This window comes from Hemicordylus capensis, chromosome 3 (assembly GCF_027244095.1).
Source record: "Hemicordylus capensis ecotype Gifberg chromosome 3, rHemCap1.1.pri, whole genome shotgun sequence".
Classification (NCBI taxonomy): Eukaryota; Metazoa; Chordata; class Lepidosauria; order Squamata; family Cordylidae; genus Hemicordylus; species Hemicordylus capensis.
Window position 1 is genome coordinate 350,317,149 of NC_069659.1, and position 144,179 is coordinate 350,461,327.

The following is a 144,179-nucleotide window of genomic DNA, read 5'->3' on the forward strand; positions in this document are numbered from 1 at the left end:
CTCCCTTCCAGCCCACCACTGCCTCACCTGCCCCCAACCCCGGTCTGGCAGATGATGAGAGTCTGGTCTCTCCCACTGAAGCACACACGTGAGCACGTGTGTGCACAAATATGTGGCTGACCAACTCTGAGCCGGACCCTCCCCCCCTTCAATCCCCTCTACATCCCTCTCCCCCTCCCCTTTCCTCACCCCTGCCTCCCTCCCTCCCTGCCTCCCCCCTCCTAGCTAGCAGCACACACATACACACACACACACACAAAACACCTGTGGTGGCAAACAGCACCAGCACACATGCACTCACACTGGTGCCACCACCTCTGCCTTGGGCCTCTGTGTCCTTGAGCAAATATGTGGTGGTGGACCAGAGAAGCATTTCTTTCCAGCAAGGCAAAAGGCATGCACTCACTGCACGCGTGTGCGCGCACACACACACACACACACACACACACACACACACGAAGAAGAGGTGAAAAGACGAGAAGAGGCAACTTCTAGAACCAGCAGCAGCAGGTGAGTGTTGTGTAATTGTGTTGCTTCCCAAGGCCACTGCCCATGCTCAATGCTCAGTCTGCTGAAACTAAAGAACTAGCTACTATCATCCTTCCTCACACGCAGCTCAGCTCAGCTCAGCTGCACAGCACTGACTAACTAGACACTACAGCTGGTGGTAGAAAAAACAGAAGTCTAGATTCTAGAAGATGTCCTGGTGGATTTTAAACTTTCAAATCTGTGCTAGGATTGCCTCGCCTCCTCCTCCTCCTGCTGCCTGTAATTGTGCCCTCTCCCCTTGCAGTTGCGCCGTCGTGATGGGTTGGTGATATGCGTGCACCGTCTACTTAGCTCTCTCCTCCTCATGTTGGCTGGGCTTGCTAGGCACTGGCTGGCAGCAGCTGTGGGCTGTGTGCTAGGCTCAGGCTGTGGCGCGCATGACTGGACTGGGAATGTTAGTGTAGCGGCAACACTGGTTGTGGTGGTAGCAGTAGTAGCTGTTGTTGTTGCTGGGCTGGCGGCTGCTGGCCTGTGCTGACTCTGCACACTTGGTCTGGTCTGGTAATTTGGATGCAGATGTAGGGTGTGTGTGCATCATCCATGGGGAGCAGCAGAGCAGAGCAGAGCAGAGCAGGTTGGCTGGCTTCTGCCTGTCGGGCCTAGTCAGTGGCAGGCACTGAGTGAGGCGGTGGTTTCTTTGGGCATCACATCACCCATCATGCAGAGCGGCAGGTCTGCTGCTCTGCCTCCTGCTTCTTCTCTGTGTGTGTGCTCTTGTGCTTAGTGTGCTGCTCCACTGCTGTGCTGGCAGGCAGCACAGCAGTGGCCTTTTTGTTAGATCAGAGAGTGGGTGTTGTCTCTCTGAGTGTCCTCCTCTTACTTGCTTGGATAGGAGTGGTGGTAGTAGGTAGGCATTAAGATGGACTGACTAGGTGTTACGTGTTAGGGCGCCCAGAGAGAGGGGCAAAAAAGACGGGGTGGCAATTGTTGGGTTGCTCCTAGTATTATTGGTGAATTTTTGAAGAAAAAAAATATTTCCCATTGGCTAGAAAGGGGGCTTGGGGCTGCCCCAGACCCACCTCTGTGGGGTGGCAGCACCCCCATAGTGGGTCCTGGGCCATGGCAAAAATGGCCTCAGTCCCTCCCAGCAATCCCCAGAGAGATAGGAGTGATGGTTCTGTTGTTTCTGAGGTGTTCTGAGTGAGTGTGGATTCTGTGATAGCAAATGAGAGTGGATTCATGGTGTCTCATTGGAAATCTCATTAGCTATCATAGAATCTACACTCAGAATACCTCAGAAAAACAACAGAACCATCACTCTTATCTCTCCGGGAATTGCTGGGAGGGACTGAGGCCATTTTTGCCATGGCCCCGGACCCACTTTGGGGGTGCTGCCACCCCACAAAGGCGGGTCTGGGGCAGCCCCAAACCCCCATTCTAGCCAATGGAAAAATTTTTCTTCTTCAAAAATTCACCAATAATACTAGGAGCCACCAATTGCCTTGGGATTTTTGGGGTGGAGGACACCCATGGGTGGCTACCACCCACCCCAACTTTTTTGCCCCTAAGTGCTCCATATTGTGAGTTATGGGCAAAAATTATTTTTTAAAAAAAAATTGTAAAAAATCAGAGGAAGGTCCAATCGACTTGAAATTTGGGTGGCAGGTCGAACACAAGGTCCCCTTCAAAAACAGCCACTTTTTGCGATCCGAAACAGTTTGGTTCAGATCCGAACCGGACCGGGGGGTGGTTCGGCAAAACCAAAACCGAACCACCCTGGTCCGGTTCGGACCCGGTTCGGACCTGAACCGAACTGGGAGAACCGGTTTTATGCACATCCCTAGAATCAACACCCTCTAAGGCTTTCCGACTTGGGGTTAGCGAATCCTAAAGCAGGTACCTGCACATTAGGTGGGCTAATATGTGCAGCAGGTGGCCTTAGGCCTGGTGCTGCCTGGAGCAGAGGTGTTTCACCCTAGGTGCTATGCTGGTTGACTCATCTGTAAATGGCATGTTGGTTAGGGTCGTGTCTTTATTTGTCTGGGTGCAATGACCATAGTTTGATCAAATTCAGCATGCATGCAAGGAGAGTATCACCAAGGAAATCTAACACAGACACTTTGAATGTCAGAACAGGAAACTGCTCTAAAATGGGCAGTTTGGTGAAAAGAAAACTGAAAGGGAAAATCAGAGGAGTCACTTGACTGCAGAAAGCATGGAGTTTATTTAAACCCTAATAATGGAAGCCCTGTTCTAATATATACAAACAAGTAGGAAAGGTATCACCAAGTCTGGGAGGAAGCCAGCATGGCTAACAAGTAAATCAAGAAAGCTATGAAGGGGAAGAAGGCTTCCTTATTATTTATTTATTTATTTAAAATATTTATACCCCACCCCTCCAGTACACTACTGTTTGGGGCGGCTCACAACATTAATAAAAAGATACAATGTAAAAATTGTATTTCCTTCAGAATGTGGATGGCCTGCCCAAATGAACTGAATAGAAAAGAACATAAAATCTGGCAAAAGAAATTAAAGGAGTCTGTAAGGGAGTCAAAAAGAGAGTTTGAGGAACATTTAGCTAAAAGGAGTATAACAAAAAATTCTTTAAATATATCAGAAGAAGGAAATGTGCCAGAGAGACGGTTGTACAGTTAAAAGATGAGGGAGTGAAAGGGATTATTAAGGAGGATATGGAGATTGCAGAGAAGCTCTACAGGTTATTTTCATCTGTCTTCACAGCAGTGGATACTGAGCGTATATCTGTGAGCATATACCTGTGCCTGAACTGAACTTCTCAGGGACAGAGGGTAAAGAACTGAGTCAGATAGAGGTGGCAAGAGATGACATTCGAAACAGTCTTGAAAAGTTAAAAATTAACAGATCACCAGGGCCAGATGGCATCCACCCGAGAGTCCTTAAAGAACTCAGATGTGAAACTGCTGACCTCCTTGAAACAGCTGTTGATGGAAAGCATTCTTAAGGATAAAATTGATAAGCATATAGAAGAACAAGCTTTCCTCAAAGAGAACCAGAATGGCTTATGCAAAGGTAATTCTTGCCTCACCAGCTTTTTGGAATTTTAGAGTGTCAACAGGTGCGTGGATAAAGGTGATCCACTTCACATAGTATACCTGGACTTTTAAAAAGTATTCAACAAAGTTCTTCATCAAAGACTCTTGAGAAAATTTAGCACTCATGGGATAAGGGGACAGGTTCATTTATGGATGAGTAACTGGTTGAAGGAGAGGATATATTATTATTATTTATTATTTATTACATTTGTACACCGCCCCAAACGTCCATCTCTGGGCAGTTAACAATAGCATAAAACAAGTTAAAATATATACAAAAACTTAAACAATTTAAAAATTTAAAAATCATCCACAAATTAAAACCTCAAAATTTTCAAGAACTGAAAATGCTTGAGTGACGAGGTGGGTTTTCAAATGCTTTCTAAAAATTGTCAGAGATGAGGAGGATTGGATCTCAGTAGGGAGCGCATTCCACAGTCTCGGGGCAGCAACCGAGAAAGCCTGTCCCCGTGTGGCCACCAGCCGAGTGGGCGGCAACTGGAGACGGATCTCTCCAGATGTCCTCAATGGGCGCTGGGGCTCATAATGAAGCTGTTCTCTTAAATACCCAGGGCCTAAGCCATTTATGGCTTTATAAGTTATGACTAGTACTTTGTATTTTGCCCGGAAACCTATTGGCAGCCCGTTTAACTCTATCAACAAAGGAGTGATGTGGTCTCTCCGAGATGAGCCAGAGACCAACCTGGCTGCCACATTCTGTACCAACTGAAGCTTCTGGACTACATCCAAAGGCAGTCCCACATAGAGCGCATTACAGAAGTCAAGTCTGGAGGTTACCAACATATGTACCACTGTTTTGAGGTCGTTCATCTCAACAAATGGATGCAGCTGGCATATCAGCTGAAGCTGATAGAAAGCCCCTCTGGCCACCACCTCATCCTGAGATACCAGGGAGGGTTGTGGATCCAGAATTACTCTTTGGTTTTCTAAACACATCAGTATCGAAAGCCACCGAGAGGTCCAAAAGGGCCAACAGAGTCACACTTCCTCTGTCAATTCCCAATTGGAGATCATCCATCAGGCCAACCAAGGCAGTCTCCACCCCATAGCCCATTCGAAAACTGGTCTGAAACGAGTCTAGATAATCAGTTTCATCCAAGACTGTGTGGAGCTGGGAGGCCACCACCCTCTCAATCACCTTGCCCAGCCGCGGAAGGCTGCAGACAGGCCTATAGTTGCTCAACTCCAAGGAATCCAGGGCAGGCTTCTAAAGAATAGGTCTAATAATTGCCTCCTTAAGACAAGGAGGCATCCTGCCCTCCCTCAGAGAAGCACTTAGGCCTCCTACAACAGCCTCCCTGCTAGATAGAACAAGCCATGTTGGACAAGGGTCAAGAGAACAAGTGGTAGGCCTCACCATTCCAAGCAGCTTGTCCACGTCCTCAGGAGTCAGAAACTGAAACCAATCCAGTCAAACCACATACAGTAAGAGGAGTTGCTGGACTCCTCCAGTTCAGACATTGAATTAATTGTGGAGTCTCCATCTAAGTTGGCCCGAATCTGAGAGATTTTATCTGCAAAAAAATATTTAAACACATCACAGTGGGTAACTGATGGCTCCAAATTCTGATTCAAGGAGTGGGGGGGGAGATACTAGCCCCCTCACAACGCTGAACAACTCTGCTGGACGTGAACTCACAGATGCAATACGGGCAGAAAAGAACCACTTCTTTGCCACATGTATTGCCTGAACATAGATCTTCAAATGTGTTCTGTGTCGTAATCTGTCGGATTCAAGTTGAGACTTTCTCCACTTGCACTCCAGTCACCGGCCTTGCCACTAGTGGTGTGCATGGTTCGGAATTCCCGCGGTCCGGCACGGGGGGGGGAGTTTCTCTTTAAGGGTGGTGGTGGTAGTACTTACCACCCCTGCCGCTCTTCCCCCTCCGGCGCTGGTGCTTTTCAAAATGTTCTTGGGGCGGCAGAGTTCCTCCCTGCTGCCCCTGCCCCCGTCGTTGTCCTTGTTAGCTTGAAAGTAGGTAGAGCTGGTGGCGCGCATGCACCCTTTGCGGGGCAAGCTCTTGTCTCCGCCGCTGGCGCGCACGCGCTGCATGATGTATGCGGCGTGCGCGTGCGCCAGCGGCGAAAACAAGCGTGTGCTGTGAAGGGCGCATGCGCGCCACTAGCTCTGCCTACTTTCCGAACCGAATCGCGGGAATTCCGGACCGGTCCGGAGGCCTTGTCAATGGCCTCCGAACCAAACCATGCACAACACTACTTGCCACTTCTGCCCCCGTAGATCTTCCGTATACCAAGGGACTTGTTTTGAAGTGGGTCGGAGGGGGCGCTTAGGAGCAATCGTGTCTACTGACCTGGTGAGCATGTTATTCCAGTTTTGTACCAGGGCATCAACAGGATCACCAGGGCATCAACAAGATCTCCGGCAAAGCCAACACTGAATCCCTCCAAGGCTTCTTGGAATCCAATTGTATCCAATAACCTCTTTGAGCGGACCATTCTAATATGCCCCTCACCCCTGCAGAGATGGAAAGTGGTTGTAAGCCTAACCTTAAGCAGATGGTGGTCCATCCATGACAATGGGGAAATCACAGGAGTCCCCACCCACCGAACACGACCCTGATCAGAGTAAAAGACCAAATCAAGCATGTGACCTGCAACGTGCGTTGGTCTGGAGACCACTTGGGATAGGCCTATAGCTGTCATGGCCGCTATGAACTCCTGAGCTGCCCTGGACAAATTGGTCCTGAAATGAACATTGAAGTCCTCGAGCACCAAAAGTCTGGAAGACTCCAACATGAGTTTCACGACCAAGTCCGTGAACTCAGTAAGGGATTCCGTTGGGCAGTGGGGAGATCGGTACACCAACAGAAGTCCCAATCTATCCCTAGTCCCCAAACTTAGGTACATACATTCAATATGGTCAGATACCTCGACAGGGACCCTGGTAAGGGAGATGTTATCCTTATAGACCAAAGCCACTCCACCTCCCCGCCCACATCCCCTCACCTGGTCCTCTAGAGAATACCCTGGAGGAAGAAGCTGGGACCAGACTGGGCCACCAGCCTCCCCCAACCAAGTCTCAGTGATAAAAACCAGGTCAACCCCTTCATCCATAATCACATCATGGATGAGCTCGGGTTTATTTTGGACTGACCTGGCATTGCAGAGGAGCAAGGTAAGGCTATGTGGGTTGTTGGCAGTGCTCCCCAAGGTCACAGAGCTGGCAGGACAGCCAGAAGGGTATACAGCTATTAAATTTCTGACTACCCTTCCCCTGGAACGGCTTGCTGACCTGCCAATGTTACTTCTGTTCCCACTACCAACAGAATAGCTGTCCAGAGTCAACGAAGGCATCCCCTGTCTCCCCAATTCTAGACAAACCCAAACACATTACAACTACTTCGACCCAATCTCACCAACAGTGAAGTGAGCAAGAATCTACTCTAGCCATTCCAGTTAGTTTTTCAGCCCTCAGTCCCACCTCCAAAGGCCAGCCCCCTTTGGCAGCTGCCTTCAGGCAGCCTGCACCAGCAGCTGTGCTTCTGGCTGCAGCCCACCCTTATAAAGGCCAAGATCTCAGAAGCCCAATGGGTGTGTCTCATACCCACACCAATCAGGCAGTTTGGCCAGGTGCAGAGTATATGTGAACACAGTTAGAATGAGTTCAGCCCCTGATAGCAAACAGGCTACAGCAAGGAGGACAAGAGCAAAGAAAAAGCCTTGCCCATACCCTTCCCCACCCAGCAGGGAATGTGCAAACATAGTGATGTGCAAACATTTTATTGTTTATTTTATTGTTACATTTATATACTGCCTTTCATTAAAACAATCCCAAGGTGGTTTCGATGTCAAACCAGTTTGGTTCAACCATTCAGGGTCAAAACAAACCACCCCCTGTCCAGTCCAACCCTGGACTGGACAGGTTTGTTTTTTTAACTCACAAACCCTCAGTAGATTTCAGTTACTAAAACCCCCTGGGGGTTCATGAGTTTTTTAAAAAAATCACGTACCTCCTCCAGGGGAGTTATTCAAGGAGGCAGGGAGGGGGGTGTCCATGAAGGTTCCCCCTTCCTCCACCGGCCTCTCTTAAGCCATAATGACCCAGGTCATGCAGAGGCCCATTCCGCAGGCATGACAGCCTCCAAAATGGCTGCCACACTGAAGAGGGAAGGCTGACGAGTGTCTGAAAAGGGAGGCTGGTGGGGGTGGGGGAACCTCCGTGGACCCTCCCCACTGCCTCAAACTCCCCCAGAGGGGTAAGTCAAAAAACCTCTTTAAAAACCACCTCATGATCCCCCACAGACTGAATTGAACTGGGGGGAGTTCAAGGGGGTGCCGGACCGAACTGGCCTGGTCTGCTTCGGGTCCAGTTCGGACTCAAACTGAACTGGACCAGACAGATCCATGCTCACCCCTAACATGAAACAGAGTGGATGGCTTTAAGAAGTGTTTAGATAAATTCATGGAGACGGGTCTATCAATGGCTTCTAGTCTGGATGCTATACGCCACCTCCAGCCTCAGAGGCAAGATGCTGAGGGTTACTTTCTTTGCAGTCATTGGTGCCATTTTTGGAAGGGTGGTATAAAAATCAAATCAAATCAAATCAATAAATAAATAAACAGGGGGCATATTAAATAAATAATATTTAATATTATATAAATATTAGGGAACTGAATTGCAATTAGGCTTAATCCTTGTGTTGGATTTCCAAGCCTTATAACTAGGATCATAATCTATAGTTCTGATTAACTGAATCCTAAGCAGTAGGAAAACAATCCTTTATTTGGTTATTTTTTGAGGAGCGGTTCAAAGGTGATTAATGTTTTCCTGCTCTATTAAAGCCTAAGGCTAGTGAGTGCAGACAAAATTATACAGAGCATGCCCTGTTTGAGAATGAAGCCGGAATGCTGACATATATGCCAGTACTCTGGTATTTCAAGGGGGTGAGGAGCTACATAGTGGATTCTTTTTTTGCAAATAAATCGCCTATTCCTTTAATTATGCAATGTGAACTTTCAGGGAAGGAGGCATGACATAAACAAGTAGGGAGAGACAGGTATGCATCTAGTTAGAGCACTGTGGGGAAGAATCAGAGGCAGTTTTAAGGGTCTAGAGAATGATTTTGAAAACAGAAACCCCAACACAAGCAGACACAAAGACACAGACACATGAACACAGAGAGAAACAACCAAGAGAAAGGACTAGGACAAGGCTGAGCATCTTTTCTGGTACGAGGAATTCCATCCTCCCCATCTCAGTTTGGACCTGAAAGATGGCAGAAAAGTGAGGGTGGTTGCAGCAGGCGCACGCACGATCACTACTTCCTGTATTTCCGTCCAACAATGGGGGCAGGGGCGGCAGGGTGGAATGCTGCTGCCCCAAAAACATTTCAAAAAAATGGAGCACCGGCGGGGAAAACGCGGCAGGTGGGGTAAGTGCAACCCCCTGCCCTTAAAGGGAGACCCCCGCCGGCACCGGACTGCGCCTCTGCGGTTCCATGCACATCCCTAGGGAGGAGCGTAACTGAGGGCAAGGTGAAGCCATGCCTCTTCAAAGGGTATGATGATATTACAGCTGGGAGGACCCAAAACCTTCTAAGAGCAAGTTGAAGCCACAGCTTTCTAACGGTATAGTGAATGCCACGTGAAGAACCTCCACAGAACATGCCCGGGCATGCTCAGAACAGACCCCCAAGTCCAGGAATGTTCAGACATGCCCAGAGCAGGTACAGAACATACACCCATGTTTTGGGAAAAAAAAAACTCCAACAGGTCTCCATATTTTCAGACATGCACAGAGCAGGGGTTAGGCCAGACCTGTACAACATAATGCCTGAGGGCCAGATGAGGCCCTCCGGAACTTTTTTTGTTGGCCCACCGAGTGGCATAACTTGCAGTAACAGCACCCCAAGGCCACTCTTTGGGTTATTTCCCTCTTCTTAATCTTTTCATCCTCTGTCTTCTCTGAAACTGCCTTACTTACAGCACCATCCTATGCAAGTTTACTTGGAAATATTCCCACAGTACTTCCAGTCATGCTTACTCCTAAATAAGCATGACTAGGATTGTAACATGAAATTGACAGCAATTTAGAGAGAGGAAAGGATTTTGCATGTGTTTGGGGCTGGCATTTTTAAGGGAGATCTCACTAGCTGCCCCATTGCAAGGACAGGCTCTATTTTCTGGCCATGATCCTTAGTTAACATGGTGGGTCCCTTGCCAAAGGGGGAAAGATCCACAACTAACTAATAAGTGCTTCCATTAATATTTTTAATAATTAATTTTAATGCAATAATGTGCTGAAAATTGACCTTGACTCCTGGTTGGCTCCAGCCCATCAGGACATTTAGGTTGTGCACCCCTGGGTTAGGCCCAGCACAGGGTTTTTTAGAGAGAAAATAAAATGCTCTTCAGATTAACTAAATAGGATCTATTCTGGATTTTAAGAACTCATATAAATTAACTTTGTACTATGGATTCTAAAGTTGAAAATTTCCCTTTTTAAAGACAACTTTAATGACCCACTATTAATGCTGGAGCATCTTTTCTTTGTCTGTGTGATAAAGCTAGCCTGGAGTTTTATCTTGAGAGCCCTCATGCTCTGTAATTCCATCCCACTCCCTTGAAACATCATTGTGTGTGTGTGTGTGTGTGTGTGTGTGTGTGTGTGGTGTGTGTGTGTGTGTGTGTGTGTGATACGTGTGTATAAGTAGGACAATTTCATACATTCTGACAAGTACAGCTTCTTAAAAACACTAAAATCACCAGCTCTTTCTTTATGCAGTGACAATTGGTAATGTGTCAATTGTGTTCCACTTGGGAGTATTTTCAAGTTCACATTTTATAAATTTCTGTTCTGCATGGCAAATTACAAGAACTTGGAAGCATCATACTGGTGTGTGGGTGTGGGTGGGTGCGCGTGCGCACGTTCACGTGCACAGGCAGGCTGACAGATGCAATTTGTATTTATCTGACACTTGGGGGAAAGTTTGTATTTTGTGTATTCACTCAGAAATGAGAGTTCTGGTTCTAACACACACTAATTAAATGCATCAAAATTACTAACCAAGACTAAGTCCTATTGAGGATAGAGGAAGGAAGGAAGGAAGATTAAGAGAAGTGATAAGGACTAGTTGTGAAACTGTGTCAGAGAAGAAGGGACATCAACAAGGATTAAGTGAAAAACCAGTCTCTGAGACAAAGGAAATCTAGATGGTTAAAAAGAAAAAGGGACAGGGGGGAAAGGAGAGAGAGAGCATGGTTAGCGGGGGCGGGCAGGTTGAGGCTAGCTAGAGGAAGCAGTGACAAGGACTAGGTGCAAACTTCGTGGCCTTGAAGGGTGCAGCAGCCACACACAGGCAGGCAGGCAGGCAGCTGTGTGCTCGTGAGGGGCTCCTCCTGTGCCTCTACAGACTCTGTGGAGGCTGAGATAAAACAAGTTGCATGCCCTGAGCAATGGAATATGCAGGCCCAGGCACGGAAGCAGCTGCTTTGGAAGAAGGAAGCGCCACAGCAGGCTGCTTAGCTCGCCTGGTCAGCAAGAAGGAGGGCAAGCAGGAGAGAGGGCAAGCAGGGAAAGGGGGGGCTGGCCAAGGTCCTTGCTTGGGGGGTGGCAGACCCTATGGGCCTTGTAACAATTGTCCTCCCTAGTCCAATGGATGATACCTTGGAAGCAAGGTATGAAATGGTGAATGGAAGACAGGGAAGGAGGGAAAGTAGGCTCAAGAAGGAACTAGCAAGTAAAGAGAGATCCAGACAGGCACAACAAGAAAAGGTGGTGGTGGGGAGGTTGGACATGACAGAGGCTGGCAGCAGTTCAGTGGAGTGGGGATGTTAAACATTGGGATTTTGCAGGCTGAGTGATCCTTTCAAAAAGGGGCTAAAGCTGCTGAATAAATGATTTTTTAAAAGACTTGCATCAAAATAAGACTGTGCAAATCAGTTGATGGGGATTTTTTAAAAGCTGCCTTTCTCTCCTGTAGCATTCCCTAGTGGTTTCCTTTCATCTGTGTGTGGAAATGAGTTTTGTTCTGGGTGGCAGTATCAAGGCAGGGGTGAGTGCACATGCATCATGAAGTTTTTTCTGAGGTGTGAATTCTCATTCTATCATAGCAAATGAGATTTTTTTCAATTAGACAACTCTCATGACCCCACTTTCACTTTTTCACACTTACTATGAATATGAGGAAGTAATCAATTTAGCACACCACCTTATGAAGACAAACCTCAGAATTCACCAAAATTCACCCCTCTGCCCAATCACTCTGAAATTAGGGACGGGTGGTAGCCTCCACCCATTAGGCACTATCTACCAGCCCACCCCACTCCTTTGGGGCAGATCCACTTTCTGCCCCCAATCTGACCCAAAGACACCAAAACTTCAAATATTCCCAAAAAATCAGGCCTCTGCCCAATCCCCCTGAAATTGGGGTGGTAGCCTCCACCCATTAGGCACTACCACCCCACCCCACTCTTTTGGGGCAGATCCACTTTCTGCCCCCCAACTGCCCCAAAGTCACTAAAACTTCAAAAATTCTCAAAAAATCAGCCCTTTGTCCAATCCCCCTGAAATTGGGGTGGTAGCCTGCACCCATTAGGCACTAACATGACACCCCATTCTTTTTGCCCAGATCCCATGCTATGCCCCCAAACTGCCCCAAAGTCACTAAAATTTCAAAAATTCCCCAAAAATCAGCCCTTTGCCCAATTCCCCTGAAATTGGGGTGGTAGACTCCACCCATTGGGCAATACCACCCCACCCCAAAATTTTGCCCCTGAGCCCCTTTTTACCCCCCAAATCGATTCAGATTCAGATTCGGGTTAAATCCAAATCCGAACCGAATCAAGGTTGATTCGGGTGGCCCATATTCGGGCACAAAACAGAACAGGGGTGATTCGGTTCGGGTCCTGAACCGAATCACCGAATTCCCGAATTGCACACCCCTACAGAATACCACTTACCTATTTAAAGTAAAGTGTGCCATTGAATCGGTGTCAATTCCTGGATGTTTTTCACATATGGCATTATGCCTTGGGGTATTTGAAGATTGAATCTGCTTCACAGTAGATTTGAAATTCTGGGTATTAGATGGATCATTCACATAGCTATTGGCTACTCCCCACCTTCCCTGCTATCTTTCCCCTTTGTGAGTTCCCACTGCTTGCTTTAGGTTTTTCAAGCTAGCCCATTAAGGAATGTTAGCTCCAGTGTTCCTTCTAATTTTTATCAACAGTGAGTGGAAACAGTTTTGTTCTGGGCAGCATTTTCAAGGCAGTGTGCACACATCACTCTCTCTTTCTCTCACACACGCACATGTAAAGAAACACTTTTTAAAAAAAATCTGAAGGATTTCCTCCTTAAGAAGAGCCTGAGCAGCCAGTAGGGAGAGGCGGAGGTGGTGAGGTGGTGATGGGGTAAGATGGTCGGGGGTGGGGGACCTGCTAGGGAGGCAGCCCTTTTAGATCAGTGAAGCTGAATTAATTGCAATGGCCCCTCCAAACATCACAGAAACGCACCAGGGCATACTTGAAGCCTTGGAGTTTTTTCCCTAAAGCTGCTGGAAATATTTTTAAAAACCATCTTATTTATGTATTATTTCTCTGTGTAAACCACCCTGAACCATTTTTGGAAGGGTGGTATAGAAATCGAATAAATAAATATAAATATAATAATAATAATAAAATACACCAGATATAACTGTAGTCGAGAAGAAAGAAAAACATATGAAAATAATCGACATAGCAATACCAGGGGATAGCAGAATAGAAGAAAAAGAAATAGAAAAAATCACCAAATACAAAGATTTACAAATTGAAATTGAAAGGCTGTGGCAGAAAAAGACCAAAATAATCCCAGTGGTCATTGGCGCCCTGGGTGCTGTTCCAAAAGACCTTGAGGAGCACCTCAACACCATAGGGGCCACAGAAATCACCATCAGCCAATTACAGAAAGCAGCTTTACTGGGAACAGCCTATATTCTGCGACGATATCTATAACTGACAATAAAATACAGCCATCCAAGGTCCTTGGGAAGGACTCGGTGTCTGGATAAAACAAACCAGTCAATAACACCTGTCTGACTGTGTAAATAAATAAATAAATAATAAACAACTGGACATACTTCGGGCTAAGCCAGAATTTACAGCCTCCGTTCAGGGAAAATCAAAGTCCTGTTTGTTCTGGTCCCTGATAGCCCACAGGGAGGTCAGACTAAATCCAGCGAATATGTGGACTGGCACACTCCAATCAGGAGTGGATTCACAATAAAACCCTGTGTGAAAAGCCTCCAGGCAACCACAGAGCCCTGTGGTTTACCAATTTACAGCTCACTTTTTACTTCAGAGTGGAAAACATACCTGGTCTGCACTGCCATCTTCAGGCTCACTAGGAGCAAGTAGCATGGAGAGACAAGACTCAAGGACCAAAGCTTCATGAACTTTAAAATGCTTTATTGAATAAAATGACAATAAGGCAATTTATATCCTAAACAGTTCTACATCTTTATTCATTACTAATCAACAGTTTTTCGCTTCTAAAAAAGAAATAAAGCAAGGGAACACAGCAAAGAAATAACAAATACGTACGTACGTACGTACGTACATACATACATACATACATACATACATCACCAAGAAAACAAGAAGGGAAAGAGAAAATAAGTATGTTAGGGCTAGGTGCTTTCCAGACTAGATCCTACAAAGGGGTCAGGATGTATCTCAGAAGTGTGCTTTCACACTTCCAGCGTAATGACACCGCAGTCCCTACACAATCAGCAGGGTACCAGTCACATTTCCAAAGCTTTGTTTTGAATTTAATTGCTGCAATATAGAGTTAGGACATCGTATACCTGGTGTGAAAAAGTTGCTGGTTTTGGGGTTGTTAATTGCTGCAAGATTGCTGCCCCTGCTGTTGATGTTTCAAATGGCTTGACCAAACAGAGACATTTTGCTGCTGATGAGCAGCTAGTATGGAAAGCACCCTGGGGATTTTATAGGGTTTGTTTTCTGGCTGGGGAGAAGTCTTTGTGTCTTTGACTGAAGAGTAGCCTGAGTGGGGGATTCACTCCAGGTGAGTGCCTGCCTCAGCTTGTGGGAGGGGTCACATTCCTGAGCACAGTCAGTTTGTCCGCTGGTCTTGAATACAAGGGTGAAGGCCCGAGAGCATAACCAACAGAGGATAGCCAACAGGGGTAGCAAACAGGGCATTGGAGTTTTGTAGGAAGAGTGTGTGGGAGCCTGAAACATGTCCGCTTGATCACAAGCAGCCCAGTGGGAAGAGAAGGTAAGTACAACTCCCTTCTACATATTCTTGATAAAGGAAGTCTGAACATTTAAACAGTAACAATACAGCTAAGACCTAACTTGCTAATAAACTATCTCCAAATACTGTGAACGGCCAAAAACACCAGTTATGAAGATAGACATCCGGTATGAGAGGGGGCACTTCCCAGTGTATTGCACAGAGTGTCGCATGTATGACTATTTGCTCCATGGGCAGAAGTCATGGGTGTGTGTTCAGTGCAAGGAGCTCCTGGCTCTCAGGGAACAAATTCTTTACCTCGAGACAAGGTGGTGGATCCGGAGAAGCTCAGAGAGGCAGAGAGGCATCAGGACAAGACCTTCAGGGACATGGTAGAGGCATCCCACTCCAAGGCCGATAGCATCTCTGCTGTCAGGGAGAATGAAGGTCTCGGGAAAGGAGGACATCAGTCTGAGAAAGAGGGAAATGCTCCCTTACAAGGGACCCTTTCCATGGATGATGAGCCCATATCCTCTTGCACAGGGGATATTCCTCCAGAGGGTGGAGGCAGCCTTGTAGTGGGCGATTTGATGATTAGAGGTATAGAGAGATGGGTTTCTGACCCACTTCTTGACCGCAAGGAGACTTGTCTGCCTGATGTGAAGGTTGCGGACATCACGCAGCATCTATACAGGCTTTTAGGCAGCGCTGGGGAGGAGACAGCTGTCGTGGTGCACATCGGCACCAATGATGTGGGGAAATGTAGTTGGGAGGTCCTGGAAGCCAAATTTAGGTTGATAGGTAGCATACTGAAGTCCAGCACCCCCAAGGTAGCATTCTCAGACACGCTACCTGTTCCATGAGCAGGTTCAGCGAGTCAGGCAGAGCTGCGGGATCTCAATGTGTGGATAAGACATTGGTGTCAGGAGGAGGGGTTTAGTTTTGTTAGGCCATGGGTTACTTTTGGGGGCAAGCAAAGCCTGTAGAAAAGGGACGGGCTGCACTTGAACCCAGACGGAATCAGACTGCTGGCACTTAAAATCTAAAAGGTAGAAGAGCAGCTTTTAAAATGACACCTGGGGAATAGTCGACAGGAAATGGGCAAGATCCAGTTCGGCAATAGGGATGTGCAAACAGATTCAAGCTCGCAGTGGTTTGGTTAAACGGTTCAAACTCATACCAAACCGGGCATTGGTTTTGCAATGCCGGTCTGCGTTTGAACCGAACAAGCCCCAGTTCTGCTCGAGCCGGTTTGAATGTGCTCGAAATGGTTCAAAGCCATTAGGCTCCATTTTAGGTCTGTCTGTTTTCCTCCATTTTGTGTGTCTTCTTTTGCTTGTTTTCATTGTCCGAGGTATGGATGCTGTGATTGGCCAGATGAGTCTGGCCCTGTGGTGGGCTGTGCATTGTGCCATTGTTTGAAAGCTGGCACCGTATTGGCCATGGGGGAGTGTGAAGGTGGGGGCTCCCAAAGGAGAGAGTTACACCACAAGAGCCAGCGTGGTGTAGTGGTTAGAGTGCTGGACTAGGACCGGGGAGACCTGAGTTGAAATCCCCATTCAGCCATGAGACTTGCTGGGTGACTCTGGGCCAGTCACTTCTCTCTCACCCTAACCTACTTCACAGGGTTGTTGTGAGGAGAAACTTAAGTATGTAGTACACTGTTCTGGGCTCCTTGGAGGAAGAGCGGGATATAAAATGTAAAATAAATAATAATAATAATAAAATCATATTTAAAGTCAAGTGTCTGGCCTGGAAAATTCTCTGGTTTGCAGTTGTTGCTTGGCTCTGGCTGGCCTGTGCTGCTTTAGCAGCTGGTGAGACTGCTGCCTTGCAGAGCTGTGGTTTTTCATCCCAATCCCTTTGTTCCCTTGTCTTCTCTCTCTGCCTGCTGTCCTGTCCTCTCCTTTTCAAACCTTTCCCTCTCAGTCTGAGTTTTTATCCCTGCTGCTTTTCCGTGTGTGTGTGTGTGAGAGAGAGAGAGAGTCCTTTGTTTGTCCAGGGCCTACCTGGGGCATGGCTCACCCACCCCTACCCCACCCCAACCCACCCCACCTGCATTGCTATTCATCTCTCCCTCCCCCTCGCTTTTTCTCTCACTCTCTCCCTCCTTCTATTCTTTTTGCTTAGATATTTAGTGTTTTTGTGTTTATTTCTCCCTTGCATCCCAAGTTTGTTTGGCTGGGGCCTACCTGGGTGGGGCTTGGCCCATCCCTCCCCCCACCACACCTGCATTGCACTGCATCCCTCTCTCTCTCCCCTTCTGTTTTTATTTTGCTTAGGTTTTTGCGTTTTGTCCTTTTTAACTTTGTTTTCCCTTTGCATCCCAGACCAGTCCTCTCTCCAATGTTTGTTTGGACAGGGCCAACCTGGGGCCTGGCCTATCTCTCCCCCCCCCCGCCACCTGCATTGCTGTTCATCCCTCCCTCCCTCCTTCTCTCTTTCTCTCTCTCCCTCCTTCTGTTCTTCTTGCCTAGATTTTTAGTGTTATTGTGTTTATTTCTCCCTTGCATCCCAAGTTTGTTTGGCCAGGGCCTACCTGCAGAGCCGTAACTAGGGAAAATGGCGCCTGGGGCAAGCACTGAAATGGCGCCCCCGCGCTCCCCCCCGGTCGCCCATCCAACATACTACATTATACTTAGGTTTTTCCTCACAAGCGCCCGACGCTGTCGCAAAGCCAGGCCACTGACTGGCTGCCAGGTGCCAGCAAAGTAATGGGGGGGGCACAAGCGGCGCGGAAGGGACCGCTCGAGGGGAAGGAGGCACCGACGCGCTCCCTTGACTGCTGCAGCGCTGCTGCACTGAACAGGAAACATTTGTATTAACAAAAAATTATAAAAAAAATTAAAAAATTTGGTCATGGCGGCGCCCCCCATGTGACCAGAAAAGATGGCGCCCGGGGCACGTGCCCCCCCTGCCCCCCCTATAGTTACGCCTCTGCCTACCTGGCTGGGGCCTGGCCCATCCCCCACCCCCCATCCCACCTGCATTGCACTGCATCCCTCTCTTGCTCTGTCTCTTTATTCCCTTTTTCTCTCAGTACCTTTGAACTTTAAACCTCCCAGTGTGTGTGTTTGTGTATATATGTGTGTGTGTGTGTGTGTGTGTTTTTCTCCTCCTGTGCTTATATTCATCCCTGGCCCTCTCTCTCTCCCTCTCCCTCCATCGCTCCCTCCCTCCCTCCTTCCCTCCCCACCGCCGTTTTGGTGGCTTCCTTCCTGCCACCAGCACCCCTCTTTCCTTCCCACCCCATTCCCACACAGCCTTACAGCAGCCAGCCTTTTAATTTAGTTTCCCAGTTCTTATTTTAAGTTGTTTGTTTGGGTGGGTGGAAAGTGGCTCATTCTGCCCCCAACTTGCCCCCGACTGTACCCGCCTGTGCCACCCTGTGCTGTGTGCCAGCCTCTGCTGCCACTGGTCTCTTTTTTGTCCTTCCTTCCTTTGTGGGCAGAAGATACCAGAAGAAGAGGGGTGAGTTGTTCTGACTTTTTGGTGTCCCCTTCTCCCCCTAGTGGGTTTTAAATAGGGCCTCAATATTTTGCATTTGGGTGTGGGGAGGGATATTTTGTAGGGGGGGCGGGTTGCAGGTTGTTTCTCTTTTTTTTTTTACAGGTTCCTCCCACCCCCACCCCCCATCATTTAGGTTATTGTTGATTGCTTTGTTTCCATTCCATTATTTATTGCATTGTTGTGAGTAAAGTGGGTGGGTAGGTTTCTGTGTTATAAGGGGGTTTAGTTAAATAGGGTAAAATAAAGTTTTAAATTTAAATATTTAATTTTTTTTTAAAAAATAAAAAGTTTTGCTTCAGGTTCCCCATATTTTTTTTAAAAGGCTGTTAGGTTTTCCTTTTAAAAGGCTGTCTCCCCAGAAGTCTTTGTTTTTTTCAAAAAGGTCCCCCCCCCGCTCCATCTGGTTATTTAATAGAGGTGCTTGCCACCCCATCAGGGTTATTTTAAAAAAGAGGTTCCAGCCACCACCACTTCAGATTTCCCCCCAAAAGGTTTCCCTCCCCCCAATTGGCTTGTTCCCCAAAAAGATTTCTGTCTCTCAATTGGCTCCGCCCCAAAGGTTTCCCTCCCCCAAATTGGCTTTTCCCCCCGAAGAGGTTTCCCTCCCCTCAATTGGCTGGTTTTTTCTTTAAAAAAATTATTGCCCCTTTTTTGTCCTTTAATTCTCACACCCTTTTTTACAACTTTGCACAATGTCTGAGTGCCATGTTTCGAGCAGGGCTCGCAGCAGGTTGCCAGGCATTGCTGGGAGAGGCCAGGACCAGGCTGGGGGCAGAGAAGACACCATGAGAAGCCCGAGACCCCAGTCCTTACCATCAGTAAATTCTTTACCCGAAGTGAGGCATTTGCACAGCAGAACTACCCACAGCCTGCTGCCAGCGCCAAACCAGTCCCTAGACCTGTGGCAGGTACATTGCCAGGTGGTGCACCACTAGTGGTGCTGGGCTTTTTCCTGCCACGGCTCCTTCCGTGGAGGGAAGGCACGTGGAAGGGTGGAGAAGGTAGAGGGCAGAGAGGATATGACGGCGAGCATTACGGCCAAATATTCCTCCCTCTTGTGGCCCCTCCCAAACTTATTTCGCTGCTCAGTGGGGGCCCCTGTGAGGACGCCTAGGTTGGAGTCCAGTGCAGGGTCCTCTTCCCAGTCTGGCTCTGAGGGGGAAGGGTCTGCTGTGTCTGAGGTCATGGAGCGGCCTTCCCCTCCTTTGCCGGTGAAGCCAGGCCCTTCTTCTTCCACACAGGACGGAAGGGGGGTGGGTGACAGAGGTGGGCAATCAGCAGCAGCCACCCCACCCCCAATAGGACTTCAGTCACCTAAGAGGCCAAAGAGGGCATTCAGGGCACTGGAGGCCTCCCGGAGCAGCTATGTCTGGCAGCATTTTGAGGTCTCTCAAATGCCCCAACTACTGCTTGCTGTGTCCACTGCCGGACACAAGTCAGTCGGGGCCAGGATTCCAAGTGCCTGGTGACAATGCCCATGTGGCTATACATGCAGTGTCATCACCCAGGTCTACTTTGTTCCACTTGCAGCACTAGTGCACCTGCTGTGCCAGCAACTAGTGCGGACAAGGGTGGTGTGCCAGCTCCAAAAAAGCAGGGCACACTGCCAGTCCAGCAGTAGATACAGACAGTGGGCAGCAAGCGTCCTAGTCAGGTGGACCCACGTTGCTTTACCCGCCTCATAGGGGAGATGATGGCCACCGCCGACCAAGCTTTCCATGTGGTTGAGAACTCCAGCTTCCGCCAGATTCCTCTGAGCCAGGCCCTGCTCACAGCTCTCTGCCTAGAGAAGTTGATGGGTGAACTCCGAACTTCGCTGATCACACCAGAGGGGCGTGCTCTGGCTGGAAGGCTGAGGACCGGGGTTGTCAACAGGCTGGTTGGTGCGTTGGGTGACAAAGAGGAATATATCCTTTCTTGTCTCAGTGACCTGACCATCAAGGGCAATGTCGTGCACACTGATGACTTGCCCAGATGGTGGGACCTCCTGGTCCAGAGAGGTAGGGAGGAGGAGGTCACTAGGACTGAGAGAGACCAGGAGGGTGGTGCGGGTGCGCCCCCCCCAAGCGACCCGCACCCAGCAGCAGCGGCAATGTCAGCAGCCCAGTGGCATCAGCTACCCTTTCCCTTTCCTCTTCCCAGTCCAGCACCATGGCATCCCAGGCAGTGGCGCCAATGCAGCAGGCACTTCCTCCCACCAAATCAGCCCAGAGGTTTCAGCAGGTGTGCCTTGGAGCCTTGCTTGGTGTGCAGGCAGCTCGACCTACCAGGCCCACCAGTGCTGAGCAAAGCATTGCCCAGTACTTGGATGAGCCTGTGGAGGAATACCCAGAGATGGACAGTGCAAAGTTCTGGGCAACCCACCGCCAAGTCTGGCCACACCTGGTCGTGGTTGCTGTGTGCCTCCTCTCCTGCCCGCCAACCAGCGTCCAGAGCGAGCAGGTGTTTTCACATGCTTGCTATGTGGTAACACCCACTCGGTCCCAGGTGGACCCTGGTGTGGTCAAACAGTTAGTTTTCTGCAAAGTAAACCTCCCCCTGCTGGGCTACCCCGAGTTGGAGGTTGAGCTGGGCGAGTGATTGGCCCATGGTTGAGTCATGGTGTTGGTTAGATTCCTGGCAGCAGCCTCTGCTCATCCCTCTCCTCCCCCTTCTACCTTCTGCTTATGTGACAGCTGTGCCAACCAAGTCGCAGCGTGTCCACTACTAGTGCTGTGACTTGGCAACTGACACACCCCGCCCACCGGTGTAACCCGATGCTGAACACAAGTCCCTGGTTCCACCTGACCACAGCATTTGGGGGGCCCGTGGGAAGACACACATATTCTATTACTAGGCACCGGCAGCGGTCTACATGTGTTGTAAATGTGTAACTTCCAAATAAACTTGATTTGTAAAAGATAATTTTAAAAAGCATGATTTATAACAACAAGCTGAACCTCCCAAAATCTTGCTATTTAGAAAGATAAACTCAAAGCAGCTTGATTGGTCAAAACATGCATTTTAAAGAAGCTTGATTTTTACAAATATAATTTTTAAAAGCTTGATTTTCAAAAAGATGAATTCCAAAGAAGCTTGCTTGGTTAAAAAAATAATCTCATTTCAAAACAGCTTGATTTGATTGATTGTTGAGAGGATGAATGTATAAACATGTTGATTGATTGTTGAAGGGATGAATATTAATGAAGCTTGATTATTTATATAAACAGTATATCTCTCAATTTTTAAATTGGTTGTTCTGCTTCTAGTGGGGAGGGCACTGGGACTGTTCCCAAAACTGTGTCTGTAAATATTTCAGTGTGTGTATTATATGTACTTGTCTAGTTGTTCCATGTGCATGTGCGTGTGTGAGTGTGTGCATGCATGGAGGCTTCTTCTGGTGTGTGTGTGTGTGTGTTTGTGTGTGCTGTCAGTAGATGGTTTCTTCCCTTTAGTGTTTTCAGTCTGGTCAGTGTAGATAGTTGTAAATAATACTGTATAGCTGCTGTATAGCCAGATTTGTATATATTGCACTCTAATAATCTATTTATTTAACATATTTGTGTACCAATGCTGCCCCCTCCCCTGTCTCTTCCCTCTCCAGTTTGGTTTTGCTGACATGCACGTATGCACACCACCAGACACACATGCACCGGCCATGATGAGTAAGTGGTCTCCCACCACACCGCGTTGTGTGTGGCCTGCACTGACCAACCTCTGAGCCTGTCTCTCCTATCCCTTTGATTTTTTCTGAGCCCCCCTATCCTCCCTCTCATTTGGTTCTGCTGACATGCACGCACACACACAACTGACACACATGCACTGGTCAGGCACCATGATGAGAAAGTGGTCTCCCACCAAAGCACGTAGTGTGTGTGTGGCCTCCAACCCACTCTGAGCTGGACTTTCCTTCCTCTCCCTTTAAGTTTTTCTAAGCCACCCTTCCCCCCTGCCCCCTTTATTTCGCCTCTTCTAATTAGCAGCGCGCACACACACTCCAAATGCAAACAAGCATGCACGCCACTGGTGCTGCTGCTGCCACCACGTGTGGGGCCCTGTGGTCTCCAGCAAAGATGTGGTGGACCAGACACAGTCTGAGGCGTTTCTTTCCCTACAGGCAAAAGGCATGCATTGCACACATGAAGAAAAGAGCTGGAGAAGAACCAGGTGAATGTTACTTACTTTAAGTTCTCTCCTTCAGCAGCAGTGTGTTGGTGTGTGGTTTTTGCCTTGCCCCTAAATTCTTTGCAGTTTGTGTGCTGGGTCGGTTTTTCTGTCTTGTGCTATCTCTAGTTAGGTCTTGTTGGTTTGTGGCTGTTGTGTAGCTAGTCTGTGCTGCCCTTTGGTTGGTCCCCTTGGCCTTGCAGTTGTAGTTTTTGGGTTCCAAGTTGGTCGCCTTCTTAGTTGTGTCACTGTGTGTGTGGAGGTGGCCTGCTAGGGACACAGAAGTGGGGTCGGTGGTAGGCACCCATGGGTGCCTACCACCGACCAAACCCCAGGGCAATCAGACACTTCTCTGACTTTTGGAGATTTTTTGAAGTATTTTTTATTTCCCATAGGAATAATAGGGATTTGAGGCAGTCCCACCCCACCGCTTGGGGGCATGCCAGGGCACCCCAAAGTGGGTCATGGGTCATGGGACATGGCAGGGCCAGCCTCAACTCCCTGAAGCCACCCCCAACTTGAAAGGATTTATTGTTGATTTATCAGGAATTTTTAAAGAATTGTTTTTTGCCTGCATTGGAAAGCATTGAGGGACCTTTCACCTAGTGACCTAGTTGCTGTATTACTCAGTTCACAGTAATTGAGGTCATAGTACACACTGTTCTTATGAATAAAAAGACTAACCAATGCTTTTCAATGCATTAATATGTGACGCTGCGGAGGGGGGGGCTAATATTGAACTGTATTTGCCATTTTGTCACCCACTCACCCAGTTTGTAGAGATCCTTTTGTCGCTCCTCACAATCCATTTTGGATTTAACTATTCTGAATATTTTAGGATCTTCTCCAAATTTGTCCACCTTGCTGCTTACCCCAATTTCTAGATCGTTCTATTGGGCTCTGCATAGAGTACCGTAAGTCAAAACCAAATAGGAAACTGATTCCAACACTGATTCCATTACCATGGAAAGCTAATTCCGTTAGCATGTATTTTGGAGAGAAATTCAAACATATAATGACTGCAAGTATTCTTGCAAATCAGGTGCATAAAAACAAGTTTGGAACAGTTACATTTGTCAGTTGAGAGTGACTGAATTGGCAAGAAAATTAGCTCAGTTGAAAAGGAATTATGGAGAAATTTAAAGTAACCAGTGAGTTTTTCTGATTATGTGTATGGTTTATAATAGGGTTAGGCACCTTGACTCTCAGCTGTTGTTGAACTAGAACTCCCATCATCCTCAGCCACAATATATTGTGAGCCAAATTGGCCTAACCCTGGTTTATGATGTACTGCAGCGGGGAATAGCACAGAATTTAAAAGGATGGGGCTGTAACGTGAGCCCTGGTACAATCTCTTCACTGAGTCTTTCCACTCCTTCTGGCAGTTGAAAGGTGAATGCGCTCAACAGCTTTGTGAAGAAGATGAATATCTGAATGTGCGCCAGTTGCTCTCCGATACATACACGAGCCCCTGAAGAGAAAACAAGGCAACACATAAGTAATAAGCTATTCCACCAATACTCTAGAGGACCCATATCTCAGTTGGCAATTTATTATTATTATTATTATTATTATTATTAATTTACACAGTCAGACAGGTGTTATTGACTGGTTTGTTTTATCCAGACAGCGAGTCCTTCTCAAGAACCTGAGATGGCTGGATTTTATTGTCAATGTTGTTGCCATTGTTACAGATATTGTCGCAGAATATAGGCTGCTCCCAGCAAAGCTGCTTTTTGTAATTGGCTGATGGTGATTTCTGTGGCCCCTATGGTGTTGAGGTGCTCTTCAAGGTCTTTTGGAACAGCACCCAGGGCGCCAATTACCACTGGGATTATTTTGGTCTTTTTCTGCCACAGCCTTTCAATTTCAATTTGTAGATCTTTGTATTTGGTGATTTTTTCTATTTCTTTTTCTTCTATTCTGCTATCCCCTGGTATTGCTATGTCGATTATTTTCACTTGTTTTTCTTTCTTCTCCACTACAGTTATATCTGGTGTACTGTGTGGAAGATGTTTGTCTGTTTGTAGTCGGAAGTCCCATAATATTTTTACATCTTCATTTTCTACCACTTTTTCAATTTTATGGTCCCACCAATGTTTGGCTACAGGTAGCTTGTATTTTTTGCAGATGATCCAGTGTATCATCCCTGCTACCTTGTCATGCCTTTGTTTGTAGTCAGTCTGTGCGATCTTTTAACAACAGCTGATTAAGTGGTCCACAGTTTCATCTGCTTCTTTACAAAGGCGGCATTTGCTGTTTGTTGTGGATTTTTTGACTTTGGCTCTTATTGCGTTTGTTCTTAGTGCCTGTTCTTGCACAGCCAGTATTAAACCCTCTGTTTCTTTCTTCAAGTAACCATTCTTAAGCCATTGCCAGGTCATGGTGATGTCTGATTTTCCACTCATATTGTGCAAATATTGACCATACAGGGGCTTATTTTTCCATTTTTCTGCTCGGTTCTTGACTTGTTCTTTCTTGTAGGCCTGCTTTGTTTCATTGGTGTTGAATAGTATCTTGTTATTGACCATTTGAAGTGCATCTTCTTCACTGTCCTTGATATATTCTTCAAGGCCTCTTTTCTCCTCCTCTACTGTTTAATGGACTTACAGCATTCCTCTTCCACCTGAGTTGCAAGGGAGGTATAGCCTATCGACATCACTGCGGGGGTGCAGAGCATGATTGATGGTCATGATTTCCTGGTCTTACAATCCAGCGTCTCTAGCTCTGCCTGGGTCCAGTCTATTATTCCTGCAGTGTATCTGATAAAAGGTATAGCCCAGGTGTTTATGGCTTGTATGGTGTTCCCCCCATTGAGTTTGGACTTTAGGATTTTTCTAACTCTCCTGATGTATTCACTTCCAATTTTTCTTTTAACTTCAGTGTGTGCGATGTTATCAGCCTGGAGAATGCCCAAGTATTTGTAAGGTTCTTTCTCTTCCAGGTTCTTGATCTTGCTTCCATTGGGCAGTTCTATTCCTTCTGTTTTTGTTATTTTCCCTCTGTTCATTATTAATGCAGCACACTTGTCTAGTCCAAACTCCATTGCTATATCTCTACTGAATATACGGACAGTGTTTAGCAGTGATTCAATTCCTGACTGGGACTTTCCATACAACTTCAGATCATCCATGTACAGCAGATGGTTGATTTTACTAGATGTTTTAGATGTTTGGTATCCGAGGCCTGTTTTGTTTAGTATTTGTGAAAGTGGGGTCATGGCGATTACAAACAACAGAGGGGATAGTGAGTCCCCTTGGAAAATGCCTCTTCTAATGCTAACCTGTCCAAGTGTCTCGCCATTGATTGTTAACTGTGTACACCACAGGCTCATTGCTTTTTTTATAAATATCTGAATGTTTTTGCTGACACCCGTTGTTTCTAAACATTTTAGTATCCATGTGTGAGGCAATGAATCGAAGGCTTTCTTGTAGTCAGTCCATGCAACACTTAGATTTGTTCTTCTTCTCTTGCAATTTTCTAAAATCATTTTGTCAATCAGCAGCTGGTCTTTTGTGCCTCTGGTGTTTGGGCAATTTCCTTTCTGTTCAACTGGAAGCTGTTTGTTAGTTAATAAGTGTTGCATCACTTCATCTGCTATTATTCCAGTTAATAATTTGAACATGGTTGGCAGGCAGGTTATCAGTCTATAATTACTTGGAACTGCAGCTTTTGCTGGGTCTTTCATGATGAGATGAGTTTTCCCAGTTGTTAGCCATAGTTCAATATCACCTCCTTGCATAATGTAATTGAACTGTTTTGATAGTTGTTTATGAAGGCTTGTTAGGTGTTTAAGCCAAAAGCCATGCAGTTCATCGTCGCCTGGCGCAGTCCAATTTTTTATTTTCTTTGCTCTTTCACTTATTAATACTGGTGTTATTATTAGATCTTGCATTTGTTGGTTACATTTTTTGACCTCTTTCATCCAGCCTGCTTTTTTATTATAATCTAATGGATCAGATACTGTTTGGTGTTTTAATTCTTCAGCTTCTTGTCTTTCATATCTTTCAATTTACTAGCATCTAATCTAAACCTGGAGATTTTATTTTCTAATCTAATCTTCCATTTAGGTGATGTACTGCTTTATTTTTTTACAGGTCCACTGATCTTATATCCAAGCTCTTGTGTTGTTATTGTTGCTGCACTGTACATTAGTTGGTTTGTTTCTTGCAAATTATTGCTTGTTATTTCTGCAAGTGCAGCATTGACATCTTTTAATACCTGAGCAAGTTGTTCTTTGGCAACTGTTTTTAGAGCTGGAAGTCGAACCCTGGTGGTTGCTTGGTTCATGTGCTCAGTTATTTTTTGCTTTAGTTCTTGTTGCTTTTCTGTTAAACGGCATTCGGGTTTTTGAGGTGAAGGCAAAGGGGCAGTCACCTTATTTTGATTTTCAAACAGTTCAGCAACAGTGGCATCCTCGATTTCCAACACCTCCTCCACCTGCGCCTGCTCAACTTCTTCAATAGGTGGTAATTCTTCTTCCGTATCTTGAGCCTGTGTTGCTATTTGCAGTTCTTCCAGCTCAACTCCTGTGAATACTTTATTTCTTATTATGAATCTTCTCTGGTCTGCTAGCCTTTGTTCTGTTATTTCTGTATTTGGATGCTTCTCTTTCCAAATTTGATACATTCTTTTAAAATAACCTCTTCTAGTTGGACTAAACTCGTGATAGAAAATCATTATTTCCTTGTTGGCATTTTTTGTATACAGTGGTCCCTCGACTTACAAACTACTCTACATAAGTATTTTTCGAGTTACAAACGGCAGTTTTAGATCCGGTTTTAGATGCGGTTTTTTCGACTTACAAATTTTTAGATGGGGTTTCCTCGACTTACAAATTTTTAGATGGGGTTTCCTCGACTTACAAATTTTACATGCGGTTTCCTTGACTTGCCTGCCTGTTTACTGCCTGTTTTTTCTCGAAAAGAAATGTTCCTGTGCAGTTTGCAAGCCTTACTGGGGGTCTGGGTCTTTTTTCTAGGCTCCGGAACGCATTAATCCGTTCCCAATGCATTCCTATGGGAAACCGCTTTTCGACTTACGAATTTTTCGACTTACAAATGTGCATTCGGAATGGATTAATTTTGTAAGTAGAGGGACCACTGTATTTTTTTCGGTTAAGTGACGTTTCTTCCAGTAACCTTGCAGTCTTCAGCCCTGGTTGCTCAACTGAAGATCCTGAGTCCTGTTGCCCACTTGCCACCAGATGTCCAGGGACTATAGCACCTGGCGCGGTCCTTGTTGACCCGGGCGATGACCGATCCGGTATAGATTTATTAAAGTTACGTCTCACCATATTGTTGATGGGAGAGGCACTCTTTGTCTGGCTCCTCTGGTGAGACCTGTCCAGTATGGTTGGACCTCTGGCATAGCTCTCACCTTCCTCAGAGCACACAAGCCCCACAACTACGCCAAGGTAGTGCCTCAGTGGGGGTTGTTGTTGTTATTATTATTATTTTAGATTTATATCCCACTCTTCCTCCAAGGAGCCCAGAACGGTGTACTACATATTTGGATCAATTTCGACTGTTTCCATATTCATACATAACTTGAAATTGAGCTTTGGAGATTGCCGAACCTGCGGTTGATTTTCATAACTGTGAATTGCATTGCAGATATTTGTCCAATCGCAGCCTGGCCACTTCCATTTTCAGAGCAGGGGAGCCCTTCCCTCTTCCTGGTCCCAGAGTCCACATCCCAACAAGCTCTGTAATGCTCCCATCGCCAGATACTTGGCAAGGCATCAGAACATCTGCAGGATGACAACCATTTGCCATGATCTTCAAGGTGGCATTCCAAGAACAATTGTGCCTATTTGGAATGGTTCACCCATCCTAAGCAGGGAAAGGCATTCAAATTGCTCTAAATTCCATGCAAGCCCCTCCTCTGATAGTGATCGCACCGCCGCCTTCAAACGGGGGCAGTCTACTGGGAGGACCTTGGGCTTGACAACTTTTGGTGTTCCATCAGACTGTGTACTCATGAACTGAGCCATCAAAAAGGAGGGGCACTTGTGTGGGGCCCCCACTCTCTCTGGTTAATGATATAACTTTTGCGCAGTGACCGCCTCTTCTCCAGGGAAACCCTTGATGCACCCAAAGGGTAATTTGATGCTCCATGTGTCCAGGCACAGACAGGTGGGCAGATTGGTGAAACACTGCGACCAGAGACAGATTCAAATTTCATTCAAATTTCCCAGTTTGGGCTGGCATTGTAGTGTAAGCAGATCTGTCAACACGGGTAATTGTGCAGGTACCCTGTTTATGTTGCCACCCTGACTTCATGTACTCATGACTGCATGTGTTCATGAACATCTCTTTATATCTCTCTCTATTTGCCCTGCTAACTGGGCAAAGAGGCACCTTTTACCGTGGTGATTCTCTTTATTTGGCAGGGGGAGAGTAACTGGCCCTATCCACCTCCAGCACAGTACTTCCAGTGACTGTTGCTGGTGTCTATCTTTGTTTCTTTTTAGAATGTGAGCCCTTTGGGGAAAGGGATTCATCTTATTTGTCTGTATTTCTCTGTATAAACCGCCCTGAGCCATTTTCGGAAGGGCGGTATAGAAATCGAATAATAATAATAATAATAAATAATAATATATAATTATCTAAGGAATGCCTGTGGCTAATCCCGAGCATGGCAGCTCTTGCGAGAGTTCACAAGCAGAAGCACCTGATTCTGGGGATTCCATATGCAGATAAGGAGGAGGAGCCTGTGAGAGCAGAAACACCATGGTGATTGGGCAGTGGGAATTCCATATGCATATAGGGAGGTGGAGCATGTGACACTGATTGGACACTGGGGACTCCATAGGCAGATAGGGAGAAGGCACCTCTGATGGTTAAAGTCAGTTGGAATGCTGACTAGTTGGAAGATATTCTTGATTGTAGAGGAGAGGAATCTATATTTATAAAAGGATAGTGGGCAGGGGTCTGTGAAGAGAGAGGTCGCGAGGGAGGAAAGAGCCCCTTCAGGAGAAGGAAGCTGCTGTTGTGTGAATTAGATGAGGAAACATGATCTGTTAGAAAGGGAGAGAGATTTTAAAAAAAGAAGGGAGGGGAAGACAGACAGAGGGGAAGAGCGAGTGGATGAGAGAGAAAGAAAGAAAAAGAAGGGAGGGGAGGAGAGAAAGAAAGAAGGGCGAAGGACAAGCCTGAGCCTGTCAGTGGCCTGAGGGGAATGAGTGACCATGACAGCACCTATTGGTAGCAAGGAAGGGCCCAGTCAACCACTGCTGCTGTTTGGGGCTACAAAGGCCATTGGCGGAGGGAGGCAGGCAGGCAAGGTATGGGCCTGGGCCTGTCAGCTGCCTGAGGGGAATGAGCGGCCGTGGTGGTGGCAGTAGTGAGGAAAGGCCTGGTCAACTGCTGCTGCTGCTCCTGTGGGGAGGAGTAGGAGCAGGGCTGAGGTGCTGAGGTCTTTGAGGATAGGGGGCTGAATCTTGGTCAATAGGTGCCAGCAGCACTGCAGCCACAACCCAGAGGGTGAGGGGGATGGAAGCAACCAGATGGAGGAGGAGGAGGAGGAGTTCAGCTCAAGTGAGGGTGGAGAGATCTCTGAGGTGAGGAGGGCTGTGGCAGGGGGTGAGGAGCAATCAAGTACTAGCGCGTAGATGTTTTGCGTAGGTTAAGCTAGTACATATTTATTGCTTCTTTTTAAGAGCAATAAACATAGTGCCCATGTTGCCATTCCATCCCCTTTCTCTCCTGATTGCCAGGAGGTGGAGAAAAGGTGGGAGCAAGGTGGGAACAAGTAGGAAGTGGGCATGCCCCCATGTGACTTTCCCATTTGAGAGGTTTACAAGCTTGGGATGGGATGTGGTGGCATCCCGGTTGCCAGGCAAATGATTTATTAGACGGGGGTGAGACAAGTTCTCAGAGAGGTAGCCAGTGAGTAGCGCCGAAGGCATGGCATGATCCCGGGTGGGTTTGTGATGGCCTCTCTATGATTATGGTTCCAGAAACAGCATCATTCACATTCAGATGTAACGCTGCCACCGCAAAACCTCAGGTTGGAACAGTGGAACTCACTACAAATCAAAGGCTCAAAATGGGTTTCAAGAGGGAAACTGCAGGTTGCTTTTGTAGCAAAACCACAGTTTCATGCATTTGGACATACACAAATTCCAACTTGTGCCCCATTTTTGCATCACGTTTGAATGTGGCCTATGAAAAAGGAATCTGAAAGTGCTTCCCATCAACTTTCATCCCAAGAATCAGTGTTGCCTCCATATTTCCCCCTTTTCTCTCATGCGGCTGAGAGACTACATTTGAGCGCTGTAAGATATCCCACTTAGAGGATAGAGCCATAGTTGGGTGGAAGAGCATCTATATGCTTGCATGCAGGAGGACCAAGGTTCAAATCACCACATCTTCAAGTCAGGCTGGGAAATATCCCTGCCTGTAACCTTGGAGAACTGCTGCCAGCCAAGGTAGACAATACTAAATGGACCAATGGTTTGACTCAATGAGGCTATTCTCAGGATCGGCCAAAATTGGGCTAAGGGAGCCTAGCCCGATTTTGGCAGAATGTGAAAGCCACCGGGCTCGGAGGCGAGCCCGGTTTCTACAAAGCGGGTAACCCGCTACCTTACCTCTCCTCTTAGATGAGGTTAGTGGAGCAAGCACTCCGCTAACCCTATCTTTTTGATCGTGTATTGCCGCGGTGCAGATCTGTGGCACGGCATCACATGTGGAGACCCCTGCCAGGAGACTGAAACAAGCCTACTGGCCCTGGGGGTCTCTCAGGATGCTCCGCGACGTGGGGTATCCTGGAACTTCTGGGGACGACATGGCTCCCAATCCCTGCAGCCCCTGCTGTCTCTGTGACGGAACCAGCAGTCGTGTGGGCAGCTGATCCGGCCACTCAGGGCTGCAGCCTGGATCATTTACGGGGAGAGCTGGCCAAGCCCACTCTCTCTCTCAGCCCTATCTTGGAGAAGCCAGAGAGGGAACTTGGAACCTTCTGCTCTTCCCAAACCAGCTCCATCCCCTGAGGGGAATATCTTACAGTGCTCACATGTGGTCTCCCTTTCACATGCAACCAGGGTAGACACTGCTTAGCTAAGAGAACAAGTCATGCTTGCTACCACAATACTAGCTCTCCAAGCAAAACTTTAACTCCAAGGTTGGAGTCTAGGATACCTTGACAGCACTGGCAGTGCCCAGCTGACAAACAGTGGTGATATCATCAAGGAAGAAATGGGGGTGGGGGAGAGAAGGAGGTGGAAGATCCTGGGGAGCTATTTCTTTTGTTCATGCCCCTTCATTCTGCATAATTCCTCCAGGAACATTCTACCCTCTTGTGAGACTGAAACACCTTTCCCCAAAAGTCAGAGTGGTGGGTTTGGGGAAGCAGTGGAGCCAGCCTCAAGCCTCACGTTCATCCTTTGTGGGGGAAGGCAGCACAGTTTCCAGAAAAAAGGAGCAGCTTTGGTTGCATGCAGATGAACTTCCTTCCAGATGCAGGCTTTCCTCGGCTTTGCCACATATTTACTTCTGGACTTCTGGACTGACACATGCACCTGGTGATGAATCCAGCATGCATTTTGCCTCTCACCCACATGCCTCCAACTGATTGGGCTTTTGAAAAATGGTTGTTTCAGGTACATATTTATCCATTAACAATGATTTAATCCAGTAACTGTGCTTTTTAAAAATATGCAAAATTTCTCTGGGTGTGTAGAAGTGGTTTTGTGATGGCCACAAGGGCGATCCAGTTAGCTCTCTGCACAGCCAGTATGAATCCTTAGTATAGAGAAGAAAAACACATACGTAGGTCTGGTCTGTGATGCTTTAAACATCACAGCTTGAATACATACATGGAGGAGGAATCAGTTCACACTTTTTTTCTCTTCCCAAAGCAGATACATGCTACAGAATATAGCGGAACAATGCTTGGGAAAGGATCATTAGGAAGGGGAATGTCAAAGGTTGGACTTCGGCCATCTGCAGTTAAGAGGATCTTAAATAACTGGGCTGGAAAAGATGTCTGTTGAGTGCTGGGACCTTGCAGCATTGCATGGCGGTCACTGGACTGTGCAAGGTGAGCAGTTTCAGAAGAAGGCTTACCCCCAAAGGTCTTATAGCCTTGTAGGCTATATGGCCTTTGGGGTGTGTGCGTTCTGTTTCTTATCATTGCCCATTTATCCGACAGTGCTTTAATGCATAAAATCATGAGATATTTCACGTTTTATACTAGTCAAGTAATTTTGTGACTATACCCCATTGTTCTTTGAAAATTAAAATCTACCACAAACCTCCACCTTATTGGAACTATCCAATAAACATAATAAATCACTTCTGCATTTACCTGCGCCAAATGGCAGAAATGCTTCTCTAATGATGAATTGTCCATCCTTGTCCAAAAAATGATTTGGGTTGAATTCTTCAGGTGTGTCCCATTGCTCAGGATCAGTAAGAAGAGTGACCATATCTGGAACAATGATTGTTCCCTACAAGGAAAAACGCATTCAGAGACTTACATCTTGCTTTCATCCCTCACTGCTTGTCTCAGTACTAATCCTTAGGAATCTGCCTTATACCAAATTAGCCCCTTGGCCCATCTAACTCTGTATTGTCTACCCAGACTGGCAGTGGCTTCTCCAAGGGTACAGGCAGGAATCTCAATCAGTCCTGTCTTGGCGATGCCAGGGAGGGAACTTGGGACCTTCTGTATGCAAAGATACAGATGCTCTTCCAAGAGCAGCTCCACCCCCTAAGGGGACTATCTGTCAGCGCTCTCAAATGCAGTCTCCCCTTCAAATGCAAACCAGGCTGAACCCTGCTTAGCAAAGGGGAGAATTCATGCTTGCTACCACAAGACCAGCTCTTCTCTCATTTTTGCTGTTTCTCAGAGCAAAACTATCTGTGACATGGGAGACTGGATCTCCCCAGATCTTGATTGGGGTGTGGTATTCTGTATTTGTAAATGCTGGATATTTATAGTTGTAGATATGTATTTTGGAACATTTTTATGAAGCTGTGTATAATGTTATCAGAATGAAATGTAAGTAAATGCAGAAGAGAGGGAGGGAGGGAAAGATTGCAGTGGGACCCCTGCAGGCAGCTTGGGAAATCCTCTCTAGAATAGAAGAGGAGAAAACAGACAAAAAGTGGTTCATTGTCAGTTAAGAGTGCTGTGAGAGGTTGAGTCTTGAGGAGGTAAAATAAGGTTCTGCCCTCTAAAAGAAAAGCCCATTTCCTCTTCAGGAAAAGACCTGGGGAGTCCTCAATTGGGAGGCAAGTCTGAAACAAAATGAAGTAGTCAAGCAAGTCAGCCCAACCTTAAAACAGGAAATTCACAAAGAAGCATTCTTACTAGCAAAACATCACGAAATACTAACTCTGTTATAAGTCAAAAGTTCCCATTTGGATAAATGAAACCATTACACTTATGAGAACTTGTTCAACATCACCTGAGTAATCTTATGTAAAATAAGGCATAATACTTCTATATTACCAAGGTACCAGAATATTTGTTAGACGGGCCAACATGCCTCCTGCAAAACTGTCAGCTGGGCAGAATCGGGTTGAAATTCTGATATTTTCCCAACAACTGAAGTTTTTTTTAAGGGAATAGAGCAAAGGTGGGGAGAGGGGTCTGATCTGCAGCCAGACCTCACAGGGATGGTGAGGTAGTAGGAACCCAGGTGGGAATAGGGCAGTCTAACAGCTGCAGCAGCAACACCACCACACAAGGTCAAAGCAGGAGCTAGGCCAGAAATCAAGAGTCAGGCGGCACGTCATGCTAGGAAGCAAGAACCTGTGGCTGGATAAGTCTCTCTAGGACAGTTGTTGAATCAGCAAAAGCCAGGCCTGATGTGAGAGCCTTTGTAGCCTGGAGAAGCCACACCCCTACCTGTCCTGTCTGAAATGCCTTGCTCTAGAGGAGACCTTGGTTCAGGCTCCTGAGAAGAGCCATCTATGGGCAAGCCCCAAGAAGGTAGCCATGAGCTTCTCCTCTGTTGCTGGATCTCTGCATAGGCAAGTCACTGTCTCCTGCATGGGCAAGTCATAGTCTCTGTCATCTTGGGGGTGAGGCAGGGGGTTCAAAGGCAGTAGCTGGCTGGGCCCTGGGACCTGCTGGATCCAGTGTCTCCTCAGAGGTTTCTACAGGGGCAACAGTTTCTGGGGGAGGCAGAACCTCTGCAGGAGTGGCAGGTTCAGAGGGTAACATGGCCTCCTCTGGGGTGGCAGGTTCAGGCATTGGCAGGGCCACTGCTAAAATGGTGGGTTCAGGTGGTGGCAATACCTCTATGGGAATGGCAGGTTCAGGTGGCTCTCGCAACAGTAGCATCGTGGACTTGATAGCGGGAGTGACTTCATCTAGTGCTGCAGTGTCTCCCTCATCCTCAGAGCCAGTGGCCTCCAGACCAGAGTCAGAGTCAGTCCTGACAGGAGGCGGGCGGGGGGGACGGCAACCCTAACTCAGTTGCCTGGGCTATTTTGAAGGGACTGTGCCTTGGAAATCTGGGGAGGGAAGACAAAGGAAATGCCCCGGGGGAACCCTCTGATCCAGGGTGTCCCCCACTGTGGGTTTCTATTGCCCCCCATTTCCCAATCCCACTGGTGCAGTTCTCAAAATGCAGTCCAGGAGTTGGTTTAGAGAGAAAGTCTGTCTAAGATGGCTCCTGGGTTGCTTTTTGATGTCTGCATCCCCCAAACTTGGGGATGGGGGCTATGGCAACATACCATGTGGGACCCATAGGGACAGAGGGTTCCCTGTGATGATTGCCTTAGCTTTCTGTCTCCTAATTTCAAGGGAGGAGCCCTCAAAAAGCTGCCCGGGCGCCAGCTTAGACAGACTTTCTCTCTAAGCCAGATCCTGGGGTTCATTTTGAGGGCTGCACCCCTGAGATTGGGAGGTGGGGAGCAATGGCAAATCCTGCTGGCGACCTTCAGGGTCAGAAGGTTCTCCACGCCAGTTACCATGGCACCCTTCCCCAGATTTCACAGTTCGGCTCTTTTTAAATCGGCCTGGTCCAATAAGAATGTCAGAACTAAAAGGAGTTCAGACAGGACAACAGGAATTTAGGATTGTGCGTTTTGTTTTTTTCTGGGTTCCCCCCCCCAATCAAAAACACCCACATTTTGTTCTTTCTTCGAAACCAGCCATTCCGAAACACCCCAATTTTGTTCTTTGTTCAAAATGGCAAAATCTGAATTTGAAATGTTTTGGATTTTAAAAAAACAGCCCTGGGGCAAAACTAGTGGATGTGGGTGGTAGTGACCAATGGGTGGAAGCTACCACACAGATTTCAGAGGAATTGAGCAAAGGGAAGATTTTTGGTGAATTTTTGAAGTTTAAGATTATTCTCATAGGGAATAATGGAGGTTTCAGAAAACGTATAGCTTCATGTCGGAGAGAAAGGGGTGGCACAGAACAGTGTAGGGTGAGTGGGAGTGCCCAGTGGGGACAAGGAAGCTGCCAGAATTTTTTCCAAGGAATTGGGCAGAGGGCTGGTTTTTAAAGATTTAATGGAGTTTACATGTCTTTAAGGTTCTTCCCCATAGAGAATGGTGGAGGTTTCAGCAGACCCATAACTGCACTTGAGGGGCACCGGGGTGGCCCAGAGTGAGTGGTGGTGTAGAGCACATAGGGTGCCAACCATCCCCATGAGTTGCTAACCCATGGGGTATTGGGTTCTGTTGTTTCTGAGATGTTTTGAGTGTAGATTCTCTGGTAGCACATGAGAGTGGATTCATAGTTTGTCATTGAAAATCTCATATGCTACCAGAGAATCTATACTCAGAACACCTCAGAAACAACAGGTTAGCAACCCATGGGGGTGGTTGGCACCCTATGTGCACTACACGACTACTCGCTCTGGGCCACCCACGTGCCCCACAAGTGCAGTTATGGGGCTGCTGAAACCTCCATTATTCCCTATGGGGGAAAAAATCTTAAAGATGCATAAACTTCAACAAATAATCAGCCCTTTGCTCAATTCCTTTGGAATCTGGGTTGTAGCAGCCTGGCAGGCACCCATTGGGGCACAACCACTCAACCCACTCTTCTGCCCCTGAATCCATTCCCAGGCTGGCATGCAGTAACCATAGCAGGCTGGCAGGCTGGACTCAGCCTGGCAACAAGGCAGGCATAGGCAATGGCATAGCATCATAATGGCAACTTGAGGCATGTCATGCAATGCAAACTGGTTCTCTCTCTCTCTCTCATCAGTGAGGCGGAAAGGCTGAATGGCGACTACTAACTTGCTGAATGAATTGAAAATTCCTCCTTGAACTCCCCCCCACCCTTGCCCCTTCTTCCACCCTTCCCCTGGCCAATGTGGGGTCAGTAAAGAGTGGCAAGAGGCAAAAGAGCCAATGCGGAACAAGGAGGGAATCATCAGCAGGTCACCCCATGCTTTAGGTCACCGATCGGAAGGCTGGAAGGGCGGGAAGTTCAAAGAGATGTCAAACACAAAATGGACACTGACTCATATTTCACCAGAAAATGGAGGTCCAAAACGACAAAACTTTTTGTAGCCAAAACAGGGACATTTTGTTTTGTATACAAAACTTTCATATCTGGAAAATGGATGTTTCGTTTTGTTTACAAAACATCTGAAACGGGCAGTTTTGGGTACAAAACCTTTTGTATACAAAAGGATTCTCACATCCCTTAAGGAATTTTTTAGGGATGTGCAAAACGTTTCGGGTACAGAATGATCTGTACCCGAAACTGTGAATTTCGGGAGATTAGGAGCCGAATTGAACCACCCTCTAAGAAATCCGAATAATTTCGGATCCGAAACGAATCACCCCTGTTTCGGATCCAAAATATTCGGATGTTTCACAGCTCAGTTTAGTGGCCTTCTTCCCCCCTCCTCCATTTTGAGCAATGACGTCTATTTGAATTTCCCGCCTTTTTGCATCCCATTGACTTCAATAAAAAGGTCTGGTGTGATGTCTGCTCAAATTTCGGGTCCCAGGGGCAAAATAGTGGGGTGGGGTGGTAGTGCCTAATGGGTGGAGGCTACCATCCCAATTGCAGAGGGATTGGGCAAAGGGCTGATTTTTGGTGAATTTTTGAAGTTTTAGTGTCTTTGGGGCAGATTGGGGATATAACGTGGGATCTGGGCCAAAAGAGTGGGGTGGGGTGGTAGCGCCTAATGGCTGGAGGCTACCACCCCAATTGCAGAGTGATTGGGCAGAGGGCTGGTTTTTGGTGAATTTCTGAAGTTTATGCTTTTTAAGGTTTTCCCCCTTTAGGTATAATGAAGGGTGTATCGCTTTACGTCGGGGGGAAAGGGGTGGCCTAGAGTGGTGTGGGGTTGGTGTTAGTGCCGGGTAGGGGCAAGGAATCTGCCTGAATTTTTTCAAATGATTTGGGCAGAGGTCTGATTTTTGGTGAATTGTTGAAGTTTACGCGTGTTTAAGGTTTTTCCTCATAATATATAATGAAGCTTTCAGCAGCCCCATAAGTGCACTTGGGGGGTGATGGGGTGGCCCAGAGCGAGTGGTGGTGTAGTTCACATGGGGTGCCAACCACCCCCATAGGTTTCTAACCCATGGGGTACAGGGTTCTGTTGTTTCTGAGGTATTCTGAGTGTGGATTCTATGATAGCAAATGATTTTCAATGAGACACCATGAATCCACTCTAATTTGCTATCATAGAATCCACACTCAGAATACCTCAGAAACAACAGAAACCTGTAGCCCATGGGTTAGAAACCCATGGGGGTGGTTGCACCCAATGTGAACTACACCACCACTCGCTCTGGGCCACCCCAGCAACCCCCAAGTGCACTTATGGGGCTGCGGAAAGCTTCATTATACATTATGAGGAAAAACCTTAAAGACGCGCAAACTTCAACAATTCACCAAAAATCAGTCCTCTGCCCAAATCCTTTAAAAAAATTCAGGCAGGTTCCTTGCCCCTACACATCACTACCACCAACCCCACACCACTCTAGGCCACCCCTTTCCCCCTGACATGAAGCGATACACCCTACATTATACCTAATGGGGGAAAACCTTAAAGATGCGTATACTTCAACAATTCACCAAAAATCAGCCCTTTGCCCAATAACTCTGCAATTGGGGTGGTACCTTACACCCATTAGGCACTACTACCCCACCCCAATCTTTTGGCCCAGATCCCACGTTATGCTCCCAAACTGCCCCAAATACACTAAAAATTCAAAAATTCACCAAAAACCAGCCCTTTGGCCAATCCCTCTGCAATTGGGGTGGTAGCCTCCACCCATTAGGCACTACCACCCCACCCCACTCTTTTGACCCCAGGACCCATTTTTTTTAATCCAAATCGATTTGGATTTGGATTTGGATTAATTCGGATCCGAATCGAATCAGGGGTGATTTGGATGGGCAATATTCGGATACAGAACAGAACAGGGGTGTTTCGGTTCAGATCCGAATCGAAACACCAAAAATCTGAATTGCACACCCCTAGAATTTTTGTTGAACTTTCAACTGTTGGAGCTCTCCACTGTCATGTCTGAAGTCCTTATGACAGTGCCACAAAGTGGGCATATTTGGTCCAGCATTCCTGCCGGACTGACACAACTGCACAGTCCTACCCTTTGCAATGTGGTACAAGTTTTTGGAAGAACCAGGCTTTCTTGCCTTACAGGTTTTTACAGGCTCTTGAGATACAGAAGTGCAGCTATGTCAATCTTCTGTACCTTGGGTATGTGAAAACCGTACAAGTTTACATCCTTTATAGTCTGTCTGGGACCTCCAAACATTAAGATATATCTGTAACGCATGATCTCGTGAATTACTGCATTGGTATAGGGTAGTTTCTTCCGATCTTGATAGCAAATCAAGCAAGAGGAGCCAAAAACATCTTCTATTTCCTTTTGGACCTTATCTGAAAGAAAAAAAACAGTAGAAAAGGAGGCTTCAGTTTGGACACTGCATTCATCTCAGGAAAGTCAAGCAATCACAAAGAAATTAATCTCTCATCATTCTATTTACAAAAGCTGAAAAACCATTGAACTGTAAGGGATGCAACGGGAGGGCAGACAAGTTCTGACAGACATTTCAGAGTTCTGCAACAATATGATCTGATTTGACAGTGCCAAATGGCTCCTCCCAACAATGTCACTACTGTTTCTTGTCTGAATATAACATGTTGGGCCTAATAGTTCCACTGTCTACTGCACTCATAAGGCCCTGCTTGGAATACTGTGTCCAGTTCTGAGTGCACCACATTTTAGGAAGGACATTGATGAACTGGAATGGGATCAGAAAAGGGCATCAAGGATGACAAGGGATATAGCAACCAAGTATCATGAAGAATAGGTATGTTTAGTCTTCAGAAGAGAAAATTAGGGGGAGATGATGTTAGCCATCTTCAAATACCTGGAAAACAGTCACATAGAAAAGGGAGTGACCTTCTCATCTGTTGCCCTTGAGGGCAAGACTAGAACCAATGGGTTGAAATGGCATGGACACAGATCCAGGCTAGGCATTATGAGGAATTTCCAAAATGCAGAAACTGTTCAGTAGTGGCACAGAGCCTTCTGAAGTGGGTGTGGGTCTACTTCACGAGAGGTTTTCAAGCAGAGGCTGAGCAGTTGTCTGTCAGGAATGCTGTAGCCCATTCCTCTTCTGGACAGGGGGCTGGACCAGAAGATTGAAGTGGTTCCTTCCCACTCCAAAATCTCATGAGTGCGTTTTCTGCTATCTGGAAGAAACCTGAACTCCTCCCCTCCCCCTTCTATTTTATTGTCACGGCTAAGATATAAATGACTGACTTTTTGAAGGAAAATGTCAAGGACTACTGTAACGTATTTTACTGCAGTTCTCTCTACCTGGGACTACCTTTGGAAAGAATTTGGAAACTTCAGCCGGTACAAAATGTGGTGGCTTGTGTGCTGACTGGAACCTAGTATTTGGAAGACATAACTCCTATTTTGGAGATTTCACTTCTTTCCAACATGATGTATTTTTAGTCAAGCTCTTGAGCATGTTCAGATCTTACATTCCAGGAAGATTCACGATCCAAAGCAGACTCTCAACCCAGTAGTTGGTTTGGACATGGGCTCCCTCCCCATTCACAGGAATCTGATTCACTATCCTACTGCTCACTGTTTTAAGGGCATACTTTCTAGTTATCTGTATAAATATTTAATCTATTATAATTCTTCTATGCTTTTGGTTTTTGTGATGCTTTGTGATAGGAGGAAATACTTCTCTAGACATACTTACTTATGAATAGAATCTATCAGATATAACACAAAGATCTTTCTCTGAGTTTGTGATCTTTGAGTCTTCCTAAAGAGCCAGGCTCATTTACTTTCAAGTAAGTCTCATTTATTCAATAAAAGTTGATCCAGTTGATATTGTGGAGGAACAAGGCATAAACCTCTTCTTTTTGTAAATAAGATGGTGTGTTGTAAATCACCTTGCTACTTTTTGTATTATTAAAGCTGACAGGGTCAAAATTTCATGGTTGCTGTCCTGTAGTTTCAGTTTTGAGAGAGAACCATTTGATTTTGGAGGGAAAGGGAGGTTTGAAAAATAGAGGGAATTTGAGTTATTCTGATTGGGTATTTTGAAAAGTATGACAGGGAAATTTGGGAATAGGATGCTCCTTCAGCAGAGTTTCAGTACAGTTTGGAGAAATGAAGAGTCAGAGTCAGAAAAGAGTTCAGAGTGCAATCAAAGCTGAAGACTGGAAGAGATATAGTCTGGAGAGAGTGTACAGAACTGAAGAATTGCTGGCACAGTCTGAGAGAGGATCAGAGCTGGGACTGTAGAAAGAGCTGTGCAATCACTAGCAGAGAGTGGAAGCTCTCTGAAGGGCTGGAATCACAAGCAAGAAGAAACAGTGTGGGGCTAACCCCACAGGACTGTGCAGGAGAACAGGAGCTGAGGCTGCACAAGGGACAAGCCAGGTTGCTGCAAAAGCTGAGGTAACTACAGAGGACTCTGAGTTAGGGACCAGTATTATATAGGACATTCCTACTCCCAGAGAAGGCACACATGTATTGATTCCTGCACACTCCAGCAAGATACAGCAAAAGCAGGCTGCCCCTGATGAGCTCTCACTGTTTCAGCCCCTCCCCAAGTGCCATGTCCTGAAGAAGACCGGGCTCTCCTTTTGATGCCCTTGAAGAGCAACTCATTGCCAGAGGTCAGCTCAGGGCTGCCATTTGACAATGACCCCTGCTACGACAACATCATTGCACTGATTGCCCCAGACAGCCTGTCTTTGAAGAGGGACCTGCCAACCCACCACAACATTCAGCAACATCCTTCAGAGCATAGTGATGACAGCCCCACTCAGGGACTAGAACTAGGTGAAGCACCCACCTCCTTTCAGGTTTGCTGCTCTGGCACACCCCTGAAATATGATACCCAGTCTGAGCCTGACAGCATGCTGAGTGCATTAGGCAAGTGCTCTAAGACAGCGAGCACCCATGAATCCCCTGACAAACTCTCAGGACTGGAGCTAAGACAGGCTGTGCCTTTGAAGGAAGCATTGACTCCCCTGAATGCCACTCCAGTGCCACTCAGGCCACCAGAGCAGGTGCTAACATGAGGTGTTTCACCATCCTTATCTCGGCAAGAGCAGCAGGCCTGCTGATGAGCACCTAAATCCTACTCCCATCTCAACCTTATGACATCCCACTGACCAGCACAGGATCAAGGTTACGTCCTGGAATTTGTCTGGGTGGCACCATCACATGGATACTAGGGGTGTGCAATTCGGATTTTCGGGTGATTCGGCTCGGACCCGAGCCGAATCACCCCCGTTCTGTTTTGTGCCCGAATCTGGGTCACCCGAATCACCCTTGATTCGGTTCGGATTCGGATTTAGTCCAAATCCGAATCCGAATCGATTCGGGGGGGTAAAAAGGGGCCCAGGGGCAAAATTTTGGGGTGGGGTGGTAGTGTCCAATGGGTAGAGTCTACCACCCCAATTTCAGGGGGATTGGGCAAAGTCCTGATTTTTTGTGAATTTTTAAAATTTTAGTGACTTTGGGGCAGTTCGGGGGCATAGGATGGGATTTGGGCAAAAGGAGTGGGGTGGGGTGGTATTGCCTAATGGGTGCAGGCTAACACCCCAATTTCAGGGGGATTGGGCAAAGGGCTGATTTTTGGTAAATTTCTGACAATTTCATGTCTTTGGGGCAGATTGGGGCATATTGGGGCAGAAAGTGGGGGCTGGGGCAGAATTGTGGGGTGGGGTGGTATTGCCTAATGGGTGCAGGCTACCACCCCAATTTCAGGGGGTTTGGACAAAGGGCTGATTTTTTGAGAATTTTTGAAATTTTGGTGACTTTGGGGCAGTTTGGGGGCAGAAAGTGGATCTGCCCCAAAAGAGTGGGGTGGGGTGGTAGTGCCTAATGGGTGGAGGCTACCACACAAATTTCAGGGGGATTGGGCAGAGGGCTAATTTTTTGAGAATTTTTGAAGTTTGGGTGTCTTTGGGGCAGATTGGGGGCAGAAAGTGGATCTGCCCCAAAGGAGTGGGGTGGGCTGGTAGATAGTGCCTGATGGCTGGAGGCTACCACCCATCCCCAATTTAAGAGTGATTGGGCAGAGGGGTGAATTATGGTGAATTTATTTGTATGAGGTTTGTCTTCATAAGGTGAAGTGTGCTAAATTGATTACTTCCTCATATTATTCATAGTAAAGGAAAGTGTGAAAAAGTGAAAGTGGGGTCATGAGAGTTGTTTAATTGAAAAAAATCTCATTTGCTATGATAGAATGAGAATTCACACCTCAGAAAAAACTTCTGAGGTGTGAATTCTCATTCTATCATAGCAAATGAGATTTTTTTCAATTAAACAACTCTCATGACCCCACTTTCACTTTTTCACACTTTCCTTTACTATGAATAATATGAGGAAGTAATCAATTTAGCACACTTCACCTTATGAAGACAAACCTCATACAAATAAATTCACCAAAATTCACCCCCTGCCCAATCACTCTTAAATTGGGGATGGGTGGTAGCCTCCACCCATTAGACACTATCTAGCAGCCCACCCCACTCCTTTGGGGCAGATCCACTTTCTGCCCCCAATCTGCCCCCAAGACACCCAAACTTCAAAAATTCTCAAAAAATCAGCCCTCTGCCCAATCCCCCTGAAATTGGTGTGGTAGCCTCCACCCATTAGGCAATACCACCCCACCCCACTATTCTGCCCCAGGCCCCACTTTCTGCCCCAATATGCCCCAATCTGCCCCAAAGACATGAAATTTTCAGAAATTTACCAAAAATCAGCCCTTTGCCCAATCCCCCTGAAATTGGGGTGGTAGCCTGCACCCATTAGGCACTACCACCCCACCCCACTCCTTTTGCCCAGATCCCATGATATGCCCCCGAACTGCCCCAAAGTCACTAAAACTTTAAAAAATCGCCAAAAATCAACCATGAACCGAATCACCCGAATTTTTTGTGCCCAAAATTCGGGTGATTCAGCTCGTGCCCGAAAAAATTCGGGGGACATCGGGGGTGATTCAGTTCTGCCCCGAATCACCTGAAATTGTTCGTTTCGGGCACAGATCGTTCTGTGCCCGAAATTTTTTGCACATCCCTAATGGATACAGATTCTAATAGCTTTCTTTCTTAATTTGACATAATACTGGCTGAAGAAACCTGGACAGCGGACAACCTTGCACTCAGTAGATATCACTCATTCTCAGTGGGGACAGTTCCTGGGATGGGTCGTGTTCAAAGGAAGTTCAAAGGAAGACTGGCAATATTAGTCTCCACCTCCCTGCAGGTAACATTGACACCGATCAGATTGGCTCAACTACTACGCAATGGCAATGCTAATTCACTTTGGACCCAGATCACTATTAATAATCAATGCGTATCTACCACCACAGCAATGGGAACTCAAAATCTGCTTTGTATGGGCCGAGCTTGAGCATTACACAAATGACCTTCTTCTGGCCAACTCTGCAGTGCTGGTGGAGATGGGGGGTCTCTGTCTAGCTCAAACGACTGCCAGACTTAATCCACTAATTCTAAATGTCTCACTTGTGAGTGATTATCTAGGGGAATTCACATATCTATCCGGCTGCTAAACAAGCACAATTGATTATATTGCTGTTACCCAGAACTTGCTCCATTTTGTTGTGAATTTTAAGGTCCTTCCCTACCTAGATAGCGATCATATCCTGCTCTCCCTCCAGTAGGCACCCTTTGTTGAACAGCTGTGTCTGGAGACCCACTACACTCCCAAAATTATCTGAGGGCCAAGGCAGGTGTCGTTATAAATAGACACCTCAGCTTGATTTTTTTTTTTTTTTTTTACATGGAACTTCTTGCAGTGGAACCCTCCAAAGCTACCGGAGAGACCTTATGTCAATGGCTCCTTCTCTCGCCCCTCTGGAGACCAATGCTGACCTATGATTCACTGCAAGTGCTCCAAAAACTAGGGATGTGCACAAAACCGGTTTGTCTGGTTCCATTTGAATTCGAACCAGCTTCAAACCAGGATGGGCAAGTTCAGTTTGGGTGGTGGTCAAACCCCCGCTTTGGTTTGGTTCAAATTCAAACCCAACTCAAACTGGTTCTAAACGGTTCTACATAGAGTTTAATGGGGACACAAACTGGACCATTATACCTTATGTAGAGCACCTAGGGGCACAAAATTGGGGGGTGGGGTGGTAGGCACCCATGGGTAGGCACACTTATGCTATTATTGCTGAATTTTTGATTTCCCCCCCTTCATTTTTAAAAATTCCACTCATAGTGAATAATGGGGATTTGAAGAAACTGATTATTTAGACCCATTTCAAACTGGTTTTCCGGTGGGCTACGAAGTGGAGACTGCCTTGGTTGGCCTGATGGATTATCTCCAATTAGGACTTGATGGAGGAAGTGTGATTCTGTTGGACCTTTTGGATCTCTTGGCAGCTTTTGATACTATCGACCATAGTATCCTTCTGGAACATCTGAGGGGGTTGGGGGTGGGATGCACTGCTTTGCAGTGGTTCCGCTTCTCTCTCGGGAAGATTCCAGATAATGTCACTTGGAGACTGTTGCTCTTCAAAACTTGAGCTTTTATATGGGGTCCCTTAGGGCTCCATATGGTCTCCAATGCTTTTTAACATCTACATGAAGCCGCTGGGAGAGATCATCTGGGGATTTGGTGCTGGGTGTTATCAGGACGCTGATGACACCCAAATCTATTTTTCCATGTCAGCTTCATCAGGAGAAGGCATATCCTCCCTGAATGCCTGCCTGGAGGCGGTAATGGGCTGCATGAGGGATAACAAACGGAGACTGAATCTAGACAAGACAGAGGTACTTGTTGTGTGGGGCCGTTATACAGGAAATGATATCAATCTGCCTGTTCTAGATGGCGTCACACTTCCTCAGAAGGAACAGGTACACAGTCTGGGAGTGCTTTGGATTCACATCTCTTCCTGGTTTCTTAGGTTGAGGAAGTGGCCAGAAGTGCTTTTTGTCAGCTTTGGTTGATATGCCAGCTGCGTCCGTTTCTTGAGATTCATGATCTCAGTACGTTTGCTGGTAACCTCCAGACTTGATTACTGCAATGCGCCCTATGTGGGCCTGCCTTTGTACCTAGTCTGGAAACTATAATTAATACAGAACGCAGCAGCCAGGTTGGTCTCCAGGTCATCTCAAAGAGACCATATTACTCCAATATTACAGGAATTACACTGGCTGCCAATAGGTTTCCGGGCAAAATACAAAGTGCTGGTTATCCTATATAATAAAGTCCCTGTCGTGTCCGTCCGTGTCGCCAAGGCTGGTGTCTGCATCCGTGTCTCCCTCAGCTGTTCTGGGCATGCGCGGCGTGCATGCCCAGAACACGCCGAGGGATACATGACCGCAGGCACCAGGCAGCCATGTTGGCCGGTTGTTCGCCTGGACTCGGAAAGGCCAGAGGTGGCCATGGGGAGGGCAGAGGCAGCGGCAGCGGGCGCAGGGAGGCAGAGTAGGTGGCGGCGTGTCCAGGCCAGCTGCAGGGATCGGAGAGGCGGCGCCGGGTCTGGCCCGCCCGCCAAAAAGAACAGGAGGGGGACACGACCGCAGCCACCAGGTGGCCATGTTGGCCAGTTGGTCGCCCGGCCGCGGGGAGGCCCGAGGCGGCGCCCGCGGGACCGACCGAGCTGTGGGGAGGGCAGACGCGGCAGCGGTGGGACCGGCCCTGCCGCGGGGAAAGCCGAGGCAGTGGCGGCAGGTCCGGCCCGGCCGCAGGGAGGGGAGAAATGGCGGCGGCAGGTCCGGACCGACCGCAGGAAAGGGAAAGCCGATGGCGGTGGGATCGGACCGGCCGCGGGGAGGGGAATGGCGGCAGCGGTGGGACCGGCCTGGCCGCAGGAAAGGGAAAGGCGGTGGTGGCGGGTCCGGCCCAGCCACAGGAAAGAGAGACGGCAGCGACGGGACCGGACCCGACCCGGAAGGGAGAGAAACGGCGGCGGCAGGACCAGCCTACTAGCGCCCGTTATTTTAACGGGCTTAAAAATACTAGTAACCTATAAATCCCTAAAGAGCTTAGGCCCACGGTATTTAAGAGAGCATCTTCTTCTGCATGATCCCCATTGCCCACTGCGTTCGTCAGGGGAGGCCTGTTTGTGGCTACCCTCAAGTTGTTTGGTGGCCACTCAGGGACAGGCCTTCTCAGTTGTCACTCCGAGACTTTGGAATGCCCTTCCCGTTGACATAAGACTCTCCCCATCTCTAGTAGTTTTTAAAAGATCTTTGAAGACTCATCTTTTTAAACAGACCTTTTAACTTCTGTAATTTTTAATATAGCAGCAGCTGGAGTTTTAATTGATTTTATTGTTTTATTTATTTGTTTTGTAGTTTTATACAGTTTTAAAGCTGTGAACCTCACTGGGACTTTGGTTTGGGGCAGTATATGAATGTATTAAATAAATAATAATAATAATAAATATTTAAAAACCACTGGGAGGGAAAGGGGACAATAGAAAGTAAAGACTCACCCCTCTTCGTTGGGAGTCTTCTGCTCCATACACTGGTCAAAGGACAAAAAGGAAGGGAAGGAATCCCAGACCAGTGGCAGCAGAGGCTGGCACACAGCACAGGCATAGGCGGAATTGTGGGGGGGGGGGAGGCAGGGCATGTGCCCTAGGCGCCACTGAGGTGGGGGCGCCACACCAGTTCCTACCACCCCCACCCCATTGCTCACCTGCCCAGCCCCAGGGCCCCTCAGCCACTTGCCTCCATCTCCGGCCTAGGATCGGCAATGAGGCCTAGGTTTGGAGCAGCCTGCAAACTGCAGAGCTCTTCTCTCCCCGCCTCTCAGCTGATCGGCGGGGCTTCCAGAGAGGCCTCTGAGTAGGGCTTCCTGAAGCCTGAACTCGGCAGGCCCCAGCAAGCCAGGAAGGAGGCTGGCAGAGCTCCCTGCATCAGAGCAGACCATCCAGCACAGCTTTTGCAAGGTAGGCTGTGAATTCCTTTTTGTGGTTACCCCCATATATAGGGATCTGCTTGCCATAGGGCTTTGATATGGGTGGTGGGGCGAGACTGAGAAGTCTCCAAATATTTAATTTAAAACAGACTGAAAAATGTGCTGGCTTTAAAAACAAAAACTATCTAAGGCCTATAAGTGGCTTGTTTCATGTCAGAAAATTACAAAAACTTCTGGAACAAATATTTATTTATTCTTTCATTCTTTCATTCATTTATAAATGCACTTATGTTCAAGTTGTTTTGCAACCCAGAAGGTCTGAGTGAGAACTGTGAAGCATGTGTTGTCCTTTTATTTTATTTTATTTTTCTTGTGTGTGAACTGCTCCCCAATAACTTGCAGGGACTTCAGGGTCAATCTGGCCAACATGTGAATGCAGCACCTCCATTCCAGAGGAGATGTGTCTTAAAGGGCTTTAAAAGCCTCCTGTGAAAAACCTCCTGGAATCAAACTTCACTGAATTTGTTCAGAATTCTGAGAAAACAAACATAGGCTCACCCTGCATGGCTGAAAGTCTCCTTTGCTAATCTGCAGCGAGGGGGCCATTTTAATAATTAGCATTGCTAGTGTGTTAAAAGTAGCACAAATATATAGTACTCTTTGTATATCACTATATACTGTGAAGTGTGCATGTGTGTATTCAGTGAAATGTATTTCCAGGCAGCATACTTCTTTTGAAATATCCTACTTAAATCCTTGGGGGCCTGGGATGTGTGGAGGCCCTGGACTTTGAGGGGCTGGGGGCCCATTTTAACAGCTCATCTTGGCCCATTCCAACCTTGCTATGCCCCTGGCGGTCACTACACATGGGTTTCTGCACAACACTGTGGAATGGAAAATGCCTTTTCAGAAAGCTGCTTTGTAGTCACTTTGTTCTCATGGAATGGGAAAGTGTCCTTGCACTGGTCAAGAAATGGTTAATAGAGTCTGCAAGTTGCCTGGCCAAATTGCGAGCTGTAAAGCCATAAATTTGCTGACAAGCTAGAGGGGGAAGAGCCCCCCCTCCTTGTATCTCTTGAAAAAGCAAAGGCCTGTAAAAATAACACTTCAAGGCCATCTGAGGAAGACAGTTTCGCTTCTCAATAGGCAGTAGAAATGTTTCTTTGTACTAGGGAATGCTTGTCTAACTAGCAATGATTATAATATTTGTAATGTGACAGACAATGATGTTAACCAATGAACTGATTGGTTCTTTGGGGCTGAATGTTGATGCCCAGCTATGTAGTTATGCCAAAGTATAAAAACTTGTGACCCAGGCAGCTGCGCACGTCTCTCTGACTAGCTGTTAAGCTCAGAGAGGAGCCACCAGCGCTGGGTTAAAATAAATGGTGATTATTGCTTCCTTCAATCATCCTTGTTTGTTTTGGTTTGTGGTAACTGGGGTCTCCCAGGTAACAACACCTGCACAGAAGAAACTTCCATGTAGAAAATGTGTCTCTTGTAAATTGACCCTGAATTTTCCATCCATGACTGGGATATCTGAGAGTTAGAGTCAATAATAAAAGAAGAGCACACTGCTTGTGACAGGAAGGGGCAAATTACAATGATTTCTTAGTCTGGCAGGGGCTGGTTTTGGCCCTGGCAGAACTTGGCTGTCTGCTCCTGTTGCAAATTCCTCTGTCTAGTGTTGCAAACTAATGTATCCTCCTCCCTCTTGGTGTCAAAGTAAGCACTGGTGTGTTGAATGCACATATACCCCATCATGAGCCAACAGTCATAATAAGACAAAGGCTGGCAGGAATCATTCACTGGTTTATAGACCCCCAACACCACCACCTTCTTCTCCCCCTATTTTGCTAGTGGCTATTTGGGCAGGTGATCCTCTAGGACAAAGTCATGTTTTTTAAAAAGAATGAGATGAGACAGAGAAAATGACACTTGGAATCCTCACATAACTCCTGACTGTTGTTCTAAGTCTTTTACAGAGATGGCTCATGTTTTCAGGTTTTGATCAACAACCATGGTACAGTGTTCCTTTTAACAAGGATTTCCAGATATTGTTGACTACAAGTCCCATCATTCCTGTTTGGACGGGGCGCAATTTCAGTGCTTGCCCTAGGCACTATTTTTCCTAGTTATGCCTCTGAGCACAGGGCAGAACAGGCTGGCACAGGAGGGCAGAATGAGAAGATTTTCAGCAACTCACCTGCCCAAACAACTTAAAATAAACACTTAGAAAATAAATTAAAAGGCTGGTGGTAAGATTGTGGGAATGGGGAAGGGGCAGGTGGTTTAACGGGACTTTGAGAGAGAAAGAAACAGAAACGCAATACAGGACTTGGGGGGGGGGGGTGGGACTGTAGAAATAATAAATGGATAGGCCAGAGGCCTCATGCCCAAAGGCCTGGGTGGGCACCCCTGGCCTAGAGGAGGGGGGGGGGGCGGAAGAGAGAGAGACACTCACTGGGATAGAAAAATTAAATGCAGGGGTGGGGAACACAGAACAGAAAGTTTAAAGGAACTGGGACACACACAGAGAGAAACAGAAAAGCAATACAGGACAGTTGAGGGGGGATAGGAATAAAGAAATAATCAATGGATGGGCCAGAGGCCTCAGGCCCAAAGGCCTGGGTGGGGCCCCCTGGCCCAGAGGAGAGGGGAGAAAGAGAGAGAGAGAGAGACACTCAGGGGGATAGAAAAATTAAGACCTCCCAAAAATTCCCCCTCTAACCTGCTTGGGTCCCCATCCAAACCCTGATTCGACAAGGACTGTGTAGAAGCCAAGAAAGGCCTTACATTTACCCATCACATTGACCGATCTAGTACAGGAAGAGACACCATGGAGGTCCTTCCATACCTCTTACATCTCAAGAGACAATGCAAACACCTAGTGCCACTCAAGAAGAGAGAAGCTATGGGGGCCACTTGGTCACGTCTCATCCAGGCAGCCAAAGCAAAGGACTCGTTCACTTTCTGGAGCATCATGGCCAACTCTTCTTACAATGGCTTGGCCCAGATAGACTCTCACATCTCTCCAGTGCTCAGGGAATTGAAATTTCAGAATCTACATGAAGACACCATTGTGGATAGGCTCCCCCCCCCCGCCTCACTACTAGATATAAAAGACCTGCCCGGCTGGCCGCCGGTTACTGCAGCGGAGGTTGAGTTTCTTGTCTCCCCGGAAGGCCCCCAGGGAAGACCTCATCCCTATGGATCTTATAAAAAGTTATCCGAAGTGGTTGGCCCCAGTTCACGCTTTGCTATTAACCTGCATTGACTTTCATGGCCACATTCCCAAGAACTGGGGTTTGGCGATCATCGTCCCCATATTTAAAAAGGAAAGAAGAGATGACCTGCCAGCTATAGGCCCATCAATCTGCTCAACACCATCAAGAAGATATATGCCAGACACCTACATGGGAAACTCAAGGACTGGTTAGAACAAGAAAATCTGCTGGTAGATCAAGGTTGACTCAGCCTTCCATCCTTCCGAGGTCGGTAAAATGAGTACCCAGAATGTTGGGGGCAATATGCTAAAATCATTGTAAACCGCTTAGAGAGCTCCGGCAATAGAGCGGTATATAAATGTAAGTGCTATTGCTATTGCTATTGCTAGATGAGCAAGCAGGTTATAGGGATGGCAGATCCACAATTGATCAATGCCTGGTGATCCAACATCTCATCAAAACGTATTCCTCCAACAATTCTGCATCCCTTTATGCTGCCTTCATAGATCTCAAGGCCTCTATTGACTCCATATCCCGAGTTAAGCTATGGGGGAAGATGGAATCTTCCTTTACTGATCGATGTCTGCTCTACCTAATTCGTACCCTTCACACAGACACAACACTCAGGGTAAGGTGTAGTCCCCAAGGTCACCTTACGAACCATATCTCGACCCAAAAGGGAGTCAAACAGGGATGTATTCTGTCCCCGCTTCTTTTCAGCTTTTACAACAGTGCCATAGTAAGCCATTTTAGCAATCCAAACTTCCATCCCCACAAGCTGGCCAAAAGAAGCATTTCCACCCTACTATACGCTGATGATGCGGCAATTATCTTGAGGTCCCCTACAGGCCTCAGAAGAGCATTTATTTATTATTAATTATTTATTCGATTTCTATACCGCTCTTGTGGGAAGGGGAAGTTTACACAGAAAAATAATAAATAAATAAGATGGATCCCTGTCCCCAAAGGGCTCACAATCGAAAAAGAAACATAAGATAGACACTAGCAACAGCCACTGGAGGTACTGTGCTGGGGGTGAATAGGGAATAGATGTTAGTAATGTTATAGCAATCATTTTATAGTAATTATAGTTTATTGTAATGTTAATGTAGTATTTTTAATGTAATATGGTTTTATTGCTTCATAATCTCTCCAATCCTAATGTATGTACTCATAATTACTGGATCATGCTATTTTATGCTGGTCTTGGACAGTAATAAAGATGATTGATTGATTGATTGATTGATTGATATAAGTAGGTTGGATGGATTTTCTTAAACATTTTATTTCTGCCCTTATGCTCTTATGAGAACTGTTGGGTTTGTTTGTCTTTTTTTAATGTTATGCTGTACAAAGAAACCAAAGCTACTGTTTTAAATTGACTAAATTTGTTCCAAAGTTAAATTTATTGTTCTTTTAAAGATTAGAAGCATCTGCTTGATTGTCTCCACCCCACACCTAAAGCCTTTCGACTCTACTGGGTTTTGGTTTTACTACAAAGGTTGAAGTGTTGTTACACTAGACACAGCCTGAGAAAAGAAAAGTCTACTTGGTGGCAGTGGTTCAGCATAGAAATCATGGGTCTGGTTTAGTCTGGTCTGTGACAAGTGTTAGCAACATGGTGGGAGAAGCAGATTCCACCACAGATGTATTATTAGATCTGGAGTTGTATGTGATGTTTTTATACCCCCTCATCTGAGATGTATATTATATCTTAAAGACATTCAGATCCACAACTAAGCCCAGAAAAATTGTGGGTCCATTCTCATTTCTGCCTATGAGGTGAAACCCAAACATCTCCCCCTGAATTTAGGATTTTCTAGTCTTTCAGTAAAGCCAAATACTTCAAAGTAGATCTTGGGCTGAATGTAGGGATGGGCAAATTGATTTGTGGCCGAATCAATTTGACTTGAATCTGGGCAATTCAAATGATTCAACTTCAGATTGAATCACCCTTGAGGATGCTTACCTGATTCGAGGTTGAATCGAATCACCCTCAATCCACACTCAAATCAATTTGAGCCTCCATTTTGTCCCCCAGTAAATAAACCACAGGCAATCACGGAAAAAGCAACAACGTATAAACAGCAATCCATGAAATAAACTTAAAGAAGGTGAAAATGTATTAAATATACATACGAAAATGTATAAACATACACCATGATGCAACAACACATGTGCAAATGCATGAATGTGCAAAAAGTTAAAGAAAGAATCTTCACAGCTGGAGAGCAAAACACTATGAAGAGAAATAGGCCAAACATGTCATAATTCTCCACAAAACTCTTCAACAAGTGGAAATGTGCAAAGTGTTCAAGATGGACTCCTCACAGCTGGAATGAAAAGTATGCAAAATGCTACAGAGATGCCAGACATATGTGAAACTGTGAAGATTCTTTGTATCATGGTGTATGTTTTTACATTTTCATATGTATGTTTAATACATACATGAGGCAAGGCTACAACACCTAAGGCTTTTTAGTTTAGAAAAAAGACGGCTGCAGGGAGACATGATAGAGGTCTATAAAATCATGCATGGTGTAGATAAAGCGGATAGAGAGAAATTCTTTTCCCTCTCACATAACACTAGAACCGGGGTCATCCCATAAAATGGATTGCCAGGAAATCTAGGACCAACAAACAGAAGTAATTTTTCACACAACACATAATCGGCTTGTGGAATTCTCTGCCACAAGATGTGATGACAGCCAACAACCTGGATGGCTTTAAGAAGGGTTTGGATGACTTCATGGAGGAGAGGTCTATCATTGGCTAATAGTTAGAGGGCTAGAGGCCATCTCCAGCCTCAAAGGCAGGATGCCTCTGAGTAGCAGTTGCAGGGGAGTAACAACAGGAGAGAGGGCACGCCCTCAGCTCCTGCCTGTGGCTTCCAGCGGCATCTGGTGGGCCACTGTGTGAAACAGGATGCTGGACAGATGGGCCTTGGGCCTGATCCAGCAGGGCTGTTCTTATGTTCTTATGTTCATACTTTTGTGTCCTCTGAGCTTCGGCCACCACTGCCTGGGGTGAATTTTTATCTGTGGATTCTTGGTTGTGAAATGACTTCTTCAAAGGGAATCCCTATGTAGAACTCATTTCACAACTGAGAATTCACTACACATAAAAATCTCTAAAAATTCATCCCTTTGCCTGATTCCTTTGGGTGTTCGGTGGTAGTTGGAACCCATGGGGACAACCTGCTTTAGGGTTTAGCCTTTTAAAATCTGGCTGAATCAATCTGAATTGAAATCTAATCAAATCAAATTAGAATCAAATTGACCCAGATTCTAGGGCAGCTGATTCGAGTTCAAATTGAATCAGGATGATTCAATTCAAACTTGAATCAATTCACAAAAACTGATTTGTGCACATTTCTAGCTGAATGTGATGTTTTTGGACTTCCTTATCTGAGATATGTATGAAATCTTGGAGGAATTCAGATCCACCAGTAAACATAGCAAAGTTACATTCTTCTCTGTGGGGATTAAGAAGAATCTTTACCGACATTGCACAGGTCTCTCTCACCTTGAATTTCTGGATGATTTACCATGATGAGCAATGCCCATTTTAGAGTAGTGGAAGTGGTATCTATCCCTGCACCCATTAATTCCAGAACACACTGAGCCAAGTTGTCCTCATTGTAGGCAGAGTTGGGACCATCTTTATCCTGTTTTTGACAAGAGGAATGGTGAAATAACATTTACAAAAAATTACAGACATTTTGCAGTTATTACTAACATACAACCAAATGCCCCCAGAAACTGTGTTGGGAAAGAAGTGAGATGGGTTTTGAGGGGCAGGTTCAACAGCATAAATCCATTTGATGCTGGTGTAAGAATGAGTGAGGCAAATCTGAAAGTAAAGAGAGAGAAGTGCTAGGATATTCTCTTCTGAAGGGTGAGTAGGACTGAGAAGCAGAAACAGGGCATTTATTAATTAATTTATTTATTTACTGTGCTTCCATGCCATATTTTTTTTTACTCTCTGTAAGCATGCTGTCTATACCCAAAGCCACAACTGACTGGACAGAAGGCACAGGTTCCACCTGCCAGACCAGGCGCTATTTCATTCTCCTGAAAGAAAGGGGAATTAAAAAAAAAAAAAGAATTGACCTGCAACAAAAGATGGCAGTATATCCCTGGTATGCAAGTGTTCCCTAAGCTTGTAGCTAATCCTGGAGAAAAACCAATATTACCAACAAGTACAGGAGTACCTGCTTTAACTTGGATCTTATTTCATATTCATCCCCCAGGGTGTTATTGGGGGGCAGTGGGGGCTGGTGCCCATTCCCATCTACTTCCCTCCCCCTTAGAAAAACAAACCTGTTAAATGGCCAGTCAGAAAACAATTATTTTACAGAACTTTCCCCCTCAGAAGCAGAAGGCCTTGTGACTGTCTTGTGAGAAATTTATCCACTTGAAGAGCTATCTCTCTCTTTTGTTCAAAACTTCCTCCCATTACTTCCATCAGGTCCATTACCTCTGCCATTCTGTTTATTTAACTGCTTGAGTTCATGGACATTCCATCCCATTGAATAACATAGTGGTGTGCTGGGAGAGGTTTTAGATTTAGTTCTTTTCCCTTCAGTTTTTAAACACCAACATATCTGCTTCACCCCAAGCCTGCCTATATCTCTCACTCTGGTTCTCCATTCCTAAGAGTCCCAAATTTCAGCCCATTAGGAAATAATCTAATCTATCTATCTATCTATCTATCTATCTATCTATCTATCTATCTATCTATCTATCTATTTCTCATAGGCATTCCCATCGCTAATCCCATGTGTGGCAGCTCTTGCGAGAGTTCGTGAGCAAGCTGCTAGGAGAGGGAAAGGAAAGCAGTGGCAGAGAAGATAAGGTGCAGGCCAATGGGCAAGCCAAGGAAAGCTGTGGCTGGGGGCAGGAGAGAAAAGTGGCAGCCAGGGCAGGGAAAAGGATAGTGGAGGACAACCGGTGGAGAGAGGAAAGCAGTGGCTGGGCCAGGGGAAAGGAAAGCAGTGGCTGGGGTGGGGGAAAGTAAAATGGTGGCCAATGGGCAGGGAAAGGGAAGCGGTGGCCAGGAAATGGCAAGAGGCAAGCAAGTGGAAAGCAGAGGCCAGGGGGGTGAGAGGAAAGCGGCCGGGGGGGGGGAGCAGAGAACAGAACTAGAGACGCAGATGCTCTGCGCCCAGCCTAGCTAGTATATAGGTAATACTCTTAAATGGAGAGTATTCAATAGTCTTAATAAAGTTCATAAAATATAAATGATGGCCCTGTTGCTGTTTAATTAAAGCAGGACATGTAGTGATACTTCAGATAGACATAGAGCCTATTCTCACGACCAGGAGGAACCGGGCTAAGGGAGCCTAGCTCGGTTCCTCCTCTTGGTGTGCTGTCATGGGAGCTCTGCGGCTCCCGGCATCAAACCTCACAAAATACCCCTCCCCTTAAATAAGGTTAGCGGAGCAAGTGCTCCACTAACCCCATTTAGTTGATCATGTGCTACTGCAGCGCGGCTCCGTGCCATGGCAACACACAAGGAGACCCCCGACCAGGAGGCTACAACAAGCCTGCCAGCCTTGGGAGGCTCCCTGGAATGCCCCACACACTCATGCGGGGCATCCTGGGACTTCCAGGGGCCAGGTGGCCCCTGATCCCTGCCTCCCCTACAGGCTCTGTGACGGAGTCGGTAATCCTGTGGGCAGCCGATCTGGTTGCCCAGGGAGGGCTCCCTGCTCGGCTAAGCATGCTCTCTCTGCAAAGCACCTCAAGGCGCTTCACTGAGGCTGTTCCCATGAGCAGCCTAGCCTAGGCTAGGGCAGGCCAGCCTGGGTTAGGCTGCTCCTTTGCAGCACCAGGATTGAGCTTGATCCCGGCACTGCCTGCCCACCCAACCCAACTTTTAACCCCAGCCATTAAACACCAGTAGGCAATTGTCTGGGTGATGACTGTTTGGGTTAAGAAGCTTCCCCCTGGCCCGCCGCCATTTCCACCAGTGAGTGGGAGTTTGGGAAGGAGCAGCTGCACCAAGTGTGGCAGCTGCTCTAAGGATGCCGGAGTGGGGAAGTCCTCTCACTCCCTCCTCTTGCAGTCACTGCTTATGAGAGCACGCGGCACAGCAGATGAGAGGGCCGTGAGGTTGTGTGAAAAACTTCTCTTTATTATTTACTAGGCCTGGAGGGATTTGGAGAGATTCAACTGGCCTGCCTAGTTCAGATTGGACTTCTCTGACAAAATTTTGGAGTTTTACAGAACTCCAAATGGTGGCAAAGAGGTGAGTTCGTTTTTTAAGTAACTGCTGTTGGAGGGAGGGGATCCCATCTTCTGCCCTCTATCTGCCCACCTTCCTGCCCACCCATGTATATCTCATCTCTTTTTTTAAAAAAAGCCAATTTTAGACTCATTAGCATCTGCCAGCAAATTTCCGGGTTTCTCATGCAAGTCTCTGGTGTAAGATAACAAATCTCTGATGTTACCTCACTTCCCCTGCAACTCTCTGGTGTTGTGTTAGTTTTATTCTGGGTTCACATTGAGTATCTGAGGTTACTTTAAATACTTTAATAATGTTTTCTTGGACCCTGACCCCGATCCTGACTCTGATAACAACTAGGGATGTGCACAAAACCTGTGTGCCTGGTTCAGTTTGAAGTCAAACCGGGTTTGAACTGGGGTGTAGAGGTTTGGTCTTGGTTTTGCTTGAACCCAACTTTGGTTCAGTTCAAATTCCAACCTGGTTTGAACCAGTTTGAACCAGTATGAGCCTCCAAAATAGGGATGGGTAGTAGGCACCCATGGCTGCCAACTACCACCCTAACCCCTAAACAACCGGACACTCCTACAATGTTAATGAATTTTGGAATTTTTTTATTATTGCCCATTATTCCCTATATGAAGTACCTAGGGGCAAAAAACTGGGGTGGGTGGTGGGCACCCAGAGGTGCCCACCACCCACCAAACCCTAAGGCAATCGGTAACTTCTCTGATTATTGGTGAATGTTTGGACTTTTTTTTTTCCAATTTTTGGATTCCTCCATAGGGAACAACGGGGATATGAGGATGCCCCATTCACCACCTTTGGGGAGTGCCAGAGCACCCTAAAATGGGTCTGGGAGCATGGCAGGCTGGCCTCCACCCCCTCAAGACACCCCCAGGTTGATAGGATTTATTGTTGATTAATCAGAAATTTTAAAAGAATTAATTTGGGCTCCATAGACGTGTATTGGCACCATAGGAAACCATTGCCTGAGCCTTTCCATTCGGAAAGAACACTGTGTTTCCTTTCACCTTAATAGCTTAATTGCTTTGATCTGAACTTGGAGTTCAGAGCAATAAGCAATAAAGGCCAGTAGTTGAAAAGGCACTCTGTTATTGCCTATGGAGTCAATGCATGTCTATGGAGCCAAAAATCAATTCTTTAAAGATTCATAAATAAATAACAATAATTCCTATCAACTTGGGGGTGCCTGGGGGAAGTTGAGGCCAGCCATGCTGTGCCCCCAGACCCACTGTGGGGTGCCCTGGCACCTCACAGGGGGGTTGAGGCTGCCTCAAATCCCCATTATTCCCTATGGGAAATTGAAAGATATTTTAAAAATTCACCAATAATCAAAGAAGTGACCAATTGCCATGGGGCTTGGTGGGTGGTTGGCACCCCTGGGTGCCTACCACCCACCCCAATTGTTTGCCCATAGGTACTCCACATACAGAATAATTGGCAATCATTTAAAAAAATTAATATTCATTAACCGTAGGAGTGTCCAATTGCTTTGGGGTTTGGGTGGTAGTTGGCATCCATGGGTGCCTACCACCCAACCCAATTTTGAGGGCTTGAACCAGTTTGTACTGGTTCAAACCGGTTCAAATCAAACCAGGTTCAGTTCAGTTTGAATTTGAACCTGCAGGTCGAACCAAATGCCTGGTTCAGTTCAAATTCGAACCGTCAAACCAAACCAGTTCATATTCAAACATGTTCAAATTCGAACCTGTTTGCACATCCCTAATACAAACTTTGAGAAGACCCCAAACTAACATTTTCATGGTCTGATGAGATCAGATCAGACCTGATTCTGAATGTTGTGCTTGTGTACAGGCCTATTATTTACATACAAACCAACACTCACTTTTTTCATCTGAAGCAGGTAGAAATCAATGAAATCCTGTGGCTCATACTGTGTCTGATGCATCTTATGGTTTTGTATCTCCTTCTTTGCAAATAAAACTGCCTCATCCATTGTGGAAAATGCCTTCTGGTGAAGACCTGGAAGATGTTTCATGATCCAAGGGAACATTTCATAGAGCTGCAGGAAAAATCAAATCAAAGACTTGACATTATCAGTTGAGAGCTCATTATTGTGGTGTATGAGATAGAGATGTGCAAACAGGTTCAAATTCAAACTGGTTCGTATTCAAACCGGTTCAGTTGGAAGGTTCAGACTTGAACCAAACAGGGCATTATATTGGCAATGCCAGTTTGAATTGGAACCAAACAGAGCCTGGTTTGAACCGGTTTGAACCGGTTCAAAGGTTCAAGCCTCCAAAACTGGGTTGGGATGGTAGACACCCATGGGTGCCAACCACCACCCAAACTCCAAAGCTATCGGACACGCCTGAGATAGTAAATGATTTTTTTTGAAGATTTTTCAATTTTTTGCATTTCCCCCTTAGGGAATAATGGGGATTTGAGGATTCCCCAATAGCCCCCCTGTGAGGTGCCTGTGCACCAAAGTGGGTTTGGATGCAAGGCAGGTTTGGCCACAACTCCCCCTGGGAGCCCCAAGTCAGTGGGGTTTATGGTTTGTTTTTTCAATTTTTAAAAAGATTTTAGCCTGTTTCAGTGCAATGAATAGGAAACCCTCCCCAATTCAGAAAGTGAAGTGTGCGATCTGACCTGTTTAATTGCTGTGAACTCTCTGCCTCCCAAACCCAATTTGGGAGGCAGTGAAGGCATCCTCAAATCCCCATTATCCCCTACGGGTAAAATACAATAAATGGAAAATTCATTTTTAAAAAATCAATAAAATTCACAGGAGTGTCAGGTTGCTTTGAGGTTTGGTGGGTGGTAGACACCCCTGGATGCCTACTGCCCACCCTGTTTTTGTGCCCCTGGTTACTCTTCATAGAGATTAATGGGCCAGTTAAAGTCCCCATTATATCCTATGTAGAGCATTTTAGAACCAGTTTGAGTTGGGTTCAAATTTGAACCAAACCAAGGTGGGGCGCGGGGGGGGGGGGGCCTCAAGCAAAAACAAAACTGAACCTACCTACCATGGTTCAAAGCTGGTTCAAATTCAAGCCAAATAGGCCAAACAAGTTTTGTGCACATCCCTAATGTGAGGCAATTCCTTACCTATATCAATAGTACTGTGGCTTATCTTGGGGGTTAGCATATGAATTTTTCTCTCAGTGAATGAAAGGTGAGACTCAGCATCTTCTTTTGAATCCTGAGTCCCTTGAATCCTGTGAATTTATCCTACTGGAAGATGTGATTGAAGACTAATTGGAGTGGAGAGCCCATATCACCTCCCTAGATACTAGTACTATTATGTTTGTGGGAACATGGGCAGTCCTCTCAACATGTACACAAAGCACAAAAGCAAGAAATACAGAAATAATTCCTGAAGGATTTTTCACTGTCTGTGGGAAGAGATATCCCAGATTACCTTTTTGGATGTCCAGTAGACTTCAAGGAAAATTGAGCCACTTAGTCCAATTTTTGTACATTAGATTATGGGGAGAAGAAAGAAATTAGAAAGAAGTAACTCATAAAATACCTAATATGAAGGCATGCATGGGTGCAACAAGCACATTCAACCAATCCCAACAGAGGAGGCCCAATAATTGTCAGGTTCTGCCTGGATTGAGGCTGAGAGAACAATAATCTCTACAATTTTCCCTTATGTAGCAGACTGTCAAACTGCTAGAGCCTTGCCAGAGCACAGAGGTCTCATGGATGTGTGGTAGGGCTGTGCACAAAACTGTTGGGCATTCTATCCTTAGAACACCGAACAGGTTTGGAAGCCCTACGTTAGAACAAGTTTGAATGTGGGGGTGGCTTTAAGAATGGAGAGGGTGCACTTACCCCCTCCCCTGCGGCACTTAACCCTCCAGTACTCTGTGTATAGTTAGTTCAGTGGGGTGGCAGCGTACCTCCTTGCTTCCCCATTGTTTTCCTGACCAGAAGTGACCAGAAGTGCTGTAGATGTATATGCGTGTCACGTGCATGTGCGCACAACAGCTCAAGTCAGGAAAATAACGGGGTAGCAAGGAGGTATGCTGCCACCCCGCCTAACTATTTATACACAGAGTGCCAGAGGGGGAAGTGCGGCGGAGGGGGTGAGAGCACCCTCCCCATCCTTAAAGCCACCCCTGCCCTACCATAGGCTCGAAGGGAGCCAGTTCCTTGCACAACTAGTATGTGGCTGGCTGCTGTGTGGAATTTTAACATCCATCCATCCATCCATTCATTCATTTATTCATTTGACATATTTCTATATGTTATGTCTCTGAGCGGTTTACAACAAATTCCACCAGGAATGTAAGACACTCAAAGTAATCCAGTCTTGAGGTGCCCAAGGGACGGGTAATACTGGCCAGTCTGCTGATTCCAGGGAAGAATGCACCTGGTGGAGACCCTTGTGCTGTGCATAGCCACTCCTGCCCAGGGCTGCTACCTGACTATCCAGGTGCAAAGGTGGGTCAATGAATATCTCCAAGCAGCAAACCTGATCCTTCAGGAAGATCACTATCCTAATTAGAGCAAGTAATTCACTTAAACATAGGTTGGCTGCAGAACTGGATAGCTCTGTAGTGTCCGATTTTAATTTCTGCTTGAGTTCATCACTGCCCCACCCCCCAACAAACTGTAGTTCAGGACATCTATATCTTCCTTGGCATCATTTGAAAAATAAAGTTAGAGCTGGCTATCATCCAAATATTGGTGACAACCCAGCTTCAAGTGCCAGCCCCAAATAGTTCAAGAAGTAGCTGTAAAATGAAGGTTAGGGAATACAACCCTCATGTTGTATTCACTCATACAGGTGAATAAGTGTGGAATCAAACACTCCTCCTACAATACCAACTCCTCCAGATTGGAACAGAACCACCATAATATCATGCCATCTGGTCCATCCCCAGTGATGCAGTCTAGAAAGGTGCTATAGTCAGTTGTATTCAAAGCTACAAGGAGGTCCAGCAGAACCAACAAGTATGGACTCACACTGCCTGTTTCCAGCACTGGTCGTCATCCAAGGTGACCAGAGCTGTGGAGGTCCCGAAGCCAAGATGGAAGTCAGATCAAGAAAATCACTTTTATCCAGAAATCCCTGGAATTGGGTCAACACTACCCCCTCAAACACCCTGGCAAAAAGGGGCAAGTTAGGTACTGACCTATGCTTGGTAAAGACAGTGGGTCAAGTGAGTCTTTCTTAAATGATAGTCTTACCACAGCTAGGGGGTAAGACCCACAGCCCTTTTAAAAGGGGCACCATTGCCCCTTCTTACCAAGGAGGCAACCCAATCTGTCAGGCGGCCTCTTACTGATTAAAGTAACCACAATGGGCAAAGGTTGCGCTTGGGCAGGTGCAAAATCCCAGAGGTTCTGCCCACATCCTCAAGCACAACAAGCAGGAATGGATGTATAATAAATGCAGATACATCAGTCATAATTACTTGAGGTACAATTAAATCAAGGTACATCTGTCATTGATTGATTGATTAAGTGCCGTCAAGATGGTGTCGACTCTTAGCAACCACATAGATCGATTCTTTGCAGGATGATCTGTCTTCAAATTGGCCTTCAAGGTCTCTCAGTGTTGCATTCATTCTTGTCATAATCGAGTCCATCCACATTGCTGCTGGTCATCCTCTTCTCTTTCCTTCAACTTTCCCCAGCATTATGGACTTCTCAAGGGAGCTGGGTCTTCACATAATATGTCCAAAATATGATAGTTTAAGCCTCATCGTTTGTGCCTTGGATTTTTGCATAATATTGCCATGCCCTTACTCGAGTGCATTGGAGAAGAGTTGGGAGCAGGGGACTTACTAGAAAGTGGGGAGGTGCCTAAGGAACAACAGGCCGGTGATTTGAATGGGGAAGTAGTTGAGAAACACGAGGGCGTCGCAGGAGGGACCAGCAGGGACTGGTGATCGTGGGAGAGAAGGATCAGGATCTGAGCCAGAGATGGAATGGCCACTATCTCCTTGAGGTGGGGAAAATGTCAACAGCAGGTGAGGGAATTATGGAGAAGTAGTCGACTGTCAAGAAGGCAACAAGAGCTGGACTGAAGCTATGGCAGGTGATGGGGGTGGAGTGTTGATTAAGTGCACGTGGCTGCGGACTATTTATTTGGCAGCCTGTGCCTTGAACAAACTGCTGGAAACAACACGTCTAATCTGCTTGGAGCTTTTGTTGAAGAGTTTGTAACCCTGGAGTGGGCGTCCGAAGTTTTACTGGAAAGTCTGGGTTATCAGATATGTACTGGATCTATGGTGCTTTCATTCCTTGTTTCTGTATTCAGGGTGAGACTGTTAAAAATTATCATTTATCAGTCAAGCTGAAACTTGAGCTTCAATTCCAGCTGGCTATTGTGTAATAAATCTCTCGTCAGCTTCTTCAGTAGAGTGAGCTCATGACAAATATGTCCGAACTATGATAGTTTGAGCCTGGTCATTTGTGCCTCGAGTGAAAATTCTGGATTGATTTGTTCTAGGATCCATTTGTTTGCTTGGTTTAAATTCCTTGGTTTAAATTCAAGGAATGGAAAATAAGATAGTTTGGGATGCAGGCAAAGCGGTTATGAGAGGTTTTTTAATACAACAAAATGCATACTTTAAAAAGCAAAGGGGATTGAAAAAAGAGGGATTATTGATGGAGATTTCTAAAACAGAAAGATAACTTCTATGGGCTAAAGACAAAAAGAATATTAGTCATGTCATTAAAGTGCTTCAGCAGCAGCTCTCTATGTTACTATTAAATGAAGTTGAACGGAAGTTAAAATATGCGAAGCAAAAGTCATTTGAATTTGCAAACAAACCAGGCAAGTTGTTGGCTTGGAAAACTAGAAGTGAGAAAAAGAATAAGTACATATCCAAGATATCAACAAAAAATGGGCTTTCCTATGACAAAAGGGAAATAAAAAGGGAATTTTAAAGATAGTATTCTGAAAGGAAATAAAGTAGAAGATATAAAAATCGACAAATTTCTCAAGACACAAAATATTCCCAAACTTTCTAAGGACCATATAGAAATTATGAATGCACCGATTTCAATAATGGAAATAACAGAAGTAATAAATCAAAGCAAAGCTAATAAGGCGCCAGGGCCCAATGGGGTACCAGCTTCGTATTGCAAATCTTTTAAAGATCAAATATTACAGCCTTTGCAATGGATGAAGAATGATATTTTGCAAAGAAGAATTATGCCGGAGTCTTGGAAGTATGCTAATATTGCAGTAATTCCAAAACCGGATCAAGATTTAACACAAGTCAAGAACTACAGGCCAATCTCACTCTTCAATTATCAGCTAATTGTAAAATACATAAAGGAACTAGACAAGGCTGTCCACTTTCCCCATTACTTTTCATATTAGTACTGGAAGTGCTTTGCAGAAATATTAGAGAAGATGATCAAATACAAGGCCCGAAAGTCGGGAAACAAGAGTATAAACTTAGAGCCTTTGCGGATGATGTGGTGTTTTTTCTAGAAAATCCATTAGAGAAGATCGGAAGACTTTTGCAAAAAATACAACAATTTGGCCAATTGGCCGGGTTTTATATAAATAAGACTAAAACCAAGGTGTTGACAAAAAATATGGACCAGAAATCTAATGATAGATTTTTTGAAATAAGTGAATTAAAAGTGGAGAAGAAAATTAAATATTTGGGTGTCTGGTTGACAAACAAAAACTCTTTGTTGTTTTCAAATAATTATATCAAAATATGGAATACAGTAAAAACTGACTTGCAAAGATGGACTGGAATGAACTTCTCTTTAATGGGAAGAATTTCAGTTGTGAAGATGAATGTTTTACCTAAAATGCTGTTTCTTTTTCAGACTATTCCTATAATTAACACCTTAACTTGTTTCAAGCAATGGCAAAAGGACATAACCAAATTTGTTTGGCAAGGGAAAAGACCAAGAATTGAATTTAAATATTTAACAGATGCTAAAGAAAGAGGTGGTCTTACCCTGCCAGATTTAAGGTTGTATTTTGATGCTGTTTGTTTGACATGGTTAAAAGAATGGATAACATTAAGAAATCTCAGAATACTTGATCTGGAAGGATTCAATAGAAGGTTTGGATGGCATTCATATCTGTGGTATGAGAAAAGTAAAGTGCATAAAGATTTTCTTAATCACTATGTAAGAAGGAGTCTGAGAGTGTGGGTAAAATATAAAAAATGGTTGAAATCTAAAACTCCATTATGACTTTCCCCGATTGAAGCTTTAGCACGTAAAGAGGTAAATATGCAACCTGAATGGCGTACCTATAGGGATTTGTTATGTTTCCAAGGACAGGGCTGTAAATTAAAAAACCTAATTGAAGTACAAAATTTGGATAGTAACTGGTTTCAGTACCATCAGTTAAATGAAATCTATAAGAAGGATCTTAAAGTTGGATTTGAGGATCAAATGTCAAGATTTGAGAAGGAGCTGTGTGAAAATGATGAAAAATTAGTTTCTAAGATGTATAAGTTGTTGCTTTTGGAGGAGACAAGAGATGAAGTGGTTAAAACGACTATGATAAAATGGGCTCAAGATGTGGGTCATAATATAGATATGGCAGCTTGGGGAAAATTATGGAAAACGGATTTAAAGTTCACTGCATGTTATTCTTTAAAAGAAAATTATTACAAGATGATGTACAGGTGGTATTTGTCACCCAAAAAATTAGCATTAATGTATAAAAATGTTCCAAACAAATGTTGGAAATGTGGACATTGTGAAGGAACTTTTTTTCATATGTGGTGGTCTTGTGGGAAGGCAAAGGCCTTTTGGGATATGATATATAATGAGTTGAAGAAATTTTTTTAAATGACATTTCCTAAGAGGCCAGAATCCTTCCTGCTGGGAATAACGCAAGGAGAGTTTTCCAGAAGAAATTTAACATTTTTAATGTATGCAACCATGGCGGCCAGAATAGTATATGCGCAGAAATGGAAGGACAATGAAATGCCCTCAAAAGAAGACTGGTTGATAAAAATTTTGGAATATGCTGAGATGGCAAAACTTACAGTACTGATAAGGGATGAAAACTTGGAATCTTTTAAAGAAGATTGGAAACCATTCTTACTATACTTAAAGAACTATTTTTCTAATATCGACTTTTCAGCAGGGTTTGAAATTTAGTAATAATAGCAGGTTGGGTAGAGTAAAATCGAGTTCGCAATGTGTAGGATATATGTTTTGAATTACTATAACAATGGTTGACTTGTATAGTTAATGAATCGTGCTGATTGGTGAGTGAGAAGTCAATATTTACTTAATTAGATGTAATGGGATTGTTAAGATATTGTAAACACCAATACAATTTTTAAAAAAGAATCCATTTGTTTGTTTTCCTGGCTGTCCATGGTATTCTCAAAAGTCTTCTCCAGCACCAATGTTCAAAAGTGTCAATACTTTTTCTATCTTGTTTCTTCAAAGTCCAGCCTTTGCATCCATTGAGTGTCACAGGATAAAACATGGTCTGAACTATTCTAAAATTTGTAGGTATAGAAACATCACGGCATCTAAATATCCTTTCCAAGGCCTTCATCTCAACCCTAGCAAGTGCTAGTCTGCAGCGTATTTCTTGACTGCTGCATCCTTTATTGTTGATGGTCGATCCTAAAAGACAGAGAAGCTATTCAGAAGTGATCATCTTCCCCTTGAGTGTTGCTTTTGGGTAACTGTCCGGACACCTGTGCTAGACTGTGTAAATGCCAGTGGAAAAACTGAAAATTTGGTTCCAGGTAGAAAGTGGACAAAAAGCAGTGCTTTGCAAGTTTCTGCTTTGCTGCACTCTGTGGAGATGTCTAAATGGCAGGACTGGATTTTAAAATTATCCCCCATTTATCAGATGGAAGACATCCTTGGTTACTATGAAAATATTGTGAATCATATTCTCCTGGCCATGTCAAATTCTAATATGGAGTTTATGCACCCAACCCAACTCCCATCCAAGTGATGGTATGATAAAGAATGTCAGGCAGCAAAAATGGAATTGGTGGGAGCTCTTAAAAGCTTTACTATTGACCCTGGTAGCTTTCCAGGAGTCGAGGTTGCAAAAAAGAAAGCACAGTATAAACAACTAATTAAGAGGAAGAAGGCGGTATCAATCAAAGAGGGTTGGAAATTTTTGATAGAGGTGGCCAAAGAGAGAAATCAGATTAGGTTTTGGAAATTGGTGACCCCTGCATTAAATAAATCAACACCTAGTCTCCTACCATGTATTTCTGTTGAAATCTGGGAAGCCCACTTTCGTACGTTGTATCAAAAAACAGCCATCAAAGTCAGTGGTAGCACGGACTTTGAACAGCAACTCCAGACTTTGGATACCCAGGTGTGGGCCCCTGTAACACATGCAGAGGCGGCGAGGCTGATTAGTTCATTCCCTTCAGGGAAAGCCCTTGGAATTCACAGTATCACTCAGAGGCTCTTAAAGCAAATATGACCTGGTGGGTCCCGCTCCTCTCCTCTCTCTTCACGGCTATAGATGTAACAGTGTTAATACCAAATGAGTGGAAAATAGCTATAGTGGTCCCAATTTATAAAAAAGGACTTAGGAGCGATCCAAAAAATTATCATCCAATCAGCTTGCTAAGCATAATTAGCAAAATATATGCTAAACATCTGTACTTAAAGCTAAAAGATTGGCTTGAGGAAAGGGATATCCTGGCTCTAGAGCAGGCGGGCTTTAGAGAGGGGAGATCCACTTTGGATCATGCCCTGGTTCTTCAATTTATGTTGGCTAAGTATTCAACGAAGCCACACAGAGGACTTTTTGCAGCCTTTGTTGATTTAAAATCAGCGTTCAACCTTATCCCTCGAGAAAGACTCTGGAAAAGACTCTGGGATTTGGGCATTGAGAAAAGACTGCTCTTTTTAATTTTTACTTTATATTCTGGCTCCACTCTAAAGGTACGTTACAACCTCCAAGGGGCTTTGACTGCTGCAATCCCCTCAGATAGAGGGGTCCGCCAAGGATGTATACTAGCCCCTACGCTATTTAACCTGTATATCAATTCTATAGTCTCTTTTATTTCCTCCCCTTCCACGCATCCTCCCAAGATCACAAATAGGCATATCTCCATTCTATTATATGCGGATGATATGGCGATTCTTTCGCTAACACCAATTGGCCTAAAGCGTGCTCTCCTTCGTTTAGATAAATACTGTACACAGGAGAACTTGGAGATCAATTATCAAAAGACAAAAGTCATGGTCTTTGCTAACCGACCCAGAGGGCATCAGTGGTCAATAAGCTCACATAGGATAGAGCAGGTTAAGTCCTTTAGGTACTTAGGAGTTCTATTTCATTCTTCCTGTTCACGTAAACCTCACCCTGACTCTGCAATTTTAAAGGCCAAACCAGTAGTAAAATCAGTACTCTCTTACTATTACTCTAAGGGTGCATCCTGTGTTCCGGCCGTGGTCAAACTATTCTCGGCAAATGTTTTGCCTCAACTTCTTTATGGAGCTCGGTTGTGCATAGTCAAAAATCTTGATCCATTGCAGGCACTGAAGTCAAAAATTTTAAGAGCTGTACCGGCTGTTCCCTGATGTGCCCCCACGGTGGCTCTGAGAAGAGAGTTCGGAATGATTAGGCTACAGACATGCTTATGGAGAGTCATTATTCTTTACTGGTTAAAAATTTATTCTTTGCAGGAGGGTTTGGTTGCTTTTATAAAACAGGACTCCTTTAAATTTAGATGGCACACTGAGGCCATTGATAAGCTGGCCCGCTGTGGATACTCCTTAGAGGCCATACAGGAGCTTGGTTACAACAGAGCTCGTATCCGAATTATTCAACGCCTAATGGATATTGAGTTGCAATATGAAATTTCCCAGATATCTAAAAGATCGTTCCTGGGTGACCAATTGAGTGGATTTAATTTGTCCCTCTATCTCCAGGTAGTTACGATTCCTGAATATAGACGAGCCATGACGCTGGCCAGGTTGGATGTCCTTCCGGTTCTGTTTGGAAGATATGCAGGAATTCCCCTGGCGAATCGTGTATGTCCTTGTGATAAGGGCTGTGTTGAAACTATAGCACATGCCTTTTTACATTGTAGCTTCTATGATGAAGCCAGAGGAAAGCTACTTTCTCCCCTTCTGATAAATTTTAATGGAAGAGCAGATGATGTTTTATTGAGGTTTTTATTTTCTCTATGTGATGAAGATAAAATTAGAACTGTGGCTAAATACTGTTATATTCCTTGTAAAATATGTGCTAATGTTTAGTTTATGTTTTTATGTCTGTATTTGTAATCCTGCTGGTCAAGGACCGAATAAATATTATGTTGACGTTCAAATGGCAAAACTTACTGTATTAGTAAGAGATAGTCATATAGAAAACTTTGTAGAAGACTGGAAACCCTTTTTGCGGGATATGAAAAACAATGTGAATTTGGATTTATTAAAGGGGGTTGAAATGTAAAAAATAACAGTTGGGGAATTTGTTTTAGTAATGAAACTAAAAGATCACTATGGTGATGAAAACAAGGACTATGACATAATAACTAGATATATAAATATGAAGAAAACTAGCTGACCCTGCACAGAGCATCTGTGCAGTTGTGTACTGAGCCTGTGACATCCCCTGCAGCTTGCTCTCCCTCCCCCAGCTTGCTCGCTCACTCGCTCTCCCCCCCGCATCTCGCTCGCTCTCCCCCTTCAGCTCGCTCACTCGCTCTCCCCCGCACCACGCTTACTCGCTTGCCCTCCCCCCGCACCTCACTCGCCCTCCCCCCGCACCTCACTCGCCCTCCCCCCGCACCTCGCTCGCCCTCCCCCTGCACCTCACTCACCCTCCCTGCACCTCGCTCGCCCTCCCCCCGCACCTCGCTCGCCCTCCCCCCGCACCTCGCTCGCCCGCACCTCGCTCGCTCGCTCTCCCCTGCACCTTGCTCGCTCTCCCCCCCACACTCGCCCACTCTCCCACTGTAGCTTGCTTGTCCCCCCCCCCCCGCAGCTCTCCCCATTGGGCGGGCCAGGGCCAGGCCATCCCACCACCACTCCCACCGGCTCCTCCCAGCTGGTAGGGCTTTGCCCACAATCTGCCCACCTCCTCACCACCATCATCATTTCTCCCCGCCACTGCCTCCTCTTCCTGGCTGGCAGGGCTACGCCCGCCGTCCACCCACCTCTTCTGGCCGGAGGGGTTTTGCCTGTTGGCCTTCACCTCTGCATTCTGACCACCGCCATTATTTCTCTCCGCTTCAATGCTAGAACTCTAGAGCATCTGCGCGTTAGTACTTGATTGCTCCCCTCATCCCAGAGATCTCCCCACACTCACCTGAGCTGCACTCCTGCTCCTCCTCCATCCTGTTGCTTCCATCCTCCTCACCCTTCTTGGTCATGGCTGCAGCATTGCTGCTGCCTATTGGCCAAGCTGCAGCCCCCTATCCCCAGAGACCTCCCCACACTCACCCGAGTCCTGCTCCTGCTCCTCCCTTCAGGAGCAGCAGCAGTGGTTGACCAGGCCATTCCTCGCTGCTGCCACCACCATGGCCGCTCATTCCCCTCAGGCCATTGAGAGGCCCAGGCCCATCCCTTGCCTGACTGCCTCCCTCTTACAATGGCCTCAGTAGCCCCAAACAGCAGCAGTGGTTGCCTGGACCCTTCCTTGCTGCCAGTGCCTCCATGGCCACTCATTCCCCTCAGGCTGCTGACAGGCTCAGACCCGTCCCTTGCCTTTCCTTCTGTCTCTCTTCCCCCTCCCTTCTTTTTCTCTTTCTCTATCCTCCACTTGCTCTTCTCCACTCTTTCTTCCCCCTCCCTTCATGTTTTTTCTTCCTCCCTCCCTGAGTTAACAGATTTTGTTCATTTACACAACGGCATCCTCCTTCTCCTGAAGGGGCTCTTTCCTCCCTCATGACCCGTCTTTTGCAGACCCCTGCCTGCTCTCCTTTTATATCAAGAACATCTTCCGACCAGTAACAGCTGCATTCCAACTGACCTTAACCAACACAGGCCCCTCCTCCTTATCTGCATAGGGAATCCCCACTGCCCAATCACCATGGTGCTTCTGCTCTCACAGGCTCCTTCTCCCTATCTGCATATGGAATCCCCACTGCCCAATCAGGTGCTTCTGCTTGCAAACTCAGCCAATCGCCTCCTTCCTACCACGTCGCCACACATGGCCTGTCTACAAGAAATAAGTATATAGATATTTACATGAGAGCAAATATGGATGTTTTAGTATAACTATGTTGAAAGATGAACTGGAAGTCACATTGGTATGCAGAAAACTAATAAAAATAAAGTGGGGGGGGAGAAAAAGGTAAATCATATATCTATCAAAATATTAAAAAAAAACCATAAACGCTACCAATTTGGGGCTGACTGGAGGGATTTCTGGCACAACCTGCCATGCCCCCAGACACACTTTGGGGTGCCTAGGCACCCCCCAAAGGGGGGAATGGGGCATCCTCAAATCCCCATTATTTCCTATGGGAGAAATGCAAAAATTGGGAAAAAATCTTTAATAATTTAATAACACCCCTAGGTGCCTACCACTCACCCTGGGTTTGTGCCCCTAGGAGCTCTGCATAGGAAATAATGGACCAGTTCAAGTCCCCATTATACCCTATGGGAAAAATCCACCACCCCCCCAAAAAAAATTCATTAAACCTCGTAAGAGGGTCTGATTGCTTTGGGGTTTGAGTGGTAGTTGGCATCCATGGGTTCCTACCATCCAACCCAGTTTTGGAGGCTAGAACCAGTTTGAATCAGATCAAACTGGTTTGAATAAAACAAGGCTCTGTTTGGTTCAAACTCAGATCGGCATTGCCAATTCAATGCCCTGTTTGGTTCGAATCTGAACCTTCCAGCTGAACTGGTTCAAATTTGAATCTGTTTGCACATCCCTACCCACCAGCTTCCCAAATGACAACCCGTTTAGTGACCACACATGCGCGGAGACTATTTGCATCACCAATTGCATCATAAAACCAGACTGACCTGTTCTGTGAACATCCCTACAACCCATACACTTATTATGAACAGTGTCAAAAAGTACTTCCTTTTGTCAGTCCTAAATTTCCTGACCTCCAATTTCATGGGATGACCCCCTGGTTCTAGTATTGTGAGAGAGGGAGGGAAATTTATCTCTGTCTACTCTCTCTACTGCACATATTATTTTGTACACCTTTATCATGTCTCCCTGTAGTCACCTCTTTTTCAGATTAAAAAAGACCCAGATGCTGTAGGCTTTGATGTGTGAATCAATTGTGGTACAACATGATTCTGATACAAATCTACCTGTTTGGGGTGATTTGTGGACAAAACAAATTGCCCCTGTTCTAGCTGGCCAGATTTGGATCCAAAACAAATTTCCCAGATTTCGGACCTGAAATATTTGTATGTATTTGTTTTTTTCAGCCCAAGGCCAGCATAAATACAAAAAGAAACAACAACATCAGTGAATACATAAAATACATAAAACATTAATACCTTCAAATACTGTATACATGGAATCTAATATTTCTAGATTCAGACCTCCATTTTTGCGGCAATCTCTCTTACGGTCTTCATTTTGTGTCAGGAAATCTTTTTGAAAATCCTGCCCTCCCAAGCTTCAGATTGGTGACTTAGTGTGAAACAATTGGCTGGCGATTTCCCCCTGCTTCCAGATTGGCTCGTTTCTATTCAAATCTTGTGTTGCCAGGGGTGACTGACCCTGCATTGGCTAGGGTAAGGGTCAAAGAAGGGACAAGAGTGGAAGTTCAAAGGAGAGATTTTCAAATGTACTTAAGGAGCAGACAGCCACCATTCTGCCTTATTGCCTCATGGGAGGGGAGAGAGAGAGAGCGGTGGGGGGAGTTTTGCTTTGCTCTGCCTGCCTGCTTGCTTCCTGGAGTGGATTCTCTGCTTTTTGTTCCTGCTTTTCTGATCAAGGAAAGGAGAAGAGAATTTTTTTTCACCCCCTTCCTGCAGCTGAGAGAATCACTGCCTGTGCCCGTTTGTGCAAATTGATTTGGGTACAGAACTATTTGTACCCAAATATGGACAAAACAAATCACCCCTGTGCTAGCTGGTCAGATTAGGACCCAAAACAAATAGGAGGTGATTCGATTTGGGTACAAATTGAATTTAAAGAATCCCTAATACTTTTGTTGCATAAGGAAGTTGCTCCAGGCTCCTGATCATCTTGGTTGCTCTCTTCTGCACCTTTTAAAGTTCTACAATGTCCTCCTTAAGATACAGTAACCAGAACTGTACACAATGCTCAAAAATGTGGCCGCACCAAACATTTGTATGAGGGCATTATAATATTAGCAGTTTTCTTTTCAATCCCGTTCCTAATGTTCTGTAGAATGGAATTTGCCTTTTTCACAGCTGCTGTGCACTGAGTGGACACTTTAAATGAGCTGTCCACCACAACCCCAAGATCGCTAATCTGGTCAGTCACTGACAACTCAGACCCCATCATAGTATATGTCAAGTTGGCATGGGTTTGTGGTTTTTTTGCCCCAATACGCATTACTTTACACTTGCTTAGATTGAACCGCATTTGCCATTTTGTCACCCACTCACCCAGTATGGAGAGATCCTTTTGGAGCTTTTCACAATCTGTTTTGGAGTTCACTACCCTACATAGTTTTGTGTCATTTGCAGATTTGGATATTTCACTACTTACGCCAGCATCTTGATCATTTATGAACAAATTAAAGAGCACAATACAGATCCCCGGGGGAACCCACATCTTACTTACTTCTATTGTGAAAACTGTCCATTTCTTCCTACCCTCTGTTTCCTGTCTTTCATGCAGTTACCAAACCGTACATGAACATGTCCCCTTGTCCCATGACTGATACGTTTACTCAAGATCCTTTGATGAGGAACTTTGTTGAAAGCTTTTTGGAAGTCCAAATATACTTGGTCAACCAGAAATAGCTTTATCCACATGCCTATTGACACTCGTGAAGAACTCCTAAAGATTAATGAGAAAATACTTGCCCTTGCAGAAGACATGCTGGTTCTCCTTCAGCAAGTTCTCATTTTGAAAATTATAGTTACATTAGCTACTTTCCAGTCCTCTGGTAAGGGTAAAGTGTGCCGTCGAGTCAGTGTTTGCTAACTGAGCAAAAAGTCACCTTTTAAAAGTGGTGATTCTCTTTATTTGGCAGGGGACATAAAACTGGCCCTATTCATTACCAGCACAGCATGCCTCTAGTGGCTGTTGCTTGTCTCTATCTCGTATTCAGGTTGTGAACTCATTGGGGACAGAGAGCCATTTTATATCTATCTATCTATCTATCTATCTATCTATCTATCTATCTATCTTTGGGAACTTTTTGTTGAAAAGTGGTATATAAATATTTCTCATATTATTATTTGTAATCCCTTTCATCAGGGCTGGATTAAGCTAGTGTGGGGCCTGTAGCATATGTTATGAAATGGCCCCAAATTTTAAAAATGCACATAAATATTGAAACCTAAATTATTTACTTGCATAGTAAAGTAATTCAATTTTTTCATTTGCCTAGTGCGCCCCCACCAACCGCCCTATGCCTCCACTCAGCTGAGCCAGCCAGTCAACAAACTTTGCAAAACACACACACACACACACACACACTTTTGTGACTCCTGACCGTGGGTTCTCCTTTGGAGTTATTTTCACAAAGAGAAAGGGGGTGGGGAACAAAACTCTGAATGTTTAAATTAAACGGTTCTCAGGAATTCTGTACTTTGAGAAATCTGAACCTATTAGCAATTTTGGCACACAACAGTGGATGTTTGATTCCAATGTGTGCAGAACATATTGGATCCCAGCAGCCATCACATTAAAAGGGCCATTTGACAATATTAAGAATATATGTTTAACCTCTTGTGCAAGCCTGACAGGAAAGCAGATGTATATTTAAAATAGTTGATACATTGCAAATGAATGTGATTATGATGAGGTGCATTAGCAACTTCAATGAAAACAGAAGTATCCAAAAGACAATCTTTTGGCAGGAGGCACAGCCTCTTTCAATCTAATTTATACTAACATGCTTAATATTAAAAGGAGGAAATGCACAAATCATTCTGTGCAACCCTAAGCATGTTTACTCAGAAGTAAGTCCCACTGAACTCAATGAGCCTTACTCTCTAGTAAGTGTGTTTAGGTTTGCAGCCTCCGTTTATCTTTGGACAATTTCAACGGGCATCCCAATGTAAAGCTAATGAAGTTGGCAACGCAGCAGTAGTTATTTCAGTTCTAGAGGAGAGGAAAGGAGCTCACCTTAAATTTGTCAGTTCCTTGAAAAGCAATGATCACAAATTCCCTCCCAACAGCACTAGATACTAAAGGAGGATATAAGTGACCTTACCCAACAAGACCATAATATAATCTCCCTTCAAGCTCCCCTCAATTGATCCACTAAACTTTGAGACTCCTCTTGCCGTGCATCTGAGTTACTTCCGGCTTTCTTTTTCCTCAAGGTACACATTCTCATTGTTTATCTTTACCCTCTCCCAGTCAGTCGGAAAACGCTGGCAACATTAAACTAGCATCTTCTTTAGCTTCCTTTCTTCCACCCGGCATTAATAGTTAGTTGTTTTTAAATCTAAACTGCTTTTTTTCTTTTACTCTCTGTGTGTATGTTTTTAAAAACTTTTACAGTTTAAACAAATAAGGACCAACTCCCTGGCGATTAAGTTATTTTTGAGACCCCTTTGCAAGCTATCTGTTCCTATTGATGTTCTTACTACTCCCTCCCGTGCTGCTTAACATAATAGATAACCCAATCAACACCATGGTGCCAGGAAGACCTTGCTTAAACGCCCTCGAGCCAGGCGAGCGATGCCAGAGATGAAAATGGGCAGCAGCAGGCAATGAGGAGAGTCAGCAGAGAGCACCAAATAGAGAGCAGAAAGAAGGGGCAGACTTCAAGCCAGGTGTGCGGGGCCCTAGAAAACTCGGGGCCCGTAACAAATGCTACATTTACTACTATGTTAATCTGGCCCTGCCTTTCATGCTGTCATCATTTAAGGGTCCAACCACCTCCCTGGAAGGTTTTCTCCTTCTGATATATTTAAAGAGGTTTTTGTTATTCCCCTTGACACTTCTAGATATATGCTCCTCAAACTCTCAAACTCTCTTTATTTCATCCTTTATTGTCTTCTTGCATTTCTTTTGCCAGAGTTTTTAGTCCTTTCTGTTCCCTTTGTTTGTGCAGGATTTCCATTTTCTGAAGGAAGTCTGCTTCCCTGGCTCTACTTGTTAGCCACACTGGATGCTTGCCAGATTGCGAGCCTTACACTGCAAAAAGTGGAGTAAATTGTAATGTTTTGTGGCGTTGAATTCAAACCACATTAGAGATCCGTTGTAAGAGGGCAAGCCTTCTACAATGGGGAAATACAGCTATTTTTTCCTGCAACGGACTTGCAACATTGTAGCACTATAATGCAAAGATAAAATCCAAAAGAAGACATCGGAAATATGAGCTGCACCTTCATTATAACGTAGGGGCTGTGATGTCAAAACACAGGCTATACGGAAGAACACTTAAGGGACCCATTGAGACAATCAGATAGTGTGCAATCTAGAAAGCGCCCTGGCATCGTCCTGAAGTTAGTGGTACCTTTCCTCCTTCTTAGTATACATTCCAACTGAGCTTTTATTATTGTGGTTTTAAATAAGTTACATGCTTTCTGGAATGATTTGATTGACCTTCCTGACTTTTAGCTTTCTTTCTACCAATCCCCTCATTTTTTAGAAGTTCCCTCTTCTGAAGTTCATAACATCTGTGTTGGACTTCCTTGGCAATGCTCCACTCACATATAGGCTGAATTGAATCACACTGTGGCCACTGTCTCCCAATGGTTCTCCAACTCTGACATTTCACACCAGGTGCTAAGCACCACTCAGGATTAAGTCCAAGTTTGCCTTCTCTCTCATTGATTCCCCAACCATCTGTTCGAAGACACAGTCATTTAGCATGCCTAGAAATCTGGGGGCTCCAGTTCTCCTGAGTTTGCTAACTTGTTGGATTCTATCCCTTCTTTCATTTGCAGCACTACTCTACCCATAAGTCTTTTCTCCCTGTTCTTTCTATAGAATTTATACCTCTATCATTATACCAACTGTGTGACTTATATTAGGATGTCAGTCAGTGACTGGAAAAGGTTGAGTGAAAATTTAGACCAGGGTATCCTTGCTTTTATGTCCAAACCAAACTCTAACCACTAGTTTTCAATACTCACTCTAAATACTAATAAAGAGTGAAAGTTGTGGGGAGGGGGGAATTGAACTCTGTAGGCAAGAAAAAAGTCCACTCACCCCATAAGAGACGGTAGAGATAACCTTCATGGCACAACAAATGGCTTCCCCCTGTTTCTGGAAGATTTCCTTGGGAAAATGCTTTCCAAAAGCCAAGGTTCTTATCACTTCGGAGACTGAATTGGTGATGGGTAATGAAGGATCAAAAGGCTGCCCTGCAAAGAAACTTAACTGAATTAATATTGATATTAATGCTTCGTCTCCTGATAATAATGAGAATGGGATACCGTAATGCAGTTAGGAATACATTTTTTAAAAGAAGGTGAAAGAAGTAATGCATCCAATTCTTTTCAAAATGTACAGATTGTACTTGAAGAGTTCTGAAGACTGCTATTTATTTATTTATTTATTTTATTTAAAACATTTATACACCACCCCTCCCGTACATTACTGCTCGGAGCAGCTCACAACATCTATAAAACATGTGCCAGCCTAGTATCAGTAGTCATTTCACTCACCCTTTTCATCTGCAAAAGTCTCCACAAGCTGTTGGGCTTCCTCGATTATGTGGTGCTCCATCCCTTTCCTCCCCAGTCCCAGCTTCCGCAGGGTAACTACCCCAAAATGCCTCTGCTGCTTCCACGTATGTCCATTTGCAAATATTATTCCTAAGATATTCAGGAATCAATGAAACATCTTTGCTCACAAAATTCATGATATGTTTGGTTCTCAGTACATGTATACATGGAACTGGTTTGGCCAGACCAGTCTAGAACTGGGTGACCACCAAACTGGTTTGCTGGCTGGTTTGGGGAATACATTTCTAAAGGAGAATCCAGCAAGGATTCCCTTTCACAAGTAAAAGGGCAATCCCTAAGGTGTGGGAAGAGAGAAAGAGTACTTACTAGTCCCTTGGCAGCGGGGATGGCAGAGGCAGCTGTGGAGGCAGTGGAGACATTGGTAGTGGCAGCAGTGGCTCCTCCAAACCCCCTTTTGGCCTCCTGAAGAACAGCCCATTTCTGTTACCTCTGTACATGCACAGAGGCCATTTGTGTCACCACACAATTTCCTGAGTCAGCAGCTCGGTAAAAGAGAAGCAAGCGTGCTTGGGCTTTGCTGGGAGGGTGAGTGGTGGCGAGCAGTGCTACTGGAATCTGCCCTGGCCACGGTAAGCTTTTCCCCCCCTCTTACCACCCGCAACTGGCTACCCCTTACTGCTCTGAACCGGTTCACCTGAACAATTTGTGGTTGAGTCTGATCACCAACTGAACCACCCTCGGTTCGGTCCGTGATGGAACCTCCGAACCACGCCAGTTCTAGGCAAAACTGTTTGGATCTAACCGTTCATGCACACCCCTCATTATCAACTTATAATACATCCATGCATCGAAGACCAACCCATTCTTGAAGAAGTTTTTAAAAATGCAGCTTGTCTGTATGATCTCCGCTAGCCCGATTTTCTCCCATCATTTGAATAGCCTCATAGTCTAATTTTGTTTGCCTACTTTCATGTTTATTTCAATAACAGGTGACATTTGTCCTGCATCCCATCTCATGAGTTTGGGCTACTACTAGCAAGTTCAGTACAAGTCCCACGAACCAAAATAGTAAAGTTAGAAGAGGTTAGATGACTCTCATCCTCGTAATGACTCGGCTGCTCTTTGCTTCTTACCTCATATCCACCCAGCTCAGCTACCACTCTTCGCACTATGTATGTTATAGCCACTTCTACCTTGCAGTCTAGGCATGTGTTGCTACCTTTGCAAAACCCATGAATTCTAGGAACACAGGAACACAGGAAGCTCTCATCTTCCAAGTCAGACTATTGTTCCTTCTAGCTCAGTACTGTCTACACAGACTGGCAGTAGCTTCTTCAAGATTACAGGCAGCAGTCTCTCTCAGCCCTAACTGGAGATGCCAGGGAGGGAACTTGGAACCTTCTGTTCTTCCCAGAGCAGCCCCATTCCCTAAGAGCAATATCTTGCAGCGGTCACATGTAGTATCCCATTCAAATGCAAACCAGGGCAGACCCTGCTTAGCAAAGAGGACAATTCCTGCCTGCCAGCACAAGACCACTTCTCCTTTTATAAACACCTGTCCAGGATTAAAAATGCTCATGTCTTCTTTGTTGACTTTTCAGTTTATGTGGAGACCTCTGTAAGAGCTGATGTGATCATCTCCATGTCTAATGAACTATAGCTGGGAAATGGAGCACAATTTTCATTTCCAGAGGATAATTTCCTTCATTCTCTTTTGATTAGAACACCTTTATGATTTCTCTGTAGAGAAGATGATTAAACATCTTAGCTTTCAAAACAACTCACCTTTGCCTTTCAATGCAGCTTTAATAAAAGGGGTCTCTGTTCGGTCAGATAATTCTTCAGAATGTCCGATCAGCCCTTCTTTAACAGCTTGGAATCCAGAAAGTACCACCATGGGTCGTGGCCCTATCCATAGAGTGTAAATCTTGCCGTATTTTTTCCCCAGCTGCCATTTTGGTCAAAACAAAGGAGACAAGTGTTATATTCAAAGAAACTAGATTATTTTAAGTTCATATACCTGTGTGAAGCTCTCCTCTCTGCCAATTTCCCCTTCCCCCACCCCCATCTCAGATTCTTGACTCCAGCCTTCTCATTCCCTCATAGTCCCTCTTTTGAAGCCCCCACCCCCACCGCCTGCCTTACCGCAGTCTAGGATCAGGACAGCAGAGCCAGTCCCTGCCAGGGGCTCTTCTGACTGTCCTGCCTCTGACTTCTGACTGCTCAGCCCCTCTGTGACAGAGTGGCAGGTGAGCCAGTCATAGCCTAATGAAGAGCTGGTTATTTGGAAGGGAGAGTGTGGAGAGGAGCCTGTGCTGTTGCTCTCTTGTCTGATCTAACTTCTTCCTATGAGTCTGATGATTCCCTCTTCTTTGAGAGAAAATGCTTGTGAGGTCTAATTGGTGCCCGAGGCATTTCTGGAAGGAGAGATGTTGGTAAATTAAGGTTTTATGGTGCAGCCAATTCTAGGCCGTTTTGCACCATTTTCTCAATTATTTTGCAAATGCACCAGAGGGGAACCCACTAGGGATGTGTGAAATGTTTCGGATGCAAAATGTTTTGTACCCAAAACAGCCTGTTTCGGGATTTTGTAGACAAACTAAACACCCATTTTCCAGATACGAAAGTTTTGTATACAAAATGTCCCTGTTTTGACTACAAAACATTTTGTTGTTTTGGACCTCCATTATTTTGTGGCGATCTCTGAGTCAGTCTCCATTTTGTGTTTGACATCTCTTTGAACTTCCCGCCCTTCCAGCCTTCCGATCGGTGACCTAAAGCAGTGTTTCTCAACAGCTGGTCCGCGGACTGCTGTCTTTTAAGAAGGTCCCTGGAGGAGGAGAGAGGGGAGGCGGCGGGCGTGTGTGGTGCTGTATAAAAGCGAGCCGGCAGCTGCGCGCACCTGGCAGTGCCGCCCCTTTGCTCGCATCAGGCACCGCTTCTTAAAAGACACCCCTTTCTCTCCCTTTGCAAGCTGGACAAAATGCAGGTTCCTGCCACACACCATCTCCCTGAGCTCTTCTGCCAGGAGGAGAGGGGAGCACCTTTCCCCGCCTTTTCTTAAGCCTCAAAGTCTCCGTATTAAAGGCAAACAAGCCGGCTCCCCTCCTCGTCTCTTGGCAATAGCCATCCATCCCGCCTTCCCCCGCTCTCCAGCCCCGCCTCAGCCGCAGCTACTACAGCAGCAGGGACGGGAGTGGACATTTCTGCTGAGTCCCGCCCCCTTCGCGCTTCCTCTGGCTTGGGGCCGCCACAGCGAGCCAGCCCTTGCATGTGCAATCGCCTCTTCAGTGTAACCTTCCCGTCCCAGCAAAACAAGCAAACACTTTTACAGAGAAAGAAGGGGAAAGTCTTGAGATTCCGCGCACGCACAACAATATCGGGCGCCTGGGATTTCCCCCCAATAAGTGATGATGCACACACGATGAAAAGAATTGGAAAAGGTTAAGTAAACATGTAGCATGTAAACATGTAGCCTGTAAACATGTAGTTTTAAAATTTTAATGTTCACATTAACTTAATTTCTTGTGTGCATTTTGATGAGTATGTAAATAGTATGTAAATAAAATACAGTTTATTGTTTAACAAACTTTAGTTTATGATATTATTTTAATTGCAATGTTAGATGTTATATCTGTTAGATATATAACATAAAATTAAACTTGAAACCCCTTTACTAACTGCTGGTCCGGGAAACTGCACACAAAGAATGTAGCGGTCCTTGACACTCTGCACAAATGATTTAGTGGTCCTTGAGTGCAAAAAGGTTGAGAAACACTGACCTAAAGCATGGGCTGACCTGCTGATGATTCCCTAGTTCCCCATTGGCTCTTTTGCCTCTTGCCACTCTTTACTGATCCCACATTGGCTAGGGGAATGGTTGAAGAAGGGGCAAGAGTGGGGGGGAGTTCATGGAGGGGTTTTCAATTCATTCAGCAAGTTAGTAGTCACCATTCTGCCTTTCTCCTCATTGAAGAGAGAGAGAGAGAACTAGTTTGCAGCACTGCATGCCTCAAGTTGCCATGATGCCATGCCATTGCCTATGCCTGCCTTGTTGACAGCCTGAGCCCAGCCTGCCAGCCTGCTAGCCTGCTATGGCTACTGCATGCCAGCCTGGGAATGGATTCAGGGGCAGAAGAGTGGGTTGGGTGGTAGTGCCGCAATGGGTGCCTGCCAGGCTGCCACAACCCAGATTCCAAAGGAATTGGGCAAGGGCTGATTATTTGTGATTTCTTGAAGTTTATGGGTCTTTAAGATTCCCCCCCTAGGGAATAATGGAGGTTTCAGCAGCCCCATAACTCCACTTGGGGGGCACTGGGGTGGCCCAGAGTGGGTGGTGGTGTAGTGCACAAAGGGTTCCTGAAGTGTTCTGAGTGTAGATTCTCTGGTAGCATGTGAGATTTTGAATGACAAACCATGAATCCTCTCTCATATACTACCAGAGAATCTAACTTGCAGACATGACCTCAAAGATGACAGACAGCAGCCCCTGAGAACCCCTGCAGAAGGCATGAGGTGTCAGAAGCGGCTCCTGATGTTTTCCTTGAAGATGGTGGGTACATTTTCAAGATCATATCGTGGAAGCTGGATAGCTTTGTTTTTCCGCTATAGCTTGACTTGGAACTTGCGCATGAGCAGTTGGTGAGCTGTTCTACAATTGGCCCCCAGCCATTTCTTTGCTGTTATAATTGGCCTCTTCCACCTCCTTGCACCAATAATGTAATCAGTTTGATTTCTGTGTACTCCATCTGGTGATGTCCATGTGTATAGGTGCCGCTTTGGTTGTCTGAAAAATGTGTTAACAATGTAGAGATTATTGGCTTTGCAGAAACTAATAAGTCATTCTCCTGCTTCATTTCTGTTTCCTAGGCCATATAATCTGACTGTGTTTTCCTCCTTACCATTTCCAACTTTGGCATTCCAGTCTCCAACTACCAGCATCACATCTTGCTTGCATGTTCTGTCAATTTCAGACTGAACTTAAGCATAAAATCCATCAACTTCATCTTCTTCTGCATCAGTCATTGGGGCATAGACTTGAAGAACCGTCATGTTAAAGGGTTGTCCACAAAATCTAATTGATATTAGTTGGTCACTGACCACATTGTACCCAAGTACTGTCATTGCTAAATCTTTCCTGACTATGAAAGTAACATCGCTCCTTTGTTTTTCATGTCCTGAATAGTAAACGTTATGATTTTCTGACTGATAGTGTCCCATTCCAGTCCACTTTAATTCACTGATGCCCAAGATGTCAATCTGTAGTCGATTCTTTTCATCTTTCACTGTGTTGAGCTTACCCATATTTATGCTTCTTACGTTCCACGTTCCCATTGTAATTCTATCTTGGTAGCTTCAGATTTTCTTTTCCTGCATGGCTGCATGGCAACATCAGCTGCCAGACATCCAAAAGGCTTTAATCTAACTGTGTTATAAGCACCATCGGTATTCTGAGAGATCCTCAGCATTTCCTCAGTTGCATGTTGAGTACCATTCAACCGGAGGGGCCCATCATCCGGCACTACATCGTGGACAGCTCGTTGAAAGTGTCGACTCAATGTGTGGCAGCTGTGAAAAAGGCCAATTCCATGCTAGGAATCATTAGGAAGGGGACTGAAAATAAAACAGCTAATATTATAATGCCCTTATACAAAGCTATGGTGCGACCACATTTGGAGTACCGCCTACAATTCTGGTCACCACATCTTAAAAAGGACACTGTAGAACTGGAAAAGGTACAGAAGAGGGCAACCAAGATGAACAGGGGTCTAGAGCACCTTTCTTATGAGGCAAGACTACAACACCTGGGGCTTTTTCGTTTAGAAAAAAGACAACTGCAGGGAGACCTGATAGAGGTCTATAAAATCATGCATGGTGTGGAGAAAGTGGATAGAGAGAACTTCTTTTCCCTCTCACACAACACTAGAACCAGGGGTCACTCCATGAATTGATTGCCAGAAGGTCGAGGATCAACAAAGAGAAGTACTTTTTCACAGAATGCGTGACCCACTTGTGGAACTCTCTACCACAGGATGTGGTGACAGCCAACAGCATGAATGGCTTTAAGAGGGGTTTGGATGTCATTTCAGTGGTGAAGATGAATGTCTTGCCTAAAATGTTATTTCTCTTTCAGACTATTCCCATATTTAACACTTTAAACTTGTTTTAAGCAATGGCAGAAGGACATAACTAACTTTGTTTGGCAGGGGAAAAGACCAAGAATAAATTTTAAGAACTTAACAGATGCAAAGGAAAGAGGTGGTCTTGCCTTGCCAGACTTAAGGTTGTATTTTGATGCAGTTTGTTTGACATAGCTAAAAGAATGGATAACATTGAGAAACCCTAGAGTTCTTGATTTGGAGGGATTTGACAGAAGGTTTGGATGGCATGCTTATCTATGGTATGAAAAAAGTAAAATACATAAAGATTTTTTGAACCACTATTTGAGAAGGAATTTAATGAGGGTGTGGTTAAAATATAAAAACTGGTTGGAACCTAAAACTCCGTTATGGATATTTCCGATTGAAGCCTTATCACGTAAAGAAGTAAACATGCAGATGTGTTGGGGTACTTATAGGGACTTGTTACACTTTCAGGGAAAGGATTGTAAGTTAAAAAGCTTAACTGAAATACAAAGTTTGGTTAGAGATTGGTTTCAGTATTATCAGTTAAATGAGATTTATAAGAAAGATTTTAAAGTTGGATTTGAGGATCAGATTTCAAATTTTGAGAAGGAATTATGTCAAGATGATGAAAAATTAGTTTATAAAATGTATAAACTGTTACTTTTGGAGGAGACAAGAGAGGAAGTGGTCAAAATGACTATGATAAAGTGGGCTCAAGATGTGGGACATAATATAGAAATGGCAGCCTGGGAAAAGTTATGGAAAAATGATTTAAAATTCACTGCTTGTTATGCTTTGAAAGAAAATTATTATAAAATGATGTATAGATGGTATTTGACACCAAAAAAACTGGCATTAATGTATAAAAATGTTTCAAACAAATGTTGGAAGTGTGGGCATTCTGAAGGTACCTTTTTCCACATGTGGTGGACCTCTGGGAAGGCTAAGGCCTATTGGGATATGATATATAATGAATTAAAGAAAATATTTAAAATGACATTTCCTAAGAAGCCAGAATCCTTCTTGCTGGGAATAACACAAGGAGTAATCTCTACAAATAACTTAACATTCTTCATGTATGCTTCTACGGCGGCCAGAATAATATATGCACAGAAATGGAAGAGTAATGAACTGCCTTCAAAAGAGGATTGGCTGATAAAAATTTTGGAATATGCGGAGATGGCAAAACTTACAACACTGATAAGAGACCAAAACTTAGAAGGTTTCAAAGAAGATTGGAAACCGTTTTTGTTGTACTTAAAGAATTATTTTCCTACTATGGATCTTACAGCAGGATTTGAAATTTTTTTAAAAAAATGCAGGTCGGGTAGATTTAATTGGTTTTTTAAAAAGAGCTTAAATTTGTGTTTTGTATTATTACTATAGCAAGGGTAAATTTTATAGTTGACGTTTCATGAAGAGAGGTGCGCAGGAAGTTCATTTTTGTCTATTATGTTTGTTATGGATATTATTGTTAAAATTAATAAAAATTGAATTGAGGGGGGGAAAGAGGGGTTTGGATGTCAATGGCTACAAGTCGGAGGGCAGTGGGCCACCTCCAGCCTCAAAGGCAGGATGCCTCTGAGTACCAGTTGCAGGGGAGTAATGGCAGGAGAGAGGGCACGCCCTCAAGCCACACCCTGTGGCTTCCAGTGGCATCTGGTGGGCCACTATGTGAAACAGGATGCTGGAGTAGATGGGCCTTTGGCCTGATCCAGCAGGGCTGTTCTTATATTCTTATGTTCTTATGACAATCATTCTATTTTGTCTATCCATGTGGCTTTCTTGGTAAAATACAAGTGTGGTTTACCATTGCCTTCTCCTGGGCAGTATGAAATAATGCCTTTGTCATTGTCACTGAAGTGATCGTCCGCCTTCAGCATCTTCCTATATCACTGCTGCCCAATATAGGTGCCTGCTTGGTTTAGCTGGGCAGCTGAGATGACCTTCATGGTTTGGGTGACCCTACTGGGAGTATATCTCCCAACGTACTTCACTCATCCCTCCCAGGAACACCCCCTGCCATGATGAGGCAACATAGCAGGACTTGGGCGGCCGCGGGGAGAAACTGTTATTAGAGGGGAAATAATATTTACTTGGATTTTCTCCTGAGTTATTGATAGCGTGGGATAATGAACGAAATTAGCCTAGCTGTTGCTGGTGTCTATCTATTTCTTTTTTAGATTGTGAGTCCTTTGGGGACAGGGAGCCAATTTATTTATTTATGTTAAATCTATGTAAACTACTTTGGGAACTTTTGTTGAAAAGCAGTATATAAATATTTGTCATATTTGTATTTTTCGTACTACTACTACGATGAAGAATATTTATATATAGCTCGTCAACAAATTTCTCAAAGTGGTTTACATAGAAAAATACATAAATAAGATGGTCCCCTGTCCCCAAAGGGCTCACAATCTAAAAAGAAACATAAGGTAGACACCAGCAACAGACACTGGATGGATGTTGTTCTGGGGTTGTATAGGGCCAGTTGTTCTTCCCCTGCTAAATATAAGAGAATAACCACTTTAAAGGGTGTCTTTGCTCAGTCAGCAGTTAGCTTACCGTACCAAAGAATAGAAGAATGTTCTTGCTGCAATGTTTCAATGCTCTTCTAGTAGTGGAGAGCAGGTTTAGGAAGATCCCTTCCTTACATGGAGCAATTATGCCCATGTGGAGCAGAGCAGTTGAAACAATAGTGCATGTTTTATTATACTGAATTTTTATAAAGATTATCACATTACTTTTATAGTTAATAACATAAGAACAGCCTTGATGGATCAGTCCCAAGGCCCATCCAGTCTAGCATCCTGTTTCACATGGGGACCCACAAAATGCCCCTGAGAAGCCCACAGGCAACAAACAGGTAAGGGCATAACCTCTCTCCTGTGGGCTATTCCTGTCAGGAATAACGAACATTATTATTTCTTGTTTACACAATCAGACAGGTGTTATTGACTGGTTTGTTTTATCCAGACATCGAGTCCTTCCCAAGGACCTGGGATGGCTGGATTTTATTGTCAGTTATAGATATCGTCACAGAATATAGGCTGTTCCCAGTAAAGTTGCTTTTTGTAATTGGCTGATGGTGATTTCTGTGGCCCCTATGGTGTTGAGGTGCTCTTCGAGGTCTTTTGGAACTGCACCCAGGGCGCCAATGACCACTGGGATTACTTTGGTCTTTTTCTGCCACAGCCTTTCAATTTCAATTTGTAGATCTTTTTATTTTGTGATTTTTTCTATTTCTTTTTCTTCTATTCTGCTATCCCCTGTTATTGCTATGTCGATTATTTTCACTTGTTTTTCTTTCTTCTCGACTACAGTTACATCTGGTGTATTGTGTGGCAGATGCTTGTCTGTTGTTGCTGTTGTTGCTGTTATTGTTATTATTATTATTATTTACATTTATATCCCGCTCTTCCTCCAAGAAGCCCAGAGCAGTGTACTACATACTTGAGTTTCTCTTTCACAACAACCCTTTGAAGTAGGTTAGGCTGAGAGAGAAGTGACTGGCCCAGAGTCACCCAGCTAGTTTCATGGCTGAATGGGGATTTGAACTCGGGTCTCCCCGGTCCTAGTCCAGCACTCTAACCACTACATCACGCTGGCCCATCATGAGCTGGGCAGTATCCGGTTCAGCAAATGCTATCCTTTAAGGTTTGAGGGTGTAAAAGATTCAGATAAAACAGAAGGGAACAGAGCAGAACCACATAAACTTGCCAGAAGCCTTGTAGAGAGGAGGACGTTGTTTTAACATCTGTTTCCCAGAGACTGTGGCTGCTAAGTGGTGAGAGCCTGTGTGTTTGCTGTCTGCTGTTGTCAGCTTGCCAGCCTGTGTGCCCCCTAATGTGTGGGGTTGTGGCTGTTGCCCTGCTGTGGCTGTTCCCCCTGTCTGTGCGGGATCGGGGCCAGAGGGGATGAATCAGCAGTTCTTGAAGTCAGCTGCCCAGATCAGCCATCTTTCTGGGCTTAAAAAAAGGGCTGCTGCCCTGTGGCGGCAGGACTGCCACTGAAGGGGCGACAAGAAATGGGGTCACCCCATTGGGGGAGCCACTTCGGGGGGCAACGAGGGTGAAGGCCTGGTGATATTTTTTGGCTTCTGTTGATTTTGGATCCTAGATATTTTAGATGTGTCTTGGTTTGTCTGGGGACGGGGGGACGGGGGGTGTGCCCATTGACTGTGGGGTGGCTATTCCGGTGGTGGTGGGGAATAGAGGAGGTAAAGTTGGGAGGTCAGCGTGTTGTTACAGGGGAAGGGAAGTCGGAAATCTATTAGCTGTTTCCCTTTCCTGCTGCCCTGCCAGCTTTTTGACCTTAGGGGGTAGTGCCAACCTCCCACAGACTCTCATCTTGCTCCTCTGTAATGCCAGGTCTGTCCAGCATAAGTTGGAAACCATCCATGACCTGATTCTGGATGAAGGGGCAGACCTGGTATGTATTACAGAGGCTTGGTTGGGGGAGGCTGGTGGCCCAATCCGGTCCCAGCTTCTCCCTCCAGGGTACTCTGTTGAGGAGCAGGTGCGGGAATGTGGGCGGGGAGGTGGAGTGGCTGTGGTCTATAAGAATAACCTCTCCCTGACCAAGATCCCTGTGCAAGTGTCTGACCATATTGAATGTATGTACCTATGTTTGGGGACAAGGGATAGACTGGGACTTCTCTTGGTGTACCTATCGCCCTGCAGCTCAATGGAGTCCCTAACTGAGCTGACGGACTTGGTCTCGAGTTTGGCGTTGGAGTCTCCCAGGCTTGTGGTGCTGGGGGATTTCAACATCCACTTTGGAGCCAGTTTGTCTGGAGCGGCTCAGGAGTTCATAGTGGCCATGACAAATATGCACCTATCCCAAAGGGTTTCAGGACTGACACATACTGCAGGGCACATGCTTGATCTGGTCTTTCACTCTGATCAGGGTGGTGTTCTATGGTGTTCAGGGTGGGTCTCCTGTGATTTCCCCACATTCAAGGATGGACCACCTTCTGGTTAAGGTTGGACTTACAGGGGCAAGGGGCCCATTAGAATGATCTGCCCGAGAAGGTTATTGGATCCAATAGGGTTCCAAGATGACTTGGAGGGATTTAGTGCTGGCTCTGCTGGTGATCCTGTTGATGCCCTGGTGAAGAACTGGAACAGCAAGCTCACCAGGGCAGTAGAGATGATTGCAGCTAAGCGTCCTCTCTGACCCACTTCAAAATTGACCCCTTGGTATACAGAAGAACTACAGGGGCTGAAGCAGCAAGGCAGACAACTGGAGCACAAGTGGAGGAAGACTCGACTCGAATCTGACAGATTACAACATAGAGCACATTTGAAGATTTATGCTCTGGCTATACAGGTGGCAAAGAAACGATCCTTTTTGGCCGGTACTGCGTCCGTAAGTTCACATCCGGTGGGGTAGTTCAGGGTTGTGAGAAGGATAGTGAGTGCCCCTCCGCCCTTGAATCAGAACTTGGAACCATCTATTACCCTCTGTGACGTATTTAATGATTTTTGTGTGGATAAAACATCTTGTATTCAGGCTTACTTGGATTTAGACCCCACAATTACTGCACTGTCTAAATCGGAGGTGTCCAGTGACTCCTCTTATGTGGTTAGGCTGGGTCAGTATCAGTTTGTGACTCGTGAGGATGTGGACAAGCTGCTTGGAGCGATGGGACCTACCACCTGTTCTCTTGACTCTTGCCTGACATGGCTCATACCATCTGGCAGGGAAGTTGTTGTAGAAGGCCTAGTGGAGATCATAAATACTTCTCTGAGGGAGGATAGGATATCTCCTTGCTTTAAGGAGGCAATTATTAGACCACTTTTGAAGAAGCCTGCCTTGGATTTCTCAGAGGTGAGCAATTATAGGCATGTCTCCAACCTTCCATGGCTGGGCAGGTTAATTGAGAGGGTGGTGGCCTCCCAACTCCAGGCAGTATTGGATGAAACTGATTATCTAGACCCGTTTCAGACTTGTTTTTGGGTGGGCTATGGGGTGGAGACTGCCTTGGTCGGCCTGATGGATTATCTCCAATTGGGAATTGACAGAGGAAGTGTGACTCTGTTGGTCCTTTTGGACCTCTTGGCGGCTTTCGATACTATCAACCATAGTATCCTTCTGGAGTGTCTGAGGGTGTTGGCATGGGAGGCACTGCTTTGCAGTGGTTCCTCTCTTATCTCTCAGGAAGATTCCAGATGGTGTCTCTCGGGGACTGTTGTTCTTCAAAAACTGAACTTTGGTACGGTGTTCCTCAGGGCATCGTATTGTCTCCAATGTTGTTTAACATCTACATGAAACCGCTGGGAGTGATCATCAGGAGATTTGGTGCAGGCTGTTATCAGTATGCTGATGACACCCAAATCTATTTCTCCATGTCAGCAACATCAGGAGAAGGCATAACCTCCTTAAATGCCTGCCTGGAGGCAGTAATGGGCTGGATGAGGGATAACAAACTGAGACTGAATCCAGATAAGATGGAGGTACTTATTGTGTGGGGTCGGAACTCGGGAGATGATTTTGATCTGCCTGTTCTGGACTGGGTCACACTTCCCCAGAAGGAACAGTTACGCAGCCTGGGGTGCTTCTGGACACAAAACTCTCCCTGGTGTCCCTGGTTGAGGCAGTGGCCAGAGGTGCCTTTTATCAGCTTCGTCTGATATGCCAGCTGTGTCCATTTCTTGAGATAAATTACCTCACAACAATAGTACATCTGCGGGTCACCTCTAGACTTGACTACTGCAATGTGCTCTATGTGGGGCTGCTTTGTACATAGTCCGGAAACTGCAGTTAGTCCAGAATGCAGCAGCCAGGTTAGTCGCTGGGTCATCTCAGAGAGACCATATCACTCCCATCTTAAAATATCTACACTGGCTTCCGATAGGTTTCAAGGCAAAGTACAAGGTTTTGGTTAAAACCTATAACAGCTTGGGCCCCAGTATTTAAGAGAACATCTTCTATGAACCACACCGCCCACTGAGATCATCTAGAGAGGTTCATCTGCAGTTGCCACAAGCTCCTCTGGTGGGTACTCAGGGACAAGCCTTCTCCATTGCTGCCCTGAGGCTTTGGAACACACTTCCTGCTGAAATAAGAGCCTCCTCATCTCTTACAGCTTATAAAAAGGCAATCAAGACACATTTGCTCACCCAGGCTTTTAATTAGACATTGTTTTAATTGAGTTTTAATTATGTTTTAATTGTGGGTATATTGTGTGTGGGTGGGTGTATTGTGTGTGGGTGTTGAATTGTTGAAATGTGTTAATCTTTTTATTGGTTGTTGTTTTTTGTATTGTAAACCTCCCAGAGAACTTTTGTTTTGTGCAGTATAAAAATTAGATAGATAGATAGATAGATAGATAGATAGATAGATAGATAGATAGATAGATAGATAGGAATGTGTATATGTATGAGTATTATTGAGAGTGGCAGTTAAAGTTCTAAAAAAAATCTTTTACTTTTTACCAACTTTTTTAAAAAAATTATTTGTGCATCTAGGCTTGCGAACTCAGGGGTTCTCAAATGTTCTGATATTATTACCACCTAAAATAATATTAAAAGTTATGCATCCCCCTAGCAAAATAAAAGCTACTGTTTTGATTAGGTACAAATAAATAAAGCATATTTACATGAAGGATAAGCTTAGTTGCTTCTGCTTAGCTTTTCAAACCTGGGCTTACTGTTTGAGAATGCATATCTAATGCTTATCTAAAAGAATCTTTTCACCTCTCAGTCGGGGGTCTACTTGCGAGTAGCCGCGGCACGGAGCCGCACCATGGCTACTCACGAACAGATAGCCCGGGCTAAACCTGGGCTAAGGAGCAGGCTACAGGAGCAGGTTAGCTGCTCCAGAACCACTGGGCTCGGCTGCGAGCCCAGTGGTTCTGACAATACACAAAAATCAGGCTAGGCTTTCCTAGCCAGATTTTTGTGATGGTCAGAATAGCCCCTGTGTTTGGAGGTAACACTGCCCCAAAACTCAGGTTGGAGCAGTGAAACTTACTACAAACTGAAAATTTAAATTGGAGTTTTGCAACGCAAACCACGGGTCATTTTTGCCTAAAAACGATGGTTTCACACATTCAGACATAACGGAGTTCCAACCTTTGCCCTGTTTAACTGCAGTTTCATGTTACGTGTGAATGTGGCCTCTGCCTGCTCCAGATAAAACAGGTGCTCATTCACAAGTGCCCTGCCTACTCCCAGAGAAGCAGGTCTGTGTCAACATCGGGGCTGAAAGTGCTGGTTTTGATCCCCATTCATATGTGTCCCAACTGAATCCCCTTAATTCATTTCAAGAAGTCAATAGATGTCATTTACATTCATGGGCAAAGTAAATAAAGCTAGACACAGAAGTAGTCAATTTGCATTGTATAACAAAAGTCATTATCATCGTATGTGACATAACAATGAAGGAAAGGATTATTTGCATATTAAGTTGAATTATGAGAAAATTAAAAACATTACTGAAATGAGAATTGGACGTATAACTATAGTCATGATAGAATACATAATAATTGCAAAATTATCAATATTTTTGATTCACTGTTACCATTGGAGGACAATAGTTCACAATTATCTTCAAAAATAATCTTATTAAGGTGATTAATTATTTAGAAAAAGTTACCTCCATTAAAACATTTTGGGGAAGCTGAGCTATAAACCGCCACATGTTTCCAATGAAAGGAAGTTCAAAAGGTCCGGGAGGGTAGTGTCTATGTGACCAGAGCTGCTTCAAGTAATGCAGAATCAGGAGACCCACTAGCAGAGGAATCTGAAATGTCCACAGCCCCAACATTCTCCTGCCTTCTCTATTGTTGTCTGTGTCCTTCTAGTATGTCTGAGTGTGCTTTTATAAAGGCTTCCTGTTTACAGTTATGGAAGACAAGGAAATTTAAAAAGGGTTCTGACATTGTACTCATTTAATCTAGGAGTGCCATCCTCCAATCATATGTTATGGTAGAACATATGCAGTAGTCATTAAACTAATTAATCATCAAGGGATTAGTAAGAACATAATACTATAAAAAAATGACAGCCCTGCTGAATTACACCAAGGCCTATCTAACCTAGCATCCTGTTTCACACAGTGCTCCACCAGGTGCCTCTGAGGGGTGAGGGCATGCTTTCTTTCTTGCTGTTGCTGCCCTGCAACTGGTATTTTGACGCAACTTGATAGACTTCTCCTCCATGAATTTATCTAAGTCCCCTTTAAAACCATCCAAGCTACTGGCCATCATCACACCCCATGGCATAGAATTCTATAGATTAATTATGTGATGTGTGAAAAAGTACTTCCTTTGTTGGTCCTAAATTTCCTAGCCTTCAGTTTCATGGGATGAGCCCTGGTTCTAGTGTTGTGAAAGAAGGAGAGAAATTTCTCTCTGTGCACTCTCTCTACTCCTTGCATAATTTCAGATCCTTCTATCTGCTCTTTAACAGGTCCTACACTGTCCCCTTCTGTTTTATCTGAAGCATTTACACCCTCACAACTTAAGGGATGGCATTTGCCAAACTGGATACGGTCGAGCTCCTGTCGGAAATCACCCAGGTATCATGTGCACTACGAGAGCTGACTCCTCCCTAGCACTGCTTAACACCCTATCTAAATGCTGTGTGAGATCCACATTCTATGCACCGGGCAGGCAATCACCCTGCGGTCTACTCATGGGTCACAAATTCATTGAGTTGAATATCAAAGCCAAGTATATAATCTACCTATGGACTACAAACATTCTGAAAAATAACTTGCCATCTACTCATGTTGCTGCTTCACACAATATGTGCGAAGTGCCTGACAGGGTTCTTCGTGGAGAGCGAGCTTAGCCGATCGGCTGCCCACACAACTGCCGACTCTGTCACAGAGCTGGCGGGGGCTGCAGGGATTGGGGATTGCATGGTCCCCAGCAGTTCCAGGATACCCCAACAAGTGCATGGGGCATCCTGGAGAGACCCTCGAGCCCGGGAGGCTGGCTGCACCCTATCGGTCGGGAGACTACTCATGTGTTGCCATGCACTGCGGCAACACGGGAGCAAAGAAATGAGGTTAACGGAGTGCTCACTCTCTCAACCTCATTTATGGAGAGGGTGTTCTACGCGGGCTACCCACCTTGAGAGTACCAGGCTTGCCCATGAGCCTGGGGGTTCCAACAACCGACGGAAAGCAGACTAAGCTCCCTTAACCTGCTTTCCGTCGATCGTGGGAATAGCCTCATGGTGTTGGGGGCGTTGCCATTTTACTTCTAAAGGAATTTTTGGTTTTGCCTCATCATGCTGTCAGATACCTGTGAAAAGTCCATGATATATCTCTGATATCATTGTTCACCAACTAACACGGGGCATATCTATAACTGAACAATGGCATATTATTGACATAGCTATAACTGAACCCAATAACCCCATAGCTAAAATTTGGCTACTGGGGAATATTAATAATCCATAATCTTAACAATTATACTTTTCAGTATGTGCAGCCTGAAGATGACAACAAAGGTCTTGGAAACTGGGCCACTTGTTTGCTTGACCCAGCCCTTCCTGGCCAACCAGAGCTCCTTCTGTATTCAATGTGGTGTCCCAGCCAAGTCATATATGTGTGGTCCTCTTTGTGAAGTTCTTGACAAACTGGTCACAGTAAGGCAGCAAATTATTATTATTACCGAGGCCGAGGGGTAGCTGCTGGGGTAAGGGGAGCAGAGCAGTCCTTCTCCCCTATCACCCCCTCTCCCAGCAAAGGCGGGGGCTGGAACTATGCTGGACCCATCTGTTTGGACCAACATCTTTTGCCAACTGCAAGGTACGCCTGCATGGTTGAGATATCATCGCAAACCCATCATGGGGTTTAAAAGACTTTAAATGTTTTATATGTTATATTATGTTTTAATTCTGTACACCGCCTAGAGTTTTCAATATTGGGCGGTATATAAATTCAATAAACAAATAATAATGAAATAAATTTAACATTCATAAAAAGATAAAAATCATAATAGATTAAAAAACATTAAAATGTAAAAAAAAATGGTATCAACTCGAGGCCTGGGAAAATAGGTAGGTATTCAGGGTCTTCCTAGAAACAAACAGAAAAGATGCTCTTATTTCAGCAGGGAGCGAGTTCCAAAGCCCTGGGGCAGCCACAGAGAAAGCCTGGTCCCAAGTTGCCACCAAACGTGTTGGTAGCAACCATAACCCGACTTCTCCAGATGATCTTAAAAGGTGACAGGGTTCACAACAGAGAAGGCACTCTCTTAAATACCCTGGATGTAAGCTGTTAAAGGGCTTTATAGGTAATAACCAGTACTTTGTATTTCATTCGGAAACATATCGGCAGCCAGTGCAGTTCTTATAGAATCGATGTTATCTGGTCCCTTCGTGTTGTCCCAGACACTAATCTGGCTGCTGCATTCTGAACCAATTATAGTTTCCGAAATATGTACAAAGGCAGCCTTATGCAGAGTGCATTACAGTAGTCAAGCCTAGAGGTTACTAGTATATATACCACCATTTTAAGGTCATTTGTCTCCAGAAATGGATGCATCTGGTGTATCAGCTGAAGATGATAAAAAGTGCTCCTGGCCATAGCCTCAACCTGAGAAACCAGGGAGAGTTTGCGATCCAGGAGCACTCCCATACTACAAACCTGATCTTTTAGAGGGAGTGTAACCACATCCAGAAAAGGCAGATCTAAACCATCTCTCAGATCCCAACCCCCTACAGACAGTACCTCTATCTTGTTTGGATTCAACTTCAGACTGTTATCCCTCATCCTGCCCATTATCACTTCCAGGCAGGCACTTGGGGGGGTCATGCCATTTCCTGATGAAGTTGGTATGGAGAAATAGATCTGTGTGTCATCAGCATATTGACAGCACTCGAGACCAAACTTCCTGACAATCTCTCCCAGCGGCTTGATGTAGATGTTAAAAAGCATTGGAGATAGTATGGAGCCCTGTGGAACACCACACTTCAGCTCTCATTTTTCAGAGCAAAGGTCTCCAAGCGGCATCATCTGGTATCTACCAGAGAGGTAGGAATGGAACCACTGTAAAACAGTGCCACCCAATCCCACCTCCTTCAAGCAACCCAGCAAAATACCATGGTCAATGGTACTGAAAGCCACCAAGAAATCCAAAAGGATCAGCAGAGTCACACTCCCTCTGTCAACTGCCAATTGGAGATCATCCATCAGGTCGACCAAGGCAGTCTCAACCCCATAGCCCTCCCAAAAGCAAGTCTGGAAAGGATCTAAATGTTCTGTGTCATCCAAAACTGCCTGGAGCTGAGAAGCAACCACTTGCTCAATCACCTTGCCCAACCAAGGAAGATTAGAGACAGGCCTGTAATTAGCTAACTCTGAGGAATCCAGTGCAGGTTTTTTTCAAAAGTGGTCTAATAATAGCCTCCTCAAGACGAGGCATCCTGCCCTCCCTCAGAGAAGCATTTATTATATTTACCATACCTTCTCTGAAAATATGACTGCCATATCAAATAAGCCAAGTTGGTCAAAAGAGCAGATGATGGGATGCACAGTCCAAAGCAGTTTGTCCACATCTTCAGAAGCACCAAACGGAAAATGATCCAATTCAATCCTCCAAGAGGGGTTGCTGGGCACCTCCATGATAGACCCTGCAGTGTGGAGTCTAGTTCAACACAAAAACAAAATATTTTATCTGCAAAAAAGTTGTTAAAAACATCACAGTGAGTGACAGATGGTTCCAAGCTCAAATTCAAGGTGGAGGGGGGGTATGAACTAGCCCCCTCACAACCCTAGACAACCCAGTTAGACGTGACTTCACAGAAGCAATATAGGCAGAAAAGAACCACTTCCTTGCCATCCACACTACCAGAGCATAGATCCTCAAATGAGCTCTTTCTTACAATCTATTGGATTTGCACTGAATCTTCCTCCACTTGCACTCTAGTTGTCTACCATGCTGCTTCAACTCCTGCGGTTCATCCGAAATTCCGAATACCACGGGGCTGACTTTAAAGCAGGTCAGAGGGGATGCTTAGGAGCTATTGTGTCTACCGCTCTAGTAAGTTCATTATTCCATATTTGTACCAGAGCATCGACAGAATCACTAGTGGAGCCAGCTTGAAACCCTTCCAAGGCTTTTTGGAATCCTATTGGGTCCAATAACCTTCTCGGTGTACCAACCTAATGGGTCTTTCTCCTTTGCAGAGGTAGGCTTTGGCTCCAAGTCTTACCTTAACCAGATGGTGATCCATCCATGAAAGTGGGAAGATAACAGGTGTCCCCACCCATGGGACACTACCTTGATCAGAGAAAAAGACCGGATCAAGAGTGTGACCTGCATCATACATCAGTCCAGAGACCACTTGGGATAGGCCCATAGTCATCATGGCTGCTAGAAATTCCTGAGCCGCCCCTGACAACCCAGACCCGAAATGGACATTGAAGTCCGCCACCAACAACTTGGTCCACTCCAATGCCAACTCAGCAACCAGATCTGTCAACTCAGTTAGGGACTCCACTAGACAATGGGGTGATTGGTATAAAAACAGAAGTCCCAATCTATCCTCGGTCCCTAGACTTATGAACACACATTCAATATAGGCCAACTCCCTGACAGGGATCCTGGTAAGGGATCTTATAGACTACAGCCACCCCACCTCCCCGCCGACATCCTCTCACTTGCTCTACAAAGAAGTAGCCCATTCGGAGGAGCTGGGACCAAACTGGGCCACTGGCTTCTCCCAACCAGGTCTCCGTAATTCACACCAAGTCAGCATCTTCATCCAATATCAAATTATGGATTATCTCAGGCTTACTTTGGACTGACCTGGCATTACAAAGCAATAAGGTGAGGTTCTGTGGGTTGTGGGCACTGCCCTCCAAGGTCAAAGAGGTAGTAGGCCTGATTGAGGAGGAAATCACAATTAAGTTACTAAATTCCCCTCTCCTGTTATCCTATTATGACCTGCTGATCTGTCAGAACCAAATCTTGGTAGATGGGAAGTAGTTGGAAGACTACTCTCTACATAAGAGATGAAGGCCCAAGAGCCTAGCGAACAGGACGTTGGAGTTTTGCAGGAGTTTAGCGGGAAGTGTGTGTGGGGAGCTTGTAAACTACTTCCCCTTAAGAAGAGTCTTTCTTTCTTTGTTTGTTTGTTTGTTTATCATACTTTTATACCACCTGGTATGTACATCTCTAGGCAGAGTACAAAATTTAAAATATTTAAAAATCTACACAGATTAAAATACACAAGACACAATAAAACAACAGTATAAAACAGTTATTAAAACAGATTATTAAAATTATTAAAATTCTAATTAAAAGTGGAGACAACAGGAGAGTCTTGAGGGACTTCCTGAAAATAAGGAGAGAAGGAGATGCTCTTATTTCAGCAGGGAGCATATTCCAAAGCCCTGGGGCAGCCACAGAGAAAGCCTGGTCCTGGGTCGACACCAAACGAGCTGGTGGCAACTGTAATTGGTCCTCCCCAGAAGATCGCAACAGGCAGCAGGGATCATGACAAAAGATGTGCTCTTTGGACCCAAACTGTTAAGGGCTTTATAAGTAATAATGAGCACTTTGTATTTCACCTGGAAACATATTGGCAGCCAGTGCATTTCTTTCAAAATGTGGTCCCTTCGTGTTGTTCCAGAGACCAATCTGGCTGCCACATTCTGTATGAATTGTAGTTTCTGGACTATGTTCAAAGGCAGCCCCATGTAGAGTGCATTACAGTAGTCAAGCCTGGAAGTTACCCTAGCATCTTTTGCTCCAAGTACCAGGGCTGCATACAGCAGGAAGATTAGGGCCTTCCAATCCTTCAGAGAGAGAGTCGGGCTGATCAGTGTTTGGCAATACAGAGTTGGAGGGGGTCAGTGTTGGCACCTTGGGGCTTTCTCTCTCCATTCATTCATTCAGAATTGGGGCTGCATCTGCAGCTGCGAAATTGGCTTTCCCAGAAGGAAAGGTCCTGCAGATTGGGTGCTGGCATTCTCAGGTATACAAGCGTTATGTGTATTTATGATTGGTTAACGCTGTTCTCTTCCTGACAGGTCCCAGGATGCCCCTTCGAAAGGCTAGGGTTATCAACATGTGCCATTCAATAGCTTTCTGGGTTCACAAGAGGGCAAGTGAGACTGAATTTGGGACTCAGCTTGGGCTGAGCCAGCGTGCCTCAATATTCTGGATCAGTAGGAGGGGCATGGTGCTCCAGCAACACTTGCTGACTGCATGGCATTTTTTGGAGAACAATCTGCCTCCTGATGTGATGTTATTGCATTTGGATGGGAATGATTTAGTTCACAGATAAGGGTTGGCCATTTCCCATCAAGTCATGAGGGACCTTAGACCATTCGCAGTTGGGTATCAAGGGGTAGTTATTTATTTGGTAGGTATTTATTTGGTCAGATTTGTTACAGTGCTAAGTATGGTGGGGAGCTTATTTTCCAGGCAGGATAGATCAGGCTTGATCAAAAATCAGCAGGTATGTGTGGTGAATGGTGTCAGCTGATGGTGGGGTGTTTATCCCTCACCATGGAATTGTGGCATCCTGTCCTGAGCTGTTCAGGGCAGATGGTGTGCATTTGACCCCCGCCCCATGGTTCAATTTGTTCTTAGCTGATTTGCAGAGAGGATTGGTGGTAGCCTTGTGGGATGGTGGCTAACAATCCTACATGTCTGGATAGTGGTAACCATTTCATCAAGCTAGGCTAACCCTTTCTCATGGCAGGTACAGTGCAGTTTCTTGGGTAATTGAGTTCTGGTGATCACCTTTCAGACATGCGTTTGGTGTAAGGCTGAATCATTGCCAGTCCCTAGAGGCTTTCCGTATCAGGTTGGTGGCTTACTCCAACCTGCTAATGGAATCAACACCCTCTAAGGCTTTCCGGCTTGGGGGTAGCGAATCCTAAAGCAGGTACCTGCACATTAGGTGGGCTAAGATGGGCAGCAGGTGGCCTTAGGCCTGATGCTGCCTGGAGCGGAGGTGTTTCATCCTAGGTGCTATGCTGGTTGACTCGTGCATAAGTGATGTGTCTTTGGGACCACACTGTTGGGGGTAGAGCACCAATCCTCTCTTCATTATTTTCAGTTAATAAGGATGTGTCCCTATTTTTAATCCACAATTCTGTCTCATCTCTTTATTTGTCTGGGTGCAATGGTTGTCTCCTTCCCAGCGTGTCTGGGGGAGGGCTCTTTGCTCCTTTGAAAAGGCACAAAGCACAGCCATAGTCTGTGGACTGTCAGGGGTCAGGGATAAGGTTGCTGGTGCTGCTCCCAACCCAAGATCAGTCCTTTCTCAAGAAATGACCCCTCCCACCCATCCATGACTATAGTGTGGGTTTCTGCTGGTTGCCCCTTTTGGGGGGCTGGGTAGGAATATTTTTACCCTTGATGGATTAGCTTTAGTCAGGGGCCTTTTTTGCCTGCCTCACACTATATGCTCTAGTTAGTTAGGCAGGTTCCCTTGGTCACAACAGCAGGTACAGTGCAGTTTCTTGGGTAATTGAGTTCTGGTGATCACCTTTCAGGCACACGTTTGGGGTAAGGAAGAGTCATTGCCAATTTGCCAGTCCTTAGAGGCTTTCCAGCTCAGGGAGCTCTGGTTGATGGCTTACTCCAACCTGCTAATGGAATCAACACCTTCTGAGGCTTTCTGGCTTGGGGATGGCAAATCCTAAGGCAGGTGCCTGGACATTAGGTGGGCTAAGATGGGCAGCAGGTGGCCTTAGGCCTTGTGCTGCCTAGAGCTGAGGTGTTTCACCCTAGGTGCTATGCTGGTTGACTCATCTGTAAATGGCATGTTGGTTAGGGTCGTGTCTTTATTTGTCTGGGTGCAATGACCATAGTTTGATCAAATTCAGCATGCATGCAAGGAGAGTATCACCAAGGAAATCTAACACAGACACTTTGAATGTCAGAACAGGAAACTGCTCTAAAATGGGCAGTTTGGTGAAAAGAAAACTGAAAGGGAAAATCAGGGGAGTCACTTGACTGCAGAAAGCATGGAGTTTATTTAAACCCTAATAATGGAAGCCTTGTTCTAATATATACAAACAAGTAGGAAAGGTATCACCAAGTCTGGGAGGAAGCCAGCATGGCTAACAAGTAAAGTCAAGAAAGCTATGAAGGGGAAGAAGGCTTCATTATTTTTTATTTATTTAAAATATTTATACCCCACCCCACCAGTACACTACTGTTTGGGGCGGCTCACAACATTAATAAAAAGATACAATGTAAAAATTGTATTTCCTTCAGAATGTGGATGGCCTGCCCAAATGAATTGAATAGAAAAGAACATAAAATCTGGCAAAAGAAATTAAAGGAGTCTGTAAGGGAGTCAAAAAGACAGTTTGAGGAACATTTAGCTAAAAGGAGTATAACAAAAACATCTTTAAATATATCAGAAGAAGGAAACCTGCCAGAGAGACGATTGTACAGTTAAAAGATGAGAGAGTGAAAGGGATTATTAAGGAGGATATGGAGATTGCAGAGAAGCTCTACAGGTTATTTTCATCTGTCTTCACAGCAGTGGATACTGAACGTATATCTGTGAGCATATACCTGTGCCTGAACTGAGCTTCTCAGGGACAGAGGGTAAAGAACTGAGTCAGATAGAGGTGACAAGAGATGACATTCAAAACAGTCTTGAAAAGTTAAAAATTAACAGATCACCAGGGCCAGATGGCATCCACCCGAGAGTCCTTAAAGAACTCTGTGAAACTTCTGACCTCCTTGAAACAGCTGTTTCAGGCAAATTGATGGAAAGCATTCTTAAGGATAAAATTGATAAGCATATAAGAATAAGCTTTGCTCACAGAGAACCAGAATGGCTTATGCAAAGGTAATTCTTGCCTCACCAGCTTTTTGGAGTTTTAGAGTGTCAACAGGTGCGTGGATAAAGGTGATCCACTTCACATAGTAAACCTGGACTTTTAAAAAGTATTCAACAAAGTTCTTCATCAAAGACTCTTGAGAAAACTTAGCACTCATGGGATAAGGGGACAGGTTCATTTGTGGATGGGTAACTGGTTGAAAGACAGGATATATTATTATTATTTATTATTTATCACATTTGTACACCGCCCCAAACTTACGTCTCTGGGCAGTTAACAATAGCATAAAACAAGTTAAAATATATTCAAAAACTTAAACAATTTAAAATTTTAAAAATCATCCACAAATTAAAACCTAAAAATTTTCAAGAACTAAAAATGCTTGAGTGACGAGGTGGGTTTTTAAATGCTTTCTAAAAATTGTCAGAGATGAGGAGGATTGGATCTCAGTAGGGAGCACATTCCACAGTCTCGGGGCAGCAACCGAGAAAGCCTGTCCCCGTGTGGCCACCAGCCGAGTGGGCGGCAACTGGAGACGGATCTCTCCAGATGTCCTCAATGGGCGCTGGGGCTCATAATGAAGATGTTCTCTTAAATACCCAGGGCCTAACCCTTTTACAGCTCTATAAGTTATGACTAGCACTTTGTATTTTGCCCGGAAACCTATTGGCAGCCCGTTTAACTCTATCAACAAAGGAGTGATGTGGTCTCTCCGAGATGAGCCAGAGACCAACCTGGCTGCCACATTCTGTACCAACTGAAGCTTCTGGACTACATCCAAAGGCAGTCCCACATAGAGCGCATTACAGAAGTCAAGTCTGGAGGTTACCAACATATGTACCACTGTTTTGAGGTCGTTCATCTCAACAAATGGATGCAGCTGGCATATCAGCTGAAGCTGATAGAAAGCCCCTCTGGCCACCACCTCATCCTGAGATACCAGGGAGAGGTGTGGATCCAGAATTACTCTTTGGTTTTCTAAACGCATCAGTATCGAAAGCCACCGAGAGGACCAAAAGGCCCAACAAAGTCACACTTCCTCTGTCAATTTCCAATTGGAGATCATCCATCAGGCCAACCAAGGCAGTCTCCACCCCATAGCCCATTCGAAAACTGGTCTGAAACGAGTCTAGATAATCAGTTTCATCCAAGACTGCCTGGAGCTGGGAGGCCACCACCCTCTCAATCACCTTGCCCAGCTGTGGAAGGTTGGAGACAGGCCTATAGTTGCTCAACTCTGAGGAATCCAGGGCAGCCTTCTAAAGAATAGGTCTAATAATTGCCTCCTTAAGACAAGGAGGCATCCTGCCCTCCTTCAGAGAAGCACTTAGGCCTCCTACAACAGCCTCCCTGCTAGATAGAACAAGTCATGTTGGACAAGGGTCAAGAGAACAAGTGGTTGGCCTCACCATTCCAAGCAGCTTGTCCACGTCTTCAGGAGTCAGAAACTGAAACTGATCCAGTCAAACCCCATAAGAGGAGTTGCTGGACTCCTCCAGTTCAGACATTGAATTAATTCTGGAGTCTCCAACTAAGTCGGCCCAAATCTGAGAGATTTTATCTGCAAAAAATTATTTAAACACATCACAGTGGGTAACTGATGGCTCCAAATTCTGATTCAAGGAGGTGGGGGGGACATACTAGCCCCCTCACAACCCTGAACAACTCCGCTGGACATGAACTCACAGATGCAATACGGGCAGAAAAGAACCACTTCTTTGCCGCATGTATTGCCTGAACATAGATCTTTAAATGTGTTCTGTGTCGTAATCTGTCGGATTCAAGTTGAGACTTTCTCCACTTGCACTCCAGTCAACTACCTTGCCACTTCTGCCCCCGTAGATCTTCTGTATACCAAGAGGCCTGTTTTGAAGTGGGTCGGAGGGGGCGCTTAGGAGCAATCATGTCTACTGCCCTGGTGAGCATGCTATTCCAGTTTTGTACCAGGGCATCAACAGAATCACCAAGGCATCAACAAGATCTCTGGCAAGGCCAACACTGAATCCCTCCAAGGCTTCTTGGAATCCAAACTGGATCCAATAATCTCTTCGAGCGGACCATTCTAATATGCCCCTTGCCCCTGCAGAGATGGAAAGTGGTTGTAAGCCTAACTTTAAGCAGATGGTGGTCCATCCATGACAATGGGGAAATCATAGGAGTCCCCACCCACCGAACATGACACTGATCAGAGTAAAAGACCAAATCAAGCATGTGACCTGCAATGTGCGTTGGTCTGGAGACCACTTGGGATAGGCCTATAACTGTCATGGTTGCTATGAACTCCTGAGCTGCCCTGGACAAATTGGTCCTGAAATGAACATTGAAGTCCTCCAGCACCAAAAGTCTGGAAGACTCCAACATGAGTTTCACGACCAAGTCCGTGAACTCAGTAAGGGATTCCGTTGGGCACTGGGCAGTGGGGAGATCGGTACACCAACAGAAGTCCCAATCTATCCCTAGTCCCCAAACTTAGGTACATACATTCAATATTGTCAGATACCTTGACAGGGACCCTGTTAAGGGAGGTGTTATCCTCATAGACCACAGCCACTCCACCTCCCCGCCCACATCCCCTCACCTGGTCCTCTAGAGAATACCCTGGAGGAAGAAGCTGGGACCAGACTGAGCCACCAGCCTCCCCCAACCAAGTCTCATTGATAAACACCAGGTCAACCCCTTCAACCATTATCACATCATGGATGAGCTCGGGTTTATTTTGGACTGACCTGGCATTGCAGAGGAGCAAGGTAAGGCTATGTGGGTTGTTGGCAGTGCTCCCCAAGGTCACAGAGCTGGCAGGACAGCCAGAAGGGTATACAGCTATTAAATTTCTGACTACCCTTCCCCTGGAACGGCTTGCTGACCTGCCAATGTTACTTCTGTTCCCACTACCAACAGAATAGCTGTCCAGAGTCAACGAAGGCATCCCCTGTCTCCCCATCTCTAGACAAACTAAACACATTACAACTACTTCAACCCAATCTCACCAACAGTGAAGTGAGCAAGAATCTACTCTAGCCATTCCAGTTAGTTTTTCAGCCCTCAGTCCCACCTCCAAAGGCCAGCCCCCTTTGTCAGCTGCCTGCAGGCAGCCTGAACCAGCAGCTGTGCTTCTGGCTTCAGCCCACTCTTATAAAGGCCAAGATCTCAGAAGCCCAATGGGTGTGTCTCACGCCCACACCAATCAGGCATTTTGGCCAGGTGCAGAGTATATGTGAACACAGTTAGAATGAGTTCAGACCCTGATAGCAAACAGGCTACAGCAAGGAGGACAAGAGCAAAGAAAAAGCCTTGCCCATACCCTTCCGCACCCAGCGGGGAATGTGCAAACATAGTGATGTGCAAACATTTTATTGTTTATTTTATTGTCACATTTATATACCGCCTTTCATTAAAACAATCCCAAGGTGGTTTCAATGTCAAACCAGTTTGGTTCAACCATTCAGGGTCGAACCAAACCACCCCCTGTCCAGTCCAACCCTGGACTGGACAGGTTTGTTTTTTTAACTCACAAATCCTCAGTGGGTTTCAGTCACTAAAATCCCCTGGGGGTTCATGAGTTTAAAAAAAAAATCACGTACCTCCTCCAGGGGAGTTATTCAAGGAGGCGGGGAGGGGGGTGTCCATGAAGGTTCCCCCTTCCTCCACCGGCCTCTCTTAAGCCATAATGACCCAGGTCATGCAGAGGCCCATTACGCAGGCATGACAGCCTCCAAAATGGCTGCCACACTGAAGAGGGAAGGCCGACGAGTGTCTGAAAAGGGAAGCTGGTGGGGGTGGGGGAACCTCCATGGACCCTCTCCACCGCCTCAAACTCCCCCAGAGGGATAAGTCAAAAAATCTCTTTTAAACTCACCTCACGGACCCCCACAGACCGAATTGAACTGGGGGGAGTTCAAGGGTGTGCCGGACCAAACTGGCCTGGTCTGCTTCGGGTCCAGTTTGGACTCAAACTGAACTGGACCAGCCAGATCCATGCTCACCCCTAACATGAAACAGAGTGGATGGCTTTAAGAAGTGTTTAGATAAATTCATGGAGACAGGTCTATCAATGGCTTCTAGTCTGGATGCTATACTCCACCTCCAGCCTCAGAGGCAAGATGCTGAGAGTTGCTTTCTTTGCAGTCATTGGTGCCATTTTTGGAAGGGTGGTATAGAAATCAAATCAAATAGAATAGAATAAAATAAAATAAAAATAAATAAATATTAGGGGGCATATTAAATAAATAATATCTAATATTATATAAATATTAGGGAACTGAATTGCAATTAGGCTTAATCCTTTTGTTGGATTTCCAAGCCTTATAGCTAGGATCATAATCTATAGTTATGATTAACTGAATCCTAATTGGATGGAGTTTTCCTTCCCTGCTAAAATCGCTGTCGATGAGTATTATTATTATTATTATTATTATTATTATTATTATTATTATTAATTCGATTTCTTTACCCCCCTTCCAAAAATGGCTCAGGGTGGTTTACAAAGAGAAACAACAAACAATAAGATGGCTCCCTGTCCCAAAAGGGCTCACATTCTAAAAAGAAGCATAAGACACACACCAGCAACAGTCACTAGAAGTTCTGTACTGGGGGTGGACAGGGCCAGTTACTCTCCCCCTGCTAAATAAAGAGAATCACCATGGTAAAAGGTGCCTCTTTGCCCAGTTAGCCGGTGTTTTATGTAGTTTCTTACTAAGCGGTAGGAAAACAATCCTTTATTTGGTTATGTTTTAAGGAGCGGTTCAAAAGTGATTAAGGTTTTCCTGCTCTTTTAAAGCCTAAGGCTAGCAAGTGCAGGCAAAATTATACAGAGCATGCCCTGTTTGAGAATGAAGCCGGAATGCTGACATACAGTATATGCCAGTACTCTAGTATTTCAAGGGGGTGAGAAGCTACATAGTGGATTCTTTTTTTTTTTTTTTGCAAATAAATCACCTATTCCTTTAGTTATGCAATGTGAACTTTCAGGGAAGGAGGCATGGCATAAACAAGTAGGGAGAGACAGGTATGCACCTAGTTAGAGCACTGTGGGGAAGAATCAGAGGCAGTTTTAGGGGTCTAGAGAATGATTTTGAAAACAGAAACAGAAACCCCAACACAAGCAGACACAAAGACACAGACACATGAACACAGAGAGAAACAACCAAGAGAAAGGACTAGGACAAGGCTGAGCATCATTTCTGGTACGAGGAATTCCATCCTCCCCATCTCAGTTTGGACCTGAAAGATGGCAGAAAAGTGAGGGTGGTTGCGGCAGGTGCACGGGCAACCGCTACATCCTGTATTTCTGTCCAACAACGGAGGCAGGGGCGGCAGGGTGGAGCGCTACTGCCTCAAAAACATTTCAAAAAAATGGAGCACCGGAGGGGGGAAAGCGGCAGGTGGGGTAAGTGCAACCCCCTGCCCTTAAAGGGAGACCCCCGCCGGCACTGGACTGCGCCTCTGCAGTTCCGTGCACATCCCTAGGGAGGAGCGTAACTAAGGGCAAGGTGAAGCCATGCCTCTTCAAAGGGCATGATGACATTACAGCTGCAAGGACCCAAAAGCTTCTAAGAGCAAGTTGAAGCCACAGCTTTCTAACGGTATAGTGAACACCACGTGGAGAACCTCCACAGAACATGCCCAGGCATGCTCAGAACAGACCCCCAAGTCCAGGAATGTTCAGACATGCCCAGAGCAGGTACAGAACATACACCCATGTTTGGAAATTCCCCCCCCCCCAACAGGTCTCCATATTTTCAGACACGCACAGAGCAGGGGTTAGGTCAGGCCTGCACCACATAAGGCCCTCAGGAACTTCTTTTGTGGGCCTACTGATTGGCATAACTTGCAGAAACGACACCCTGAGGCCACTCTTTGGGTTATTTCCCTCTTCTTAATCTTTTCATCCTCTGTCTTCTCTGAAACTGCCTTACTTACAGCACCATCCTATGCATGTTTACTTGGAAATATTCCCACAGTACTTCCAGTCATGCTTACTCCTAAGTAAGCATGACTAGGATTGTAACATGAAATTGACAGCAATTTAGAGAGAGGAAAGGATTTTGCATGTGTTTGGGGCTGGCATTTTTAAGGGAGATCTCACTAGCTGCCCCAGTGCAAGGACAGGCTCTATTTTCTGGCCATGATCCTTAGTTAACATGGTGGGTCCCTTGCCAAAGGGGGAAAGATCCACAACTAACTAATAAGTGCTTCCATTAATATTTTTAATAATTAATTTTAATGCAATAATGTGCTGAAAATTGACCTTGACTCCTGGTTGGCTCCGGCCCATCAGGACATTTGAGTTGTGCACCCCTAGGTTAGGCCCAGCACAGGGTTTTTTAGAGAGAAAATAAAATGCTCTTCAGATTAACTAAATAGGATCTATTCTGGATTTTAAGAACTCATATAAATTAACTTTGTACTATGGATTCTAAAGTTGAAAATTTCCCTTTTTAAAGACAACTTTAATGACCCACTATTAATGCTGGAGCATCTTTTCTTTGTCTGTGTGATAAAGCTAGCCTGGAGTTTTATCTTGAGAGCCCTCATGCTCTGTAATTCCATCCCACTCCCTTGAAACATCATTGTGTGTGTGTGTGTGTGTGTGTGTGTGTGTGTGGTGTGTGTGTGTGTGTGTGTGTGTGTGATACGTGTGTATAAGTAGGACAATTTCATACATTCTGACAAGTACAGCTTCTTAAAAACACTAAAATCACCAGCTCTTTCTTTATGCAGTGACAATTGGTAATGTGTCAATTGTGTTCCACTTGGGAGTATTTTCAAGTTCACATTTTATAAATTTCTGTTCTGCATGGCAAATTACAAGAACTTGGAAGCATCATACTGGTGTGTGGGTGTGGGTGGGTGCGCGTGCGCACGTTCACGTGCACAGGCAGGCTGACAGATGCAATTTGTATTTATCTGACACTTGGGGGAAAGTTTGTATTTTGTGTATTTACTCAGAAATGAGAGTTCTGGTTCTAACACACACTAATTAAATGCATCAAAATTACTAACCAAGACTAAGTCCTATTGAGGATAGAGGAAGGAAGGAAGGAAGGAAGGAAGGAAGGAAGGAAGGAAGGAAGGAAGGAAGGAAGGAAGGAAGGAAGGAAGATTAAGAGAAGCGACAAGGACTAGTTGTGAAACTGTGTCGGAGAAGAAGGGACGTCAACAAGGATTAAGTGAAAAACCAGTCTCTGAGACAAAGGAAATCTAGATGGTTAAAAAGAAAAAGGGACAGAAAAAAGGGAGAGAGAGAGAGCAAGATCATGGTTAGCGGCGGCAGGCAGGTTGAGGCTAGCTAGAGGAAGCAGTGACAAGGACTAGGTGCAAACTTCGTGGCCTTGAAGGGTGCAGCAGCCACACACAGGCAGGCAGGCAGGCAGCTGTGTGCTCGTGAGGGGCTCCTCCTGTGCCTCTACAGACTCTGTGGAGGCTGAGATAAAACAAGTTGCATGCCCTGAGCAATGGAATATGCAGGCCCAGGCATGGAAGCAGCTGCTTTGGCGGAAGGAAGTGCCACAGCAGGTTGCTTAGCTCGCCTGGTCAGCAAGAAGGAGGGCAAGCAGGAGAGAGGGCAAGCAGGGAAAGGGGGGGCTGGCCGAGGTCCTTTCGGGGGGGGGCAGACCCTATGGGCCAAGCAACAATTGTCCTCCCTAGTCCAATGGATGATACCTTGGAAGCAAGGTATGAAATGGTGAATGGAAGACAGGGAAGGAGGGGAAGTAGGCTGAAGAAGGAACTAGCAAGTCAAGAGAGATCCAGACAGGCACAACAAGAAAAAGTGGTGGTGGGGAGGTTGGACATGACAGAGGCTGGCAGCAGTTCAGTGGAGTGGGGATGTTAAACATTGGGATTTTGCAGGCTGAGTGATCCTTTCAAAAAGGGGCTAAAGCTGCTGAATAAATGATTTTTTTAAAAGACTTGCATCAAAATAAGACTGTGCAAATCAGTTGATGGGGATTTTTTAAAAGCTGCCTTTCTCTCCTGTAGCATTCCCTAGTGGTTTCCTTTCATCTGTGTGTGGAAATGAGTTTTGTTCTGGGTGGCAGTATCAAGGCAGGGGTGAGTGCACATGCATTCAGGGTGGAGCCTTCCTGATTCAACCTGGATGGCATTTAAAATTAGCTGAGCGGACATAAAAACATGTGTGCATGCGCACATGCAAAAGCCCTGGGGGGTGGGTATAGCCTGCCATTAATACTGATAAGTGAGGGGGCACTAGAACCCCTAGCACCAGCCCTGCTCATGAAGCCCAATTCTCCAAAGCCTGTACATTTCCAATACACTTCTGCATTGCTTCACTGTATCCTCCACACACACAATCTCCCTAAAAATCACTATCTCAGGATCCCTTTAAGTGCAGAGGCAAACAGGACGCCTCCTAAAGGAATTTCACAACAGGATTAATTAACTCTTTTCCATTCCCTCCTTGTTTTATAGCTCGAATTTCAAAATTTGCCAAACAGTAATTAAGTAATTGGGGATCATTGTCACACGTAATATATCTTCTCTAATTGATAAGAATCTTAATTTCATTTTTATAGATCTCAATCTCAATATCAATGAAACTTGATATTGATAGATGGATCTCCTTACCTAACAGGTTTTAGAGTAAAATATACATAATTAAAATGCATCTCCTTTCCCATTTGATCTATGTATTATGGGGTCTCCCCTTATTGAGTCCTAAAAGCTCCTTTTGCTGCTTTCTCAAACCTTTCCGCCAGTTTATCTGACATAGACAATCCAACCTCAGTTATCTCATAAGCATGTGTCAATTCTATAATATGCGGATGAAACAGCCTTTGAAAAATAGCTGCTTGGTAACTTACATAAGGAAACATACCCACCAGCAAGTAATTAACACATTCGGTTTCTGAATGCTTGAATTGATCAGTAATCTGACCCCGTGTTTTTCTCGTATTGTTCCATAAAAAGAGCAGTGTAGGATATCATGTTCAATGTCCTCCACTTGCCCCTAGCCACAGGGGCAGAAGCACTATTCCACAAGGACTTTGTGAACTCCACCGTACTGAGCCATTTTTGGAAGGGCAGTATATAAATTAAATAAATAAATAAATAAATAAATAAATAAATAAATAAATAAATAAATGCCAAGGGGACCAGTGAGTGAAGCACAAGTTAGAATAAAGGCCAGACATGGAGGTCATCACAGCAATCACCAAGAAATATTACGCACAAATATAAAGAACTGCCACTATCCATTACCCCCACACACCTCAGCTGCAAGGACAACACAAGACAACTGTTAATTAGTGTAAAATGGGCCACAACTTTATTGAAATTAGATAGTAAGTTGGTGAACTGGATGTGGACAGAAACAAACTCCAGCCTCTGCAGTGCGGGCCTAACCAGGCTGGGTTTTGACTTGTAGGTCTTCACCCAAGCCCGCTCAGGGCAACACATCCTGGCTCAAAGGTGGAAGCAGTGAAAAACCTGCTGCTTCCTCATCAAAGCCAACTTGTAGGGTCGAGGCCATTTCTAGGGCTTCATGTCCCTCAAGCTGCACAGCAGGTCTGTGAAGCCCTGAAGCAGGTGCAATGGTCAGTCATAACTGCTGAGCTGAGAAGCCTCTAAGGGTGGATGAACCACTCACCTTTTAAGGCCATAGGGTACTCACCTATAACCAATCCCACTAACTCTCCACCCAGTCCACACTACACCTGCCCAGTTGTGACCTAAAGCTAACTAAGCAAAACTAAACAGGGAGGGGGAACAGAATGGAGTAGGCAAAAAGAACTAGGGATGTGCATAAAACCGGTTCTCCCGGTTTGGTTCAGATCCAAACCGGGTCCGAACTGGACCGGGGTGGTTCGGTTTTGGTTTTGCCGGACCACCCCCTCGGTCCGGTTCGGATCCGAACCGGTTCAGATCTGAACCGAACTGGTTCGGATCTCAAAAAGTAGCTGGTTTTGAAGGGGACCTTGTGTTCTACCTGCCACCCAAATTTCAAGTCGATCGGACCTTCCTCTGATATTTTACAATTTTTTAAAAAAATTCAATTTTTGCCCATAACTCCCAATGTGGAGCACTTAGGGGCAAAAAGCTGGGGTGGGTGGTAGCCACCCATGGGTGTCCTCCACCCCCAAAATCCCAAGGCAATTGGTTGCTCCTAGTATTATTTGTGAATTTTTGAAAATAAAAAATTTCCCATTGGCTAGAATGGGGGTTTGGGGCTGCCCCAGACCCACCTCTGTGGGGCGGCAGCACCCCCAAAGTGGGTCCGGGGCCATGGCAAAAATGGCCTCAGTCCTTCCCAGCAATTCCCGGAGAGATAGGAGTGATGGTTTTTTTTATTAAGATTTTCTAAGGCATTAAATAATATCTAATTGGAAAGAATAGAATGTGTGTCACTGGGTGAAAGGTGATAAAAAGCCACATAGAGAGACAGTTATTCATTTAATGCCTTAGGAAATCCTAATAAAAAAACCATCACTCCTATCTCTCCGGGGATTGCTGGGAGGGACTGAGGCCATTTTTGCCATGGCCCCGGACCTACTTTGGGGGTGCTGCCACCCCACAGAGGCGGGTCCGGGGCTGCCCCCCCAAAACCCCCAATCTAGCTAGCCAATGGGATTTTTTCTCTTCTTTTCAAGAAATCCACCAACAATGCTAGGGGCAACCCAACAATTGCCACCCCAGCTTTTTTGCCCCTCTCTCTGGGCGCCCTAACACGTAACACCCAGTCAGTCCACCTTAATGCCTACCTACTACCACCACACCTATCCAAGCAACTAAGAGGACACTCAGAGAGACATCACCAACTCTCTGATCTAACAAAAAGGCCACTGCTGTTGCTGCCTGCCAGCACAGCAGCAGCAGTGGAGCAGCACACTAAGCACAACAGCACACACACAGAGAAGAAGCAGGAGGCGGAGCAGCAGAGCAGCAGACCTGCTGCTCTGCATGATGGGTGATGTGATGCCCAAAGAAACCACCGCCTCACTCAGTGCCTGCCACTGACTAGGCCCGACAGGCAGAAGCCAGCCAACCTGCTCTGCTCTGCTCTGCTGCTCCCCATGGATGATGCACACACACACCCTACATCTGCATCCAAACCAGACCAAGTGCGCAGAGTCAGCACAGGTCAGCAGCCACCAGCCCAGCAACAACTACTGCTACCACCACATCCAGTGTTGCTGCTACACTAACATTCCCATTCCAGTCACGCGCGCCACAGCCTGAGCCTAGCACACACAACCAACAGCTGCTGCCAGCCAGTGCCTAGCAAGCCAAGCCAACATGAGGAGGAGACCTAAGTAGATGGCGCACGCACACCAACCCATCACGATGCAACTGCAAGGGGAGAGGGCGCAATTACAGGCAGGAGGAGGAGGAGGCGAGGCAATCCTAGCACAGATTTGAAAGTTTAAAATCCACCAGGACAGGACATCTTCTTCTTTTCTACCACCACCAGCTGTAGTGTCTAGTTAGTGAGTGCTGTGCAGCAGCTCAGCTGAGCTGCGTGTGAGGATGATAGTAGCTACTAGTTTAGTATCTGCAGACTGAGCATTGAGCATTGGCAGTGGCATTGGGAAGCAACACAATTACACAACACTTACCTGCTGCTGCTGGTTCTAGAAGTTGCCTCTTCTCGTCTTTTCACCTCTTCTTCGTGTGTGTGTGTGTGTGTGTGTGTGTGTGTGTGTGCAGTGAGTGCATGCCTTTTGCCTTACTTGAAAGAAATGCTTCTCTGGTCCACCACCACATATTTGCTCAAGGACACAGAGAGGCCCAAGGCAGGTGGTGGCACCAGTGTGAGTGCATGTGTGCTGGTGGTGTTTGCCACCACAGGTGTTTTGTGTGTGTATGTGTGCGCTGCTAGCTGGGGGGGGGAGGGAGGGAAGGGGAGAGGGAGAGGGATGTGGCAGAGGGGATTGAAGGGGGAGGAGGGTCCGGCTCAGAGTTGGGTCAGCCACATATTATGCACACACATGATCACGTATGTGCTTCGGTGGGAGACCAGATTCTCATCATCTGCCGGGGGGGCAGGTGAGGTGGTGGTGGCAGGTGAGGTGGCAGGTGAGTTTGGGGGCAGGTGAGGTGGTGGTGGGCTGGAAGGGAGGATAGAGGATGGTGAAGAGGAAGGGGGGAGGATGAGGGGAGGGATGGAGGGAGGCATGGGGGGGAGGGAAAAAAAGGTAGACAGACACACAGCACAGACACAGAAGACAGCACACTACACAGAAAGCATCCACACACAGAGACAGTGCTAGGCATCCATTCACACAGACAGACACTGAGACACACAACAGGAAGAGACAGACTGAGCCTGCACCACACACACACACACAGAGAGAGACCCAATTCCCCCCTGCATAGTTATCAATCAATATGTTGTGTTGGCAGCCAGTTCGTTGCTATTCTGATGGTTTTTGGGGGGGTTTTTTGCCATCAGCCAACATCAACAGTGACCACAATCAAGATGAACATAAGATAATAATTCATTCATTTCATTATAAAAAATCATCAAATTATTTTCTCCATGTAAACCAAGCCCCCCACACACATGATTTCTGGTAACATTTTCAATAAAATCAATTCATTTAGCATTCATCAATCATTTTCTTCTCCCTTTGTTACCTCTTTTTTTTCTTTTGCATAATTTTGAGGGTTGGTTTTAACATGGGGTTTTACAGAAAAAAATATTTACATGTTTATTTACATACAAGTATTTACAATATTTACACTGCATTAGAACGTATAAACGCCGCTGCCGCTGAGTCTAGTACTATTTGGGCTGTGCCACTTTTGGGGTGTGTGCCGTGCCCACGCCAGGTCCCCAAATGCTGACAGGTGGAGAGATAAGGGCCTGTGCTGGTCAGCATTGGGTTTCGTTTTAGGTGGGCGTGGGCATTGTAAATGTCTGGCCAGTCGCAGCACTACAACTACTATTACCAATGCATCTCTGTGTGGGCACACTACACGCTGCGACTGGCTGGCACGGCTCATCATCTGGCATGTCAGCTCAGCTAGAGGTGGATGTGGGGAGGGGAGGGATAATCACAGAGGTCGAGCCAGGCAGGTGACCAACCATAGGGCAACCCACGGTAATCACTCGCCTGGCTCAAACTCCAGCTTGGGGTAGCCCAACAGGGCGAGGTTCACCTTAAGGAAGACCAGCTGCTCCACCAGACCAGGGTCCAAGTGGGAGCGAGAGGGTGTCACCACGTCCCCGGCACGTGAAAACACCCGCTCGCTCTGGACACTGGTTGGGGGGCAGGAGAGGAGGCGCACAGCCACCACCGCCAGGTCCGGCCAGACTTGGCGGCGGCTCGCCCAGAATTGTGCGCAGTCCATGCCGTCTTCCTCCACAGGCTCCTCCAAGTACTGCGCAACGCATTGCTCAGCACTGGAGGGGGGCCTGGCAGGTCGAGCCTCCCGCATACCAGGTATGGCGCCATAGCAGAACCGCTGAAACCACTGGGCGGATCTCGAGTCAGTAGCAAGTGGCTGCTGCGATGGCGCCACCTGGGATGCCGCGCTGCTGGACTGGGAAGAGGAAGGGGAAGCTGACGCCGGCTGGCCACCCATGCTGCTGCTGGGTGCGGGTTGGGTGGCTGCCCCCGCACCACTACCAACATCCTGGTCTCTGCGGGCCCTAGCGGCCTCCTCCTCCCTAACCTTCTCTACCAGGATGCCCTTCCACCTGGGCAAGTCGTCGGCACTCACAGCATTGCCCTTGAGGGCTGGGTGACAGAGACAAGCGAGGACATACTCCTCCCTCTCTCCCAGCACCCCAATGAGCCGCCTGTCAAGCCCAGACTTCAGCCTCCCAGCCAGAGCACGACCCTCTGACGTGGTCAGAGAAATCTGGAGTTCACCCATCAGCTTCTCCAGACCCATAGCTGTGGGCAGCGCCTGGCTCAAGGGAGTGGTGTCGGCACACAAGCCCTTCGTGGCAAATTGGAAAGGCTGGAGTGCCGACACCGCCTCAGACATCTGCTTCCACTCTGCGTTCGAGAGGTCGCAGACATGCAAGGACTCGTCCCTCGCCAGGGAGACAAGGGCTCTCTCCTGCTCCAACAGGTGCTGGAACAGGAGGAAGGTGGAGTTCCACCGCGTCTCATCATCCGAAGGGATGAGATGGCGAGGAAGCCCAAGGTCATCCTGCTTGTGGCGAAGCAGTCTCCTGGACTTCTCGCTGCGGTGGAAGTGGGCGGCCAGCTTGCGGGAATTATCCACAAGCGTGGCCATGGCAGCAACAGCAACTGGGACGGGGCGGCCCCCCCTCTCCTGGGACACCTTCAGCTCCTTAAGGCCAAGGGCGTCCCTGACGGTCAGATGGAGCGTGTGTGCCATACACCGTATGTTCACACAGTCCATGAATGTCTCGACAGCGGCGGTAACATTGGGTCCATTGTCAGTGACAATGAAGCCGCGGGAGAGGTGTGGACACCCGCCAATCCACTCCTCTATCTGGCGGTCGAGTACGGCCGCCACCTCCTCCGCGGTGTGCCTCGTGTCCATCGTCTCCACGTGCAGGACAGCCCACCTGTGCCGTAGTGCAGCGGGAGCCGCGCTGGACCCGGAAGCATCGCCTGAGGAGGTCCCCTCACTCTCCGGTCCCCACCAGTGGGCAGTGAGGGCCAGGAAAGCAGCGTGCATCCCACTGACACTGGTCCAGAGGTCAGTCGTGAAATGCACGCTTGTCCCGGCCGGAGCTGCACGCAGCTCGACTGACACAAGCTCCCTGCACTGGCAGTACAGGGAGGGGACCACATTCTAGCTGAACGTGGTCCTTGAGGGGATGACGTATTCGGGCACCAGGTATTGGAGAATCCGGCGGAAGCCATTGTTCTCAACCACCTGAAACAGCTGGTCATCACCTATGAGGCGGGTGAGGTGATGATGGTCCACGTGAACAATACTCTGGCTCCCCGACAACTGCGTCCACCGCTGGACAGGCAGTGTAGCCTGCCTGCTGGCTGGCACACTGCCGCTGCCCACCCTAGTGGCAGATGCACAAGGCGCACTAGCGCTGCCAGCCTGTCCCCTGAGACCTGGGTGGTGACGCTCTATGTGTCTCCACATAGGCGTCGTACCCAGGTGCCCAGGGTTCTTTCCACGGCTGACAAGCATCCTGCAGTGGACACAGCGGGCGTGGAATGGGGCATCTTGAGGGACCTCAAAATGCACCCATACACCACTGCCCTTGGCCTCCTGCGCCCTGGGCGCCGTCCTAGGCTGTTTTTCTCCGGGTGGCTGCAGTCCTGGGGGGGGGCGGCTGCCGCTGCCTGCCCACTGCTGCCACCCAACCCGACCCTTCCGTCCTCCACAGCGGAGGAAGGGCCCGGCTCAACTGGCATTGGAGAGGCAGGCCTCTCCTCCACCACCTCGCCAGACTGCTCCCCACCAGAGTGTTGGGCTTCACGAGGGGGGGCCCCACTGAGCCGCGAAAGGATAGGGGGAAGGGGGCCCAGAGGGAGGGAGAACCTGGCTACATCCTCCCCGCGCTCTACCTGCTCTTCCACCTCCACAGTTTCCTCCACCACAACAACTAGCAGTACCTCAGCAGCACCTGGTGCCGCCAAGGAGGGACCCGCCACAGCCCTAACGACGCCTCTGCCTCTGCCTCTGCCGCGATTGCCGGCAGCAGGCAGGGGGAAATTGATCCTGCGGACCAAAGATGGAGCCGGGGCGAAGATTGGCCCAATGGGGAGGAGTGGGGTGTCCTCGGGCTCCCCGCGTCCTCTCCCTCTCCGTGCCGCAGGCACACCCCGCACCTGGCCTCTCCCACCTCTGCCTGTCAACCTTGAGTGAGCCCTGCCCGCCACACGGCGCTCAGACATGCCTAGGTTACAAGGAGGGAGACTTTAAGAGGAAGGACAGAAAGGGTCAAAAAATAATTTGGAGGGGGTTGTGAGGGGCAAAAAAAAAAAGCCAATTGATTTGGAGCTGGCGGGGGGAAGTTTGTTTTTGAAAAAGTAAGCCAATTGGGGGGAAAGGAAGACTTTTTGATATGGGGGGGGAAAGCCAATTGAAGTGGGGGGGAGGGTGACCTTTTAAAATTTGGGTGTCAAGCCAATTGGGGAGATGGGGCTGGGTTTTTGTTTTTGTTTTAAAAAAATGGGGATTAAAGGGTGGAGCCCTGGTGTGGGTGGTACGGGCAGTTGGGTGGAGTGGTTGTGGTGTGAGGGGCAGGTATTTCTATTATTTTGGGGGATGGGGAGAATAGATGTGGGGAGGGCACAGCACCTACCGGGGGGGGAGGGACGCATTCAAAGCTTGGGAACCTGCAGATCAAAGGAGGAAACCCTTATTTAGTGAACTGAAACACAGTGTGTGGCAGCATCTTGGACTGAACATCATCATCATATGTGTGTATTGGCCCAGCATGTAGTGGGAGCATCAGATCCCATGACCCCATTCAGACTGCCCCAGAGGCAAGGAAACACTCTGGCATGGCATTGGCTCAGCATGTAGTGGCAGCATCGGAACCCATGACCCCACTCTGCCCCAGAGGCCATGGAACACTCTGGAAGGCACCTGTTCAAAGACCAACTGCAAGACGCATGCAATGCAACACAGCACACAGCAGCAATTTCTTCATTGAGCAAGAAGACACAAGTTACAACAGTACATCTCCTCTCCAAGGGTCCCTCCCTCCTCCCCACACCCAAATGCATTTCAAAATAGGGGTGTCCCTATTTAAAACCGCCAACTAGGGAGGGAAAGGGGGCAACAAAAGGTGCACAATTGCACACGCACTAACCCCTCTTCTTCTGGTCCTTCTCCTGCCGCTCACTGCTGGTCATGGATGCGCCGCCGCCAGCCAGCCACCCCTGGGCTGGGACACAACAGGGCGGCCGCACGAGGCACAGGCAGCCGGGGTAGGTCAACGATGGAGGGGCAGAAGTGAGGAGACAGACAACACTATTTGTGTCGCTCAACTCACCCCCAAGCAGAGACAAATGAAATGAACAACTTTCAAAAGAAAAAAAACCGATGGTGGGGACCTCCAGGTGAGGTTGGAGATAAGCTACTGTGTGGCTGCAGCTGTGGGAGGAAGAAGAAGTGAAGGGATGAGGAGAGAGAAAGAGAGAGAGAGAGGAAGAAGAGAGGAGGAGCAGCCCGGGGAGCTGTAATGTAGCAGCAGGGAGGGGGGATTCGGGTGTGGGAGGACAGCAGCAGCAGCGGTCCCAAGAGTAGAGACCAGAGGGTGTTTGGGGGGGTGGGGTGTGTTTCAGGGGGTCTGGGGTATGTAGCAGGGAGTCGGGGGGCAAGAGGGGGAGAGACCAGAGGGTGTTTGGGGGGTGGGGGGTGTTTCAGGGGGTCTGGGGTATGTAGCAGGGAGTCAGGGGGGGCAAGAGGGGGAGAGACCAGAGGGTGTTAGGGGTGTGGGGTGTGTTTCAGGGGGTCTGGGGTATGTAGCAGGGAGTCAGGGGCACAAGAGGGGGAGAGACCAGAGGGTGTTTGGGGGGTGGGGGTGTTTCAGGGGGTCTGGGGTATGTAGCAGGGAGTCAGGGGGCAGGAGGGGGAGAGACCAGAGGGTGTTTGGGGGGATGGGGTGTGTTTCAGGGGGTCTGGGGTATGTAGCAGGGAGTCGGGGGGCAAGAGGGGGAGAGACCAGAGGACAGGGTGTGTTTTGGGGGGATTAGTGTGCGTCAAGGGGGCAGAATCTGGGTCGGAGGGGGCAGGGCAGGAGTGGAGGAGGTGGCGGTGGGGGGAGTGGGTTTCTGGAGGGGAGGGAGGAGGGAAGCTAGGAGCAGGACCACACAGAGGGGAACAATCAAATTTGAATCAAAACAAACCAATCAATATGAAAAAAAATCACAAAAAGAAAACCTGGGACCAAACTGGGCAGAAAGTCGGGGGGGGGGGGGAGGAACCAACAACAACCAGCAGGGAGGAAGGGAGTGGGACACACACAGCAAAACCAGAACCAAAAGAAGCTAATCTCACAACAAAATCCAAAGGAAGACAGGACTCAACAGGCAGCAGCACCAGGGAGGATGGGGAACACTCAGTCTGTGTGGGATGGGGCAGGGCAGGAGTGGAGGAGGTGGCGGTGGGGGGAGTGGGTTTCTGGTGGGGAGGGAGAAGGGAAGCTAGGAGCAGGACCACACACAGAGGGGACAATCAAATTTGAATCAAAACAATCTATATGCAAAGTAAAAAAAGGAAACCTTGGACAAAAGGCAGCCAGAAAGTCTCGGGGGAGGGGGGGCAACAACTGCCAGGGAGGGACTGGGGAGTGGGTGGGACACACACAGCGAACAAAACCAAAACCAGAAGAACCTAATTCCACAACTAAATCCAAAGGAATGCAAGACTCAACAGGCAGCAGCACCAGCGAGGAGGAGGGAAACAATATTATCTGGGTGGGAGGGAGGGAGGGGCGAAGCTAGGAGCAGGGCCAGAGGGGAACAAATTAACAATCAAAATCAGAACCCAAGGAATGAATTGCGGCAATAATATAAACTACATCCTCAGAAACAGAACTCAAGCAGCCAGCAATAACAATGGCACAAGTTATTAATTAAAAACCAAAAGCAGCAAATATATAAATATACACAGAAGCAATAAACAATCAAATTGAATGAAAGTCAAAAAGTGGAACAAAAGTCAGGCAAGAAGGCACAAAAATAGCAAAGCAATGCAGAAAATGGGTGGGGGTGGGGGGGAGGGCAAGCCAAAACTTTGGGAGGAATGAGTGAGGGAGAGAGAGAAAGGGTAAAGGGAGAAGAGAACAGAAGAAAACACAACAGGAAAAGTTGAGGGAAAAGTAAAGAGGTAACTTTGGACAGATGAGACAGACACAGAGGGCAGATGGACAAAAGGTGGCACACAACAACACACAGAGAGAGCAGAGAGACAGACACACACTAATATGACACACAGTCAGGGACTCACAGCAGACACCAGCAGCAAAAGAGCAAGGTCTCAGAGATGATCCCACAACTGCAGCCAAGAGAAGTTTCTAGGCAAGAGGCTTGGGTTTATATAGGTTTGAAATTCCCTCCTTTGGAAGCCCCCACCTTTCCACTCCCCCCAAGGCCAACAGGGTGCCAGCTCTCAACAGTGCAACAGCCAAGCAGCCTACCAGACCAAAGGACTCATTCTGGCCAATCAAAGGATCAATAGCGCAGCCAATACAATGCCTGAAAATAGCATCACAAAATGGATGCCAGGAGCAAAAGTTTCAGGACTGAGCCACAAAATGGAGGACCCACTTCTAACTTCACAGAGACACTCAAGACACTCAGTTGAAGCTTCTGGCACTCCCGAACCGGTTTGGAAAATCTGAACCGGTTCGGATCCGAACCGGCTCAGATTCGATCCGGATCGGTCCCAAAAGGGCCCGATTCGGTCCAGGATCGAACCACCGAATCCGAACCTGTTTGGAACGAACCGGTTCGGATCCGAACCAAACCGCACATCCCTAAAAAGAACCCGCCCCCCATCACCACCACAACAAGCAATCAGTGGGAAAACCAGAAATTCCTACTTGGCCCCCAAAAGGACTATCAGCGATGGCGATTCTGTGCCCCAAGGAGAGAGGATGGGGAAACCAGACGAAAACGAAGTGAATAGGGAGTGCACACTGAAGCTAACACTCCCTCTAGCCCCACCCCCGCCTCACAAATAGACCAATGAGCAGCCCTTGCAGCTGGCTCAGGGAGTGGGGTGAGGCAAAGGGCCCTCCCCCAGCACACGGCAGGGGAAGGCACATTTTTCACCACAATACTATCTCACAACACAACTCAAGGCAGGCAGGCACCTGCCCTCCCTTTGTCAATCTGAGATCCAGCAAAACCAAATAGTTATAGAGCAATAGCGCAGCATATTATACTTGGTGTTAGAAAAGCAGAAAATAAAACCTTCCTTCCTTCTCTCCTGATGTATTCTCTTCAAGAGAGGCACATTGTAAGGACTCTCTCTTCCTCCTAGTCCCTTTAAATACAACTTGAAACTCCCCCCCCCCTCCTCCACTCACTGGGTCAGGCAGGAAGGAAGGCAAGCAGGCCAGCTGCCCCAGACCACGACCACCGGTCTCTACTCTCAGTGCTGCGGTTTCTCTCCTGAGACATAAATGTCTTTCTGTCTCTCTACCTCCAAACAGCCCCTTTAATACATTTTGAAACTCCCTCCTCCCTCCCCCCAGCCAATGAGGGCACAGTTGCCCATGACAACACTTGATTCATATTATAACAAGTCAACCAAGAAGCCAGGAGATTGCAAGCCAGTTAGAAGACAGTGTCAGCAAGGGAAAAACAGCCCTCCAAAAAGCACTCAAAATATCAAAGCACTTTGAATAGAAATGAGGTTGTTTTGTTTCAAGCTCGAAACAGGCCCTTTATTGTAAAGATGTTTTGTTTCGAGCGCAAACACTAGAAACGGTCCATTTGATGTTGAAACATTTCAACATTAAAACGTTTTGCACATCCCTAGTATTTGCAAAAAACACCCCAAGATTTATAACTGGCATATAAATGGACACAAGACTGATTAAATGGAACTTGGGTAGAGAGTCAGGAGTGGTAGATGCCAAAACATAGCAGGTACCCTGATTTCACAAATAATGTTAATAGATCAGACTCTGCTGAGATCACCTTTTCACACAGCACAAGAAAGCGACCAGCAGGTTTCATCCAAGAGGAAAGGCTCCTCAACGTGATCCTGCACACCAGCCTCACTCTGGCTTCCCTTGCTTAGTTCGGTGGTGGTGGTAGCAATGGCGGCGGAGGAAGGAAGAGTGGTTTGACATGATCTGTCCACTCTGCTAGGAGAGCACAAACCCTCTTTCGTTCCACCTCCCATTTCCTAGCTGCCGCCTCCCTCCTCTCCCCCACAGCAGGATATAAAATGTATAAAATAAAATAAAATAAATAAATAAACCTCATGCAGGGCCCCATCCTGGTGCCAGCACAGCAGAGGGGTGGGGGGAGATCCCAGAGCATGCACCTTACAAGAGTGTGTCTGGAAACAAAGAAGGAAGGCACAGATGCACACATTCAGAGAGAGAGAGAGAGAGAGAGGGAGAGAGAATGTCGGGGAAGGATTGAATTGGGTATGCAGGGAAGATGTGTGCAACAGTGCTGGTATATTCAGCCACACAGAGCTCTTCGGCCTGTGTGAGGAGGGCTCTCTCTGCCATCTCCACTGTCCAAGCAGGCAGCACCTGCCTTGATTGGGGAGGTGGGTGCCCATTAGGAGCTCTTGCCACTGTCAATTAATTTTGTTAAAAAAACAGATTTAACTCCCCACTACCACCACCCAGCGGGTCAGAGAGGATGCTTAGGAGTGATCGTGTCTAGTGCCCTGTTAAGTTCCCTGTTCCAGGTATCCACCAGGGCATCAACATAATCACTGGCAGAACCAACTCCAAAGCCCTCCAAGGCCTTTTGGAATCCTACTGGATCCAACAGTCTTCTCAGGCAGACCATTCTAACAGGTCCAGAACCCCTGTAGGGGTCAAACGTCACGGTGAGACCAACCTTAATCAGGAAGTTGTCCGTCCATGACAATTGGGAAACTTCAGGAGACCCTATTGTGCCCCAGAGCTGTTTTCACACTATGTCTATGCTCAGAATACCACTTACCAATTTAAAGTAATGTGTGCCATTGAGTCGGTGTCGACTCCTCGATGTTTTTCAAACATGGCATTATGCCTCGGGGTATTTGAAGATTGAATCTGCTTCACAGTAGATTTGAAATTCTGGGTATTAGATGGATCATTCACATAGCCATTGGCTACTCCCCACATTCCCTGCGATCTTTCTCCTTTGTGAGTTCCCACTGTTTGCTCCGGGTTTTTTCAAGCTGGCCACTCAAGGAATATTAGCTCCAGTGTTCCTTCTAATTTTTATCATCATTGAGTGGAAACAGTTTTGTTCTGGGCAGCAGTTTCAAGGCAGTGTGCACACATCACTCTCTCTTTCTCTCACACACGCACATGTAAAGAAACACTTTTTTTTTAATCTGAAGGATTTCCTCCTTAAGAAGAGCCTGAGCAGCCAGTAGGGAGAGGCGGAGGTGGTGAGGTGGTGATGGGGTAAGATGGTAGGGGGTGGGGGACCTGCTAGGGAGGCAGCCCTTTTAGATCGGTGAAGCTGAATTAATTGCAATGGCCTCTTCAAACATCACAGAAATGCACTGGGGCATACCTGAAGCCTTGAAGGTTTTTTCCTAAAGCTGCTGGAAATAGAGGATTTTTAAAAACCATCTTATTTATGTATTATTTCTCTGTGTAAACCACCCTGAGCCATTTTTGGAAGGGTGGTATAGAAATTGAATAATTGATGATGATGATGATGATGATGATGATAATAATAATAATAATAAATTATGGGACAATCCAATAGATTATAATAAAAAAGCAGGCTGGATGAAAGAGGTCAAAAAAATGTAACCAACAAATGCAAGATCTAATTATAACACCAGAATTGATAAGTGAAAGAGCAAAGAAAATTAAAAATTGGACTGCTCCAGGCGATGATGAACTGCATGGCCTTTGGCTTAAACACCTAACAAGCCTTCATAAACAACTATCAAAACAGTTCAAACACATTTTGCAAGCAGCTATTGAACAATGGCTAACAACTGGGAAAACTCATCTCATCATGAAAGACCCAGCAAAAGGTGCAGTTGCAAGTAATTATAGACCGATAACCTGTCTGCCAACCATGGTCAAATTATTAACTGGAATAATAGCAGATAATAATAATAATAATAATAATAATAATAATAATAATAATAATAATAATAATATGATTTCTATACCGCCCTTCCAAAAATGGATCAGGGCGGTTTACAAAGCAAAATAACAGATAAGATGGCTACCTGTCCCCAAAGGGCTCACATTCTAAAAATGTGATGAAGTGATGCAACACCTATTAATTTACCAACAGCTTCCAGTCGAACAGAAAGGAAATTGCCCAAACACCAGAGGCACAAAGGACCAGCTGCTGATTGATAAAATGATTTTAGAAAATTGCAAGAGAAGAAAAATCAATCTAAGTGTTGCATGGATTGACTACAAGAAAGCCTTCGATTCATTGCCTCGCACATGTATACTAAAATGTTTAGAAACAACTGGAGTCAGGAAAAACAATCAGATATTTATTTAAAAAGCAATGAGCATGTGGAGCACACAGTTAACAATCAATGGCGAGACACTTGGACAGGTTAGCATTAGAAGAGGCATTTTCCAAGGGGACTCACTATCCCCTCTGTTGTTTGTAATCGCCATGACCCCACTTTCACAAATACTAAAGAAAACAGGCCTCGGATACCAAACATCTAAAACATCTAGTAAAATCAACCATCTGCTGTACATGGATGATCTGAAGTTGTATGGAAAGTCCCAGTCAAAAATTTAATCATTGCTAAACACTGTCCGTATATTCAGTAGCGATATAGCAATGGAGTTTGGACTAGACAAGTGTGCTGCATTAATAATGAACAGAGGAAAAATAAGAAAAACAGAAGGAATAGAACTGCCCAATGGAAGCAAGATCAAGAACCTGGAAGAGAAAGAACATTACAAATACTGGGGCATTCTCCAGGCTGATAACATCGCACACACTGAAGTTAAAAGAAAAATAGGAAGTGAGTACATCAGGAGAGTTAGAAAAATCCTCAAGTCCAAACTCAATGGGGGGAACACCATACAAGCCATAAACACCTGGGCTATAGCTGTTATCAGATACACTGCAGGAATAATAGACTGGACCCAGGCAGAGCTAGAAGAGAAGCATCCAGATACAGAAATAACAGAACAAAGGCTCGCAGACCAGAGAAGATTCATAATAAGAAATAAAGTATTCACAGGAGTTGAGCTGGAAGAACTGCAAAGATACGAAGCCAGAATTAACACAACACAAGGCAGAATCTCCAATTCCAGTTGAATCAGAGATCTTTCTACCAAAACATAGAAGGAGAAACTGCAAGAAACGTAGAAACACCAAATAAAGAAGAAACAGTGCAATTCTGGGGGAACTTATGGGACAATCCAATAGATTATAATAAAAAAGCAGGCTGGATGAAAGAGGTCAAAAAATGTAACCAAGAAATGCAAGATCTAATAACACCAGAATTAATAAGTGAAAGAGCAAAGAAAATTAAAAATTGGACTGCTCCAGGTAACGATGAACTGCATGGCTTTTGGCTTAAATACCTAACAAGCCTTCATAAATAACTATCAAAACAGTTCAATCACATTTTGCAAGGAGGTGATATTGAACAATGGCTAACAACTGGGAAAACTCATCTCATCATGAAAGACCCAGCAAAAGGTGCAGTTCCAAGTAATTATAGACCGATAAACTGTCTGCCAACCATGTTCAAATTATTAACTGGAATAATAGAAGATGAAGTCATGCAACACTTATTAACTAACAAACAGCTTCCAGTTGAACAGAAAGGAAATTGCCCAAACACTAGAGGCACAAAAGACCAGCTGCTGATTGACAAAATGATTTTAGAGAATTGCAAGAGAAGAAAAACCAATCTAAGTGTTGCATGGATTGACTACAAGAAAGCCTTCGATTCATTGCCTCACACATGGATACTAAAATGTTTAGAAACAACTAGTGTCAGGAAAAACATTCAGATGTTCAGGGGTCACTCAATGAAATTGATTGCCAGGAGGTCTAGGACCAACAAACGGAAGTACTTTTTCACACAACGCGTGATCCACTTGTGGAACTCTCTGCCAAAGGATGTGGTGACAGCCAACAACCTGGATGGCTTTAAGAGGAGTTTGGATGACTTCATGTTCTATCAGTGTCTACTAGTCGGAGGGCTGTGGGCCACATCCAGCCTCAAAGGGCAGGGTGCCTCTGAGTACCAGTTGCAGGGGAGTAATGGCAGGAGAGAGGGCACGCCCTCAACTCCTGTCTGTGGCTTCCAGCGGCATCTGGTGGGCCACTGTGCAAAACAGGATGCTGGACTAGATGGGCCTTGGGCCTGATCCAGCAGGGTTGTTCTTATGTTCTTAGATATTTATTTATTCTTAAAAGCAATGAGCATGTGGAGTACACAGTTAACATTCCATAGCGAGACACTTGGACAAGTTAGCATTAGAAGAGGCATTTTCCAAGGGAACTCACTATCCCCTCTGTTGTTTGTAATTGCCATGATCCCACTTTCACAAATATTAAACAAAAAAGGCCTTGGATACCAAACATCTAAAACATCATGTAAAATAAACCATCTACTGTACATGGACGATCTGAAGTTGTACAGAAAGTCCCAGTCAGAAATTTAATCACTGCTAAACACTTTCCATATATTCAGTAGCAATATAGCAGTGGAGTTTGGACTAGACGAGTGTGCTGCATTAATAATGAACAGAGGAAAAATAAGAAAAGCAGAAAGAATAGAACTTCCCAATGGAAGCAACATCAGGAACCTGGAAGAGAAAGAACATTACAAATACTGGGGCATTCTCCAGGCTGATAACATTGCACACACTGAAGTTAGAAGAAAAATTGGAAGTGAGTACATCAGGAGAGTTAGAAAAATCCTCAAGTCCAAACTCAATGGTGGAAACACCATACAAGCCATAAACACCTGGGCTATACCTTTTATCAGATACACTGCAGGAATAATAGACTGGACCCAGGCAGAGCTAGAGATGCTAGATCGTAAGACCAGGAAAATCATGACCATCAATCATGCTCTGCACCCCCGCAGTGATGTCGATAGGCTATACCTCCCTCGCAGCTCAGGTGGAAGAGGAATGCTGCAAGTCCATCAAACAGCAGAGGAGAAGAAAAGAGGCCTTGAAGAATATATCAAGGACAGTGCGGAAGGTGCACTTCAAATGGTCAATAACGCAAAACTATTCAACACCAATGAAACAAAGCAGGCCTACAAGAAAGAACAAGTCAAGAACCAAGCAGAAAAATGGAAAAAGAAGCCACTGCATGGTCAATATTTGCACAATATAAGTGGAAAATCAGACATCACCAAGACCTGGCAGTGGCTTAAGAATGGCAACTTGAAGAAAGAAACAGGGTTTAATACTGGCTGCACAAGAACAGGCACTAAGAACAAATGCAATAAGAGCAAAAGTAGAAAAATCAACCACAAACAGCAAGTGCCGCCTTTGTGAAGAAGGAGATGAAACCATGGACCACCTCATCGACATAGCAATACCAGGGGATAGCAGAATAGAAGAAAAAGAAATAGAAAAAATCACCAAATACAAAGATCTACAAACTGAAATTGAAAGGCTGTGGCAGAAAAAGACTAAAATAATCCCAGTGGTAATTGGTGCCCTGGGTGCTGTTCCAAAAGACCTTGAAGAGCACCTCAACACCATAGGGGCCACAGAAATCACCATCAGCCAATTACAAAAAGCAACTTTACTGGGAATAGCCTATATTCTGCAACGATATCTATAACAACAGAAACAACATTGACAATAAAATTCAGCCATCCCAGGTCCTTGCGAATGACGTGATGTCTGGATAAAACAAACCAGTCAATAGAACCTGTCTGACTGTGTAAATAAATAAATAAATAAATAAATAAATAAATAAATAAATAAATAAATAAATAATCAATCAGACATGTTTCGGGCTAAGCCAGAATTTGCAGCCTCCGTTCAGGGAAAATCAAAGTCCTGTTTGTTCTGGTCCCTGTTGCACCCAGACCCAAGGAGACACAGACACATAAGCATTTGGTGGAATTGGCCACTTTATTAGGGGTAACAGATTTCAATAGTGCCTGCAGGGCACGGCAGCTGGGATTGGCGTTCAACAAGCATCAGTGCGGTCCCTAATGGGTCGGCCCACCACGTGGCCGCCCCGGCCTAAAAGCCCATGGCGCAGACACCTTGGCTCCAGGCAACCCGCCTTCACGAAGGGGGCGCCCTTCGTCACCGACCTAAGGTCAGGTCTCTGCAATTAACGCCACCCATCCGACGCTATCAAGCCATACGGTAGGGTGTCATTTGCAGAGCGGTAGGAGCAAAGCAGCATCCCTGATCTGTCAAGCCTCAAGGGATCCGCCCCTCCTCCTTACAGCTATAAGCTTACCTAAGGTGCCGCACCACTTTAGCAGTTCACCGCCGCACTCTGCCCGCCCATACCCCCAGATAACGGTGACCATCATATGTTTATCCAGCTGACTATCCTACCCGCTGAAGGATGTTACTAATAATTGGTATAGGCTGAGGCAGGCAAAAAAAGGTACACGCTAAGGCCAATAAAGCGTATACCCAAAAAATTCCTGCCCGGCCCCAAACGGCGACCAGCCAAGCCCAGCCTATGCCATGGGGAGGGAGGGAGGGTGCGTGATTCGAAGAAGGACTGAGCCGGCGCATGCGTGCTGCCGGCTCGCTGCTGCCGGCCCCGCCTCCGTGGGCGTGTCGGGCCAATGGGAGCTAGCTCCCTGTGCCACGTGCTCCTGGAGGTGGGGCTGATGGCAAACAAGCCGTGCCGCCTAAAGAGGCGGCGATCGGCTTGCTTGCACCCAGACCCAAGGAGACATGGACACGTAAGCGTTTGGTGGAATTGGCCACTTTATTAGGGGTAACAGATTTCAATAGTGCCCGCAGGGCACGGCAGCTGGGATTGGCATTCAACAAGCATCAGTGCGGACCCTAATGGTTCGGCCCACCACGTGGCCGCCCCAGCCTAAAAGCCCATGGCGCAGACACCTTGGCTCCAGGCAGCCCGCCTTCACGAAGGGGGCGCCCTTCGTCGCCGACCTAAGGTCAGGTCTCTGCAATTAACGCCACTCGTCCGACGCTGTCAAGCCTTACGTTAGGGTGTCATTTGCAGAGCAGTAGGAGCAAAGCAGCATCCCTGATCTGTCAAGCCTCAAGGGATCCGCCCCTCCTCCTTACAGCTATAAGCTTACCTAAGGTGCCGCACCGCTTTAGCAGTTCACCACCACACTGTGTCTGCCACGGCGGGTGTAAGCCTAGCTTGGCGCCCCGCCCGCCCATAAGCCTAACAGCATGGTAGCCAATCCCAGCCGTAGGTCGTCCAGAAAGAACCGCATGCCCGCCGGGGACAGGTGTACCCTGTCACCCCTGTATAAAAGGGGGAGTGAAAACTTGATGTCATCATGCGGAATGAAGCCACCCCCTTCCGAGACAAGGAAGCATGCGATAGCCGCATTTACCCCTCGCCTGGCCCTGCCCCCCCTGCTTTTCGGCACCCCTCCAAACTCTCCGTTGGGTGATGACCACCAGCCCAGGGCACCAAGAGAAGATGACCGCCAGGTCCTGGACAATCTGCTTAGAAAGTGAAATGCCCGACTGGCTCACTAGGTCGTTGCCCCCGAAATGCAGCAGCAGGACATCTGGTGCAGGATTCCCTTCAAGGAATTCGCGCAGCATCGGCAGGAACTGGGCCCTCCGCATGCCCCACCGACCAAGCCACTCCACCGTGGCCCAACGTCCCAGCCCAAGCTGAGTTCCAGGGTTGGCGCCCTGCACCCACTTGTGTGTCCAGAAAACGAAGGAGTGGCCCAGTATGAGGACTCTGGTGTGCCGCCCGGCCGCCTGCAGCCCTCTCGACTGCAGCCCTGTGCAAAAGAAGAGACATGTGAAACACAGCAAAGGCTAGTGGAGGCAATGATGGGGACGGGAATCGGGGGGGGGCTGGGGTATGGTGGCGGAGCCCGACTGCCCTCTCTTAGTGCACATATCTGCGGTAGGCCGCGGACCGCCACCTGTCCAGCCACTGAATTTCCGGGCCCGAGTAGCCCATGTGTGTGGCAACGGAAGCTGCCCCTATGTGAAAGGAATGAGAGGCTAGGTTCTGCGTGGGCAAACCAGCCACAGCGAAAGCCCTCCTCATCACCGCCCAGAATTGGAATTGGGTCACATGGCGCCCGTCAGCATGGACAAAGAGGCACCCCATGGCCACTCCCCTAGCCGCTGTGTAGGCCGCCAGCGTCCGTACAGGGCACAGACTCAGATCATCCGCTGCATGTAGGGTTACCCGCTGGCCCCTGCCCCTCTGATCCGTCTTTGAAAAACGAAGGCGGAGCACCACCCGGGCCACGCCCATGCTGAGGTCGCTAAATTGAAGCACCCTGCCAGCCAGGCCATGCCTGCCCCTGGGGAACATCTCGCCTACCCAAAAGGCCCCGAAGAAGGCAACCAGGGCTGCCGCCCGGAACAGAGCCTCTTCGTAAGGGGATGAACAGACCCCAACTAGCTGCAGCAGGGCCTGCTGCAACACCTCTGGAGTGACAGGCCTGCATCGGTCCAGCTGCGTGGGCATCTCCCTCGCCCAGCCATCCAACATGCGCCGCACCCTGAAGTCCCCCGAATGGTTGGGGAGCCCCCTAGCCTTTAGAAAGAAGGCCAGCGCGGCCAGGTGGCCGGCCAAGGTGCTTAACACCAGCCCCCTGGCCTGAAGGTGCACCAGGTATTGCATGAGTTGCTCCGGTGGCACAGGCCAGACGTGCCCCAGTCCTACCTGCGATCTAAACTGCAGAAAAGCCCTAACCCTTTTGTCGTAGGCTACCCGTGTCCTGGGCGCTATGGACGCCTGGATGGCCTTAAAGGCCTCTATACTCCAAGGTTCCACAACCATTCGGGCACCTGCTCGGGCTGCTCAGCGGCTCCAGGGGCCAGCTTCCGGAAGCGCTGCATCTGGAAGCGAGACAGGGCGTCTGCCACTTCGTTCTGCACTCTGGGAACGTGCAGGGCAGTGAAGAGTGTGTTATGGCGCAAACAGGACAATACCAAGGCGCGAACCAACCCCATCACCCGCTGCGACTTAGAGGTCTGGTTATTAATGATCTGGACCACAGCCAGGTTGTCACACCAAAACCGCGCCACTGAGTCCCTGAAAACCACCACTATGGGGAAGAGCTCCAAGAATGTGAGGTCCCATGTGATTCCCTGTTCAGACCACTCACACGGCCAGGGTTCTGCGCACCAGCGCCCCCGCAGGTACAGGCCGTAGCCAAGGCCGCCCGTGGCATCGGACTGCACCTGGAAGTCAGCTTCGAGAAGCTGGGAGGACTGCCAGAATGACACCCCATTGAAGAAATCCAGGAAAGTAAGCCAGAGTCCCATGTCCTCCCTCATGGCGGCTGTCACCCTGATGAGGAAGTGGGGCCGAGTGCACCCCACCATGGCGTCGCACAGGCGCCGTAGGAAGGGGCGACTGGGGGCCACCACCCTGCAGGTGAAGTTAAGGTGGCCCACCAGTGACTGCAACCGCTGTAATGTAACCTTCCTGGCCCTGCTACATTCCCTGAACAGTTCCCTCAAGGTACGGAGTTTGTTGTCCTCGGGGAGGCGTGAGAGCTGCTCTACCGTGTCCAACTCTATCCCCAGAAATGTGAGTCTCGTGGCCGGCCCCTCCGTCTTGTCCCTCGCCAGGGGCACCCCCAAGTTGCTACAGAGAGCTGTGAAAGTGTGCAGCAGGTGCTGGCATTGACCAGATCCCGCCCTTCCTCTGAAAATAAATAAATAAATAAATAAATAAATAAATAAATAAATAAATAAATAAATAGATTTCTATACCGCCCTTCCAAAAATGGCTCAGGGCGGTTTACAAAGAGAAAGTCGTCTAAGTAATGAGCGGAGGAACTGAGCCGCGCTGCCCGGCGCAATGCCCACTCCAGCATAGTGCTGAAGGCTTCAAAGGCTGCGCAGGAAACCGAGCATCCCATGGGGAGAGCTCTATCGATGTAGAACCCCCCATTAAATGCAAAGCCCAACAGATCAAAGTCAGCAGGGTGCATGGGCAGCAGGCGGAAGGCGGATTCGATATCACACTTCGCCATTAGGGCCCGCGGCCCGCAACCCCTGATCATGGCCACTGCCACATCAAAGGATGTGTACCGAACCGAGCAGAGCTCGGCCGGTATGCCATCATTGACAGAGCTGCCCCTTGGGTAGGACAGGTGGTGTATAAGCCTGTACTCGCCTGGCGCCTTCTTAGGGACCACGCCTAGCAGGGATACCCGCAAGATTGGCAGTGGAAGCCTGGCAAAGGGTTCCAGAACCCACCCAAGCGACACCTCCTTGGCGATCTTCCTAGCCACTATATGTTCCATTCCCTCCACCGATTTTAAGTTGCAGCCAAAGCTGTGTACCCGCCTGGAGTGGCATGGTATTCTAAAGCCCTCCACAAAACCGTTCTCTAAGTAGCGTGCGCGCTCCCTATCAGGGTAATCGCGCAGCAGCCTCCGGAGCACCGGGATTCTAATTGGGCTGGGGCCCTTTTCCCGCACCAGCCCCATTGGCGGCTGACGGGCCCTTTCCCCCTCCAGGGCTTTGGAAGCCCCCCTTGCCCCTGAGGGCTTTGGTCCTCTGGCAGTAAAGGCTGGTGTGTCGCCTGCCGCAGAAGCCACAGTCGTGCCGATACTTGCATGGGGAGCGCACACATTTTCCATTCTTGTTAAACTCCCAGCATACCAGGGGACTTTGAACCCCCTGAGCACCCACAGACGAAGCTGCTGACGCTGCCGGGGTCCTAGAAATGAGGTGCCCGCTGTCGGAACGCTCGCCAGCCAAGGGCCTGGCAGGCGTCATGATTTGGAGCCATAGCTCGGGGTGCTGCCTTTCCCATGAGATCCCCACGTTGTTGGAAGCGCGCTCCCTGAAAGCCTGGTCATAGCGCTCCCAGGCGTTACCCGCAAAGTCCATAAAGGCCATGTGGATAATATCAAATTACTTAATGAGCGCAGGGCCCCTCTCGGGATATTTTTGCATTTTCACGCCCATGTATACTGTGTACCCAGATACCCAATTGGCCCAATTATGTTCAATGGGCTTCCTTCTCATCCTTTCCTTGTCCTTCACCCAGACCCCATCCCTCTCGATTGGCTCAGGTTCTTTGAATAGCAACTGGAAAATATCCATGCATTCACCCTTCCAAATCCGCTCCTTGACCGCCGGCAAGAGGTGGTCTCCCAAAGGGACTGGCCCATCTCCGGTATGCCAGGCGGAGCCCATTTGCGCCGCTGCCCTGTGGGGGGCCCAGGCAGCCCCCCCGCCAGACCTGATTACAGGTGGCGTGCGGAGACGCCCAGTTGACAGGCCTGGGGTACCAACCGTATGGCCTGTAGGGTGCATTGTAAGGCAAGCCCTAAGGCCATGCCCCTTGTGGGAACTCACCAGTGTCCTCCCTGTCGTCCCTGCAGTCCTCTCCGCCATCGCATGGCCCATGCTCCGCCTGTTGTGGTCTGCTCCCCACTGCTTCTGTCTGGGATGGTCCCATCGCCGCTTCCAGTGCAGCTAAACGTTCAGCAAAACCTTGCATGAGTTTGGCCTTCTTGTCTGACCTGGATGCCTTTCGAGTATGCGGGGGCACCCCCGAAGGCCCCCCACCTGAATCATCCCCCCCTGGGGTGGCCTGCTGCTTTTCAAGGGCCTGGAGTCGAGGGATAAGCGCCCTGATGGCTCCCAGCTCAAGATCACCCTCCTCGTCTGAGGACTCCTCGGGGACGTTGGGCCTCTTGGGCGGCCACGCGGGTTTGCCCCTCTTCGCTGGGGCCTTCCCCCCCTTCTTAGCTGGGGCCTTCTTTGGGCCCATGGAGGCCTAGCACCCTGCTGCCTACCCCCAGCTGAGTAATGAAGGCCTGGGCGAGCTAAAGGAGACCTGCACTTGCTGGCGGCCCAGGTGGGCCTAGAACACAGACGGCAGGGCTTAAAAGCCCCGGCTGGGGCAAAGCCCCCCCCCACCGGTGAGGCCCCCGTTAGTAGGCCAGCGGGCAGCTGCGCCAATGGTCCCTCGAGCGCCTGGGCCTAGCCCTGCAATGCCCTCAGGTGCCTGGGCCTAGCCTCCCCGGCTGCGCTGCCCCCCCCAGGCGGGATACCCGCTGGTGGGCCCCGTCTGCTGGGTTGCCCAGCCCCCTGGAGAAGCAGGGCTTAAAAGCCCGCGGCAGCTACGGCCACCCTCCCAGTGGCCTGTGCTATAATGGGTGGGGGGCTAAAGCCCAGACCACCGCTACAGCCCCCCCCGGTGGGGCCTCGCTGGTGTGGTAGGGCAGCAAGGCTACCGGCCTCGGCCGCTGAACCCATCCTGGGTCCCGACCACGCGGCCCTCCCTCCGCAACAATGGCTGGGCTTAGAAGCCTGCTACGGGGCCACTACGGCTCGAGACTGCCACCCCGGCAAGCAACCCGGCCCCGATGCCACAGGCGGCCGGGCTTAAGAGCCCCTTGCCGCCACCCATAGCCTCCGCCGCTCCAGCTGCCGCTCCTGGCTGCCACCGATGTTCCTGGTCTCCGTCGCTGCTCCTCTCCTGGCCGCTGCAGTCCCCGGACGCTCGTCCCCGCAAGCCCGGCCACGTGGAAGCCTCCAGGCCCGGCCACGTGGAAGCCTAAGGAGCTCGGCAGCAGAAAGTCCTTCTGCACGATTCGAAGAAGGACTGAGCTGGCGCATGCATGCTGCCAGCTTGCTGCTGCCGGCCCCGCCTCCAGGGGCATGTTGGGCCAATGGGAGCTAGCTCCCTGGGCCACGTGCTCCTGGAGGTGGGGCTGATGGCAAACAAGCCGTGCCGCCTAGAGAGGCGACGATCGGCTGACATAGCCCACAGTGATGTCGGACTAAATCCAGTGAATCTGTGGACTGGCACACTCCAATCAGGAGTGGATTCACAATAGAAGCCCCGTGTGAAAAGCCTCCAGGCAACCACAGAGCCCTGTGGTTTACCAGTTTACAGCTCACTATTTACTTCAGAGTGGAAAACATACCTGGTCTGCACTGCCATCTTCAGGCTCACTAGGATTTTTCTAGAAGTATCATGGAGCAAGTAGCGTGGAGAGACAAGACTCAAGGACCAAAGCTTCATGAAGTTTAAAATGCTTTATTGAATAAAATGACAATAAGGCAATTTATATCCTAAACAGTTCTACATCTTGATTCATTACTAATCAACAGTATTTCTCTTCTAAAGAAGACATCAAGCAAGGGAACACAGCAAAGAAATAACAAATACATACATGCATACATACATACATACATACATACATACATACATACATCACCAAGAAAACAAGAGGGGAAGGAGAAAATAAGTCTGTTAGGGCTGGGTGCTTTCCCGACTAGACCCTACAACGAAGTCAGGATGTATCTCGGAAGTGTGCTTTCACACTTCCAGCATAATGACACCACAGTCCCTACACAATCAGCAGGGTACCAGTCACATTTCCAAAGCTTTGTTTTGAATTTAATTGCTGTGATGTAGAGTTAGGACATCATATATCTGGTGTGAAAAAGTTGCTGGTTTTGGGGTTGTTAATTGCTGCAAGATTGCTGCCCCTGCTGTTGACGTTTCAAATGCGACTTGGCCAAATGGAGGCATTTTGCTGCTGCTGAGCAGCTAGTCTGGAAAGCACCCTGGGGATTTTATAGGGTTTGTTTTCTGGCTGGGGAGAAGTCTTTGTGTCTTTGATCAAAGAGCAGCCTGAGCGGGGGATTCACTCCAGATGAGTGCCTGCCTCAGCTTGTTGGAGGGGTCACATTCCTGAGCACAGTCAGTTTGTCCGCTGGTCTTGAATACAAGGGTGAAGGCCCGAGAGCATAACCAACAGAGGATAGCCAACAGGGGTAGCAAACAGGGCACTGGAGTTTTGTAGTAAGTGTTTGGGGGAGCCTGAAACATGTCCGCTTGATCACAAGCAGCCCAGTGGGAAGAGAAGGTAAGTACAACTCCCTCCTACATATTCTTGATAAAGGAAGTCTGAACATTTAAACAGTAACAATACAGCTAAGACCTAACTTGCTAGTAAACTATCTCCAAATACTGTGAACGGCCAACAAAACCAGTTATGAAGATAGACAGCCAGCAGGAGAGGGGGCACTTCCCAGTGTATTGCACAGAGTGTCTCATGTATGACTATTTGCTTCATGGGCAGAAATCATGGGTATGTGCTCAGTGCAAGAAGCTCCTGGCGCTTAGGAAACAAATTCTTTACCTCAAGACCAAGGTGGTGGATCCGGAGAAGCTCAGAGAGGCAGAGAGGCATCAGGACAAGACCTTCAGGGACATGGTAGAGGCATCCCACTCCAAGGCCGATAGCATCTCTGCTGTCAGGGAAAATGAAGGTCTCAGGAAAGGAGGACATCAGTCTGAGAAAGAGGGAAATGCTCCCTTACAAGAGACCCTTTCCATGGACGATGAGCCCATATCCTCTTGCACAGGGGATATTCCTCCAGAGGGTGGAGGCAGCCTTGTAGTGGGCGATTTGATGATTAGAGGTATAGAGAGATGGGTTTCTGACCCACTTCTTGACCGCAAGGAGACTTGTCTGCCTGATGTGAAGGTTGCGGACATCACGCAGCATCTATACAGGCTTTTAGGCAGCGCTGGGGAGGAGACAGCTGTCGTGGTGCATGTCGGCACCAACGATGTGGGGAAATGTAGTTGGGAGGTCCTGGAAGCCAAATTTAGGTTGATAGGTAGCATATTGAAGTCCAGCACCCCCAAGGTAGCATTCTCAGAAATGCTACCTCTTCCATGAGCAGGTTCAGCGAGTCAGGCAGAGCTGCAGGATCTCAATGCGTGGATGAGACATTGGTGTCGGGAGGAGGGGTTTAGTTTTGTTAGGCCATGGGTTATTTTGGAGGCAAGCAAAGCCTGTAGAAAAGGGACGGGCTGCACTTGAACCAAGATGGAACCAGACTGCTGGCACTTAAAATCTAAAAGGTAGAAGAGCAGCTTTTAAAATGACGCCTGGGGAATAGCCGACAGGAAGTGGGCAAGATCCAGTTCGGCAATAGGGATGTGCAAACAGATTCGAGCTCGCACCGGTTTGGTTCGACAGTTTGAACTCATACCAAACCGGGCATTGGTTTTGCAATGCCGGTCCGCGTTTGAACCAAACAAGCCCCAGTTTGTTTCGAGCTGGTTTGAATGTGCTCGAAATGGTTCAAAGCCATTAGGCTCCATTTTAGGTCTGTCTGTATTCCTCCATTTTGTGTGTCTTGTTTTGCTTGTTTTCATTGTCCGAGCTATGGATGCTGTGATTGGACAGATGAGTCTGGACCTGTGGTAGGCTGTGCATTGTGCCATTGTTTGAAAGCTGGCACTGTATTGGCCATGGGGGAGTGCGAAGGTGGGGGCTCCCAAAGGAGAGAGTTACACCACTAGAGCCAGCGTGGTGTAGTGGTTAGAGTGCTGGACTAGGATCGGGGAGACCTGAGTTGAAATCCCCATTCAGCCATGAGACTTGCTGGGTGACTCTGGGCCAGTCACTTCTCTCTCAGCCTAACCTACTTCACAGGGTTGTTGTGAGGTGAAACCTAAGTATGTAGTACACTGTTCTGGGCTCCTTGGAGGAAGAGCGGGATATATAATGTAAAATTAATCATCATCATCATCATCATCATCATCATCATCATCATCATATTTAAAGGCAAGTCTCTGGCCTGGAAAATTCTCTGGTTTGCAGTTGTTGCTTGGCTCTGGCTGGCCTGTGCTGCTTTAGCAGCTGGTGAGACTGCTGCCTTGCAGAGCTGTGGTTTTTCATCCCAATCCCTTTGTTCCTTTGCCTTCTCTCTCTGCCTGCTGTCCTGTCCTCTCCTTTTCAAACCTTTCCCCATAGGCGGAACTGGGAGGGGGGCAGGCAGAGCATGTTCCCTAGGTGCCACTGAGGTGGGGGCGCCACGCCAGTTCCTGCCACCCCCACCCCATTGCCCACCTGCCCAGCCCCAGGGCCCCTCAGCCACTAGCCTCCAGCTCCGGCTGTTCGGGGAGGCCTAGGATCGGCAAGGCCTGCAAACTGCAGAGCTCTTCTCTTCCCACCTCTCAGCTGATCGGTGGGTGGGTGGGGCTTCCAGAGAGGCCTCCGAGTAGGCCTCCCTGAAGCCTAAGCCTGAACTCGGCAGGCCCAAAGGGAGGCAGGAAGAAGAAGGCAGGCAGAGTTCTCTGCAGCAGCAGACCCTCTGTCCAGATCATCCAGCACTAGGGATGTGCATTTCATTTCGGGCACAGATCGTTCTGTGGCCGAAACAACGAATTTCGGGTGATTCGGCGCCGAGCCGAATCACCCCTGAGGACCCCCGAAAATTTCTCTTCCCAATCCGAATCACCCCGATTTCGGGGGGGAAAGTTCGGGTGATTCAGATCTCCGTGGGCATGAAAGCAGCCTCCATTTTGTGGCTGCAGAATTGCCTTCTTCTTCCCCCTCCATTTTCATTCTGACAGCTCTTTGAATTTCCCGCCTTTTTTCCTCCATTGACTTCAATGCAAAAAATTTTTCCCATTCACCTCCATTGAAAATAAAAGTTCCTACCTGCAGAGGAAAATGACCAAATAAGGTTTTGATAGTAAATCACACCCTCCCATTGGCCAGGTAGAGGTGGAGGTAGGGTCAAGGGTGGGGGTGATTTTTGGAGGGCTTTGCAGGAGGGTATTTAAGGGGCCACCAGTAGCCATTTTCTTCCTTTCTGCTGCCTTGCGTGGGAGAAGAGACACAAGAGAGAGCTCTGCTGCCTTGCTTAGTAAGCCTTGCCTCCATTTTGATTTTGGATTTTTGTGGGTGCTGTTTTTCTGCATTTACGCCAGTGCTCTGCCTTGTTGGTTGGTTTTCTGCTTTATTTCAGCAATTTTTTAAATAAAGAGAGAAGAGGGGAAAAATTTTTTTAAAGCAACCTCTGCCTTGCAGAGGTTTCCCACTGCTCATTTTTAAATCCTTGTTGGGGCTAGAAGAGGGGGAGAATTTTATTTTTTTTTTAAGGAAACCTCTTCCTTTCAGGGGCAAACCACTTCTCAATTTTTAATCCATTTTTGGATTAAAAGAGGGTGAGATTTTTATTTTTTTTTAAAAGAAACCTATGCCTTGCAGAGGCAAACCCTCTGCTCATTTTTTAATCCTTGTTGGGGCTAGAAGAGGGGGAGATTTTTTTTTAAGGAAAGGAAACCTCTTCCTTGCAGAGCAAACCTCTTCTCATTTTTTAATCCTTTTTTGGGAAGAGAAGAGGAATAGATTTTAGAATATTTTTTAAACATCTGCCTGGCTGCAAGCATCGCCAGCCTGCAGCCCTTGGTGGAAAAGGAGGTTTTTTTTTTTTTCTCCTTTTGAATCCCCCCACCCTATTTTTTGCCAAAACACTTCTTTGGCAAATTTTTCCTGCGGAGAGTCACTGCTGCCTGTCCCTGCCTGCCTGCCTGCCTGCACTCCAGGCCCACCTGTGTGACCACCAGACCAGACCCTCAGAGGTGGACGACAGAGACCCGGCGTTGGAGAAGCCTACACCTGAGTGAGATTGGCCCAGCCATTTATATTTTACACACGCACACAACAGACACACACAGACACACGCACGTCACACACGGCGTTCTAATCTGTAGTCTTCTGTTCCTTTAACTGTGTGTTTGGGGTTTATTATTTTTTCCCTGTTTTAAGGTTTTTGGGGTTTTAACTTTTCTCTATAAGTTTTGTGATAGTTGTAAGATTGGGTTTCAAATAAATAGTGTTTTAAATAAATAGGGTTTTAAATAACTAGGGTTTGTGTGTGTAGCCTTCCCCAGTAGCTAGCTATTAGGAGGAGGTTCAACTGTAGAGTAGCAGTAGACTGTAAGAGTGGCCTGGCCTAGTAGTGCTGCAACTTTATATTTCTGTTGCTGCTTTCGTGTTTTTTGCAGAAATATTTTTTAAGGGCCTAGTCTGCCCACAGTTACTTTTCCATCTTGTTTGCCTGTGAAATTGACACAGAGATAATTTTTTGAAACATTTTTGTAACTGTGTGTTACTTTCAGACCACAGAGAGAGTAACTTCCCCTGTGGGTGGAGTGCGTTCGATACATTAGTAACAACAACACAAGTTACTTGCAACAACTTCTCCAGTCCATTCCATTCAAAGTGACCACAGTCAGAGAAAGATAATATAACTAAACTTACTTTCACTTCAACTGACTAAGTGCACTGCACACTGTGTGCGCAAGGCTCCAGCCTTAAATAACTCCTCCTGCACCTGTGCACTGCACAGCAGCTGAGCTAATATTTTAATTTTTATATTTTTTTGTTGCACAGTCTGCTTCTGTTGTATCGCGCATCAAGTAACTCCCACTGTCTCCCAGTCCCTCCGTGACTGTGTCGTGATACATTCATTGCACGGCAACTTCTGACTGAGATCTTGCAGCAACAGCATTTGTGCCAACAACAACAAGCCTTAAGCAAGGAGGCATTGTAAAGTCACCGGTGCCGCAGCACATCCACTGTTTTTCTGGCCCTCTAGTACAGTGTTTCTCAACCACCGGTCCCTGGACCGCTGCCGGTCCCCGAAGGGTTGAGTGCCGGTCCCTGACTGGGAGTCAACCCCCCCCCCCTGAAATCAAGGGGCACACTTCCTCAATTTTGCACATGGCACGGAAGAGGAAGAGTATCACGGAGGCATGGGACCCTTCTTGTGCCTTGCCTCCACGTGCTGCTGAGATCTTCCTATAGCTATCTTATTCCCTATCTTTACAGCTTCAAACTGTATGCGATGCGGGGGCATGGAGGAAAAAGTATGGCAGTGGGCGCCACTTGAAGGGCTGCTGGTTCTTGCATGCTCATTGTTTGCAGCCAAAGGTTGGTTGATTGAAACCCAGCTGCCTGTTGTGGTCGAGGCGCCTTGAGAGGGAACACTGTTTCCCTCTTGCATCAGTGGGGCTTGCTTGTATGTTGTTTTCATTGGCCCCATGTAGCTTTTGAATTTTTCCAATGGCCCAGCATCCCCTCTCCATTGAGTAATCACAAGCACCTCCACTCCAGACATACTGGAGACAAATTTGTTCACCCAGGCTTTTAGATTCAGGGGTTCTCAACCTTGGGTACCCAGACGTTGGTGGACTTCTACTCCCATAATCCCGAGCCATAATGGCCAAATGCCATTGTTGTTGGGGGTTATGGGAGTTTAACTGAGGGACCCAAGGTTAAGAACCCCTAATATTCAATGTTTGCAAAAGATTCCAAATTTAATTATTTTAATGCTTATATTATTTTCATTCTAAACTGCCCAGAGATGCAAGTTTTGGGCAGTATAGAAGTCTGATAGATAGACAGACAGACAGATAGACAGACTTGAAACCCCTTTACTAACTGCTGGTCCGGGAAACTGCGCATGAAGAATGTAGCGGTCCTTGAAACTCTGCACGAAGAATTTAGCGGTCCTTGACTCCAAAAAGTTTGAGAAACACTGCTCTAGTATACCTGCCCCCTGAGACAACTACCCCTTCTTCACATTTTAAATTTTTAAAAAAAGTTTTAAAAAGCAATGGTTGGGAGGACAGCAGGAAAAGGGAGGGCGCAAGTAAGTGGGAGGCTTGTCTTCCCTACAGCTGGTCGTGGCAGCGGGCGGCAAGAGGGGCCTACTCCCCAAGTCACCCCCGGCCCTGCTTCGGCGCGCAGGCTTGACTTCTTCTCGGGTCAGCCTGGCCCTATGCCAGGGCCTGCGGCCAGGCAGAATTTAGGGGGGGGGGCCTCCCAGATTGCCAGGAAAGAAGATCTTCCTGTGGCAGCTGAGGAGGTGGTGCTGGTGGAGGAGGTTGGCAGTCCAGCCAGATCCACCTTGCGGACCCCCCAAACGGTCACTATGGGGGTTGGGGGGGCTCAGTCTGGCATCTGAGGGGGCTCAGGAGGAGGGAAGATCTTCTCCTGCCCCTGGGCCTTCCCATGCCAGCACTGAGGGCATCGGTGGTGGTATGCCCGAGAACGAACCAGCAAAAGTTCCACCAACAAAGTGACCTCGTGTCGCTGGGGAGTCTGGCAGTGTGGTCTGGGATCACTTTGAGCTTAGCCCTGGTGATCCCACCCATGCTGTGTGCACCCACTGCAAGGCACTGGTCAGCAGAGGCAGGGATCCTATGCACTTCACAACCTCGGGGCTGTGGTCGCACATGCGTCGGCGGCACCCAGGTGTGGAGACCTCTGCTGGCACTGGCAGTAGGCCCAGTGCCTCACCTGGTAGCAGAAGCAGTAGTAGTGACAGCAGCAGCAAGCGGCCAGCAGCTCCTGCCCACAGGCAGGAAAAGCTGACCGATCATCAGTGGGTGCAATCTCTTGGAAAGCGGTCTGATCGTCCAAAGCCTCATCTCGTGACTCGGGCCATTGGTGAGATGATCGCTCTTGATGACCAGCCGTTCTCCATTGTTGACAATGTCGGCTTCCGGTGTCTGCTCCAGCTGCTTTCTCCGGAGTACAAGATCCCCTCAAGGACCACTTTCATAGAGATGTGCACGGTCCGGACCAGTCCGGACCGGCACCGAAGGGGGGCCCTTTCTTTTAGGGCGGGAGGGCTTTCTTACCCCTCCCGCCTCTTCACCCCCTCCAGCGCCCGTATTTAACTGAATAACGGGGCGCTGGAAACCAGCCGCCCCCGCCGCTGCCGCCGCCCCCCCACCCGGACCCGAACCAGCAAGGGCCGAACCGGTCCGGCAGTTCGGCCATTCCTTAGAATGGCCGCCGGACCGGTTCGGACACACCCCTACACTTTCAGCAGGAGGGTGGTCCCCTCCCTGTACCGTACGTGCAGGGGGGCCGTGTTGGCCAAGCTGCGTGCAGCTGGGCCAAACACCAGTGTGCATTTCACTGCGGATATCTGGACTAGCCGCAGTGGGCTGCACACTGCCTTCATGTCCCTGACAGCCCATTGGTGGGGGCATGGGGGTGAGGGGACATCTGGCGCTGCTGGTGCTGTATCCAGTTCCTCCCATGCATGCACGCCTTCTTGGGCAGTGTTGCATGTGGAGGCGATGGACACAGACCACACTTCAGATGAGTTGTCTGCCGTCATGGAGCGGCAGGTGGGGGCTTGGCTGGCCGGGGAGCCAACCCTCCGCCGAGGCTTAATGGTGACAGACAACGCAGCCAACATCACCAAGGCTGCTAGGCGGGTTTACGGTGTGAACATCGCTTGCGCTGCGCACACCTTGAACCTTGTAGTGAAGGGTGCACTTGGCCTCAAGGAGGCACCGAAGAAGGCCAAGGAGCACCAGCATGTTCGGGGCTCTTCTAGTAGTTTAGGTCAGTATCCTGCTGCTCCCGTGGCCGCCCTGGTGGAGCGTTGCCGCCAGGTAGCGGGCCACTTCCACCGGAGTGAAAAGGCAAGGCGCCAGCTCAAGGCCAGACAGATCGATCTGGGCCTGCCTGAACACCAAATCCCCCAGGATGTTCCTACCCGGTGGAACTCCACTTTTCTCTTGCTCCGGTGCATGCATGAGCAAGAGGGAGCACTCAACAGCCTGGGGACGCGTGGTTGCTTGGATCTGTGCAAGTCTCTCTATGATGACTGGCCGGTGATCCGCGAGCTGGTCTTAGTACTAGAGCCGTTCTATTCTGCTACGAACAACTTGTGTACTCAGACCGCCACACTGAGCCTGGCTTTGCCCACTGCTATTCTCCTGGAGAAGGCAATGAGCGATCTCCAGACCACTCTGACCACTGGGGTTGCGATTGCCCTGGCAGGT

The 144,179-nt window shown here is 46.8% G+C and overlaps 1 protein-coding gene across 1 annotated transcript; it reads right to left on the reverse strand.

The window, feature by feature from the left end:
* Positions 1-22,885: 22,885 nt before the first annotated feature.
* On the reverse strand, positions 22,886-92,835 carry LOC128349055 (cytochrome P450 2J4-like). Its single transcript, XM_053304935.1, has 9 exons — positions 92,665-92,835; positions 79,724-79,886; positions 77,918-78,067; positions 77,460-77,614; positions 59,109-59,285; positions 54,536-54,677; positions 39,093-39,280; positions 32,752-32,893; positions 22,886-23,908 (listed from the first exon to the last, which is right to left on the reverse strand). The coding sequence occupies exons 1-9, from the start codon at positions 92,833-92,835 to the stop codon at positions 23,718-23,720; spliced, it is 1,479 nt and encodes a 492-aa protein (XP_053160910.1). The 3' UTR covers positions 22,886-23,717.
* Positions 92,836-144,179: the final 51,344 nt, after the last annotated feature.

Excerpts from the sequence above, each read along its gene's own strand:
- LOC128349055 (XM_053304935.1), bottom strand. The coding sequence starts at position 92,835 with ATGTTGGGGCTGTGGACATTTCAGATTCCTCTGCTAGTGGGTCTCCTG. Across the intron at positions 79,887-92,664 it reads CCCAAAATGTTTTAATGGAG|CTGGGGAAAAAATACGGCAA; the intron begins GTAACTTTTTCT and ends CCAAAATGGCAG. Across the intron at positions 54,678-59,108 it reads ACCTGCTTCAGATGAAAAAA|GATAAAGATGGTCCCAACTC; the intron begins GTGAGTGTTGGT and ends TGTCAAAAACAG.